Genomic DNA, 144,179 nt, shown 5'->3' on the forward strand with positions numbered 1-144,179 from the left:
AAGTTTTCTGTGTGTTTGCAATCAATATTTCGTATCTTTCTGATTTTCGTAACATTGGTGTTGCTAAAGTGCTAGTTGTTAGATAGTGAAAGTATTTTCTGTTGTAATGTTTATTATAAAAGTGTGATTGGTATTACGCATTTACTTCACAAAACAAGAAGACGATGGCATTATAGTGAGTGATGTTACTCAGTAAATGTAGCGTTTTGCGTTACTAGTAAGTAATAATAAGCTTCCTCAGTTACAAAGAGTTTCAGTGGACTACTACATAAATAAAACGCATTTTTTCATACGTGCCTTTTCCCTTCTGTTGCTGCCTACCTGCACAGGTGCGATTTCAAATGGTGCAAATGGCTCTGAGCACTTAGGGACTTCACTTCTGTGGTCATCAGTCTCCTAGAACTTAGAACTGCTTAAACCTAACTAACCTAAGGACATCACACACATCCATGCCCGAGGCAGGATTCGAACCTACGACGGCAGCGGTCTCGCGGTTCCAGGCTGTAGCGTCTAGAACCGCTCGGCCACCGCGGCTGGCGGTGCGGTTTCCGTCGAATAATTTGTAATTATTAACTTTTGCTCACTTTTGGGCTGGCAACCGTAATTCATTACCTGTGATCATATTTCACACATTTCAGTTATATATTCAAAATTATGGCTAACTACCGTAAATTATTTAATTCCATACGGTAATTCTTTCCGGTCGGTATCGTAAACGATACGTATTAGAGCGATAGCTATCATGTTGTAATCTTGCTTGCATCCTGTCGGTTGGCATTATTTTACGGAATAGTCACCTTTCCCGTAAAATAGGGAAGAATAGCGAAGACGGGTCATTAAACCAAACAGTTGTCGAGGTTACTAATAGGTTACAACTTATTTCAGTATGTGTCACTCCGGTGTTCGTGCGATGATTGTAAGGAGGAACCGTATTCTGATCTTCCAGGCCAACAAAGTTACGGAAGATCCAACTCAGTATTTCGGCCTTATACTTGACCAGAACGTTTTATGGTTTCTCATCAGATCAGTTAGCGAAACTTTCCTTTCAAATTCATTTTCGCTTCGTTAAGTTTTTGTTTGACTGGTAGGTTTTGATTTCGCTAAAATCTATGATGAAGCTCTCTTTGCCTCTGTAGCAACTTTCTAACACACTATTAAAGTACGACGTGTCCTTCCCAGCGCTGATCGGAAGATTCTTGTCCAAGCAGAGTTGAATGTTATCCATGTAGTCCATTATATTCTATATCTTCGCCTTCAGGGATGAATATTTTTTGGTGACTACTGATATACTCTGCAAACTTATCTCGTCACTGTTGCTAAACATAAGTGTTTTCCTACCTCTCTTAACATTCCATACAACACCCGGAAGTCAATGATGTTATCAAAGCCTTATCGTCACTGATCCGCTCCTGTACGTAAACTGATTAGAAAAGTCCAGTATGTTTGATGCTTCCTCATGAGTTGAATGCCTATTTGCTCGTCCCATTCTATAGCTGGCAAACTGGAGTCGCTCACTATTACAATAGCGTGATGAGAAAACTTGGTCACGACATTGTTCTAGCTACACCACAACGGCTCTTGGCGCAAGTTGTCTATAAATGTGTTCGATTACTACGTTTGACCCTACTGTGATGGTATACGTGAATGTTGTTCAGCTCTCTGTACATAGCTTCCATACAAAATATGAATACAAAATTATTATAATTCGGTGCTCCATCAGTGAGAGAATGTGAAACAGACTTAGCAAATGGCACAACAGAAGAAAAGCTGTGAAATAAACCAAAATCGACAGCGCATAAATTTATGTCTAACCTTCTTGATAATACACGACAGTGATTTACTTTTTTAGGGGTTAATGGTAATAGTGTACTCTAGACTGGTTGATAAACATCCAGATAAATGTGTTCAACATTCTCAAGTCTGCTGAGAATACAGAAATTGCCTGACTAAGCAGCTGCGAAACGTCAGAATGTTTCTTCTCCACGTCAAGACACACACGACGAGCGAGGCAGCAGTCACGGGGGAAAACATGAATATGAAACCTCGTCTTCGTATATTCTCTTACTGTGAGGAATAACGTCATCCTTGATGGGTTCATAAATCCATAGAGCGAGGAAGCGAGAGGCGGAAAGACCTAAGGGAATGAGATATGAAGTGGAGCTCTGAGCTTGTAGCATCCGCCGCCTGCGGCGCCCCTGTCGCAGCCAACGACGCACACACCTTTCCCCCATTATACAGCACGAGCCACGTCACCGAGCTGGGAATACTCGTCAGTGGGGATTTTCCAAGGAACTCTTTCACTTGCTATGTGTTCCCCGCCTTGTCTCCCTGTTTTGCTCGTAGCTACTTTTTAGAATTTCAGTAGCATAGCTAACATGTGTACTACAACCTGGAGTATTTCAGGAGAAATACGACCTATTTGTTGATTTGAAATATGAGGAAGTCTGGAGATATGTTGTTTTATACAAGTTCCCTGTATCTAAAATAAACGGATATATAAAGGAGTTCAATAATGAGACATATTTTTTCCTCGACCAACTTCGGTTGAAAAGACGTGGAATTTGTTGTGAGACATCGTGGAGTATTCCAGCTTCAGCCCCAATTGTTTCTCGAACAGGTGGCCGCACTATATATATTCCCTGTGTGTGTGTGTAAACGTGAATGGAAGACATTTGTGTAGCGTCATTTTAACATGTACGAAAATATCTTTTAAATACATGATGGTTAATTATTTTATCACACATCTTCTTACAGTCTTTTAAACTGTAAAAATATTAACACACACTGATTACACCCACAACTTCGGTATGCTAAATAATTGGTTATAATTATTTTCTTGCATTGAAATTACGTTATTGTACATCAAAGGTAGAACAACTTATGAACATGATCTCTTTTGGTCTCAGGGGTTAAAAAATGGTTCAAATGGCTCTGAGCACTATGGGACTTAACTTCTGAGGTCATCAGTCCCCTAGAACTTAGAACTACTTAAACCTAACTAACCTAAGGACATCACACATATCCATGCCCGAAGCAGGATTCGAACCTGCGACCGTAGCGGTCGCACGGTTCCTGATTGTAACGCCTAGAACCGTTCGGCCACTCCGGCCGGCCCAGGGGTTAAAACTACGAGTTTCGTATATATGTATATTTAATAGTAGCACACTGCTTTGATAATTTTAATTGAATAAAGTGTAATGGTGCCCACGTTGGAAACAACGTACTCGATATTTGTGGCCCAGTACGGCAAAATTTGAATAACAAAATGAAAATAATGTGAAGACTCTTCACTCTTTTCATAATTGCATAATCTTAATTAGATACTTCGATACAATCTGGGCTAGAAGAGCCATAATTACCAAAAAATACACACATCGAAAAGAGTTTTGCATTACCTCGGTTTCGAGAGTTCCGGAACCTGTACAGAAAATTGGATCAGAGATCAACATAAACATCATTTCCGCCCTTTTTATTGCTAATGAAAACCACACATTGCATGTTGTTACCATACAGCGAGACCTTCAAAGGTGGTGGTCCAGATTTCTGTACACACTGGTACCTCTAATGCCCAGTAGAAAGACCTCTTGCATTGATGCATGCCTGAATTCGTCGTGACATACTATCCACAAGTTCATCAAGGCACTGTTGGTCCACATTGTCCCACTCCGCAACGGCAATTCGGCGTAGATCCCTCAGAATAGATGGTGGGTCACGTCGTGCATAAACAGCCCTTTTCAGTATATCCCAGGCATGATTGATAGCGTTCGTGTCTGGAGAACATCCTAGCCACCCTAATCGGACGATGTCGTTATTCTGAAGGAAGTCATTCACAGGACGTGCCCGATGGGGGCGTGAATGGTCGTCCATGAAGGCAAATGCCTCGCTAATATGCTGCCGATATGGTTGCACTGTCGGTCGGTGGATGGCATTCACGTAACGTACAGCTATTACGGCACCTTCCATGACCACCAGCGGCGTACGTCAGCCCCACATAATGCCACCTCAAATCAGCAGTTGAGGATGCAAGGTTACATAAATTTTATATTTCAATTATTGTAAGGCAGCTGCTCAGTCATCGCAGAAAATATTTGTATTATTGCTGTGTTTACTACTGGTACATGATGTGTGGTGAAATGAAATGAAATGATAATATGGCATTGTTGTCCGGGAGGCCGCATTCAGGGAAGTTCGGCCGCCGTATTGCATGTTGTTTTAGTTGACGCCACATCGGCAACTTGCGCGTCAATAATGATGAAAATGATGGTGAAGGACACACAACACACATTCCTCTGCCGGGAATCGAATCCGTGGTAGGCGATAACGCTACCACTACGCTACGGAGGCGAACATGATGTGTGGTCATGGTAGATGTAGTCCGGAAAATACTTTGTAGACTTCTTGGGACTATATTTGTCTTACTGCCCCCATTTGGGATACGGGACTGTGGAAAACGCAGGATTAAAACCACTCTGAAACCTTCAGACAACGTTGCTCTACGTGTGTTGAACAAATTAAATTCGTATATTGCTGCATTCTTTCCCGAATGTCAATATATACACTACTGGCCATTAAAATTGCTACACCACGAAGATGACGTGCTAGAGACGCGAAATTTAACCGACAGGAAGAAGATGCTGTGATATGCAAATGATTAGCTTTTCAGAGCATTCACACAAGGTTGGCGCCGGTGGACACCTACAACGTGATGACATTAGGAAAGTTTCCAACCGATTTCTTATACACAAACAGCAGTTAACCGGCGTTGCCTGGTGAAACGTTGTTGTGATGCCTCGTGTAAGGAGGAGAACTGCGTACCAACACTTTTTCCGACTTTGACAAAAATCGGATCGTAGTCTATCGCGATTGCGGTTTATCGTATAGGGACATTGCTACTCGCGTTGGTCGAGATCCAATGACTGTTGGCAGAATATGGAATCGGTGGGTTCAGGAGGGTAATACGGAACGCCGTGCTAGATCCCAACGGCCTCGTATCAGTAGCAGTCGAGATGACAGGCATCTTATCCGCATGGATGTAACGAACCGTGCAGCCACGTCTCGGTCCCTGAGCCAACAGATGGGGACGCTTGCAAGACAACAACCATCTGAAAAAACAGTTCGACGACGGTTGCAGCAGCATGGACTATCAGCTCGGAGACCATGGCTGCGATTACCCTTGACGCTGCATCACAGACAGGAGCGCCTGCGATGGTGTACTCGACAACGAACCGGGATGCGCCTGTCTCGTACATCTTGCTCACCAAATGGTAGAGTTTTCTCAGGACTGGCTCTCCCAAGGCTGTCAGTAGTTCTAATGGAATGTTGTCTACTCCCGGGGCCTTGTTTCGACTTAGGTCTTTCAGTGCTCTGTCAAACTCTTCACGCAGTACCATATCTCCCATTTCATCTTTATCTACCTCCTCTTCGATTTCCATAATATTGGCCTCAAGAACATCGCCCCTGTATAGACCCTCTCTATACTCCTTCCACCTTTCTGCTTTCCCTTCTGTGCTTAGAACTGGGTTTCCATCTGAGCTGTTGATATTCATGCAAGTGGTTCCCTTTTCTCCAAAGGTCTCTTTAATTTTCCTGTAGGCAGTATCTATCTTATCCCTAGTGAGATAAGCCTCTACATCTTCACATTTGTCCTCTAGCCATCCCTGCTTAGCCATTCTGCACTTCCTGTCTATCTCATTTTTGAGACGTTTGTATTCCTTTTTGCCTGCTTCACTTGCTACATTTTTGTATTTTCTCCTTTCATCAATTAAATTCAGTATCTCTTCTGTTACCCAAGTATTTCTACTAGCTCTCGTCTTTTTATCTACTTGATCCTTTGCTGTCTTCACTATTTCATTCCTCAAAGCTACCCATTCTTCTTCTACTGTATTTGTCTCGCCCATTGCGGTTAATAGTTCCCTTATGCTCTACCTGAAACTCTGTACAACCTCTGGTTCTTTCATTTTATCCAGGTCCCATCTCCTTAAATTCCCACCTTTTCGCAGTTTCTTCAGATTTAATCTACAGTTCATAACCAACGGATTGTGGTCAGAGTCCACATCTGCCCCTGGAAATGTCTTACATTTTAAAATCTGGTTCCCAAATCTCTGTCTTACCATTATATAATCTATCTGAAACCTTTTAGTATTTCCAGGATTCTTCCATGTGTACAACCTTCCATTATGAGTCATGAACCAAGTGTTAGCTATGATTAAGTTATGCTCTGTGCAAAATTCTACCAGACGGCTTCCTCTTTCATTTCTTACCCCTAATCCATATTCACCTTCTATGTTTCCTTCTCTCCCTTTTCCTACTCTCGAATTCCAGTCACCCATGACCATTAAATTTTCGTCTCCCTTCACTACCTGAATAATTTCTTTTATCTCATCATACATTTCATCAATTTCTTCATCATCTGCAGAGCTAGTTGGCATATAAACTTCTACTACTGTAGTAGGCGTGGGCGTCGTGTCTATCTTGGTCACAGTAATGCGTTCACTATGCTGTTTGTAGTAGCTTACCCGCACACCAATTTTTGTTATTCATTATTAAACCTACTCCTGCATTACCCCTATTTGATTTTGTATTTATAACACTGTATTCACCTGACCAAAAGTCTTGTTCCTCCTGCCGCCGAACTTCACTAATTACCACTATATGTAATTCTAACCTATCCATTTCCCTTTTTATTTTCTAACCTACCTGCCCGATTAAGGGATCTGACATTCCACGCTCCGTAGAACGCCAGATTTCTTTCTCCTGATAACTATGTCCTCTTGAGTATTCCCTGGCCGGAGATCCGAATGGGAGACTATATTACCTCCAGAATATTTTGCCCAAGAGGACGCCATCATCATTTAATCATACAGTAAAGCTGCATGCCCACGGGAAAAATTACGGCTGTAGTTTCCCCTTGCTTGCAGCCGTTCGCAGTACCAAAACTGCAAGGCCGTTTTGGTTAGTGTTACAAGGCCAGATCAATCAATCATCCAGACTGTTGCCCCCGCAACTACAGAAAAGGCTGCTGCCCCTCTTCAGGAACCAGACGTTTGTCTCGCCTCTCAACAGATACCCCTCCGTTGTGGTTGCACCTACGGTACGGCTATCTGTATTGTTGAGGTATGTAAGCCTCCCCACCAACGGCAAGCTCCATGCTTCATGTGGGGTTCTACTTGGTATTTCATATAATTCGGCGTTTCCTGAGGCAACTCCTGCCTCAGATCTTCCCTGTCGTTTTATCGCAAGCGTGGTTGCGTTGTGCCTTCGTTCTGTGCCGCAACCGACTGGCGAAAGCCACCAAACTTCGCCCATAGATTGACGCCTGTGAATATGAACTTTGGTTTGCTTCCGTCACATCCACACTGTGTGACAGCATCTGATTCACTGATGCACATGTTTGTAGCGACTGCCTGTGTCGTTGTTGACTGCTGTATGTCATCGGTATCGCCGTCGTCTAATTAATGTTACGTTTTGTGGCTCCGGTTGTGGCAATGCTGTATTTTTCATCCAGCCAGGTTCCAGGATTCGTCCACGACCCGTTTGCAGTCCTCACATAGTTATTACAGTTTTTGTTGCCAAAACCGTTTCCTATTATAGTTACTGTTCGCACCATTCTGGTAGTTTCGATTGTTGTTATTGGCAGCTTGGTAGTTATTACCACTAAAACTAAATTTTGAACTACCGTTATTGTTCTGTCAGTTGGTTCCGGTGTTATTTTGCATGAGACCGCCGTTTCTGCGGTTATCATCATTATGTATGCCGGCCGCAGTGGCCGAGCGGTTCTAGGCGCTTCAGTCCAGAACCGCGCGGCTGCTACGGTCGCAGGTTCGAATCCTGCCTCGGGCATGGATGTGTGTGATGTCTTCAGGTTAGTTAGGTTTAAGTAGTTCTAAGTTCTAGGAGACTGATGGCCTCAACTAAGTCCCATAGTGCTCAGAGCCATTTGAACCATTTGAAAAACCTCTTTTTCTGACTAAAATGCTTCCTTTCTTGAAAACTGCTACCCCAACAGCTGCTACTTTTTTCCTGCTGTTTTACTTTTGCATAGAAATCATACAAATACTAACTACTCATTTCGTCGCCTCTCGGACAAAATTTTTGCCCGATAAATTCGATGGCAGAATCAGTCAGTTTCGTTCTGCAATAACTCACGATTGACAACAGTTACATCTATTTTGACTGCTGATTCATTAAAAAATGCATGGCCAGTATTCATTTACGTGTTTGCAGTCGGTTGTTATCGTGGAGCGAAGCTGACAAATTCTGCCACGGAATTCACTGTGGAAAAATTATCTCAGCAGCTGTTCTCATAAATTACACTGTAAGAAATACTCAACAAGCTACAAGTGTTCGTGAAATGAATTTATTATGCCATTACGTTTTGGGTCTGAGCCCATCGTCGCATGATAGCGTTGACCTCTTTTACATATGCGTCTTCCTGAAATACCCTGCTTTACGTGAGGATTAGCTGAAGAGCCAAACTACTAATAACGTAATAAAATATTTTCAAAAAAACTTGCGGTTGGAAGTAATTTTTCCTACAGTGTACTTTAAAACTGTTTTGTTGAGAAGTAACTAAGTCAGTAGGAACTTTTTTCCTCATGTTTTATTACTATTCTTGTGACTGCTATGTTGTAATGAAACAGCATTTAATGAAATTTAATAGCGGTAGAACTAGCAGTTTTAGAAACAGAAAACATTTCGGTCAGAAAACAATTTTTTTAACTCTGCTTACAAAAAGCTGAAACGTTAAATCTCCAAAGGGATTAGAACTAGGGCAGTGAAATTTTAACTATAAACTCGTAATTCAGATCTCTAATTACGTTATGCAAATCACTAACTGAAATACTGTTGCTTAGGGGACACATTTAAATGTGTCCCTAAAATTTCTGCAATTCATTTGACGAAATAAAATAGCAAATATTTTGTTGTAGAGCTGTCTCCAGTATTTGACTGTTTGAGTCGGAAGAAAAAACCGACAGTATTGTTTCAAATATCGTGACTGATTCCAGAGACAATCCGAAGCTGTATCCATATTACTTAACCTAGGAGAGCATGAGATGAGAAAAAGACACAAGCTTCATTACCTGTTTCAGATGGACGTACAACTTCCGCGAAGGTAAACGAAAGTCTTGATGCCATGGCACAAGTTTACCTAAGAGGAAGAAAATGAGTGTTTAGGACAAGATGTATCTCTTAGTCGAAAAAAAAAAGACAGACTGAAAAAAAGAAAGCATCCGCAGAATTGAAAATAAATTAGCTAGAGGCGCCTACGGAGGAATATATGTACTGAGGACGGGTGCTGCTATGGGCACACCCCATCGCACTGTTTTAGTTGAGCCAAAAAAGCGTGTGGAATTTAGGAATTAAGTGACAGATATAAATTTGAGAATGATTATCGTCGGGGCATGATGTATTTCCTTTTAAAATATAATTAAAGTGTTTTTAATTTTTTACTGCATTTTGTAAGTTTCTTAGAAGCATCTCGCCATTTAATGAATACAGTTTATATTAATTCCGCCCTCTCTTCGCTGCTGTAAACCTGTCAATAGTGGGAGGATAAATGAGAGCTTTTATCAAAGTGATTCAGTAATTTTGCAGGAGTTATTACCTACATGATATGCAGCAGTCTTAATAAATAGCTATTTTCCAAACGTTTCGCTATTTCCACCTTAAAGGAGAAATGTAACAGCATGTAGCAGGAAGGGGTTCAATTACCATCTGAAAACATTCGCTGTTAATAATAAATGAGGAATTACTTAACGTTCGATGATGTGTTAAAACGTTACGGGTTCTTAAACTCTTCAGCTGTGAAAAACACAAAAAAATATTTTAATTACTATGGGCCACAACTTCTTGCATTACTGAAGGAAATAAGCGTCACTGCCTGTTTTTCAGCTGAACTGATAGGTTTCTTGAACGAGTTGCACTTCTTTCTGTAAGATGTAAAATATGCGCAAAGTAACCTAAAATAAAGTCTGAATTCCATGTCGTCGATTACAAGGCGCCAGTCAATCAAAATGTTACCACAACTATCACTGTTATGTCCCGAAAAGCCACTAAAAATGTTCTCTTCTTCTTCTTCATCATCAAGTTGAGGAGACACGATAATGTTACCATGTCATTTTCTCTTTGTAATAAAATACACTGAAGAGCCAAAGAAATTGGTATACCCGTTCCCGCCAGCACGCAGAAGCGCGCAATACGACGTGGCATGGACTCGACTAATGTCTGAAGTAATGCTGGAGGGAACTGACACCATGAGTTCTGCAGGGCTGTCTGCAGATTTCAATGCTGAGCCACCAACAAGTGTCAGCGCGAAACCGTTTAACGGAACATAATTGACACGAGTTTTCGAAGCTGAACGCCCACTCGTGCAGATCTCTTCTGAACAGGCATCCCAGATATGCTCAATAATGTGCATTTCTAGGGGTTTGGTGGCCAACGGTAGTGTTTAAACGCAGAAGAGTGTTCCTGAAGCCACTTTGTAGCCATTCTGGACGTGTGGTGTGTCGCATTGTTATTTTTGTGGAATTGTCCCAAGGCCGTCAGAATGCACAGTGGACATGAATGGTTGCAGGTGATCAGACAGGATGCTTACGTACATGTCACCTGTCAGCGTCGTATCTAGACGTATCAGGAGACCCATATTACTCCAATTGCACATGTCCCACACAGGGAGAGAGCCTCCATCAGGTTCAACAGTCCAGTACTGACATACACCGTCCATGGATTAATGAGGTTTTCTCCATATCTGTGCACGTCCATCTGTTCTATGCGATTTGAAACCAGACTCTTCCGACGAGACAACATGTTTCCAGTCATCAACAGTCCAATGTCGGTGTTGACGGGTCCAGGCGATGTGTAAGGTTTCGTGTCGAGCAGTCACCAAGGGTACACGAGTGGGCCTTCGGCTCCTACAGCTCGTGTCAATGATGTTCCGTCAAACGGTTTGCACACTGACACTTGTTGAAGGGTCAGCATTGAAATGTGCAGCAATTTACGGAAGAGTGAACGGGTCTCTTTGGTCAACGTTGGTCCCGTTCTTACGGACTCTTTTTCCGGCCTCAGCAATGTCGTAGATTTGAAGTTTTAACGAATTCCTGATAATTACGACACACTCATGAAACGATCGTATGGGAAAATCCCCACTTCGTCGCGCCGGAGCTCCATGCCGCTGCCGTTGGTGTCGCAACTACGGCTATGCAAACAGCTGCCGCGCCTTGGACAACGCACATTAAGACTACGCACTGAACAGAGATTATGATGAAAAATAGGAATTTTAGCCAAAAGGTGGGAAATAATATGGCGTATTGGAATCCTGAATGAACCGAACTTGCTTTCAGAAACAAATGAGTTGCATTACCTATTGAACGCCCCTCGTACTGCTATCAGAATTTGAAATATATAGTTGCAATGTATGTCCGAACTTCTCACTCTCATCATATTGTATCTGAAATGTTATGAGACAATTTCAGTGCAATCATTAAAACGGACTGAAGAGCGTCATAGCTTTTCATGTTTATAATTAAAGGAGACAATTGCTTTTAAAATCAGTCATTAGTTTATTGCAATATATGCAGTGTGATGAAGGTGAATTGTTGTGTCATTAAGCATCGGTAAAGGGCTATGATCCTTGTCTTTGCAACCTTGGTACACTTTGTGCATGAAAGGAATTTTTCTGATGCATTCCTAGCTGGGAAGCCCGGCGACCAGGTGGACACAGGTAGTGCGCCCATGGGCGAGCGGCGGTCGCGCGCCCACGTCGGCACGCTTCACAGATGGCAGGCTCCCAAAGGATTAGCGACAGGCGAAGACGCTACATACATCAACGCGCTGCCAAGGGAAGCCGTGGACATTCGCACGTGTGCCCGAGGCAAAAAGAAAGTAAGTAAGTTTGGTCACGATTCTAGTTAACACGGACAGAGTGGCAAGTTGTATAGCAACAGCACGACTCGGGTGTCCAAGAATCTCAAGTGGCCCGGGGAATTTTGGCCGTTTCCCGCGAGCAGAACACCTGGGAACGTAGCGGCAATACTCAAAGGGAGAAGTCTTGGTTTATTTGTAAACTCTGTCTCACACAGAGTATCGCTCTCTTTTCCTCGCGGAGTGCGACGCCAAGGAGAGGGCAAATTTTGAAAGGGACTTCTTCATTGGCAAGAATGTAATGTTCGCCTTGAAAAATAGTATGAGACACGTAATTTGCGGAAGGGCGGAGGCAAGACGCTGGAGGGGAGCGGCTCTCTCTCTCTAGATGCGAGGAGCGCTCTAGTATTGGGTATTCCGAATATTGCTTCTGAGGAGGCGGGAGTTCACTCTTGACTGCTTCCGATAAGTAGCAAGGACGCTCTTATCGCTTGTCATGGGACGATGCACTTTTGCATTCGTCGCAAACAGCGTAGAGAGCAAAGTTTGTTAGATCCAAGTAGGCGAGCCTCACTCACTGTGCGCGTTATCAACAGCTCAACTGAGGATCACATTTTGATTTGCTACATGTCCGATGACGGTAGTACTGTTAGAACAGTTTTGAACTTTGTTTGATGCAGTTTCACGTAGGTCTGCACTTGCAGATGGACGCTTGTCGTCGTCCAGTAATGATGACATCCAGTAGCAGATTTCGGTCACTATTTTCAGCGTAGGGCATGTTAGACTCTATCAACTACGTCACCGGCAGAGTCTTGATGCAGCCGCACGCCGTCAGCTGACTCCACCGCCACACCTGCCACGCTATGAACACGGTAATACAGAAAACGCCCGCTTTCCTAGCTGCGCATTATTATTTCGCTTTCTTCAATTTCTTTGCAATGTGTTAGATGCTCATAAAGACGCAAGGCACAGTATTCACCAGTTGCCCGTTAAAGAAAGTCATCTTTTCAGTTGTATTTCTTTTATTCCTTCTCATTTATTACACCAGGTCAACCTTTCTCGTGTAATTTCTTCATATGTTAAATCAGAATGAAGTCATACAATGCTCATGTTAAAAGGCAAATACCAGGCCAGGCACCTTATACACTCCTGGAAATTGAAATAAGAACACCGTGAATCCATTGTCCCAGGAAGGGGAAACTTTATTGACACATTCCTGGGGTCAGATACATCACATGATCACACTGACAGAACTACAGGCACATAGACACAGGCAACAGAGCATGCACAATGTCGGCACTAGTACAGTGTATATCCACCTTTCGCAGCAATGCAGGCTGCCATTCTCCCATGGAGACGATCGTAGAGATGCAGGATGTAGTCCTGTGGAACGGCTTGCCATGCCATTTCCACCTGGCGCCTCAGTTGGACCAGCGTTCGTGCTGGACGTGCAGACCGCGTGAGACGCCGCTTCATCCAGTCCCAAACATGCTCAATGGGGGACAGATCCGGAGATCTTGCTGGCCAGGGTAGTTGACTTACACTTTCTAGAGCACGTTGGGTGCCACGGGATGCATGCGGACGTGCATTGTCCTGTTGGAACAACAAGTTCCCTTGCCGGTCTAGGAATGGTAGAACGATAGGTTCGATGACGGTTTGGATGTACCGTGCACTATTCAGTGTCCCCTCGACGATCACCAGTGGTGTACGTCCAGTGTAGGAGGTCGCTCCCCACACCATGATGCCGGGTGTTGGCCCTGTGTGCCTCGGTCGTATGCAGTCCTGATTGTGGCGCTCACCTGCACGGCGCCAAACACGCATACGACCATCATTGGCACCAAGGCAGAAGCGACTCTCATCGCTGAAGACGACACGTCTCCATTCGTCCCTCCATTCACGCCTGTCGCGACACCACTGGAGGCGGGCTGCACGATGTTGGGGCGTGAGCGGAAGACGGCCTAACGGTGTGCGGGACCGTAGCCCAACTTCATGGAGACGGTTACGAATGGTCCTCGCCGATACCCCAGGAGCAACAGTGTCCCTAATTTGCTGGGAAGTGGCGGTGCGGTCCCCTACGGCACTGCGTAGGATCCTACGATCTTGGCGTGCATCCGTGCGTCGCTGCGGTCCGGTCCCAGGTCGACGGACACGTGCACCTTCCGCCGACCACTGGCGACAACATCGATGTACTGTGGAGACCTCACGCCCCGCGTGTTGAGCAATTCGGCGGTACGTCCACCCGGCCTCCCGCATGCCCACTATACGCCCTCGCTCAAAGTCCGTCAGCTGCACATACGGTTCACGTCCACGCTGTCGCGGCATGCTACCAGTGTTAAAGACTGCGATGGAGCTCCGTATGCCACGGCAAACTGGCTGACACTGATGGCGGCGGTGCACAAATGCTGCGCAGCTAGCGCCATTCGACGGCCAACACCGCGGTTCCTGGTGTGTCCGCTGTGCCGTGCGTGTGATCATTGCTTGTACAGCCCTCTCGCAGTGTCCGGAGCAAGTATGGTGGGTCTGACACACCGGTGTCAATGTGTTCTTTTTTCCATTTCCAGGAGTGTATAATTCACTAGTTGCGAGCGCTTGGTGGCAATTCAATTGGGGGGCAGTATCCAGGAAAGTGCCTTTATACAATTACAAGGGCATGCTGCACATCCACCATGTTCTTTCCTCGCATGAAGCCTCTTGATCCTCACAGATGATCGCTGTTTAAATCTACGTGGTATTACTGATAAAACTCGCTAGAGAGTCCAACCGTGTAGCGTGGTTAAAAATTCTACGAATTCTCAGCCAGTGCTCCTGGGTCATGGTCAGGCGTTTACTGTCCTGTGGTTGCTGCTGCTGTCCTCAAACCACGCTGCTGCGTGTGAAGTCGCTGCTACCCATCCATCGCCACAAAGGGCAACCTTTTGTTTGCAAGACTACTACGCCCGCTTCAACCATCCCTTGGCCTAGTTCGAATCTCAGCTTAACTGCAGTCCGTCGTCTTTATTGGCAAAGTTTTCAGAAATGTTCATCCCGATCGCTTCTTCTATAACGCTGTTTCAGAAACAATTTATCCCATAAATAATCGATGTCCCGTCGAATACAATTCGTAGTCAGTTTTACATAGCATGTGTTGCTACCGCTGATTTCTCAGGATAACGTAGGTGGAAAGAACTCTTTTTCTCAACCTGGCGCTGTTTAGTACTTTATGTCCGACATAACACAGCCCATCCTCACACAATATTATATATATATATTCCTGGCGTCCTGACACCGAAATCATCTTTCCCTGGCCTCACTGGTTGTCGATTTTCTGCTGGAGACCTGAATACTTATTGAATTTTATGCATCTTTAAGAGTTCGTAGTCTTTCCTGATGCTGCTACGGGACGGCAAAACCAGGAGCTTGTTTATGACCTCCTTGGGGTCTACCGTTTACGAATCTACGGTGAAACGCTTTGCGGAATTTGTCGGTGCTTATCGTCTTTTCCCATAATCGTTTTACGGTATATGCAACTTGAGAACTGCCCGTCTCAGAAGATTAAGAAAACCATGATTCCAGAGCATCAATCGGTTGATGCTACGTGTCTGCGCATACATATTTTCCGAATGGCATGTCCAGAGTACTTCACTGTTTCATTTAGGTGAGTGAGAGGAGCAGAAATGTTTAGTGAGCAGTTTAATGCAAAACGGAATGGTGGTCACGATAAAACAGCTCCTTTTTATGTTGGGTGTTATGGTGGCCTTCAGTCCAAAGACTGGTTTGAGGTAGCTCTCCATGCACCTCTTTACTGTGCATGCCGAATCCCTAGATGTCTCAGACTGCGTCCTATCAAACGATCCCCTCCTCTAATCAGGTTATGCCACAAATTTCTTTTCTCCCCAGTACGTCCTCTACCCATCTAAATTTCAGCATTCTTCTGTGAGACCGTAATTAAATGATTGTATTCTCTTCTTATCTAAACTGTTCATCGTCGTTCTTTCCCCGCACTCCAGTCAAATACCATCAGAAAAGACTCTTTTTCGTAAATGCTTTTCTTGTTATTGTCAGTCTACATTTTATATCCTCTGCCCAAATAGCAAAGCTTTACTACTTCAAGTAGTAAGTATGTGTGGCCCGCCAGACTTGGAATCAATGCTGATTTGCCTGGAGAAATTCAGGCACGTAACTTTTTTAGTTTATTGGCATTATGGAAGTGCCCGTACAGCCATCTCAATAGTACAATGTAATGTACGACGACAGAAACGTGAGGACAAAGCAGCACCCACTCCCCAAGCGGAGAAAATCTCCGACCCAGACGGGAATCGAACCCGGTCTCTTTCACTTAGCAATCTAAACACTTTGGTTCTCCACACGACCTATCGATGTAATCGTTCGATAGAATAGTTTTCCCTAGGCCAGACCCAGCGTAAAAATACAAATAATATTTACAAAACAACCAATTATACATCCACATATATATATATACCTTCAGGTAACAAAATAAGGAAAAAATTTATAGTACAATAGATGGAAAAGGGAGGATATGCATTTCCGGTGTTACACACGGTTGCACCCCCTGGCGGAACGGCACAGGCCGTGGAACCTCAGCGCCCTTCGCACACACGCGAAACAACCGCTGCAACAGCTACACAACAGCCAAAGACAACACCTGAAAACCAACAAGCATCGGTACCAACACCTATACCCCCAAACAACACGACCTCACTCCCGGAGGTCACGTGCTGCGAAGAAACGCACGATATACAGGAAAACACACCCACACAAGAACCCCCAGAACCCCAAACCCAGAGGAGGAATAGACGTACACGTAAACACAGGGCGGGGAACACGAAATCACCACAACAGGCCATCCAGCGACAACAGACCAATAACGCGCAGGAAAACAGTCAACAAGACATCGAAGCTGTAACCCACACTACCATCCCCCTCACCACAGAAGTAACACAGGCGCCAGAACTTCTGTCACAAAACATAAACACAAATGCCACTCCTAACAACACACCAATACCCGCACAAGCGGCCGCTAACTCCACAACAGCACCTCAGGCTGCCACACCCAACACCTACACATCACCTGGGGGAATACTGGAAACACTATTCCCTCGACACACGACCGTTCAAATCCTTACCAAGGTACTGACGGCCGTCACTACAATCACCCAGCTCATGAGCGCCGAACCCGGGCAATACTGGGCTGTCATACACACTGCCATCACAACACTCTTTCACACTCTTACATGAATAATATACCACACCCGGCCCATAACGCAAACCCACACACACTATCACAGATCCTGTTCTGGAATGCAGACTCGATCCACAACAGAAGGTCAGAATTTGCCGGGTTCCTGGAGCGCAAGGGAATCCTTGTCGCGCTACTGAACGAGACTAAGCTTAAACCGCACAAACAATTAAACTTTCCTGGCTACTGCGTCTATCGTACTGACCGACCGGGTGACGCCGTGGCAGGTGGACCTGCAATCGTCATACACAAAGACATTGAGCACACAAACATAGAGTCCCATGAACTGGAAAAAATCGAGGGTACGGCCGTCAGAGTCAAGTTCAACGGAGCCTACACCACACTGGTATCGGTATACGACAGCCCTGTAGGCATTTCAACACGCGATATCAGCACACTACTCAACATTCACCGCGAGTAATAGTCGCTGGAGATCTGGACGCAAAAGTCCCAGAATGGAATCCACGCATACGGAATACCAACGGTAAAAAAACGTATGAACATTAACTAGGCAGAAACTGCATTATACTAGCGCCGACTGAACGACGCACTTTCCCTATCAGAGGGGACACAGGCCAGACGTGATAGACACGGCCCGCATCAAGGGCATTACATTGACACTCAACGTTGCCGTTGAAAACAATCGCGCGACCGCTACGGTCGCAGGTTCGAATCCTGCCTGGGGCATGGATGTGTGTGATGTCCTTAGGTTAGTTAGGTTTAAGTAGTTCTAAGATGTTGGGGACTGATGACCTCAGATGTTAAGTCCCATAGTGCTCAGAGCCATTTGAACCATTTTTTGAAAACAATCTGCCCTCAAACCACCAACCTGTAATACTATACATTGAGGAAACACTGCAGCACATGGAACAACGCAAGATGTTGGACTACGGACGTGCGAATTGGACATTGTTCAAGGAAACGCTCGATAGCCACATCCCACCCATACACGAAATTAACGAAACAGCACAAATTGACGAGGCAGTAGAACCCTCACTAACGCCGTCCAGGACGCAATGGCAGACACCATACCTTATCGCACTTCACAACACAGTGCTGTCCTGCCCCAGGAAATCCTGGGCCTAATCTCAATGAGGAATCGCCTCAGGAGACAATGGCAGCGCACCAGGCGTCAGTACTTCAAACGGCACATTAACAGGCTACAGGGCATCATACACGATAAAATACAAACACATAGAACACAACAGTGGAACCAAAAACTCGAAGGGCTGTGGCAACTAGCCCAACACTTCACCAGGGAGAAAATATACACCCCAACGCTTCTTGGGCGTGACGGACCTGCATACTCAGCGGAAGAGAAAGCAGAACTAATGGCCCGCACACTCGCAGCGTCATTCACACCGTATCTGGTACCATCAGATCCAGTGTTCACACTTGTTACTGACCAAGAGGTTACACGCATTCTGACCCAACCATCGTGCGACGACTTTCGACATGCTAGCACAGCCGAAGTCTCCTGGGCTATAATGCATTCCGCTGCTAGGAAATCCCCTGGTCATGATGGCATTCAAAACCATGTCCTCCAGGAGTTCACGGATAAAGCATCTGAGTACCTAACACACATAACGAATGCCATACTAAAACACCAACACTTCCCCGCCTTTTGGAAGACGGCCAAGGTCCTGATGATCAGGAAGCCGGGGAAAGACCACAGCCTCCCACAAAATTACCGACCCATCAGCCTTCTGAGCTCGCTCAGTAAGATTGTTGAGAAGGTGATTCTCAAACGCATCACTAGGCACTGCATAACAAATGACATTCTGAGACCGGAGCAATTCGGCTTCAGGAATCGCCACTCCACAACAACTCTTACGGGTCGTGGAACACATAACACATGGCTTCAACATAAACAAAGCTACAGGGGTGGTGTTCCTGGACATCGAAATGGCTTTCGACCGTCTATGGCACAACGGCCTCATTCGCAAACTCAGCGACGCGGGATTCCCCGACGGGCTGGTGCGTCTAATACACTTATACCTCACAGACAGGAGTTGCAACACTGACGTGCAGGGAAAACAATCAACACGACACGGTATACACGCGGGAGTGCCCCAGGGAAGCATCCCAGGGCCCCTACTGTTTAACCTCTACATAAACGATCTTTAAACCACACACAACACAACGATGGTAATATACGCGGATGACACAGCCATCCTCGCGCAAGACTGAAAACCATCCAACATTTCGTCACGCTTACAGACTGCACTCAGAGTGGCTGAGCCTTGGTTAGAGAAATGGTGTGTTAGAGTGAACGTGGACATGTGCGAAGCCGTTCTGTTCACTAGAAGACCGAAGCAACTGCGCAAACACCGATACTGCAGACCAATAACTCTACATGCACGCCCAATACGTTTCCGTGAGAAAGTCAAATACCTCGGTGTCTGGCTGGACCGGAAATTACTCTGGGGGGACCACATACAACACATGGCCAACCGAGCTAGGGCGAGGCTCAAACAGCTCTACCCTATGCTCAACAGGCGTAGCACATTGAACAGAAGGGTGACGCACACAGCTCCTGTCTGGGGATACGCTGCGCCTACACGCCTGCGCCGTCTGCAGCTCATACAAAACAAAGTACTCAAAATCATAAGCAATGCTCCACGATACACACGCATCGCGGACCTTCACCGGGAATACCGACTTGAGACTCTCACGGAGGTAATCCACAAACTCACCACAAGACTATACAGAAACTCCAGACATTCGCAGAAACCGTTTATTCTGAATCTGGGGAATTACGACCACAACCATAGATGGAAACGTAAAAGACCAAAAGACATACTTGTGAGGACCTAACATCTACGGCCAAGCACACGCAAACACAACGGTACAGGTGAGCCCCTGTTAATCAGACGCCATTACTGGATATCCAGCTGGAATACACTGCCGAATAACTGGTACCACGCTGGGAAGCCGTACCGTACACTGCATGCAGACAAGCTCCACACATCCCCCACACAGTGAGACGATCTATGGCCAGTCTCCCACTACTGTATAACGATCTTGATTGTTCCAGGAATGTAGCGGCTGCAGCAACTGGGATACATCGCCATCGCTTGCCACGGTAATGATGCATGATACCCATACTAACAAATCCACCCTTGCATGAACTATCGCAGCTAGTAAGCCACTACTGCTCTTACTACCCATTCCACTGTCGCAGAGGTTTTTTTCCCATGGCACGAGCCTTGGCACTTTTTTTCCCTCTGCTCTTCAAATCGCTACCCTCACTTGCGTTTCGTCCACTATCTATCACCTGATGGACCGTGTTATGCGTAATCGTACCCAGACTCACGGATAACATCACAGCCCACCATCCTGTGATCCACTTACTAGATAACTAACATGTTTACGGAGGTGATAGTACAACTTCTTGTTAGGTCACCACGTTGGTGCGGGCGTGGATGGGCCTCATCTCTCAATTATTAACGCGACAGGGTCGCGTGAACCTGTCCAGACTGCTACGTCGCAGTCGACCGCACACATCTGCGACGCCTGCAGTGTTGGAAGGCGCGGGCACTCTCAATCGAGGTGATCGGCGGATCACAATCAAACACCTCGCCGCACAGCTTGACCTCTCTGTTGGTAGTGCTGACACACCCGTCCACCATTTAGGGGTACTCAGACGTGTGTGTCTGGTGGATTCATCGCCGCCTAACTGAAGGCCTTAAAGAGCAACGAAGGGCCATCTCTGCGAAACTGCTTACGCCTTACACGGACGATCGTTACAGTTTTTCTCGAACAACGTCATCACTTAGAACCGGAACCATAAGGGCACTCCACGTAGAAGCGCCACACTACGTCTCCTCCAAAGAGATTGCTACACCACGAAGATGACGTGCTACAGACGCGAAGATTAACCGACAGGAAGAAGATGCTGTGATATGCAAATGATTAGCTTTTCAGAGCATTCACACAAGGTTGGCACAGAGAGCAACACCTACAACGTGCTGACATGAGGATAGTTTCCATCCGATTTCTCATACACAAACAGCAGTTGACCGGCGTTGCCTGATGAAACATTGTTGTGATGCCTCGTGTAAGGAGGAGAAATTCGTACCATCACGTTTCCGACTTTGATAAAGGTCGGATTGTAGCCTATCGCGATTGCGGTTTATCGTATCGCGACATTGCTGCTCGCGTTCGTCGAGATCCAATGACTGTTAGCAGAATATGGAATCGGTGTGTTCAGGAGGGTAATACGGAACGCCGTGCTGGATCCCAACGGCTTCGTATCACTAGCAGTCGAGATGACAGGCATCTTATCCGCATGGCTGTAACGGATCGTGCAGCCACGTCTCGATCCCTGAGTCACCAGATGGGAACGTTTGCAACACAACAACCATCTGCACGAACAGTTCGACGACGTTTGCAGCAGCATGTACTATCAGCTCGGAGACCATGGCTGCGGTTACTCTTGACGCTGCCTCACAGACAGGAGCGCCTGCGTTGGTGTACTCAACGACGAACCTGGGTACAAGAATGGCAATTCGTCACTTTTTCGGATGAATCCAGGTTCTGTTTACAGCATCATGATGGTGGCATCATTGTTTGGTGACTTCGCGGTGAACGCACAATGGAGCGCGTATTCGTCATCGCCATACTGGCGTATCACCGGGCGTGATGGTGTGGGCTGCCATTGGTTGCACGTCTAGCTCACCTATCGTTCGCATTGATGGCACTCTGAACAGTGGACATTACTTTTCAGATGTGTTACGACCCGCGGTTCTTCCCTTCATTCGATCCCTGCGAAACCCTACATTTGAGCAGGATGATGCACGACCGCATGCTGAAGGTCCTGTACGGGCCTTTCTGGATACAGAAAATATTCGCCTGCTCCCCTGGCCAGCACATTCTCCAGATCTCTCACCAATCGAAAACGTCTGGTCAATGGTGACCGAGCAACTGGCTCGTCACAATAGCCAGTCACTACTCTTAGTGAACTGTGGTATCGTATTGAAGCTGCATGGACAGCTGTACCTGTACACGCCATCCAAGCTCTGTTTGACTCAATGCGAAGGCATATCAAGGCCGTTATTACGGCCAGATGTGGTTGTTCTGGGTACTGATTTCTCAGGACCTATGCACCCAAATTGCGTGAATATGTAATCACAGGTCAGTTCTATTATAATATATTTGTCTATTGAACACTCGTTTATCATCTGCATTTCTTCTTGGTGTAGCAATATTAAGTGCCAGTAGTGTAGTACGTGGCCCCACTCTCGGGCAGCAAACTCATGGCGACGGTCTTCTGGGACTCCGAAGGGGTTAATTTGTTTGATGTACTCCTTCATGGTACAGCGATCAACTCTGAAGTGTATTCTACTACCCTCAGAAATTTAAAGAAACTACTTCAGCATGTTCGTTGCCACAAAAACGCAAACGAGTTTCCCCTTTTCCAGGACAAGGCAAGGGCTCACCCGAGTCTGTGCACCCGAGAGGAACTCATGAAATTCGTTGAACTGTTCTTCCTCATTCACCCCACAGGCCGGGTCTCTCACCTTCCAGTTTCGGTATGGTTGACGCAATGAAGTGGGCACTCAACGGTATGCAGCACGTGGATGACAGGGAGGTTGGTGATGCACCAAGACATGGACTCCTTCGTCGAGGAGTACGAGGGGGAGGAGCAGATTAGTGTTTAACGTTCCATCGACAGCGAGGTCATTAGAGACGGAGCACAAGCTGGGATTAGGTAAGGATGGGGAAGGAACGCGGCCATTACCGACCGAAGGAACCACCTCGGCATTTGCCTTAAGCTATTTAGGAAAATTACGGAAAACCTAAACCAGGCTGGCAGGACACGGGTTTGAAACATCGTCCTTCTGAATGTTCCGACCACGAAACGCAGAGTGGTACCATTCGGGCACAGAGGCCATCCCAGTAAAGTGGCATAACGCCGTCGCATTGAATGGATATTACATTTAAAAATACGATTTTGTAGTCAGAAGCGTGGAGAAGAATATGATGTACTGGAATCCGGAATGAAAACAACCTACTTTCAGAGAGAAAATGTGTTATATTACCTATTGCACTCCAGTCGCGCTTACTTACACACGCGCAGTTCTAAATGAGTACAACGAAGAAATCGGAGTTCATACTGAAGCTTGCAGACAATCATTCTTTCCACCATCCGTTTTGCGAAAGCATGGAACAAGAAAAAAGGTAGAAACACAAGTAGTACTCTCAACCATAAAAAATAAGGTGACTTGCGTAGTGGAGATGTAGATTTAGATGAACCTCAGTCACTTATTGCACATGAAAGAATACTGAGTTGAAGGTACGGTCAGTAAGTCCTCATTATTGCGTGGCCTAAGCAACTCATTTGGGCAAAAATACCAGGTACGGCATTCCATAATATTGGCACTGTCACACCGCATAATACTTCTCTGTTAGTGAAGTGCCGGTCGGTGTGGCCGAGTGGTTCTATGCGCTTCAGTCTGGAACCGCGCAACCGCTACGGTCGCAGGTTCGAATCCTGCCTCGGTCATGGATGTCTGTGATGTCCTTAGGTTAGCCAGGTTTAAGTAGTCCTAAGTTCTATGGGACTGATGACCTCCGCTGTTAAGTCCCGTAGTGTTCAGACCCATTTGAACCATTTGTTAGTGAAGTGATCATTTCAGTCTGCACACTATGTTCAGTAAAACCTTCCTCTGTCGAGGAACCGCAGGATTTAGCGAATTTTTAGACAATATAAAAACACGAAGTGACAGATGTCGCCTACGCAACTACTGGAGAGTTGAACCCCATAAGCCGGCCGAAGTGGCCGTGCGGTTCTAGGCGCTGCAGTCTGGAACCGCGAGACCGCTACGGTCGCAGGTTCGAATCCTGCCTCGGGCATGGATGTGTGTGCTGTCCTTAGGTTAGTTGGGTTTAACTAGTTCTAAGTTCTAGGGAACTAATGACCTCAGAAGTTGAGTCCCATAGTGCTCAGAGCCATTTCAACCATTTTTTTTTAACCCCATGAGAAAAATTTTATGACAGAACAAAGTACACAGGTTTATTACCTTAGAAAATCTGTATTCATAATAATACCTTGTTGGTGTGGTCTTCAGCCCGAGGTTTAGTCTGTCACAGTTCCACGTACGCCTATCCTAATCATCTCTGAACAACTGCTACAACATACATGCCTTTTACTCCGCATACGGTAGTCGAGTCTTTGTGTCCCATACATATTTTACTCCAAATGCTTCCGTCCACTAGCAAGTTGACCAGTCCCTTACGCCTTATATGTGTGTCCTTACATTAAATAAGAATTGAGCCATGAATTCTGGAAAACGAAAGAATTAATGCCAAGCCATTTTGGGAATACGAAAGAACAAGTAGAAAAGCTGGATAAGGGCTGTAGTTTTCAATTGCTACATGAAAGAGTATGAATTCAAAATAAGAATGAAAACAAGATTTTGCTACGACTTTCACTTAGTTAACGACAGCAGAATGTTACAACTCTAATGAGCTCATAGTGATTTATAAAATCAGCGTGGGTTAATCAGAAGGCAGCGAAGGAGGTGGCTCAATATTACCATTACTAGCTGTATAATTTACAGAAAGGAGAACTCTGAGCAATGTATGAATACTACAAAATTTCCATCACCATTTAAATGACCAGCAGAGAACTTGTCTGCACATCTTCAGACCAGGATTCTGATCAAATTTAAGTTGGTTTTATGAAGAAAAATAAAAAACTTGAGTATACTAATGTAGCGTTAGACTTTGAATGGTCTGTAATAGCAAATTTTTTTACTCTCTAGTGTTTGATTAAGGAAAGGGTTATTGAGATCTGTACAATATGACTCCGTGGTCAGCAACTGTAAAATGCAAGGCAGGCGTTCCTTTGATGAACCGGCTGCCGTTAGGAGAGTAAAACATTGATGGCCTGCAGCGATGAATAAGCGATGCTCCTAGTCGACGTTCTCAACGGAATCCGTGAACAAAGGAAACCGCAGCGGCTGTTCTCACCCGGAGGGCCAAATTAGAACCCGGCCCGAGCTGAGGGAGCCTGTTTTACCAGACGTGGCGCAGCCGGCGAGCGTAAGGTGGCAAGTGTCTGTGCGGAGCGGGCTCTGGGCGGTCCAGGGGAAGGTAGGCTTCTCCACAGCTGGTTTTTGCTCCGGCTAGCGCTTAGAACCTTACCACTAGTTCATTTCTAACAAGGGATCCTCCCCATCGCACCCCCGCCAGATTTAGTTATAAGGTGGGACAGTGGATAGGGCTTGAAAAACTGAACACAGATCAATCGAGAAAACAGGAAGAAGTGGTGTGGAATTGTGAAAAATATAAGCAAAATATGCAAACTGAGTACGCCGGCACGGTAGCTCTGCGTGTTCGGTCAGGGAGCTGCTTGGCCTCTGTAATAAAAAAACTGAGTTGAACGATCAACAAACGAACCTTAATGGATGTCATGTGACGCCCGCAACGACCAAACACAACGATAAAAAAAAAAAAAAAAAAAAAAAAAAATAGTCCCGGGGTTAGCGTGAGCAACTGCCAAACGAGAGGTCCTTGGTTCAATCCTTCCCTCGAGTGAAAAGTTTACTTTATTTATTTTCACGAAGTTATGATCTTTCCATTCGTTCATTGACGTCTCTGTTCACTGTAATAAGTTTAGTGTCTGTGTTTTGCGACCGCACCGCAAAACCGTGCGATTAGTAGACGAAAGGACGTGCCTCTCTAATGCGAACCGAAAACATTTAATTCAACCGATTGCCCCACAGGAAAACACGTCTGATATATTCTATACGACACTGGTGATGGCATGTGCGTCACATGACAGGAATACGTTGTCGACCCACCTAACACTTGGCGAATGGGTAAAAAGATTCTTCTATCTTTCCCGATTTCGGTTTTCTTCTGGATGTGATAATCAAAAAAGTGATGAAAACATAAGAGTTTGTCACATAAACTGCAACAAATGAATGCAACAGTTTCACAGTCGTACAGTTTTCCCTGTGCTCTGCCAGAACATATGTTTTTAAGGTTTTCAAATATTTCCGTGTGTAGACCGTCAAATCCAGCATATGTCCAAGCAAATCTGAACATGTCCTGGAATTTTGGAGAGCGAAGTTGATTATGTGTGAGTGCCTGAACTTTGATAATTGTCTGAAAATAAAAAGTTAAACTTTTCTCTCGAGGGAAGAATTGAACCAAAAACCTCTCGTTCAGTAGCTGCTTACGCTAACCACGGGACCACGGCGCTCCAGAGCTCAGTTTGTCCTTGATGTTGCCTATCTTACGCATGGACTACTCAGTTTGTATATTTTGTTTATTTTTTTCATAGTTCCACTCAACTTCTTCCTGTTTTCTCGATTGATCTGTGTCAGTTTTTCAAGGCCTATCCACTGTGCCAACTTATAACTAAATCTGAGGGGGGTGCGATGGAGAGGTTCCCTTGTAAATACTTTGAGAAAACTGTAATAGACCTGCAGTCATAAGCGGGAAAAGGAAACATAACATATACAAAGGCCTAATGTCATCTGACAACTTAAAAAAAAAAATCCTCAGTTGTTTCACTTGTGAAATAAGTTATTTTGCGGTATTGTGTTCGGCTTCGTGTTTCTATTGGACGTGCGCCTGTCAGTTTTATCACTACCTGTTCGAGTATCTCTATACTGTTGATGAATATGCGCTCATAATTATCGTCATATTATGTTCCCATTTATGGCAGTTTCATCACCATTGTGCTACCTTCGGTCACCTAATGTGTGTGTAATAACTTCTGGATTCAGAGCTGTGTAGTAATACATAGTCAATAAAAGAAGTAAAAAATCGTTATACAAATCCATGAACATTATGGTTTTAGTTAACGTAATATTTAGTCCATTATTTTTCTTTTACTTTCACAGCCCGACATAGATCGACTACAGCCATCAATAGATAAATAAAGAAACACCCCAGTAGCAAAGTATCCAGTCAGATTCCAAAATATGTCCGATCCACGGACTAGTCAATGGCACAGTTTTTGTACACGGGTATCCGACGACTTATTAGATGTCTACGATCTTTTAATGTGATTCTGATTATGGCTTAAACTGAAATGGATAAAAGTCCACAGTTACAGAAATAATTAAGTGGAAAAACGACATGCGATGAAGGTTTAACAGAGAGGCTACAAAATGTCACAAGTAGAAATGCGCAAAAATAGTAAACACCATGACCAGTCAAAACAGCGAAGGAGAGTAACAACTAGAGTAATCAGAAGAACTAACAAACATTCTGACATCAGGAAACTTGCAGAAATTCAGGAAAAATTTTCAAAAAATTGTGTCCTCGGTTTTTATCAGAGATTTAAGGGTAGTCTAAACACCAACTGTATGTTTCATAATTGTAATAGGAGACTTGGTTGAAGAAACACAGAAAACTGCGCAATAGTTGCAAAATATTTTGATCAATTTCCTAGCATAACATGAAATATTCTTACACTCGTGAAAATCTAGAAGAAGCTTTACATTCAGCTACCAAGGAACTTGAAGAAATTAACATCTTAAAGAACAATAAAGCTAGCAGAGGAGGCTACACCAGCTGAACTTTTGGAATGGTTGCTACCAAAAGAAACTCAAATTAATGTTTGAAGATATGTGGAAAACAGAGTGAACCTCAGAAGAGTGTAAGGTAACCATTACGTAAAAAAGGCAATAAACAAAACGTTATCAACGTCAGAGGAAATTATTTCCTACAAGTTGCATGTGAAGTATTTTCTAAGGTTTCAGCAAACAGAGTAGATACAACACAGGACAGTCATTTAGGCTAATATCAAAGTCGTTTTAGTAGGGGCAAATCATGTTCTGAACTTATATTTAAACTGATATTTGCCACAGATTGCTGACTTTAAGTGATACTTTAGTAATACTCGCTCATTTCAAGAAGGCCTTTATTCCGTTGACCGTCAAACTACATATTAAATAATCCGAGAATTTGGTGTAAAGTCTAAATCAGAAACTCTGACTCGTGAAACACTTACAGATACTTACGTGAAATTGATGGGAGAAGTATCTCTGCCCTTCGAAATAAACACAGGCCTGTGGCAAGATGATGGCCTAAGCCCTCAGTTCCTTTCTAGAAATTAACGCCAACGGCCTTACCGCAATGTTAACATGGGTTCCCGTCAGATCACCGAAGTTAAGCGCTGTCGAGATGGGCTAGAACTTGGATGGGTCACCAGCCGGTCCGCCGAGCGCTGCTGACTAGCGGTGGGCACTTAGTCCCTGTGAGGCGAACTGAGGAGCTACTCGACTGAGAAGTAGCCGCTCCAGTCTCGTAAACTGACATACGGGAGGGAGAGCGCTGTGCTGAGTACATGTCCCTCCATGTCCGCATCCAGTGACGCCCATGGGCTTGTAATCCATGACACAGTACTCGTTAAAGCCTGTGCTATGGCAAGTGAGAGGGATTCACCTTACGAGAAAGGATTTTCGCATAGATATCGACCGCGTGAACCTGAGTGGTGGCAAGCCAGACTAACATCCACTCTGTAATAACAATGATCCGTCAAGTAAGTTCGAAATGCAATCATACGTCAGGATGGATCAAAAGCAAACCAGAAGATACTACCAATGTGACAATAATACGGTCGCCAGCCTAATTCGGCATTAACTGAGTTTCTTCCCCGTACAAGTTGGTATATATTCATGCAAAACATCAAGTTATAACACTGCATAATATAGTAGAATTTTAGAACCAGAAAATCTACGTTCTGTACTGATATGGAAAATCACGAATACATAACACTACACTATAATGTTTACTAGAAAACTCTATACTGACTATTAATCTGATTAAAATCGGGCATAGGCTACCCTAGAAATTGTACTTTCATGCCACACACAAAATGTCAGTTTTGATAAAGATAAAACACTGATAAATTTCGACTTTTATATTGACTTTAGCTTTTACTGGTCAAACCAATTTAGAACACTTCAGAACTCAAGTGAATGAGGGAGGGTGGGGTGATTCAAGTGAATGAGGGAGGGTGGGGTGGGGGGGGGGGTGGGACCCCGAAACTGTTATGATCGCTGTATTTAAAAAAAAAAATGATTACTGAATTTACTATTCATTCAAGATTTCCAGTATGTAAGTTACTACTCCTTTCGTCTAATTTACTGCTCATTTAAATGCCTTTAAATCCGCCTCGAAGTAATTAACTTCATTGCTATACCAATACTGATGTTCTCTTTCGACTTCGTTAGACCTTCGCTATTCATTTACTGGTTCATTAACAAAACATTTCTTTAAACATCATTCTAATGTAGCTAGTTCTGTAAATAATTATTATTAACACAATTTCTAATTTTCATTTCGGGACACTCGGATTGCACAAAGTTTGGAAAGGACCCTGTCTAGGTTAGTTGTGAGGATAATTAAATGATGGAAAACTTCTGGTAAAATTTAGGTTATTATTGCACCAAACAAACACAGTTCACTCTCTGATCAATTCGAACACAGTACTAAAAGTTTCAACCTGCTAGTATCGATGCGGCGGTTGGCGGGCGGCAAGATGGCGAGGCATAGAGCACACATACAACCACAGCTATGGCTCTTGACGTATCGGCACTTTAATTCTTCTTATCCATTTAGTGCCTATGGAATTTTTCCATACTGTGTGGGCGTTGGAACGGCATACCCGAGGCTCAGTGAAGCTATGCCTTCCCGGAGAGCCTCCTCGCTCCAGAAGGTGTTGCTCAAACCAGTGCCAAACTCCAACTACTACTGCTGCTGAGCGCGTTGTGCCGTGTCGTGCCCGCGCGCATTTTCCCGCGCTCGCCTGCCATCCACCTTTTACCGCTCGCTGACAGACCGGATATTCACCCGAGGTTATGCATTCTACATATCCTAACACATTGCCTACGTATGGACCAGGCGTACAGTTGCAATTTTAAACATCTTGCTACAGGTTTAACATTTGTTACATTTCAATTCTATTGCAATAATACTTGACATCTGACATAAACATTAATATTCACATTGAAACTTATTTACAGTTTTCTTAACATAATGGCATGAAACAAAAAGAAATGAAATCAGAACATGAATTACACAAGCGTATCGAAAAATCAGATGAAAAGAATTACTTTGTGTACAATGGTACAGAGTCGTTGTAGTTACAGACTAAGGATGACACGGCGGCCGGTCGGTACCATTGGCCTTCGAAGGCCTGTTCGGACGGAGCTAGAAAATAGTAGTGACAATTTGGAAAGAAAAAGTGATGAACATAACATTTAACCAGTAGACGGAAAGCGAAAGAAAGGGAGAGAGAGAGATTACGGGGAGGGGGGTGTGGTGAGGGATGGAGATGGGAAGGTTCAAATGGTTCAAATGGCTCTGAGCACTATGGGACTCAACTGCTGTGGTCATAAGTCCCCTAGAACTTAGAACTACTTAAACCTAACTAACCCAAGGACAGCACACAACACCCAGCCATCACGAGGCAGAGAAAATCCCTGACCCCGCCGGGAATCGAACCCGGGAACCCGGGCGTGGGAAGCGAGAACGCTACCGCACGACCACGAGATGCGGAGATGGGAAGGGAGACAGATAGTGTGTCTTTAGTGTTTGTTGGATTCTTAGTATGTGATACTACGTAGTCGATAAAAGACATAAAATCGTTATGCACACCCATAAACATCAGCTTCTTTTCGATTTTCATGATTGTTTGAGGATTCCAGCTTATACTAAGAATCCGATCACAATATTTTGCAACTATTTCGCAATTTTCTGTGTTTCTTCAGCCAAATTTACTGTTTTCAATTATAAACACTTACCTGGTGTTTAGTATCTGTTCAGACTACCCTTAAATGTCTGATAAAAAATATGATCATTATTGTTTGGAACAAAGAAGTTTGAAAATGACTTTGTCACACTGTCTGAAATTGTGATGCATCCTGTGAGACAAAAATAAACATTTTGAATCTCTGCAGAGGAAACCAATTTTATTGCAGACATGAAAAATATACCGAAGTTTCTGAAAACAAAAATCGGCCAGACTGAAAAGCTTGAAAAATTAGGAATAAGAAGTTGCTATAGAGGAAAGGACACATAAAATGGGAAGTCCATGTATAACTAATAACTCTTACAGCAAAAAAGACCTGTTTCAAATGCAAAATGGAGACATTACATAATTGTTATGTTGCCACAGGGTCTACATGGAGGCAAATTTCTATCATTAAACCAGAAATTAGAAATCCTGGAAAGGCGAATCATTAGGAAAATTTTAGGCCGATGAAAATCAACGGCAGGATGGAAATTAAGTGAAACGATTACATTTGTCGAAACATAGAAAAGATATAAGAAGTAATAAGAAAATGAAGAACGATATTTTTGGGGATTTATATCGAATGCAAGACAGTTGACTAATCAAAAATATCTTCAGATATTGATGACATCCATAAAGTAAAGAAGGATGCAGAGGAAAATAAAATGAAAGATGAAACAACTGACAGAGAAGTACTTAGAGAAAAAGTATTGACTATGGAAGAATTCCTGGGTAGGAGAGCTAAAAAAGCTCGTCTGAAGTGGTAATAGACGGAACAAAAACGGAGTGAACAGATGGAATACTGGGAGGAAAGAAGAGAGCAACGAATAAGGAACTGACACTGGCATCCGAAAAGGGGAATAAAGAAGGAGAAATAAAGCGATAAGTTTGGGAATTATACTTGCCAGTGAAGATAGGAAAAATAGATGGACTTACGCAAGCCATACTTACACGTCAGTAAATAAGGAACAAGGGACTAAACTACATACACAGCGTTAATCAGGAAGCTGTGGAACAGACGTAGAAAGTAATCACTATTTACTTAATGTTTTATTGGTCGTTACTATGCCTGTTTGTGCGTATCGTGCACCCACTGATATGTCAATTTAACTTCTAAATGTATTCCTTATTTTCTGTCATGTGTTTTTCCCCTCTTCTCCATCTGTTGTTTTCTTCATAGGCTTTAGTGTTTGAAAGACCTGTTGTAGTGACGGAAAATTGCCCAACCAGGTCTTATGCCTTACGTTTCCTTTGTTATTCATCAGCCTTCCGATTTCTTTTATGCGACATGCCACTACTGAATGAAAAAGGCTGTTTCGACATTTGGTCGGCAGAAACTTCAAGAGAGAGAGAGAGAGCCATGTTTAACGTAGCACGGCAAGAATTAAGAGGATACGTTTCCATTACATTGTTTAGTGAAGTATCCCAGTATTCAATTCAAATTGTACAGGTTGTTCGGATGCTATAAAATAGATTTCCTAGCAATTAAATTAAATATGGTTGCTGTACGTTCCGTCGCCACAGTAGTTACACATGCATCAGGCAACTTGAACGCCCACAGCGCCCGATCCCGTGGCATTCAATCTGAAAGATCGTACAGGCACCACGGTTACGATGAGCCTCCGTTCCGGGAAAACCGCAGCCACCTGAGTTCACTGCTGCACCCAACTCCGACCAGTCCCCATGGAAAATGGAAATGATCGTATGGCGGCAGTGGCCGGGAGCTCCCAGGCGGGACGTGCGGCTGCCAATTGCAAGTCTAATATAGTGCGACGCCACATTATGTGACTTGCGCGTCGACAATGGGAATGAAATGATGATGAGGACAGCACAACACCCAGTCCCTGAGGGGAGAAAATCTCCCACCCCAGCCGGGAAGCGAACCCAGGCCCCCGTGCGTGGCATTCCAACGCGCTGACCGTTCAGCTAATGTGGCAGACAATCCCCATGAATTATGGGAATGGATCAATATCGCACAGCAACGCTACGAGCGTCTCTATGCCTCTATACAAGTCCTTTGTCATCAAGGAGGAAAGGAGTGTTACGGTCTAATAGGTCGTTGTGTCGGATTTGACTCCTTATGAGTGCACTGCAACATTAACTGAAACCCTCGATTACATTCCCAGCCACGCAGTTTGGAGTTCCTTCGATCTCCCTTTTTAGGCTTTCTCAAAACACGTGAACAATGGTGAATTTTGGTTTCAGTACAACACGCTAATTCAGTCCTCTTCACTCCTTCCAGCAGATGTCCATGCAAAAGATTTTAAATATCAGTTTAATGCTTCAACAATTTGCGTGTTCAATGTTACCAAAGACTGCAAAGAAACACTAAGTGATACATTCCACCAACACTTCATACTCAGTTTCTCCCTATGTTTGACTGCCTCGAAATTATTCACTTTCGTGGCGACCTGCTCTTAGCTGAACGTAGTTGCCTTCACGATTACCTTGACGCTACATTGTGGATTTTGTTTAGTCATCTGGATTGCCAGAGAACAATCGAAGAATATTCCTGACTTTATTTCATAAGTACTTTTTTATCAAATGGTTACAATGCTCCAGTTCTTCTCAATTTAAACATAACATCATTCTAATACACCAGTGAACAAAGTAATTCGAAACGTATCTCACTATGCATGGGGGCTTAATTAAAAAGAAATGACTAACAATTATGAATAAGTTGTTGTTGTTGTTGTTGTTTGGAGAAGGAGACCATACAGCGTGGTCATCGGTCTCATCGGATTATGGAAGGATAGGGAAGGAAGTCGGCCGTGCCCTTTTAGAGGAACCATCCCGGCATTTGCCTGGAATGATTTAGGGAAATGACGGAAAACCTAAATCAGGATGGCCGGACGCAGGATTGAACCATCGTCCTCCCGAATGCGAGTCCAGTGTCTAACCACTGCGCCACCTCGGTCGGTATATGAAAAAGTGCAATAAATTTACTAGCTGTGTGACCGGTTACGATGTCCCGTAACCGGTTGTCCCTGACTATTTTTAGCACGCAATCTGACTGCATAAAATAAAAATAAAGAATGACAAGGAATTTCCATTAACACAATTGATTAATTAAGTGCCCTTCAACTATAAAAGCTACGAAACAACAAAGCACAAGTGTAACTATTCGGTATGTGGTAGTGTGACTCAACGTAAATGTATCTGACTCGGTTCTTTCTCAATACGACAAAATATTTTAAACACCGTTTACAATGAACTAATTGAAAAACCAGAAATACTATAGTTGCACATAGAAACCAGAATGACAAGTCTAATAGATGAACACGAGCCAGATGCTTTGTTGACTGTCCCTGTGAGCAAGAGGGATTGTTCTTAAAGAAAACTGTAATACCCTTTTACCTCATTACATACTGACGAAAATATTCCATTACACCACCATCAGAAATCAAAAGCCCATCTCCTTTTTCAAATATATTCTGACAATTGCATCTTCTTCCATCTATACATTACACCAACCGAACAGTACAACATCTCAGTCAACACTCAGATCGTCTACTCTCTCGCCCTGCAGAACAACGACTGCTCTCGACTTCCTCTGAAGTACTACTGCCCCCAGTGGAGGCGGAAGAATAATAATCCTTGGCGCAATCTCTGGCGCTGTGACTCAGTGTAGCCACCTTTCAACAACATTTCGCTTGTAATCGGTTATTTGGTGGTAGTGACCTATTTGCTTAAGAACAGTCAATAGCGTCATTATCAATAGTGATGTCTCTTACACTTGGGGTGTGCGCTTTGGACAACGAATCCCTCTGTCCAGTTCCGCCCGCGATGTGACATCGCGACTTCAAACAACTCCCATCGTTTTTGTATGAGCGTCTTTTCTGGGAGTGTTGCGGCGACTAGACGTGAAGTGTTGGTTAGTCAACGGATTCCAGCACTGAGCTAATTTAGCTCAGTCTTTGTGTAATTAATGTCTTATTCGATGTTCATCATTGAGTAGTTGGGAAATAAGAACTTCAATTCTTCATTTCCTTTCCAAGATAAACTTTCAAGTGGTTTTTCATGTATTATATTGGTGCTATTTTTTATTTCTTGTGCTTAGGTGATATTGACTTTTTTTTTGTGGCTTATGAAATGTCGTGTGGCTATGGCCCCCAACGTGTTTGCGATATAGACTCATAGAGTTTTGCCGTGTGCTCTCTTTAAATTACGTGCACCTCCTTCCTACATCGTGATATGGCTATGGAGATGGGACTAGGTGACATTCTCTGAGATACGTCTAACCTACTTCATACAAGCATAAGTGTGATGTCGTCAGTCATACGACCACACCGCCGCCTGAGAGATCGATTCGAAGGATGCGATTCTCTCAAACGGAACGGAAGAACGGCTGTGTTAGCCAAAGAGTACACAGCCAGTCGCAGTACTTAACTCTCGCCGCGAGGGACCGCTAGGGAACAGCTTAATTCCCGTCGCTCCGCAATCTTCCTCTCCCTGGACCTCGAACGCGCATATGACCGCGTATGGCATTCCAGTCTCCTTGTAAGTAGGCTGTTTATGTTTTCTCTATGTAAGTAGGCTGTTTATGTTTTCTTATTGGCAACGTTACGTAACGCTCAATACGAAAATCACTGGCTGTGCTGTGTGCATTCTGTGGCTGCTTTGCATTGTTGTAATACTCGCCATTGTAGTGTTAGGCAGCTGGCTGTGAACAGCGCGTAGCGTTGCGCAGTTGGAGGTGAGCCGCCAGCAGTGGTGGATGTGGGGAGAGAGATGGCGGAGGTTTGCAATTTGTCATGAACTGATATATATTATGACTTGTGATGATATTAAGGTAAATACATTGTTTGTTCTCTATTAATATCTTTCATTTGCTAACTATCCCTATCAGTAGTTAGTGCCTTTAGTAGTTTGAATCTTTTATTTAGCTGGCAGTAGTGGCGCTTGCTGTATTGCAGTAGCTTGAGCAGCGAAGGTTTTTGTGAGGTAAGTGATTTGTGAAACGTATAGTTTAATGTTAGTCAGGGCCATTCTTTTGTAGGGAATTTTGAAAGTCAGATTGCGTTGCGCTAACAAAAATATTGTGTGTCAGGTTAAGCACAGTCATATATAAAATTGTTGAAAGGGGACGTTTCATATGTCGACCCTTAGCCTAGGATACCTCACTGGAATCTTCTGATTTTTTCTGGTAGTTTGTGTATTTAGTGTAGCTTTTGTTTATTGCTAGCGCGTAATTGTAGAGAGAATCTCCTTTGTAGTTGTAGTCTTTCATTGTTGTACAGTAAAACAGTTGTGGCATGCATGTAGATTTACACCAAGTATTTCTCAGCAGCGCGTGCAATTAACTAGATATTTTTTCAGTGTTATGTTAATGTGTTCTCTTATTTTAGCTCTTCAAATTGTGTTTTTCTGTGTTGTCGTGTGAAATACTGTGACAATAATGGCGTGTGAAAAACGTAATACTAGGCTCCAAAGTAAACTGAGAAATGACAGTGAAGACGAAAGCAGTGTGTTAGCGCCACCGAGTAGTGAATTAACTGATGTTCAAAGTAGTAATTTGGTAATTGTGAATAGGGAAATGGAGCGGGCTGCAAACAATGGTGTAGACAGTGAATCAGGTAGTGAACAGGGAAGCATTATCGATCGATCGGTCGGCAACAGCTCGCCTCAGGAATCCGAAATGACAGGACACAATTTCGCAAATACTGTAGATTCAGGTTTTGGGTCATCACCGTTTTCTCAAATAAGTCAAGACACATTTTCTGCTTGTCAAAATGTGAATGTTGTCGGTGCAAATGCACTGCCGAAAAGCGTAGAGAAACAGATTCCAGACACTAATACATTATTATTGCAATTAATGCAACAAATGGAACAAAATCAGAGACAAACACAGCAAAAGCTTGAAAAGTTAGACACAATGGAACAAAATCTCAAAAAGTTAGACACAATGGAACAAAATCTTCAAAAGTTAGACACCACACTTGAACAAACACGTGAAGATTTAACTACTGAGTTACATAAAATCGAATCGAAATGTCAAAAAGTCTGTAACGACGTAAAAACACAAATTTGTGAGCATTTTCAACCTATTTTTTCGCGGCATGAAAATGCATTACAGAATCACGAAGCAGCCATAAAAGAACTGCAAATTATTGTTCATGAAAATCATGAGACCTTGCAAGCTAAAATTGACTCAGTTGCATCTACCGATTCGGTTACGCAACTTGCAAAAACTCAGGAAAACTTAAAGGACACAGTAGAAAGACACATGGAGGAAATTAGTTCATTATCAGAGAAAGTAGTTGAACTTTCGGATCAGCTAAATAATTTATCTACGAAGGTAGATGATAATCTGAATGACGCAAAACCGGTAGTCTTTAATGACACAGAACAGAGCGAACAAATTAGGAAACTGAAACAAAATCTGAATCAAATTGATACGCAACACCAAAGAGAAATCCGGGAAGTACAAGATCAGCTGACACAGGTAATACAAGAATTACGTATTTCAGAAGACACTTGCGCTCCAACACGGGAAGAGGGACTTAGAAACACGGAAAAGCTGCAAAATAATAACACAGGGCATTTCGGAAGTAATGAAAGAAATCGGCAATGTGCACCGAATTTTGAGTTGGAACCGCCGAAGCGACGTAACAATGACCGACATGCGACTCGCCGACATGATGATTTTGACTATAAGCTGTTCATTACTACACGTAAATTCAAAACGTTTAAGAATTCTGGCAACGACATTCATCCACAAGCATGGCTCCATCAGTTCTCTCATTGTTTTCCTCCCAACTGGTCGTTGGAACACAGATTAGAATTTATGTGTGGCTACTTAGAGAATGAACCAGCTGTAAGAATGCGATCGGTAATTCACGATTGCCACAGTGAAGGAGAGTTTTACCATGCCTTCCTCTCAGCATATTGGTCTCAAGCCACACAAGACCGTGTAAAACATAGCATCATAATGATGAAACGTTTCGAACAATCTGAATTTTCCAGTCTTATGAAATATTTTGAAGACATGTTGCACAAGAATCAATATCTTTCAAACCCATACAGCCCCTCAGAACTCATCCGCATTTGCTTACTCAAATTGCCTGAACATTTACGACATATTATTTTAGCAGGACGTTGCAAAGATGACATTGAAGCTTTTCAGGGACTGTTACAAGAACTTGAAAGTGACACTGACAATCGCGGAAAGCGGAAACAGGAACATAACAATTACAGGTCACATCCGTGGCAATTCCGCGATGAAAGAAGTAATAACTTGACACGACAAGGCTATTCTCACAACACAAATCGTGACCAAAACAGACACCACCCTTATGACAACCGCTGGCAGAAAAATAGTTACAGAGAAAGATCGCATTTCCGTAGAAATGAATATGACAGAGATAACCATAGAAATAGACAATATGGTAACCAGAACTATTATTGTCAAGGGAGGCAGAATAATTTCAGACGCAACAGTTCAGCACGCAGTTACGACTCAGGGAGAAATTCTCCACCACATGACCGACAAACAAGAAATTATGTAAACTACCGACAAAACGACAGACCTGAATTCCATCAGAACTGGCGAGCTTTAAACAGAGCTGGGCCCTCTCGGCAAGGCGAATTTGTGGAAGTTAGGCCTCCTAATCCCAATAACGACGCGCGGCAACAAAGAGACAGACAATGACTCGCACGGCAGGCATACACGTGCGCCGGCTGGCTCCGAGAAAAATAACATTATATCTGGTACTGCTAATGAGATTTTAATGCAACATTTTGGTTTACTTGAAAATACATTCCGGATTTAAAGTACTTTCTGTGAGATACCAGATGAGACAATAGTTAGTTTATGTGACAGCTACACGATTTTTATCACGACGCTACTAATGAGTGACAATTTACAATGTTGCTTTTGCAGTGTATCTGTTTTATATCTGCACAGTTTTCTGAATTCTTCTGGAAATCAAAACATGTTTTATTAGTAACTTTTGTGGTATAGCTACAAGGAGACAGCCTTTTCCATAGCACAACAATACGTTACAGCACAGTACTTTCATCATCACAACAATAAGCGTAATAACTAAGATATCTCTACGCAAAGCATTTCACTTTTGTTTATCATGAGGTAAGTACATTGGCTTCTGCAGAACTTAGCTTTTGGAGGAAAATAACTACGACACTTTCACAGAGATTAACTTACAACAATATGCACATTTAGCGCTACAGGACACGCATTTCAGTGATTAATTTTGTACTTAAAACATTTATTTTTAAAGATTTTTGAATTACAAAGAAAGTTTTCAGTGATACATTTCATTTCATTGCTGTAATCTGTAACACCTGAGGGTATAATTACATTAATCCTCAGGGGGGTACACGCTTACTTTGTGTACCATGTGTTTGGCAAGCACAAGGAGCCCTAGCTAATATGGTATTTGCTTATACAACTTTACACATCGGTACCATATTTCTCTAACACACAAATTACACAGCTATCTGATCATTTAACTGAGAGATAAACATGTTTTTTACTACATCAGTGACAGATGTTTACGCAATTACACCGTTGGATAACTTCACACTTATGAAACTGTATTTTGTCTGTACTTTGTAAACTGTTCATATTTTTTCGGAATCATTGTGATACTATGAGAGCTTTGAATGATGTATTTGGTATGAGATCATGATTTTTAAAGTACGTTTGAGGCAGCTGACACTTTTGACATGAGCAGAGAATTATTTTAGGCTTAGAATTTATTGGAGGAAGTTACGACGATTTTGAGATTTGACTGAAGTGTTATGATGTTATTATTACGACGACGATGTGTATTATGTTGTTGAGGAATGTTTATTATGCTACGTATTTCTCATGATGAAATATTGAAGAAGTGTCGACGAATATGTATATGTATAATGAGGTAAGGAATAATGAGTAGTGTTTAGGGACTCTGATTTATGAAAAGGATGTTGGAAACCAAGAAACGTACTTTAAGAGTTATGAAATGTGTGACTGTATCACAATGCTGACCAATATTTTTTTTGGACACTTATATTTATAGGATTTTGTTTCTACAGATTTGCAACGCTAATTCTTGACCTGTGAAATATTTTTATGTGCGACTGTCTCTGTAGCGGAAACTGCTGTCGTAAATATTTCCGTAAGAAAGTTAACGGACCACCTACACATAATGCGTCGTGGGCACCCAGCTGTGTCAGACGCCTGGAGAAAAAGCCATTAGCGCGTGCCTTTCAGAGCACAGGAAAACACCTGGAGAACAAGCCATTAGGGTGTGCCTTTCATCGCTAATGCGACACCCTCGTTACTTGAAAACATATGATTACTCGCACTTTGTGCTAATTGCTGAAATGCTTATGAATTGATGGGAAATATTCGTACATCTGCACACCTGATTATGACAAGTGTCTTTCTATGAGAGTTGAGAGCTACTGACTTACGAAATGCCACATGACTATTGAATGATGTTTTTATGCTTTGGTTTGCGTAATTGCTTATTTCACTTGATACCTGGTTTCCAGCTGTGTTGCAGCATTGCTTTTATAAAATAAAATGCATTTGCTAATGTGAACACTTTCTGTCAACAGATCTATTAAATAATTATTTTATGATCCACATTCTTTAAAAAAGGAGCACTTGGAAAGGAAAGAACAATAAGAAGGAACTAGTAACTGCATTCATAATTTTCTTTTCAAGTAATTGGTAACTTTTTGGTAGAATAACTTCTTGTGGTGCACCACTTTAATTACATAGACATTAAGATGTGAATATACATTTCCCTTATCTGCATTGTTGTTTAGTGTAATATTTTTTCTGCTTGCGCTATGTCATGTTTAGGTATAAGTTGCTGCTGTTTGCCAGGCATAGTGTTATTGAATTTGACTTTTGCTCATTTATGCTGCTAGCTTTGCCAATTTGCATTTTTTTGCATTGCTGTTTATAATAATTGTTTTACATGCTGCTGCATTGCCTCGTCCCTTAGTTTAGCATCTGAGCTCAGTAGATTTAAGTTAGCTTAAGAGGGGGTAGACTATATGAGAAACTGACTAAGGAGAATAGGTAAAGAATGCATTGCGAAGTTATATAAAAAGGATTTGGGCCCAAATGAGTATTGTACAATCAGAAATAATTATTTTGAAAGAAATATGAACAGAATACAGAAAGCATGCTTGGATAAGATTTTTTTTGGGGGAAGCAAAGGTTGAAATAAGACGAAAGATCTATAGAATGAAGTTTTGGGTTGGACTGCAGTACCAAATGTTACACTGAAAACGAACCCTGTCCTTTCCTATTGGTGTTATCCCACTATGTGTTTGTGTACCCTTGTGTAGTTGTTTTCTTCCTGTCTCTGTGTAGTTTCATAGAATTTTTTCTTCTTTTAATATTAAGCTACATTCACTATGATGAGGAATACTGGTATCCTCAAATATAATTGGCATTAATAATATGTTATTTACTTTGTAAAGATGTTTAGACATTATTTATCCTGTTTTGTTTTAATGCTCATGTGTGAAGTTGTTGTTTCCAAAGCTATTCTGATCTTTATGTAGGTACTTATAATTCCTGTAACACTGATGTATATGTTATTTCGATTCTTTTGTAAAGCCTGTATTACTACAAATGTTATCTGTATTGTTATGTTCTTTAATGATGTATTTTGTACCTTTATTGTATTCTTATGTTATAAAATTGTAATTGTCACCAGTTCATGATATTATTAACTTGTTAGTTACATTTCACTGCACACGTTTCTGTTGGTCATAGTATATGGACAATATGTGAGAAGTAGGGACTGATAGTGTTTGCACGTGTGTTAATGATTCAGCAAGGGACTGGATAACAGCATTGCTGGTTCTAAGGACATGTCAAACAAATTTTTTGTGAGTGGACAAGGGGTGGTTTATGGACTTGCTATATTCTCCACAAGACTCTTCGATGGTGATTGTGCACCTGCACAGTCGCAACAGATGGCTGCTGGCCGTGTCTACAAGGACTACAGTAGGTCTACATCTTTGATGATTCATCAATACCATTATTTCTACAAGGACTGCAGTGGGGTCTGCACCTCTGGTGGCCCACCAATACCGTAATCTCTACCAGGACTACAGTGGGTCTGCTCTGTGATGACCTACCTACCAATATTCATCAAAACTTCGACTGACTCTGCAGTGGGTTTGCTGTGTTGTGGCCCATTACCTGTCTGCATGTCAAGAGTCAGCACTGTCTTTCCGTTGGAAGGACAACGCTACTTCTTCAAGACTGCATGGAAATCCACTACTTCCGTGTGCATTTTATTTTACTGCTCAGACTTTGAGAAAAACACTGCTATTCTACTGTTATGTACGATTAGGACTGTCTTTATGGACTGTGAGAAAATTTGAGCTTTTGACCAACGTTGTATCAATAAGTGTGTGCATTTGATTTCTTTGTTATTGTAATTACGATGGTGTAAAATTTTAACAAATATGTATTGGCCACTGCCCAAAAATATTTTGTAAAATTTTTTGTGGGGAGCATGGGGGCTATGTAAGTAGGCTGTTTATGTTTTCTCTATGTAAGTAGGCTGTTTATGTTTTCTTATTGGCAACGTTACGTAACGCTCAATACGAAAATCACTGGCTGTGCTGTGTGCATTCTGTGGCTGCTTTGCATTGTTGTAATACTCGCCATTGTAGTGTTAGGCAGCTGGCTGTGAACAGCGCGTAGCGTTGCGCAGTTGGAGGTGAGCCGCCAGCAGTGGTGGATGTGGGGAGAGAGATGGCGGAGGTTTGCAATTTGTCATGAACTGATATATATTATGACTTGTGATGATATTAAGGTAAATACATTGTTTGTTCTCTATTAATATCTTTCATTTGCTAACTATCCCTATCAGTAGTTAGTGCCTTTAGTAGTTTGAATCTTTTATTTAGCTGGCAGTAGTGGCGCTTGCTGTATTGCAGTAGCTTGAGCAGCGAAGGTTTTTGTGAGGTAAGTGATTTGTGAAACGTATAGTTTAATGTTAGTCAGGGCCATTCTTTTGTAGGGAATTTTGAAAGTCAGATTGCGTTGCGCTAACAAAAATATTGTGTGTCAGGTTAAGCACAGTCATATATAAAATTGTTGAAAGGGGACGTTTCATCCTCTTCAAGCTCCAAACCTTCGCCCTTCCCATTAATTACGTCCGTCTGATCGGCTCCTTTCTCTCCTGCCGTCCTTCCTATGTCACCATCCATAACACAGATTCCTACACCTTTTTCCCCTCCGCCGGTGTGCCCCAAGGCTCCGTCCTCTCCCCCCTCCTGTATCTTTTGTACACGGCGGACATGCCGCCGCCGTCACCCCCCGTCCACCTTCTCCAGTTTGCCGATGACACTGCCTTCCTTGCCCTTGCCCCCACCCTGCGATGCTCCCAACACCTTCTCCAATCCCATCTTGACCGATTCACGGCTTCGTGTAACCAGTGGTTGCTCAAGGTCAATCCTTCGGAAACCCAGGCGATCATTGTAGGCAAAACCACCCCTTCCTTCCGCCTCCTTGATTTCTATCTCACCGTCTATGGCCGTCCCATCGCCCTCACTCCTACCCTTAAGTACCTTGGCGTCACCCTCGACCGTCGCCTCTCCTGGACTCCCCATCTCCGTACAATCCACGCCAAGGAACATTCCCGACTCCGTCTCCTCAAGCTCCTTTAAGGCCGTACGTGGGGTCTGGACCCTTCCACAATCCTCCACACCTATAAATCCCTCATCCGCCCTATCCTTTGTTATGCCCATCCAGCCTGGATCTTCGCCCCCCCTACCTTTTATAAATCCCTCCAAATCCTTGAACGCCATGCTCTCCGCCTTGCCTATCGCATCCGTCTCCCCTCCCCCACGCGGATCCTGTATGATCTCATCCCCTTCCCCCACCTCCTTTTCCTTGAAAGGATACGGATCCTGTACACCTCCCGTAAACTTGATCCTCCTCACCCGCTCGTATCCCCGATCCTCTCCCACCCCCGCCCACTGCCGCGCCTGTATTCCCACGTCCCACCCGGTCTCCATCTCTCCACCCTCCTTACTCTCTCACAAGGTGGCTTCCGCCAGCTCCCCCTCCCTGATGATGTCCTCCTCCCCTCCATCTACCCCTCCTATCAACCTTGACCCTGCCCCCCCCCTCACTTCCGGTGTCCTTTCCCTTAGGCACCCTCTCTCCCTTCTCTTCCCCTCCTTTCTCTTTCCTTTTCCCCCGTCCCCTCCCTCCACCTCTCTTCCCCCGGGCTTCTCGTCCCCCTTCCTCTCTCCCCCCCTCTCTCCCCTGCCTGTAGCGTCTCTGCTCTCCCCTCTCGCTCTCTCCCTGCCCCTCCTCCTCCTCCTCCTCCTCTCTTCGCAGGTCCCCGGACTCGCACACGCATTGTGAACATTCGCGCGCCGGAGATCGTCGCCCTCGGTTTAGTGTCTGTGCCGTCGTGTTTGTGCATCAGTGTTTTTCGCCGTCCACGCTCCTTCGTTCACATGTGTCGTCTAACTCGTCAGTGTTTGTGCACAGTGCCGACAGTTTTCTTGTTTGTTTCGTCAAGTGTGAATGGCTTCATGTTTTTTAATTATTGAATCTACTGTTTTTTAAACCGCCAGTCTGTTACTTTTCTGTCTCCCTTTCTCTTTTATTGTACTGCTTATGGCTGACGAGCGGAGTACACTTTTCCGCTGCCAGCCCACCTTGTACGGGGTGTTCAAATTACAATAAAGAAAAAAAAAAAGCGCCGCTAGGCCACTTCATGTGCCGCAGGAGTGTAGTGCAGTTGTGCCGCCGGCTGCGGTGGTCTAGCGGTTCTAGGCGCTCAGTCCGGAACCGCGCGACTGCTACGGTCGCAGGTTCGAATCCTGCCTCGGGCATGGATGTGTGTGATGTCCTTAGGTTAGTTAGGTTTAAGTAGTTCTAAGTTCTAGGGGACTGATGACCATAGATGTTAAGTCCCATAGTGCTCAGAGCCATTTGAACCATTTTTTTTTTTTGCAGTTGTGCCAGTCTACAGTTCGTAGACGCGCTCAGTGGCGAGTCAGCGCCGATGTTAGTCATCGTCTGCGGCTCAGTCACTGCTGCCATCAAATCTTTGTAGCTCCGTTCCAAGCTACTCTTCAAATTCACCGGATTCGACATTCAAGATTACTAGAGATTAATTCGTCACTGCAATATTTGTGGCTTGTAATTTATGTCGTTCTACAAACGCTTAGTCTAGTTGCGTCTTCTATAATTGTGAACCAACTGATCATGGACTAAAGCAAAGTTAAGTAATAAATACTTTCTTATTTTGTACTCCTGTTATTAATTGTGTTGTAGCAACCAAGCATTCTTGGCATAGTAGAGCCCACGCTTCCACCTCCTCGGCTACCTCATATTTGCCACCTCATGTTGATTGACTCGATTGATTCTGTAACAGAAAATATATAAAGGTGATTTTGAATAGGTTGTTGCCTCTGGTATTATTTACAGTGAGCCTCCAGCTTCTCGCTCTAACAAGACGCTTTTATCCCAGTCTGCGATTGGGTAACCGCAACTAAATCGCAGCTAAAGGAACTAAAAAACTACTACTTCCTTTCAAGGAGCATCGGTCAGAGCCAGTTAAAATCCATGACCGGCCTTAGCACCAATTTAACAGTGGCAATTTTATCCAACAACGGATTTTGGTTCCATGCAATATCTGATGATATCGTTTAAAAATATTTGTTTCACTGATTAAAATACTAGCATGATTTGCTATGAACTTGAACTGTTTTCTGACTAAAGTGGTGGGCTACATAAGCTTCTTACTAGTGCAGGCGGCTTACCTGGTAAATTAACGCAATGATATCATATTAAACAAACGTGGTCCATTACCTGTTACCTACATTATTCAATATATTCTCACTTTCACCTCCTTTACCTAATTTAATAATCTATGGCCCATTACCGGTTCCCTGCATTATTCAGAATTCACTGTCTTTCAGATCCTTTAAGTAGGTTAATAATTTCAGCTGTGTATTCAGTTGGGACCACTCAAGAAGTATCTACAGGGTGTTTCAAAAATGACCGGTATATTTGAAACGGCAATAAAAACTAAACGAGCAGCGATAGAAATACACAGTTTGTTGCAATATGCTTGGGACAACAGTACATTTTCAGGCAGACAAACTTTCGAAATTACATTAGTTACAATTTTCAACAACAGATGGCGCTGCCGTCTGGGAAACTCTATAGTACGATATTTTCCACATATCCACCATGCGTAGCAATAATATGCCGTAGTCTCTGAATGAAATTACCCGAAACCTTTGACAACGTGTCTGGCGGAATGGCTTCACATGCAGATGGCTGGCTCTGAGCACTATGGGACTCAACTGCTGTGGTCATAAGTCCCCTAGAACTTAGAACTACTTAAACCTAACTAACCTAAGGACATCACACACATCCATGCCCGAGGCAGGATTCGAACCTGCGACCGTAGCGGTCGTGCGGTTCGAGACTGTAGCGCCTTTAACCGCTCGGCCACTCCGGCCGGCACATGCAGATGAGATGTACTGCTTCAGCTGTTCAATTGTTTCTGGATTCTGGCGGTACACCTGGTCTTTCAAGTGTCCCCACAGAAAGAAGTCACAGGGGTTCATGTCTGGCGAATAGGGAGGCCAATCCACGCCGCCTCCTGTATGTTTCGGATAGCCCAAAGCAATCACACGATCATCGAAATATTCATTCAGGAAATTAAAGACGTCGGCCGTGCGATGTGGCCGGGCACCATCTTGCATAAACCACGAGGTGTTCGCAGTGTCGTCTAAGGCAGTTTGTACCGCCACAAATTTACGAAGAGTGTCCAGATAGCGTGATGCAGTAATCGTTTCGGATCTGAAAAATGGGCCAATGATTCCTTTTGAAGAAATGGCGGCCCAGACCAGTACTTTTTGAGGATGCAGGGACGATGGGACTGCAACATGGGGCTTTTCGGTTCCCCATATGCGCCCGTTCTGTTTATTGACGAAGCCGTCCAGGTAAAAATAAGCTTCGTCAGTAAACCAAATGCTGCCCACATGCATATCGCCGTCATCAATCCTGTGCACTATATCGTTAGCGAATGTCTCTCGTGCAGCAATGGTAGCGGCGCTGAGGGTTTGCCGCGTTTGAATTTTGTATGGATAGAGGTGAACTCTGGCACATGAGACGATACGTGGACGTTGGTGTCATTTGGACCGCAGCTGCAACACGGCGAACGGAAACCCGAGGCCGCTGTTGGATCACCTGCTGCACTAGCTGCGCGTTGCCCTCTGTGGTTGCCGTACGCGGTCGCCCTACCTTTCCAGCACGTTCATCCGTCACATTCCCAGTCCGTTGAAATTTTTCAAACAGATCCTTTATTGTATCGCTTTTCGGTTCTTTGGTTACATTAAACCTCCGTTGAAAACTTCGTCTTGTTGCAACAACACTGTGTTCTAGGCAGTGGAATTCCAACACCAGAAAAATCCTCTGTTCTAAGGAATAAACCATGTTGTCTACAGCACACTTGCACGTTGTGAACAGCACACGCTTACAGCAGAAAGACGACATACAGAATGGCGCACCCACAGACTGCGTTGTCTTCTATATCTTTCACATCACTTGCAGCGCCATCTGTTGTTGAAAATTGTAACTACTGTAATTTCGAAAGTTTATCCGCCTGAAAATGTACTATTGTCCCAAGCATATTGCATCAAACGGTGTATTTCTATCGCTGCTCGTTTAGTTTTTATTGCCGTTTCAAATCTCCCGGTCATTTTTGAAACACCCTGTATGTACACTCATGATGTTATTCACGTAGCTATTATGATGAATTCTAACTTTCAATCATCATCCCTATCTTGTTTGTTTTTGTATGCTCATGCATTTTTAGTGTGTGTTATGTCTGCATACACTAGTAATAAATTATGTTTGTTACCTCGTTGACAGGAATGAAAATACTTTTTTGTGAAATCTCCTAAACAGCAACGTGACTTTATACATCTCTGCTGGTATTAGTTACTATTTTGTCTCCTGAGCTACTTCGTCATCATAATATCTGCGACTTCTACACATTCTGCACCCTTGTTATTATAAATATTTACAGACACTTCAGCTTTGCGCTTGAAGGGTTGACAGGACAGTTAAGAGTGCTTGGTCACAAATAAAAACGGAATGGAAGGAATATTAACTATGAATCTGGACCGTTGTGGTCGTTAACATATTACGCGTAGTTGTAAAACCGCCAAGGTTTTGTGTAATGTTGAGACTAAATCAGTCTCCATTTTACTGTGATCGATAGTGTTTTTTCTCCCATAACAGAGTTTTACATACACTTCTGCTCCTGTCCGAACGTACTGTTCTGACAGAGTTAGAGAAAATTTGAGAGCAGGCAAGAATGCAGAAATCTAAAGTAAAGGGAGCAGCACTACGATAACTTGAGGCCATATGATCACCAGTCACAGACCCGGACAAGAGCCACGAGTCACGTGAAGTTCTTAACTGCTGGCGGCTTTACTTGTTGTACTTATCATCTTCAACCTCAATTAGATCTTCTGCTTCTGAGCTAATAATACTATTTTCTTCTTCCACTTGACTGATATTGCTTTCCTCCCCTTTTAGATGCAACATGTCTTCATGAAAAACACTGAAAGAAATAGTAGTTAAGACTTACCTTTCCTTCCTTATTTGTACTTCGCCTGGTCTTTAATTTAATTCGCTCTCTATAGCGCTCACCCTCCCCGTTCTAGAAGGTGTGGCTAAGACCCGCAACAGCTAGGATGCTAACAACTGCCCGCGTGCAGCTCTGCTGGTGGGACGTAAACAAAGCGTCTAAAGGCACACTGCCAGTCCGCCCATCTAGGAACGGTGCCCCACCGATTAAAAATTTCAACTTAGCCATTCACACCCTGCAATGCAGCGTCCCTCGTCAATTAAGCAAGTACTCGTAATTTACTGATTCCCGCAACAGTTCGGACGATATTAGAGCATGCGTACTAAAGTAAACAGCATGGAGACGTCGCGGTCTTACAGAAATGCGTATATTTGTGTTCGACACAATGGACACCACTCAAATACACTGAATTTCCAAAGAATCTGGTATAGGCGTGCGTATACAAATACAGAGAGATGTAGAAAGACAGAATACGGCGCTGCGGTAGACAACGTCTGTATGAAACAACTGTCTGCCGCTGTTGTTAGATCGGTTATTGCTGGTACAATGGCGGCTTATCTAGATTTAAGCGACTTTAAGTATGACGCTACAGTCAGCGCATGAGCGATGGGACACAGCATTTCCGAGGTAGCGAAGAAGTGGGAATTTTCCCGTATGACCATTTCATGAGTGTACTCCGAATATCAAAAATCCGATAAAACTTCAAATCTCCGGCATTGCTGGGGCAGCAAAAAAAATGTGTAAGAACGGGACCAACGACGGATGAAGAGAGTAGTTCAGCCTGACAGAAGTAAAAACCTCCCGCAAATTGATGCAGATTTCAGTGCTGGGCCATCAACAAGTGTCAGCGTGCGAAACATTCAACGGAACATCATCGATATAGGCTTTTAGATGCGGTGACCCACTCGTTTATCCTAAATGACTGATCGACACAAAGCTTTACGTCTCGCCTGGGCCTGTCAACACCGACACTGGACTTTTGATGACTCGAGACATGTTGCCTAGTCGGACGAGTCTCGTTTCAAATTATATTGAGCGGGTGGATGTGTTCGGGTGTGGAGACAACCTCACGAATCCATGGACCCTGCAGGTCACCAGGGGACTGTTCAATGGTTCGTGGTTCAATGGTTCGTGGCGTGTGCAGTTGGATTGATATGGGACCCCGATACGTGAAGATACGACTCTGACAGGTGACACGTAGATAAGCATCCTGTCTGATCACATTCCAGCAGGACAATGCGACACCCCACACGTCCAGAATTGCGACAGAGTGGCTCCAGGAACACTCTTCTGTGTTGAAACACTTCCGCTGGCAACCAGACTCCCCAGGCATGAACATTATTGAGCATATTTGGGATGCCTTCAGACGTGCTGTTCTCCACCCCTCGTGCTCTTACGGATTTATGGACAGCCGTGCGGAGTTCATGGTGTCAGTTCCCTCGAGCAGTACTTCAGACATTAGTCGACTCCATGCCACGTCGTCCTGCGGCACTTCTGCTTGCTCACGAGGGCCCTACAGCATATTAGGAAGGTGTACCAGTTTCTTTCGGCTCTTCAGTGTGTTTACATACCATAAAATGGTCATAGTCGTAGTGTGAAGCGTAGCGTACAGCGACACCTACACCGTACATCGAATGAACCGGGAAAGCAGGTGACCAAACGTTCTAATAGACGCCCAATTGCAACTACAGTGCAAAGTAAAATCCTGTTAGCTGCGCTAGTAGGGCGGTACAACAACATAAGCCACTGTGTCAGTAAAACGTAACTCATTTAGGAGTAAGACTATGAGAAGAAGTGGCTGTAGGCAGTAAGTAACGGCGATTAGATAGCATCTTAACTCAAAATGTATGATAGGGCGTAGGCTGCAAAAAAAGAAATGTTTGAAAATTGAAAGAAACTTTCAGAAATATAAAGCAATTTTTTCGACAAAAATAACAAACGATCCCAAGAGGCTAGAAATGGGTGAAAATAAAATGTAGCCAAACTAACTGTATGCAAGATAGTAATGAGAGTAATCAAATCGTAACAGTACATTGTGCGAAAAAGAAAAAAAAACTGGGAAAAGGTTATACTGAGGTATTGTAAGATCATAAAATGTCTGGTTCTGATGATTCCGAAGACCAACATTATTTCGCGGAAGAAGCAGAGAGATTCCCATTTCTTCGAGCAAGTTTAATTTTCCCCACGTTTTGGAAATGAAATATACTTAAATTATTTAAGAGTGGAGGATGGTGATGGCTAAAGTTTCGGTAAACGTCTAGTGGAATATGACCTGATTCTTGTTCTTATTCTATAAATATTCACAAAATCTTGAATTAAGCATCCTAGCTCTTTGCTGAATGTATGATGCATCGCATTCGCAGTAATTAATCACGTATACTCCAGAACTGCTAAAGAGGGATCTTTTCAGTTTTTCATTACGAATGTAACTATATTGCAATTTGTTACCCAGCTAATATTTCATATTAATATCGTATTTTTGAAAGAATTTGTCTAAGTCGTACGAAATTGGAAACAGCGGCTGGAGATGTAAGCCGGATGTCCTCATTTGGCATGCTATTATTTCTGTACATATTGTCGATTACCACAGCGTTGTAGGGGTCTGTAATAAAAATTCTTTTGCAGCCAAGTCTGTCTCTATATATCATGTTAATTTTTTTGACTCAGCTCCCTGGAAACGTCACTGTACAGTTTCCATGATCAGTAACACTTATAACCGTGCGTTCACGGATCAAGTCGCCATCACTGTCGACAGACACAGTGTCTTTAGATACAGTGTGGTGAATTGCACTCGATGCGCTCATGTGAGTGCCATTATCTTCTGAGTGCACTTGATCAGTGCGCACCTGAGCACTATCGCCCGTTATCAAAAAAATGGTTCAAATGGCTCTGAGCACTACGGGATTTAACAGCTGTGGTCATCAGTCCCCTAGAACTTAGAACTAGTTAAACCTAACTAACCTAAGGACATCACACACATCCATGCCCGAGGCAGGATTCGAACCTGCGACCGTAGCAGTCGCGCGGTTCCGGACTGCGCGCCTAGAACCGCGGCCGGCCGCCCCCCCCCCCCCCCCCCCCTCCCCCTCGTTATCTCTGAAATGTTTCGCACTTCTGAAATGTCTTACTGTGACGATCTGTTATCGTGTGATTCTGACAGTACGTCATAAGAAACTAAATAAAACTTCGTTCTTGTCATTTATTTCAGAACCTCAGTATTCCTTAACACTACAACTTTTTTGACAATTTTGAGCACCAGAATTGCCACCAGTGTTAATAATTAACGGAAGCGAACTCAGTTGTATTATTACACATTTATTGTGTTAAGACCAGTTTATTTCGTAGAACGTCATTAGGTTACAGAGTTGTAAAGTTGTGAGACAAATGGTCTGTTTGTCGTACGTAATGTTAAAGACCAAATCCAGGAACAATAATCATAATCGTTTTGCCGGCGGGAGTTTAGTTTGTAGCCAAGGGGTGCTACATATGTCGTGATCTTAGCACATCGCGGCTACCTGGAGATGTTCTGCAAATGAAACCGGTCGTAATACTATGAATTTGTAGTAATACAGCAGACGTGATTTTCATTAACGAATAGTACATTTATCTTACCCATGTTGGAAATGTTACTGGTTTCGTACAGCTAAAATAAATTTTCTGCTTGGTGGACGGTTGCGTTTCTACATTAAGGCGAAGTTGTGTTCTTCTCTGCTCTGCTTCTGTGGTTTGTCTTCACGCAACTCTGTTGGACCGTTTAAAGCGATAACATTAAACAAGAAACCATATATATGACACAAGGTCATCAACGCAGAGTGTGGTGGCTGGCCAGATGGACTTTACTTTTCCAGTGGTCGGTCGCCTTGTGCTGTGAAAAGCCGCTATTACTGCGTCTGCCTCATTCTGCTTCCGGCATCTGCCTCCTTCCTTGCTGCGGCAGTCTACGAAGCTATACAGTGGCGTCGTAGCGACTTCTGCAGTCTTCTGCTCTTGATGTCAGTGAACTTAGCATCAGACATCACTACCCTTTGAGTACCTCATGACGTATAAACAGCTATGGCAATACACACTGTCACTTAGTGTCACGGAACGTTGCATAATACCATCAAAAAATATTTTCACAAAGTCACTGTCACCTTTTTTTGTCCACAGTTCATTGGTAAACTGTATCCTGTGTCTTACAACGAGCTCTTTACGACTGCTATGAATTGTCACTTTGTATTTGATCAGTGCTGTGTGGCTCTCTACTGTCATACATTCATCGAATTATTCACTGTCACAGCACGCTTTCCCGCCATGGATATTATGTAAAACATTCCTCTTGCCTCCAGAATGAGATTTGCACTCTGCAGCGGAGTGTGCGCTGGTATTAAACTTCCTGGCAGATTAAAACTGTGTGCCCCACCGAGACTCGAGTCTCGGACGGGCACACAGTTTTAATCTGCCAGAAAGTTTCATTCCCCTTGCGTTACAAGTCGTGTCCCGCTTTCTGATTGTAACGGAGTATTTACACACGCTATTGTTGTAGGTGGAAATGTGCTAGTCCGTTTCATCTCGTGATATTTATCTGTGAACCGCTCACCTTGATAGTCTAAGGATGTCCCTTCGTTGCAGTGGTAACGCTTGATCGTGGCCTCGTATAGAAGTGACGCCGTAATTGTGATACTCCGCAGAAATCCTAGCAATGAATAACACATTTTGGCAAACAATTCGCGACAGACACTGTAAGAGGTCCATGATTAAGGAATTTGTTGTTAGCGCATTCGAGCAGATGTAATTTCTATGGATTGCTCACGCGCTGCCTGCGATATGTAAGCTATAAGAGAATCTCAGACCAAAGAGCAGTGTTGTATGCAGTAGGAACAGTGTAGTAGTAGTAGCTTGCAGTCTGGAGTGTGGAGTTGGCTGGGCCGGTCGTGGTGGAGCGATGGCGGAGCCCGAGCGTTGTAGTTAAGGTAAAAGCAGCCTCGCGCATATGTAATATTGTTACATCAAGTCCCATGTAAACGTTTTAAAAAAAGTCTCTTAATAATAATCTTTCTCATAAAAAGTATCTTTTGACGATCATTCATTTTAATTTAAAGAATTTACTAATTTCTCCAATCCTTGGTCATCCCGATTATTGAAAAGAAAAGTCAGTTGTTTCTTTTTATACATGACAAATCTATCTGCCAGCATTGCACTGAGCTCCGTCAGAAAACTTTCTTATAGCAGCAGATATATACGCGTTATCCGGCGACTTCATTGAGGTAAGATTTTTCAATTTATTCAGAATGATCTTTCAGGGCCATGACGCAGCACTGCTGACGTCCAAATTTTACCAGTTAAAATTCACACAGTCAATTATTGGTAGGTTACGAAATTTTACTGTTGGGAGGTTTTGGAGTGTATCTGTTGGAACGTTACGCTGATTGTGAATTATAAATAATTATATTTTTACTGTTGGGAGGTTACGGGACTTTTCTGTTTTTGGAGGTTACACTTGTCGACAACCGGCCAGGATCGTATTTTCTTTGTGAATTTCTGAGAAGTAGTCAGTTATATATATGCTCTTATTTTCATAACATTAACTGTAGTTTGTATCTGGCGCAACGCATTTACTAATTTGTCACTACTTCATTTACAGATCATCGGCAATTTATTGCTCTTTGTTGTAATTGTATTTGTTCCATTTTTGTTTTGTCTTTGTTTGATTTTGTGCTTATCTTTGATTTGTGAGAATGCCGCGAAAAACTGCTAACAGTACATCGCGATGTGCAATGAGCGAAAAAGCCGACTTGAATAATTTGACTGATAATACTAGCAACACTCAGTGTCATAGTGATAATCCTCTAATTACAGATAATCAGTGCGTACCGACCACTAGTAATGACTTTAATCCTAATGATGAGCAAACACATTCAATTATGTCCACACTTAATTTAACGACAATTGATGACGCGGCACGTTCCGTTACAATGAACGCTGCCCAGTTTGACACACCTGACTTGGCAAAGTTTACGCAGTGAACAGATAAATGTTTCTAACGAAGATGAACAATGTACTCAAAGTACGTCAGATTTATTTGATACCGCTGCAGTGACCAACAGCGTACATCCAATTGGCAAACCTTTTCGAGAATCAGAGAATGACCAAATGGTTACACAAAACATGACAAATGCAGATACACCATCACACAGCACAGAAAATAAAGTCGCTAATTTTGTCTTGGATGAAGTTATGGCATTATTGCTACAAGTTACTGAATCGAATAAACAACTTAATGAAAATATCAAACAACAACTTAATGAATCGAAAAACAACTTCATGAAAAACTAGACAACAATCCCAAAAAGTTGAATGAAAAACAAGACAACAATTTTAAACAGTTTAGTGAACAGATTACAGCCGTGCCGTGCAATGTCATGATACTAAAGAACAATTACGTGAGGAAATTAAGGCTTGTGCTAGGAACAGTAGTGAAGAAATTAGATCTGTTGCACAAGAATTAAGTAATACGCAAGCAGCCACAACAAAATTACTTCGAGATGAAATTAGTGCAGTTGCTAAACCATGTTCAGATAACGCAACACAGTTACGCGACGAGTTTAAATTAATGTCAGCAGAACTTTCACGCATACTAGATGCGAAAGTAGACAATAAATTCGAACAACAGAACAGCGAAATTGACGAACGTTTTAATCACCACCTACAAAACAGTGTAACGCGTTACAGTAAATTTATACCGGAACAGAATAAAGTAAAGAAACAAGTCATGGAAACAATTACGGCACAGAGACAGGAAGATAAGCGTAAGTTATTTACGAAAGCAAAACATACGTAGACAACAACATTGCTACAGTATCAGACGAAATCAAACAGTTGAACACCGAATTGCATGATGAAATCCGATCTTAAAACAAAAACAGACACGCACACAGTAGACTTTCAGACAGTGACCAACAGACTTGAACAATTAGAATTAATACAGGATCCCGATGCCATGAAAACAGACGTTAAGAAATTAAACAAAACCACACGCAAAATCAAAAAACAAATTAATGTTTGTGACACTAAAAATGATGATCAGGTTAAAGCATTAACTGAAAGATTTGATGAATTGGCCAGTCGTATTGAGGTTATCGAAAATAACAACGACACTAAATCAGACGATACGTCACCAGTTTCGTTTAATCAGACACCTGAATTCCAAAATATGCAGCAATCAGTGATATAGGTGCGTCCAATAATATATTACGTAGAAAATTGTCATCTTTACAGCAAGAAGTGACGGAGATGAAAACTGTTTCAGCCTCTAACACGTCACAGCATACGCCAGATCGTGAACATTTGTCACATTCACACAGCCAATATAATTTAGGTAATTTACAGAGAGTACGTGACTTACATTCCGAACAGCCAAAGACAAACAGATTATCATACAATCCTGAGCCTGTTCAGACATTCAGAGACGATCGTTTTGATTACAAACAGTTTCTATCGCTGAGAAAATTTAAGGTATTTAAGAATGATAGAACACAGATACACTCTTTGGACTGGATACAACAATTTGCTTTTGAAATTTCACCGTCATTGCATGTAACGCAGAAACTAAAATTTATTTGCAGCGCGTAAGTGACCTCAGGGGATTTATTACACTTCAATGAATATGTGCCGTAGCGTGCACTGGGCCCCAGCCGTAGTAGTGCTGTTTCCTCTTTAGTTTTCTGAACTGCTGCCTTCTCTTTTACTATCCTTTATATCTATCAAAACAACTCTCCAACTATCGATGTATCTAGGATTACGAATGCATGAAGAAAACCTGATATGACAAGTTTTACCTGAAAGTGACAGTTTTCATGAGACACTCCCGAAATGACAAGAACTACCAGCGTAATTTTAATAACAGACAAAATTTTAATTATCAGTATCGTCATAATTATCATCAATAGCAAACATATTCTTACAACAATAGAGGCTCTTCCCAACAACATCAACAAAACCAGTCGGTTAGCATACGTAACCAACAATGTAGTCTGCAAGGTCAACCAAGCTTTACTGTTTCGCCGCCTACACGTATAGCGTCGGCTCCACCAAATAGTAACGCACCGCAACAAGAAAATTAGTATATACAGAAAACACATCATTTCAACTCCTATCGCAAAGCGCCGTATAGAAATGACTATAATGACAGACGTAAAACTAATGAGCACAGTTTTCAGCGTACATTTAATAACAGTAGGTCTTATCAGCAGCAAAGTTATCCACAACAACAGATCATTATGAATGAACCAGATAGTCGGTATCATCCCGAACGTAATACGTCAGGAAGAAATATCAGAGCAGTACAACTAGTCGAAATGCCACAGCATCCTCCCGCAAATAACAGCACGTCAGAAAGAATTTGACGAGAAACAGTACAAATTGAACCTTCCAGCAAAGTAAGCAATACTTTTGATACACAGACTCTGGTTCACGAAAATGTTATTACTTTCGACGACATACGAGACACACTTTTGCATGAAAAACCAATTATTCAAAAAAATCATTTCCCACCCTGTCATTGAAGTAAAGATTGGATCATACACATTTTCAGCAGTAATCGATTCTGGAGCACCTATGTCAGCTATAAATGAGGAAACATTCAACGAATGTAACAAAGAGAATACCTATCCTACGTTACCATTAGGCAAAACTAAAGTAAAAGGAGCAGTATCTGGTAAAGGAGTAGATGTAAAATTACTGACACACTTATCATTTTGTATTACAGGTCACAAGTTCCACTCAAATTTTGGGATTGTTCTCTTATTGACAACAGATGTTATTTTAGGTACGAATTTTTTGGTACAACACGACGCAGGTATTGGCTTTCAAAATTCCTATTTAATGTTAAAGGATGAAGATGTACAACTGGCATTAGAATTTCAGCACGCTTTATCTGCAGACGAACAGGCAGTTAATCGAACAGAGGTCATTTCTCCATCGCGTAACATAGACTGGCATTCGACATTCTTCAAAGATACGTACGTACACAACTATAATACACCAGACGAAGGCGACTATGACGTTAAGCAAATGATTTCTGATAAAGTAAAACAAAGCAGTGCAAATACAGACGACGAACGTACTCAATTACGCCATATTCTTTTACAGCAAGCTCCAGTTTTTGACAACGTCCCTGGTACTATGTCCGGTTTTATGTATGAATTTCAAGTCAAACACATTTAAAGCCAAACATTACCCTATTCCTCATATTCACAGAGAACAAGTTAAGAAAGAATTACAAGCTATGCTAGACCAAGGAATTATTGAAACGGCAGTTAGTCAGTACATGAACCCGCTCCATATTGTTAAGAAAAAGGATGGTTCACTTCGCCTCGTACTTGATTCGCGTCACATCAATGACATTATTATTAATGAAACAGATCGCCCACAGACACTAGAAGAACTTCTACAGAAATTTCATGGTACTGCTATTCATTCCACATTAGATTTGAAATCGGGATTTTGGCAAATTCAGCTCCATCCGAACTGCAGAAAGTACACAGCATTCCTCTGTTTTGGTGACTGTTACGAGTTTTGCAAATTACCTTTCGGTTTACCAATTTCTTCAGCAGCATTTATTCGCGGTTTGAATAGTATACTTCCGACTGAACTTAGAGACAGAATCACAACATAAGTAGATGACATCCTAATCGCAGAAGCTAACTGGTCTGAACACAATCTGATTCTTGATTAACTGTTGCAAACTTTTCGTGCACAAGGACTCACAGTTAATCTTAGCAAATCACACTTTGGCAAAACTTCCATAAAATTTCTTGGACATGTAATTTCAGCAGAAGGCATTGCGCCTGACCCGGAAAAACTTCAGGCTTTACGTGACATTACTGTTCCTACGACGAAGAAACAACTACGGAGCTTTTTGGGTTTAATTAACTTTTTCCGTAAATTTATTCATTACTCTGCTTTAGACACCCCTAGGTTATGTCAGTTGACGGGTAAAAACGCTATTTGGTCGTGGGATAGCCAAGCACAGTCTGAATTTGTCAAACTAAAACAAGGTTTGTTGAATGCACCACTTTTATAACACCCTGATCTCACCAGAAATTTTTCCATTGCCACCGACAGTTCTAACACAGCTTTAGGCGTACACATTTTTCAGGAAATTGAAGAAGACGGTAATACAGTAATTAAAAACATCGCCTTTGCAAGTCGCATTCTGTCACCTGCTGAACGCAATTATTCTGTTACAGAACTTGAAACATTATGTGTTGTATGGGCATTTACCAGATTTAGGCATTTTCTTTATGGAAGGCATACTACCGTTTACACAGATCATAGAGCTATACAGTTTTTACTTTCGGCTAAATTTACACATGACAGGTTAAGCAGATGGAAACTTTATCTACAGTAATTTAATTTTACAATTGTTCAGATTTCCCGTACACAAAATATTGTAGCAGACGCACTATCCCGTTCTCTCAGCAACAATCAGCAAGACATGGCAACTAACTTCTGCCAAGCAAATTTTAGCATCATGTATATTCAACAAGTCGCATTTGAAAATTTCATTTCGTCGTCATTACGATACATAGCACAGGAGCTGAGCAAAGACAACGTATGGAAAGAAATTAAACACCTTTGGCAAGATAGGAATAATGTTACCTTTACCTGTTACCTTTACCTGTACGCAATAACATTCTGTTTCTCCGCTCTCACCCTGACAGCAACAACTGGTTATTATTTATTCCTGACGAGCTTGTTAACGAATTAATTTGGCATACTCATTTAAGTTACGCACATTATGGAGCCAGAAAATGTTTTCTTACACTGAGACAGAACTGTTATTTTGCCAACATGGAGACACGTATTCGACGAGTTTTAGTGTCATGTAAAATCTGCCGGAAAGCTAGATGAGACACGACTTCACATATTCCTCCGTTACATCCTATTGTACCCGTTAAATTGAGACACATGGCCGCTGTAGACATTTTTGGTCCGATTCCCAGAATTAATAGAGGTTTTTGCTATATCTTTGTCGCTGTTGAACTCACTTCGAAATTTGTTACCTTCACTCCGTTACGCAAAGCTACTGCTAAATGTATTTCGAATGCATTTGTACAACATTTTTTGTTTAACGTAGGGCATGTATTGAAAGTAATTTCCCACAATGGACCACAATTTCGATCTGCAATATGGACACGTATGTTACGAGCAAGAAACATTTCTCCGGTCTATATATCCAGGTATCACGCTTCTTCGAACCCTTCTGAACGACTGATGAAAGAAATTGGTAAACTATGTAGAATATACTGCCATAAAAACATATTGACTGAGACGCACACATACTCTCATTCCAGGACGTAATTAACTCCATACCAAATGAATCTACTATGCTATCTCCGACTGATATACTGAAAAATGTTGAACCACCTAACAAAATTAAAGACTTAGTATCTTTTCCTACATCTCGTCGACTACGCCACCATGAAATAATTGACATTGCACTCAATAACGTCAAGCGTGCCGCAGAGCGCCGGAGAAGACAGCAAAAACAGGTTTGTACACGCCGTGACTTTCACATAGGACAGAAGACGCACACACTATTTATCCAACAGAGGAAAGAGTAGATGCAGTAAATTTGAGCTTCTGTACGCACGTCCATATACAATACGCAGCATTCCTCACCCCAATGTAGTACACGTCGAAACTTTGAGAACTAGAAAAATCAAAGGCAATCACCATGTCTCCAATATTAAACCCTTTATTGAATTAACATACTTTATGATTTATCACACTGTAATGCCATTTCCAGATATTTATGTGACTACTTACTGATGATGATCGTATTTTTTTCTTGGCAAGTGCCCGGCAAGGTAAGGTCAGCAGGTCGCTTTTCTTGTCGTTAGACATCAGACCGTGCACATTTTCCAGTTTTTGTGTATATATGATTGTTTTCCTATCGACAGTAGAATTTTTGTCTGTATGTACTACGAAATCTTTAAGATGTAACAAACACCAGCTGACATTGACATTTTGCCTTATGATATCTCAACATCGTGTCTATTTTACATTTTTTACTACTGCTTTATGATACTGTGTGTACATTTTTTGCACTTGAAAACTGTCTATGTTTTTGACCTAATACGTTTTCTGTCATGCTATGCTGTATGCTTAATCATATCACTAGAAACAAGATTTCTTTTAATGAGTATGTGATTTAAATGCAAGATATTAATCCTTATTCATCATTTTCAGAAAGCAATATCGTGTAAAAAAAAATAAATTAAACAACCACAGTGGTTTACTATGAAATGGAAATTTTAGCATCAGAATGAAGGAAAGAAAATGCAATATCTTGTCATGAAGAGTAAATGGATAAGAATTAAGAAGCATTAACCAGAATATACTGTACACATCGTATAATAGCAGTCTTGACTAATCATTTTTCTTTCAGAATACAAGGCGATTGATGCAGACTGTCAGACAGAACCACAGATGTTAATTTTAGTGATGATATATGCTAGAAGTAAGAAACTCTATACTATATGAAGTAATGAATGACAATGAATAGTTGTATGAAATAAATGGTAATATTATTAAGAATAATGAAGTGTCTATCTTTTGCAGATGATAATAAATGATGATGGTAGTATGAATAATGAAGTTTTTCTTTGCAGATGATGATAATGATGAAGTTATTATACTATGAATAATGAAGTTTTTCCTTGCGGATGAGAATAATGATGAAGTTTATATATTTACTATTAGTTAAGAGATGCTATGTAGTCATTTAAGTATGTGTTGCAGTTCCTTTTGACAATAGTTTTATGTCGCATTGTATAATGAATGAATGTTTTGGGAAAGACAGCTGGAGTACATACATATTGAGTACACGTTTCATTACCTGTTAATTCGAAGTTTACTATTTTTCAGCATAATATACATTTTTTATTTCAGGGCAATAACCAACTTTGTATTTTTTTTTCCAGGAGAAGCTTTTCATGATATTAATATGCTATAAGCATTTAGTTATTAAACCTGTTCCAGTACTTGCATTTTCTTTACCCAGTTGTGTATCATTCATGAATGTGATCACATATACTCTACTTGTTTGATAACCTTGGTACAGCTGACACATGACGAATGACGTTATTAATCCTTATTTCCAGCAATAAGTCAAAAACAAATATTTTCATGTCCCAGCAATTAATTATCGATCCCAATGCAATACATTGCTAGCAAAAAAAAATTATTAGCAGTCCCAGCTATTACCAGTATACAACCAAATAATGCTACCAGTTTAATATATATTTCTAGTCCTAACTGTAACGCAAATTTTTCTGATGTATTGATTCCATTATGTCTATGTATTAGTGGACTACAGACCTTGACTAATAGTTACACTGTCTTACATTTTGAGTGTCTTATGTCACTTACATGATATCATATATAGTCACTAGCAGCTTGTTGCTACACGCAACAACTCTTGTTTTGAATGATGACTTCTGAATAATACTGAATGGTGTTTTGTTATACTCAATAAATGAATGCCAATAATTAATGTAATGAGTTGTCTTATGAATGCTAATCATTACTGTAATGAGATGACTTATGCATAAATGCTATGCCAATAATTAACTCCTGTTTTGAATGATGACTTCTGAATAATGTATAATAAATGCCTTGTCACTGGCCAATGAGTGCCAATAATTAATGTAATGAGATGACTTATGATGCCAATGATTACTGTAACGAGGTGACTTATGCATAAATGCTATGCCAATAATTTCTGTAAATAATATTTTGTTATACTCTACAAATGCTATGCCAATGATTACTATAATGAGATGACTTATGCATAAATGCTATGCCAAAGATTACTGTAACGAGATGAATTACGACTAATGTTCTGTAATACTCCATATATATATACTACTTAAATGCTGTGTAAATAGCCAATGAATGTCAATAATTATTCAAATCAGTTGATACACTAGTGTAATTCTGAATGATGACTAGCATATGACTTAATGTATCCTTCATCTTCTGACCTAATTACCACCAATTACTGCTATATCTGTATGTCCTGCCCATCCTCATGATCATGGAGCACTATATTTGGTTTTGCACTAATTCTAAGTTGATGTAAGAGTATGGATTCTACAAGAATGTGGTGCTGACATATCAAGCTGTCCACCACCTTGAACAATGGAGGTGTTATTATGGTCCTAATGTTTGGTGTACCTAATGTACTACCAAATGATAACATTGAATATTAATACAACATTTCAGTGTCTTGGCTACACTGATAAATACTTCAGGGAGGAGAACTTCAGATTGTCTCACTTGCTGTTGTGCTTCTGTAGAAAGATATGGACTTTCAGTGCAGCTACGTGCAACCTACTGTGCTACAACCTGATGCTGTCATTCCCATTCCTGTCCTAGTTCTTGTAAAATGTTGGAGACCTATACAGTGCGTATGCACTTTATTTCATTTCCTGATGTATTCAGTTCTTATAAAAAAAAGAGATGCTAAAAACTTTTACAGTGCGTGTGCACTTTATTTCTTTTCTTAATGTATTCAGATTTTGCAAAATGTTAAAGACTTTTACAGTGCGTATGCACTTCATTTCATTTGTTAATATGATTAGTTGTCCCAAATATGCTAAAGACTTTTATATGTTATAATTCTTGTAAAATAGTAAAGATTTATGCAGCACGTGTGCACTTTATTTCATTTCTCAATATGTTTAAATTCTTGTCAAATGTTAAAGACTTATACAGTGCGGAGGCACTTTATGTCATTTGTTAATATATTTTGTACTCATTGCGTTTACATTTAGTCATTTCTTAATATGTTCTGAACTCAGTGCGTGTGCACTCTATTTCATTTCTTAATATGTTCTGCACTTATCAATAATGTATATACTCTGTGACTGTAGACTTAGTAACTAAATAGATTAAAGAAAAATTTGTTGCTCATGGCAAGTCCAATTGACTCACCATCGCTGCCAAATTTTTGCCCCCACCCCTCCCCCAGTGGAGGGTTATGTAAGAGGTCCATGATTAAGGAATTTGTTGTTAGCGCATTCGAGCAGATGTAATTTCGATGGATTGCTCACGCGCTGCCTGCGATATGTGAGCTCTAAGAGAATCTCAGACCAAAGAGCAAAGAGGTCCTTGCTTACGGAATTTGTTGTTAGCGCATTCGAGTAGATGTAATTTCGATGGATTGCTCACGCGCTGCCCGCGATATGTGAGCTATAAGAGAATCTCAGACCAAAGAGCAGTGTTGTATGCAGTAGGAACTGTGTAGTAGTAGTAGCTTGCAGTCTGGTGTATCGTGTTGGCTGGGCCGGTCGTGGTAGAGTGATGGCGGAGCCTGAGTGTTGTAGTTAAGGTAAAAGCAGCCTCGCGCATATGTAGTATTGTTATATCAAGTCCCATGTAAATGTTTTTAAAAAAATCTCTTAGTTATAATCTTTCTCATAAAAAGTAACTTTTGACAATCATTCATTTTAATTTAAAGAACTTACTAATTTCTCCAATTTTTGGTCATCCCGATTATTGAAAAGAAAAATCAGTTGTTTCTTTTTATACATGACAAATCTATCTGTCAGTATTGCACTGAGCTGCGCCAGAAAAATTTCTTATAGCAGCAGATATATATGCGTTACCCGGCGACTTGATTGGGGTAAGATTTTTCAATTTATTCAGAATGATCTTTCAGGGCGATGACGCAGCACTGCTGACGTCCAAATTTTACCAGTTTAAATTCACACAGTCAATTATTGAAAGGTTATAAGTGAGGCACAGTTTTATTGAGAGATTAGTCACATTATATTATTGGTAGGTTACGAAATCTTACTGTTGGGAGGTTTTGGAGTGTATCTGTTGGAAGGTTACGCTGAATGTGAATTATAAATAATTATAATTTTGCTGTTGGGTGGTTACGGTATTTTTCTGTTGGGAGGTTACAACACCACCGACAAGACTGTCTACTTTGATTCCCGTACACAAAGTGACGCTACTAGGCAATATATCAGAGTTCTGCCAACAGAAGAGAGCTCCTGGCTCGAGCGTTTTAGCCATTCACGCAAGGTAATTCTGATACTGCTGTATACATGATGTTAAGGCTGTAAGTGGAGGCATTTTGGTCACTGGTACGTTAATTACATAGCCACCTCAGTGTTTTTTGTTTTTCTGTGCGTCGAACAGTCATCTCGCAAACATGTCAGTAATTTACTACCTGATATTTTCTGCACGGTCGTAACTGCACCGCTATGTAGACAATGCCTGCTAGCATAGACTAACAGCTTTGCGTCCACGCCAGAGCACACTTTGAACATCTCACCCGCTGCCCAGAGAAAACAAAAAATCATTGCTTGCGAAGCATTTACTTTCAGGTGCTAACTAAGCCAAAAGCGTAGGCCTATTAATCCTAATAGTTATAATTATTAGTCAGCAGATGAAGTAAATGCTGATGTAATGCCGGCCGTGGTGGTCTCGCGGTTCTAGGCGCTCAGTCCGGAACCGCGCGACTGCTACGGTCGCAGGTTCGAATCCTGCCTCGGGCATGGATGTGTGTGATGTCCTTAGGTTAGTTAGGTTTAAAAGTAGTTCTAAGTTCTAGGGGACTGATGACCAAAGATGTTAAGTCCCATAGTGCTCAGAGCCATTTGAACCATTCTTATTTTGCTGATGTAATGTTGTTGGGTACACCGTCCTCATTCACCAATAAACATAAATGCACTCACACCACTAACATCCTCTATACTGGAGCCTTGCTTAGCCATTAGCAAGAGACGACGTTATTCCCAGAAGGATGTCGTCATTCAAGTCAGCAAACTGGCACGCTAGAACCTGGAAGTCCTTCCGCCCGTACTGTAGATCTTGTAACATATTGCACAACATTGCAAGTGATCGATAATTATTCTAACGTAATTGTTATAGGACCTGAGTTAGACTGATGAATGGTGCAGGGATTGGATGTTGCCACTGAGCATAAATATGACGTATTATGCATACATGGGAGAAGCTGCACAATTGATCATAAAGAGATGAAAATAGTATGTCAGGTAAAATATCTAGGAGTAACCATGTTTTGTGGTATAAAATGGGTGGATCATGTTAAACAAATAGTGAGGAAAAGCAGATGTCAGACTGAAACACAAAGAAAGAATCTTGAGGAAATGTAACTCATTCACGGAAGAAGTGCACTACAAAGCACTTGTTGTACCGATTCATGCGCTATGCTCATCGGGTTGTGGCCGTTACCAGATAGGATTAATAGGAGAGCTAGAGAAGATCCAAAGAAATAGGACGCGTTCGACGCGGGATCGTTTAGTTGGCAACAGAACATACAACGAACTCCGGTGGTAGGCACTACAAAAAGAGTCACATTCGTTCACGGAAAAATTTGCTTCAAATGGCTCTGAGCACTATGGGACTTAACTTCTGGGGTCATCAGTCCCCTAGAACATAGAACTACTTAAACCTAACTAACCTAAGGACATCACAAACATCCATGCCCGAGGCAGGATTCGAAACTGCGACCGCAGCGGTCGCGGGGTTCCAGACTGTAGCGCCTAGAACCGCTCGGCCACACCAACCGGCAAAAATTTGGTACTGAAATTTCGATAGGTTACGTTCCAGGAATAGTCGGACAACTAGTAACTTCCTCCCATTCACGTCTCGCGAAATGACAATAGGGAGGAAATTCCAGAAATAATGGGTTACACGGAGGTTTACCGACATTCATTCTTCCCACGCACCAATCCCGAAAGGGAAATGGGACGCGTAATCAGTTACTGGTACCGGAATTATCCTCCACCACACACCGTCATGCGGCTTGTGGACTAATGCTGTAGATGTAATAGAATTAACTTCACCCCAAAACATTTTGCGCAGGGCCGATAGCATGTTCTACGTGTGCTATATGGATAAATTTCCATCAATTAGCATTTTCCCACCGCCAGTTCACAGCACAGCAGGCGGCGCTAGGAGGGGTCCGCTGCGGGAGGCGGTGGGGCAATGAGTTTCTCGCTCCCCGCTCCTTCCGGCGGAATTTCCCCCGGCGCCCTAGCTTCCAATCCAGGCGTCCGCCTGTCGCTTAACGTCTGCGTTCTCCTCTTCGCCGGCCGGCGTTCCGGCAATTTGCTGGAGCACCGGTGAGCGCGCCAGCCACTTAAGGGACCCGGAGGGCGCCTAAGTAACGCGGATGGCTCCCACACACACGCGGCGGAAGTCCGCGCCCGTACGTAGCGCCTCTGGCCTAAATGAGGAGAGTAGGCGTTGCGAAACGGCGCCTAAACGCTGTCTGCCGGCGGAAGGGCGGAAGAGCGGCTGTTTCCGGGGCGAAAACTACCGCGGGGATTTCACTCCACAGACTGGCCTCACTCCGCAACTGCTTCATAGGTGGTGCTGGTGGTGGATGGGTCGTTGGGAGGGCTTTCGTGCATAAAAGTTACTCCAGAGAGATACACAGCTCACTTCGTTGAGTCTAATATCGCGGCACTCTCAGCATTAATTTCCAACGTGGGAATACACGGATTTGCTCTTTTAACGCGATACTGATTCTTGAGTATGGTTCAAAAGAACCTGTACAGATCTCGGTAAGCTGTACGGGATATCCATACAATCACACTGTCGTGATCTGTCATGCTCAATTTAGATTTCAGTTTCTAGCTGCATCATATCGATTGACTAAATGCTTTTCTCTCTATCATTTTAATATGAGTGGCATCATTTCGATGTACATTGACATAGAGTCTTCACAGCGATCACATATATTGATATCATTTTATTATGTGTAATTTTAAGCCCAGCCAAGTTAATGTAATTTCTTTTATTTGTACGCTTTTCAAATACTTTTTATGTGAATCTGTATCAATTACACGATTATACATTCTAAATTACTAAATCTTGTAAATGTAAAAAGACAAGAATCTGGAAGGGCAGCTGGCTACTGTCTCGGGTTCTTCGGCCGACGTTTCGCCAGCACGAGTGGCTGGCATTGTCAAAGCTTCACCCTCCATTGGCGGTGGTGAAGTGGAGCCGAGCTCGCGGCCGCAGACTATATGTACCTGGCGCGCCAACGTCCGAGGGCTTCTCCGGGGTCAAATCCGGTGCGGTTGTCCTCTTGCTACCTGCAACGGTCGTTCGCTGCGGTACGGGAAGCCAGGATCTGTTTACCTTAAGGTTTCCCGTTTTCTTGTTGAAATTGTATTTCTACACCTTCTCTGAACAAGTGTGTGTGATAGTGCTTCTCTACAGCCAGAACGTCCATGTCGGCGAATTTTATTACGTGGTCGGTCTCACTCAGTGCGTGCTCTGCCACGTCCGATTTCTCCACCTGCCCCAAGCTGCAATGTCGCTTATGTTCTTTGATCCTTGTGTTGATTGATCGTCCAGTAATTCCGACATAAACTTTTCCGCTTGTGCATGGTGTATGGTATATCCTCGACATTGCAATTGGGTCCCTTTTCTCCTTCGCCGATCTAAGACACCCTTTGATCTTCTTTTTCGGTTTGAAAATCATCTTTACGCCATGTTTGCGCAATATACGGCCGATTCTGTCCGTCACTCTGGGAATGTATGGCAGAAAGACCGTACCCGGCATTTATTTTTCTGATTCCTTACTTCGCCGAGTGTTTGGCTCTGTTACACTTCTAATATAATTTGCGGAGTACCCATTGCTCCTCAGAACACTTTTCAGGTATTGTCAAAAAGTGGCCACGAAAGGCTTAACAATTTTGAATCGGGAAGGGGATAAAGATGAGAATACGCCGTTGACATTCTTAGCAATTCTTCATTTTGTGGGCAGCATCTCGTTTAAAATAGCACGGATCCTCGATATATTTAGGTGAAAGTGATTTTCCGACCACCATCTACGATTTCAGATCTTCTGGGATCAGTGAATGATGACTTCCTATTGAGGAAGACCGAAATTTACAATTTTCTTGTAAGTGTGGCATGCCTTACATAGGACAGACCTCACACACTGTGAAAGAATGCTACACTGAACATCAAGGTCGCACATGTCTTCTGCAACAAAGCAAGTCCGTTACTGCCCAACGCTGTATTTCCACTGGACATCCAATGGAGTATGATAGAACTATGTTTCTGACCACAGCAACGTCATTTTGGGATTCCATTATTACAGAATCCGTGGAAATATGCCTGGCAGAAAAACCGATGAAACGTAATAGAGGCTACCAGTTGGATTGTTTTGTAACCCTATCATCTTGGCGATTTATTCTAATCGAAGACGACAGAGTGCGGCAGCGGCGAAGGCAAGGGGTTACACGGAGGAGAGCTGAGTTCCACGGTTACACCAGCGAGGGAGCTGCCACCGGGAAGCGTGGTCCGCCTGTCAACTTCATATTGACGCATGCGCGTTAAACTCGCAGCGCCCTATTATCATGCGGAACGGAGCAAGTCTTTGTCAATCTTCGGTGGCTCATCTCAAGTTTGCTGGCAGGTGCCCACTAGAAATATTGGGGAATGAATTAAAAGACTACACGTTGCCAGCCAGAAATTTGAACAACTACTAAATTTTCTACAACAAAGCACGGTTCTGCATCTCTAATACACTACTGGCCATTAAAATTGCTACACCAAGAAGAAATGGAGATGATAAACGGGTATTCACTAGACAAATATATTGTACTAGAACTGACATGTGATTACATTTTCACGCAATTTGGGTGCGGAGATCCTGATAAATCAGTACCCAGAACAACCACCTCTCGCCGTAATAACGGCCTTGATACCCCTGGGCACTGAGTCAAACAGAGCTTGGATGGCGTGTACAGGTACAGCTGCCCACGCAGCTTCAACACGAAAGCACAGTTCATCAAGAGTAGTGACTGCCGTACTGAGACGAGCCAGTTGCTTGGCACCATTGACCAGACGCGTTCAATTGGTGAGAGATCTAGAGAATGTGTTGGCCAGTGCAGCAGTCGAACATTTTCTGTATCCAGAAAGGCCCGTACAGGACCTGCAACGTGCAATCGTGCATTATCCAGCTAAAATATAGGGTTTCGCTGGGATCGAATGAAGGGTAGGGCCACAGGCCGTAACAAATCTGAAATGTAACGTCCACTGTTCAAAGTGCCGTCAATGCGAACAAGAGGTGACCTAGACGTGTAACCAATGGTACCCCATACCATCACGCCGAGTGATGCGCCAGTATCACGATGATGAATACACACTTCCAATGTGCGTTCACCGCGATGGTTCGTCGTTGAGTGCTCCATCGCAGGCGCTCCTGTCCGTGATGCAGCGTCAAGGGTAACCGCAGCCATGGTCTCCAAGCTGATGGCCCATGCTGCTCCAAACGTCGTCGAACTGTTAGTGCAGATGGTTGTTGTCTTGCAAACGTCCCCATCTGTTGACTCATGGATCGAGACGTGGCTGCACGATCCGTTACAGCCATGCGGATGAGATGCCTGTCATCTCGACTGCTAGTGATACGAGGCCGTAGGGATCCAGCACGGCGTTCCGTATTACCCTTCTGAACCCACCGATTGCAGATTCTGCTAACAGTCATTGGATCTCGACCAACGCGAGCAGCAATGTCGCGATACGATAAACCGACCTTTATCAAACCGACCTTTATGAAAGTTTGATAGGTGATGGTACGCATTTCTCCTCCTTACACGAGGCATCACAACAATGTTTCACCAGGCAACGCCGGTCAACTGCTGCTTGTGTATGAGAAATCGGTTGGAACTTTCCTCATGTCAGCACGTTGTAGGTGTCACCAACGGCGCCAATTTTGTGTGAATGCGCTGAAAAGCTAATCATTTGCATATCACAGCATCTTCTTCCTGTCGGTTAAATTTCGCGTCTTTAGCACGTCATCTTTGTGTGTAGCAATTTTAATGGCCAGTAGTGTGGTTTCCACGTTATGATTCTTCGAAATGACAGCGTGATTTCATGGACACATTGTACATTATCCATTAAAATTGCTACACATTCAACAATCGTCAAATTGACTTTAAGGGTATATCATGCTTCGATAAAAAAATGGTTAGTAATTTCAGCACATACCACCAGACATGTAGGATCTGTATCACTTATATTCTGCATGTGAGGGAAGATTACCCGGCGGAGGTTCGAGTGCTCCCTCGGGAATGGGTGTGTGTGTTTGTCATTAGGATAATTTAGTTTAAGTATTGTGTAAGCTTAGGGACTGATGACTTTAGCAGTTAAGTCCCATAAGATTTCACACACATTTGACTTTTTTGAGTAAAGATGACGCTTCTCATTTGTCATGCAGAAGTCGCATCTGATTGTTGACTGCTTTTGAGAAGATCTATTTGTGTCTCTTGTAAGAAAGAGAAACATCTCCAGTATAGGTTCGGATTTGATAGCAACAGGATCATGGCCGTTAGTTTATCGTTTCGCAACGTTATTACTCGTGTTGTCAGGGATCCTATGACTGCCGCACGGGTATGGAATCGTGGCGCTTACGGAAGCCGTAGTTATAGTCAATGCCATGTAGTACCTCAAATGACCTCCATACTACCGCCCAAGAGAACCGAAAAACTGCTTGGTCGGCTGTAGAGGATCGTAGAGAGACGTAACATACCTCGAGCACTTGAGTTTCCAGGAAGACAAGTGTTCACACAGGCACTGCTCTGAAGTGTCTAACCCCTGGGATTCTCAGCAGGGCGATCATTTTATGGCTTGATGAGGAAGCAGAAACTTGGCGACAGTGATGCAGCCAAGAATGGACATAAGAGTGGGACCACATAGTCTTACCAGACTACTCCCACTTCTACATGCAGCTTCATCACAGATGTACCCAACATAACAAGTCGTGCGCTGTTTATCTATCCGTTTGCGTCGTTGAGTTGTGCCATAAACCGCTTTTCTCCTGACTCCCATTCCACTGGTAGAGAACGAGTTCATCAGATAGTAGAGCATGATTGAAGATTTTTTCACCAGAACTGGAGCATCTTTTTAACCCTTTATTTGACTACGTTTCCCTCAAGTAACATCAAAATCACATACTGTTTTCTGCAACAGGTTTAAAGTTTTGTGTTTGGGTGGGCGATGGTGACTGCTACCAACATTTTGCTCTTCTACACAGAGATATTCTGTAGTCTACGTCGAAAATTTTCTAAAAAATGTGTAACGTTAGCAGATACTTTGCAAAGTTACGTGAGTTTCTTTCTGTTCTGCATTGCTGTTTTTTTTTCTTATGCAATGAATACGGCTTGTACACGGAAAGAAGGAAGGCTTGAAGATCAGTTATTGCACAAATGTGTTAATGAACTCATATCTGGAACGTAGCAAATTAACTTATATTTCCTGGGAAGAGGAAGACCTGCTTTCACTACTGGATGGGCACCAAGTCCAGAAGAAGAAGGAAACAGCAGCTCCTGAGTCCGTGAATAATGTGCGACACGACAGCCTCAGTCACTGGCCTGAATGCGGGCAAAAAGGGAGGTGTAGGCTTTGCTCTCAGGGGTATTATACTGTGAAATGGGAAAATTTGTAATTGTTCTGGGCTTTGCTTTGTACCAAAATGGAATTTTTTAAGACATTTCACAAGAAGTGCTGCGTACTGCAGCCATGTTTTCAGCTACAGAAACAACATTGTGGTATTTATGTTTGATCACCCATGTTTCTTTTGTGGGCAAGACACTGTATTCGAAAAATGCATGCAAAATGGTTCACGTGACCGTGTACATCTTGTTTCAGTAATTTTCATTTTCTTCACAATATGTCTGTGTGTCAGATAAAGGGTTAAACATTTTTATTTTCGAAATAATTATGAAAAATCCGCCTCGATTGCACAAAGTACCTGGTGTTTACCTAGGTTTCAGCGTGGGTAAACACGCCTTCTTCAGAACAAATATAAAACAGCTTGCCTAAATAGGCATAGTCAGAGGCTAAAATCAACACCTACAGCGGCAAGATCCCATTTTTTTTTTTTTTTTTTTTTTTTTTTACAAATACACGGTACATATGTCTCAAGTCAATAATATTACTTATATCATCCCTGTGTGTGCTGCCTCGCCCCAGCCAACGTACGATGGTCACAGGCTCTCCACCGGCCTGAGGCACCTTAAGCTGCTCACATGCGCTGCTAATTACAAAGTTAACACGGATCGGGACCAAACTGATTGCAAAAAGTTGTCGCACAAATAGTAAATTGAGCAAATGATAAAAGCGATGATGGGGGAATTGAGACAAATTTAATAGCAACGCACGACAAACTTTGTGCACGGATGGTAAATCAGCCACAAGCTGAAAAAAAAATGTGTGTGAAACCTGCTGAGGTCATCAGTCCCTAAGCTTACACACCACTTAACCTAAATTATCCTAAGGACAAACGCACACACCCATGCCCGAGGGAGGACTCGAACCTCCGCCGGGACCAGCCGCACAACCACAAGCAGATATGGAGGTCGTAGAATTGGGTAGAAATTACAACTAAACTAAAAAGATATCTATGCTAAGGACGTTATTGTTAACGGATAATACCGAACTAATAATATCTGCAGCAGAAACATCCGTAGTCGCTACAGCGCCATAATACTAAGCGGCCGACCAGGCCGTAATCAGAAGACGTTAAAGATTTATAACATACCTGGCTCCATGATCTTATAATTACATAGAAGCCAACGAAGACACATGTAATACCCCCTAAAAGCGCGCAGCAATAAGAAAATCCAAATGGTGTGTTTATTTTCAAGACATTCAACCTGTTCACAGCTTCCTCAGTAACTAACAAGGTTACTCGCTATCCCAGTTACTTTTGAGAAATAAACTATTTAGAAACGGTGATTTGTTGAATGTGTTATTCATAACAATAATTAGTGAATACCTTGAAGGGATGTACATGAAAGTTGTCAAAAAATTCCAGTTCTGCTGTCACCAGATAATAGTGTGTGTCCTGACCAACACATGTCGTTTGAGCGATATCCGATTACTTGCTACTCATTTCTCGACTATTTTTAAGGATAATACAAGGCATGGTAGCCCAAAAATTATCTTGTCAATAAACGAGCTCTCGCAGTTGTTCGTTCCGTGGCCTGGCCTGACCACAGAATGTCAGTCACAGACGCTCCAGAGAACGGCAAGGGGTCACAAGGTCACTGCAGTTCACGGAATGGCTGCAGTAAGCCCTGCTCAACTCGTCTGTGGCGAATGCGGATTTGTCCTTTAAAGTCAGCCGCCGCTAAGCCACCATAAGGACTTCCCTGTATGCAAGTCTAAGGAGAAGCCACCACGGCGCTGCTCGGCTACCGTGAGAGAATTCTATAGCTTTTCCTCCTGATATTGCTATCCACTAAAACGAGTACTTCCCGTCACCGCGCTTAGGCGTGAAGCGCTCGACCAACTTTTGGAACATGGCTCGCAGCCGATACCCACCACTTTCGTGTTCAGATGCGGTATGTCAACCCTGTATTCACGTAAATAAAGCGAAACATTGGCTTGTCTTTGTCGCAATGTCTGGATGACCACAAAGGGTTATTCAAAAAGTTTGGAGTCCGGTTTAGAGGGAAAGAGTTTTAGGCACTTGTAGCGGGGAAGCCGTCTGAGGCACTCGTGGTCCAGAAGTCATCGGGGCAGCTTTTCGAGCCGCCAGCTCTACTGTCCTCATTCGTTGCCAACCAATGCGGTCTGGCGGACGTTGTTGTATTTGGAGTAAGTGTTTCATTTGGCATTAGCGCTATCAACTTTCTGAATAGCTCACAACTTGTGGGTCCACTGTGGAACCTATGTTGCCTGATTAATTGTGTTTCATCAGTCTTGGACTCATTTATTGTGCTTTGGCTAGATGACCAAGTTAAGAAAACTTGTAGCGTTTCCCAACCAGTCTTTCGCGTAGATGAGGTGCCTCCACAAAGTGTTAGCGGGAAATTGATCATTATATTGAGCTTCTAGGGAGCTTTCTGTTTCACTATTTGAGGTGACTTTTTTCTCGTTGTGTTGAAGCAATTCTTCAGTTAATGTTACGAAACTTTACGCTCACTTCATTGGGAACTTATTCTCTGACATTTTTAATATGGTATATGTGGTGACCTTAGAGTAAATAAAAGAGCAATTAAAGCCAAATTTGATTTGAATTTCAGAACCAGCCTATTACACCAAGTCTGATTCTGAGCAGGCGGCCCTTTTACAATAAGTATAATCCTTGAATTCTAAATTTGTTTGTCTCACTTTGAGTGTATTCAGTCAAAAAGCAGGAGCCAATATTTTGGTTTAAATTATAAATATGAGAGTATTTTGACCTCCGATTACGAGCTAGATATACGACCATGCACTGAGCTCGTCAGTATTGTGTTGATGATGATGTTTGGTTTGTGCGGCGCTAAACCACGCGGTCATCAGCGCCCGTACGAAGTACCAATTTTTCACAGTCAAAATTTTTTTACAGTCCAATCTAGTCACTGTCACGAATGACGATTATGATGAAATGAGAGGGACAACGCAAACACCCAGTCCTCGGGCAGAGATAAATCCCCAACGCGGCCGGGAATCGAACCCAGGACCACGTGAGCCAGAGGTAGCAACGCTAGCCACTAGACCACAAGCTGCGAACGTATTGTGTTTAAGCTGTTCCTAGGAAGACCTAGAAAGTTAGGGACGGCCAGCTCTGTTCATGTCGATCCTGATCCAGGATAATCATAACAGTTACAGTTCATGTCAACCTTGATCCAGGAGAATCATAACTGGCATAGCTCACATGTTACAAATACCGTCTTCGGTTTTCAGTTATTGCTACCACCGACGTAAAAATGCAAGTATTTCAACTATGCGCAGAGGCACACTCCATTTTCTACATGCCTTTGTATCTGCTTCTGATTTTTTTTTATTTCCTAACATCGGAAAAGTACCACAAAAGTCACAAATGTCACAACAGCGCGATTTCAATTGATACTTCAACCATATTTACTAAGGGAATGAACACATGTGGAACGCAAAGCGCGAAGGAAAGCTTTAATAATCTCATGCATTTGGCGGCAACATTTTATTCACCCATTGTTGTTAAAGTTACCGATACTCGTCAGGTGTTCAGTGATGGTAATGCAGTAAGTATCAGGACAATTGTGAGACCAGAATCCGATCCAAGCTGTTTCATTGAAAATTAATTGAAGAAGAAAGATAACGTGCATACTGCTAGTTCTGATGTGTCAGTGAGGGATATCACCGGGACGGCATCCCACAAGGATCAGACTAGAAGTAAACTGCTACATGTAGACCAACAAGACGAAATGTGTGTTTGTCCCACACTAACGTAATAGTTTATGACATAAATGCTAGTAAAATCTTCTTTTTCTATTTTCTACCACTTTCGTTTTACGGTTTGTTAGGAACCTTTTCTGATGAACCATTACGATTAAAGGTGAAATTTGCTACAGAATTCGCACACACTGTAACAGAAGGGTTCGAAGTGCGTTGCCGCCAAATACATTTAAACTTTTTGGGAATTGTTAAAACTGAGATTAAGTAATTGGTAGACAGATTTATTTGTCTACTTATTAACGTTTACCTCAGTGACCTGGGGTCTAGGTGTGGGGTCTTTGATTTGTAATGGAGACGTCCTCGGCCCCCCGCGTTCGATACCCACCACCGCTTAAATTTTGAACAAAAATCGTCAGCTTTGGAGGCCGAAGACTTCCGGCAAAAGAAATTACCCTCACTATACCAACGGCCTTGTATAAGAAGGCGGAGGAGGAGACAGAAGTTCAGGGCACTCTCTCGCCTTTGGGGTGGAAAGTGTCCCTAAATGCGCAAGTATCAGCAATGATCAACGACATGAAGATGCCAAAGGCAATGGAAGAGACTCCATTAAAGACACATAATGTGTGACCACAGGATATATGGCCTGTGATTTAAAAACTTTCGTGATGATCTCTCCATTGGCAAAAGTTCCGGAATAGTCCCCTTACCGATCTCTGGCAGGGAATTGTGAAGGGGGAGGTGACCATGTGGAAAAGATTGCATAACCAACTACGAGTCGGGGCGTGGAATGTCAATAGTTTGAACTTAGTAGGAAAGCTAGAAAATCTGGAAAAGGAGACGCGAAGTCTGAAGCTAAATATAGTGGAAGTCAGTGAATTGAAAGGGGAAGAAAGACAAGGATACCTGGTCACATGATTATAGAGTAATCAACAGCAGCAGCGAATGGTACAATGGAAGCAGAATTCGTTATGACTTGGAAGGTAGGACAGAGAATGTGTTACTTAGATCAGTTGAGGGAGAGGGTTGTTCTCATCAGAATAGACAGCAAACCAACGCCGATAACAATAGGTCAGATATAGATGCCGACGCCGCAGGCTGAAGATGAAGAGGGAGAGGAAGTATATGAGTAATTCAGTACGTAAAGCAAGATGAAAATCAAATAGCTATGGAGGACTGGAATGTGGTTGTAGGAGAAGGAGTTAAAGAAAGGGCTACTGGAGAATATGGGCTTAGTAATACGAATGAGAGAAGATTCAAATGGTTCAAATGGCTCTGAGCACTATGGGATTCAACTGCTGTGGTCATTAGTCCCCTAGAACTTAGAACTACTTAAACCTAACTAACCTAAGGACATCACACACACCCATGCCCGAGGCAGGATTCGAACCTGCGACCGTAGCAGCAGCGCGGCTCCGGACTGGAGCGCCTAGAACCGCACGGCCACCACGGCCGGCAATGAGAGAAGAGAATGAGTAATTCAGTTCTGCAATAAATTCCACCTAGTAAAAACGAGTACGCTGCACAATAATCACTAGAGGAGGAGGTACATTTGGAAAAGGCGAGGGGGTATGGGACGGTCTCGGTTTACGTAATAGTCAGGCAGCGATTCCGAAATCAGATAAGGGGTTGTAAGGCACACCCAAGACTCCGATAACAATTTTGTAGTGATGAAGACTAGGCTGAAGTTTAAGAGACTAGTCGAGAAGAACCGATACGCAAAGAAGAGGGGAATGGAAGTGCTAATGGATGAATACAAACCTTTCAAGTTCTCTAAAGCTGTAGACACTCGGTTAAAGAATAGCCCATTAGACAGTTTAGTTGAAGACTAATCGAAGAGAGGAGGGGCTATCACAGAACTTGCAAAGGAAAAAATAGGTAGAAAGAAGGTAAATAAATGCGAAAAAACTATGTATAACCGAAGAAATATTTCAGTTGATCCATGAAAGAATGACATTACAAAATGTTCAGGGAAATTCAGGAATACACAAATGTAAGTAGCTTATAAACTAAATAAACAGGAAGTGCATGGAAGCTTAGGGAGATGCATAAGAAATGTGAAGAACTCAAAAAAGGAATGATTGCCGAAGGACTGACTCAGCAAATAGAAAAGCCAAAACAACCTTCGGTGACATCAAAAGCAAAGACAGTAACATTAAGAGAACAATAGGAATTCCACTGTTGCATGTAGCGGAGGGAGCGGGTAGGTGGGAACAGTGTATTTTAGGCCACTATGAGACGGGAAGCGGTGTCTCGGGTGATTGAAGAAGAAAAATGAATCGGTAGGGAAGATATAGGCGATCAAGTATTAGAATCAGAATTTAAAAGAGCATTGGAAGAATGAAGGTCCAATAAGGCAGAGGGCATTGATGACATTCCATCAGCATTTCTAAAATCATTGTGAGAAGTAGCAACAAAGCGACTCTTCGGTTTGGTGTATACGAGTCTGGCTATATACCATCCGACTTCCGGAAAAATTTCATTCACACAATTCCGAAGATTGCCAGAGCTGGCAAGTGCGAGAATTATTGTGGAATCAGCTTAACAGTTCTTTCATAAAAGTTGATGACAAGAATCATACATAGAAAATGGAATAAAATTGAGGATGTCTTAGATGACGACAAGTTTGGCATTAGGGAAGGTAAAGACGCTAGGGAAGCAGTTCTGACGTTAAGATTGATAACGGATGCAATGCTGAGAAAAACTAAGGATACGTTCATAGGATTTGTCGACCTGGAAAAAGCGTTCGACAGTGTGAAATGATGCAAGATGCTCGAAATTCTGAGGAAAACAGATAAGCTATGGGGAGGGACGGGTAACATACGACTTGTACAACAGCCAAACAGGAAACAGTAAGAATAGAAAATCAAGAACGAAGTACACGGATGAAAAAGGACGTAAGATAGGGATGTATCCTTTCGCATCTGCTGTTCACTATATACATCGAACAAGTAGTGATGGAAATAAAAGAAATGTTTAAGAGTGGAATTAGAATTGAAGGTGAAAGGATATTAATGATAGTTTCACTGATGACATTGTTATACCCAGCGAAAGAGAAGGAGGATTAAAAGATCTGCTGAGCTGAATGAACAATGTAACAAGTACAGGATATGGATTGAGAGTAAATCGAAGAAAGACGAAAGTAATGAGAAGAAGCAGAACTGAGAATGGCGAGAAACTTAACATCAGGACTGATGGTCACCAAATGGATGAAGTTAAGGAATTCTAGTATAAAGTCAGCAAAACTACCAATGACGGACGCAGCAAGGAAGACATCACAAGCAGACTTTCACTGGCAAAAAGGGCGCTCTTTGCCAAGAGAAGTCTACTAGTATCAAACACAGGCCTCAATCTTAGGAAGAAATTTCTGCGAATATATGTATGGAGCACAGTGTTTTAAGGTAGTGAAAGGTGGACTGTGGGAAAACCGGAACAGAAGACAATAGAATCATTAGAGGTGTGGCGTTACGGACGAATGTTGAAAATTAGGTGGAGTGATAAGGTAAAGAATGAGGAGGTTTGGCGCAGAATCAAAGAGGAAATGAATATATGGAAAACACTGACAAGGAGAAGGGACAGGATGATATCAGATCTGTTAAGACATCTGGGAATGACTTTCATGGTACTAGGAGGAGATGTAGAGGGTAAAAACCGTAGAAGAAGGCAGAGACTGGAATACATGCAACAAATAATTGAGGATGTTGGTTTGCAAGTGCTTGTGCGTGATGAAGAGTTTGACACAGGGGAGAGGAATTCGTGGAATGTCGCATCAAACCAGTCACCAAACTTATGACTCAAAACTGCAGAAGTCGTTACTAACGTAACCAGGGAGAAAACATTCCTCATGTGATAGTGCATGTTCAAAAAGTATCCAGCAATGTCCTGATCAAATAACGACACAAAGAATTGAAAATTCTTCAGAGTATAGGCAATAAAATAATGAAATTATGTGCCAAATTTCGTTCAACTATCTACTACACAGGAAAAGTTACATTAGTTTATATGTACCTATACATTTTCTCGTACGTCACCCGGTAAAATAGAGGAAATGTGGTCACATCCACTACTCTCAGCTGTAACACTATTTTGGGTGTCACAAGCAAAGGGCGACATGCAAAATAATCAGTCTTCTTCAGAATAGACAAACGCGATTCTGTGCTACAGGGAGATAGCTAACTATGCTTCTTTTACCGAAGCGGCTAATGGTGAAGCTGCTATCCAAGTGGGCTGCCCCCAGTCGCGAACGGCGCTTATGTTCTCTTCACGTAGGGGCCACTGCTGTCATGTTGTCATTCTTTAGGGAGGTTGGTCAGCGTACAATTGGCTGATTTCTTCTCATATCTTTCTCTTCCCTGTCGTTCCCGACTGGTGTGCCAGCGCAGACTTCATGCCGTAATACACTGTAAAAGCTCAACTTCGTGCTATGTCATGCAATACAAATGCTTATTTTTGCTAATGTCATTAAAAACTGTCCCTATCTCCTCTTTAATAAACAGTTACGCTAAGAAAAAGATACAATTTCCTCTGAATATTGTCGTTAAACAGTGTAAACTGTATACAGACTACGCATGTTTATATGAGTTTTCATGAACATAGACCCTCTGCAAGCACCGAACAGACTTACAGTAAACCTTAATAATATAAGAACATCAGTAGTTACCTCGCATGATTGGGTAAGCAAATAACAGTGTTGCGTCTGGTGCAAGTTGCTTAAAGTCTTTGCAATTTATTGCATTTGTTTTATAATTCTGAATTGTCAGAATACGCTCAGTATAGAACAGTAATTAGCAATTGACACTTCATCCTCTAGTAATTTACTCAATACCTGATCTGAGTAAGTGTAAATAGTAGTTCTATGAAATTTCACATGCGAGGCATGTTTCCGTAATCGCTGAACCTGTATAGCCCGTTTCGTTAAGTAAGGTTACGATATTTTGCTCTATCACGTCTCTCATTGAAGGTAACTGACATATTAAAACACTTGAGGTAGCAAAACGTCATTTAGGATATCTGATAGATTAATGGTAATTCTCACTACACAAATTAACGGCAGTATTTTAAAAAGTACGTTGACGGGTGGTTCTTTAATCATGATGAACCTTTTATCGTTTTGCGCATGATGCCAACGATGCAATCTTCTTACCTTGCTGACGACAGCAGAAACTACCGCAGTCCCTCCTGCTCTCGCACTGTAGTAGATGAGGGTCTCTGTCACCGAAAAGGCCGTCCCCTGGGAACTAATTTTGGAATAAATCACGTTAAAGTTATTACGCTGAAATCTCCAGCTCTAGATCTTCGTCTGACTTAAAAATAAGATCTTCAGTATAACCCACAGGATCTGGTTGGATGAGATGTTACCCGGAAAACACCAAATTGTACACAAAGCACATACGCCTGCTTGAATGGGTTTGTTGGAGACGTGCACATTTACTGGTAAAGCTACTTCGACGAAGGTTCGTGCTGTGCCCTCAGAAATTGTCGATTAACTCCAATTATGTTGACTGCTCTAATTTCCTCATAATATTTTTGTCACTTATAGTTGCACAGCACGTTCAAAGTCCAGGCAAATTATTACTTCTTGTAATTAACGGTCTCTTTACATCTCTCCCACACGTCCGCTTGGAGATATGACCATCAAATATGCAACTCATCAAATATGACGTAAATGTCATCGGACAACAGAGTTCTTGTGGATGTCTTCTATTCGTCTTTCCAGCTTCCCAACTTTACCAGGGGAACACAGCTCATTTTTCAGTTCTCGTTTGTCTCGTCTGCCTCCTTTCAATACACGCGCGGTCTTCGCGTACAGCAGATAACACAAGGCTCCATGTAATATTCACCAAACAATTCTACAAAATCACCATTACGCTCCGACACGACGGCAATTTTAAACCTCACAACAGTTTCCCTCAAAGCCAGTTTCGCATGGCACAGCCCGGGCATACGCCTCGTTTAAAGGTCATTCTCAGACACCCTCCAGGTTACTTTTTCTCCTCTCTTTAGTTTTACTGCCTTGCACAAATCTGCCAACACTCACGTAGATCCATCTCAGCTTACCGTCATAGCCGCACCCACATCTCAGTTGTATCCTTCTTTCGCTTTTTACAACAAATATTACATTTATCCTAAATGAACATATTACTTAATACATTCATTTAAATAAATTATCATGTCGTACAATTTCCATAACAAAGCGTGTTTAAGGACAATATTTTGCATAACGAAATATATTCATAAATACAGTATATTCTTGTGCACAGAAACAGTTCAAATAAGTGAAAATAATTTATACTTGAAACACAAAGTAGAATTTACTAGTGAACTCCAATTACTCAGTGCGGATCATCACAAATTGGAAATTTTTTTACCATCACAACTTTACCACTTATATCTAAGACTGCATTAAACACTTTGAACAAGTAACTTTCAATTTTCACTTTAAGGCAGTTATTCAGAACACAGCTAGATAATATTTCATTAATTAGCTAAACAGTTCATTGCAGTTAACTCTGTGTCAAACCAATGACAAGTTATTAAATAAGCCTAAATGAAATCTCACCGTGAAATGTCAATTAATCTTAGAAAAGTCTTTGTATAGAGCCCGAAAATAATAGTGGGAGTAGAGATACTTTTCCTTGTGTTAATGGCATGCGTTGATTTTAGTTAACGGCGGTATTCCATCTAAAAGTACTATCACGTTCCTGGCGTTTGTTGTACAGCTTCCTGAAGAAACCGGTAGTTTGTTCGCCGATGGTGCTGCGAGCACTCCCCTATGATGGAATCTATAAAGAAGTCATAATTGTTCTCCACAGATCGCCCTCAATCCGTCCGTTATAGAGTATGGCTTTATAGATGAAAAGTGGATGATTGTTGAAATAAACGTTCTCTGGGTTTCGTACCACGTCATAATGTAAAAGAAAGTTATATACTAAATGGGCACTGAGGACTATGGGACTTTAAAAAAAACTGCCGAGGTCATCAGTTCCCTAGACTTCAGAACTACTTAAACCTAACTAACCTAAGGTCATCACACACATCCATGCCCGAGGCAGGATTCGAAACTGCGACCTTAGCGGTCGCGCGGTTCCAGACTGTAGCGCCTAGAACCGCTCGGCCACTCCGGCCGGCAAATTTATATACTGTCCATTATGGTTTTTTACATTACGACTTCTACAATAACCAGAAAATTTTATTTCAACTATATCACGTCTCGGAAGACTACGCAATTATTGCTGATAGTTGTCCGATACGTAGATAAAAATAGGTCCGTAAAACTATAACAGTATTTCCCGAAGGAAATGTGACTAGTGGTGCAGGTTCATTCTGTACATCCATTCGCTTGGTAGAAGAAATACAGTAAGTTCAAATGACCCCGTCGTTTCAGCAGTGCCATCAAAGTACTGCATTATGCGATCTTATTTGTGGTGTTTTCAAGTTCTTATTACAACTGCTACGTACCTACGCTCCGTTGCCTCTGAATTAAGTCCGACTTAAATGAAAGACCATGTTTTTATGAAGCAAATCTTAAACGTCCACATGTAGAGATTTCGGGCACTTGGCGAAACTATTGAACAAAGATGGGTGTGCGACGTAATAAATTCGCGAAGATAAAACACATGCAAATTGTAATAAATGTTTGAGAGAGACAGTGTTATGAAAAGGATAGTTGCTACTCACCATATAGCGGAGTTGTTGAGTCGCAGACAGGCGCAATAAAAAGCCAGCAGAAAGTGAGCTGTCAGCCAACAAGGCCTTAGTCTGGAATAGACAACATGCATTCTCTCTCTCTCTCGCTCTCTCTCTCTCTCTCTCTCTCTCTCACGCAAACGGAACTCATACACACATGACCACAGTCTCTGGCTGCTGACGCCATTCCATTCTGGATTCACATTCCGTCCTGGACTTTCAGTTGTTTGAGAGAGACAACAAACACAATGTTATCTGTCTTGCGTAAATACAAAATATCGATAGCACATCGCCACCAGACATCGCAGCAAAAATTAAATAGAAATAATGTTACAAGCATCTGAAACATGGTCTTATGAGTGAAATAAACTGTTTCTTAATGGATCTCTAAAGTAGAAACGAATAATAGTCACCATGTGTTCTGATGAAATAAGAAGAAGGAAAAACCATTTCTTTCCAAACGCCATGTTCGAATTCAAATGTCAAAGTGAAAAGGAAACCGTTTCGGCATAACCTTAAATGACACGGCAATTTCAATACGTGAATGCAATCCCCAACATATGCCGCTTACTACAATCTCACCGTATTTTAAATGGATGTCAGTTGAAATGCGGCCATGTTGAAAGCACAAGACAAATATACATACCGCGTCCACTTTCATGTGCGGCCAGGAACAAGAATACTTTGTGCATAGGTGCGTTATGCGTCCCGACTGAAATTTTTATTGCCAGTGTTGCGAGTGGCTGACACACAAAAGAAAGCCTGTGCTTCTCTTAATATGTACGGCGTAGCTCCATACACAGATGCACCACACCTGCAGAACGAGTCGGCTACTGTGGATCATCTTCGGGCTGACAAGTGACTCAGGCATGGAGCGTGAGTCCGCTGTTGCGAGAGACAGTTACCTTAAAGCAGACGTGTTCCATCTCCTTACAGAGGTCCTTTTAATTTCCCTAGAGATAACTTAGATTAAGAGAAACAGTTGCCAGGAGACCTATTTCTTTTAGTGCTCTCGTTGTACGCTTGTCCCTTATCCTCTTGTTAGCATTCTTGTGCTCTTCCACTACATTTTTTCATATTCGCATGGTTATCATTTTGTTAGGTACGGTCACTGAGGACACCTTTGCGTTTACAGCTCAACCATTCTCTTCGAGTTCATACTGCATTCTCCAAAGACACGTGAATATCTAATTTATCTTGCTTTGTAATAGGCGGTTTCCCCCCTTCCCCCACACTCCCGACCACGCAATGAGACCCACACCCGTTACATGCGATCTACATGAATGAAATACAAAATTACATTTCCTCTGCGCCCTTTTTATACTGGTATGTGGGTGGCGCATATGATATTTACCATGGACAATGAAAAGTTTAAAATATGAGCTAATTTTTGACGTCGTTGTGAGGCAATAGCTGTTGTATTTAATATTTTATGAAAAAGCAGTCCTGATCACAATAACCTTTTTTATTTTCTTAATTCCAGAAATTAAAAACAAAGGAAATTTATTTTCATCTTGAATGCTTTTTATTAAAAAGTAAATAAATTTGCACGACCTAACTGGTTCCTCATAGAGTCATATGGAGGAAGATCACGGTTTAGTATCCGTCGACAATGAGATAATTAGAGACGGAGCCCAAACTCGGGTTGGGGAGGATAATGAAGGAAACTAGAAAAATGATTCATATGAATCATTCCGGCAGTTACCCTAACGATTATGTGGAAATCATGGGAAACTTATGTCATGGCAACGTCCTTCTTAACACTGCCCCAGTATCGACCAGTAGACAGCTTCGCACTGTGAAAGTCATTTGTATTTTTCTAAGATGTGGGATATTAGTATTAGTAATAGCAAACGTTTCATTTGAAAAAAAACCATATGCAAGCGATATCCCTATAAATAATATAGCTGCGACAAGTGACTACGCATCATTTAGTGAGCAATTTCTTCCAAATCATGTAGGTGGAATGAAGAATTGCGATATCACATCAGCATCAGAAATATTTGAGGTGAACAGCTGCAGTGAGTGAGGATGATAAATTCTTCTGTCAAGGTTGTATGGGACAGAAAGTTTTGTAAACAGATACATACTAGTCTACTGTCCAACTAGTGCCACCTGAAGATTCTGGCTGTGACGCTAATATCACCAATTTCGGATCGAACCACACTCCTCTCCATTGCAAGAATATCTCACGTAAATAATTCTGTTTCCTAGTACATCATAGACATTGTTTTGAATCATTACTACATACCTTAGTAATTCTACAGGTCTGCACATAATTTGTGTATAGTGAGATTTATATCCGCAGAAAATTTCATAGAATTTGGGAAACATAGAAGTGTGGTATACCGAAGACATTGTCAGATGTTTTGTTGACAATTTATGCACTTTAGTTCATATCTTTTCATTGCGTTTTGGTAATGATTTGTTATACATTTTTCCATAATTGTCATTTTGATAAAGTCATTCTAAAACTAAAAATGTGTCTCTGGAAATTCAGATGAAAACACGGCTCTAGTTAGGTTCGGGGGGCACATGCGTCCCACATCACCGATTTTCAAAATCGGCCAGCTTGAAACATTTTAACAATGAAAGTGTGTTTTTTATCGTAAATGAAGACAGTTTTTGAACGTCTATTTTTTAAAAAAATATGCAAAATATATTTTAATCATCAAAGGGTAAACATTTCCCACGTCCCTCACAGCAATCAGTCTGCTGTTTTATCTCCATTTGCGATCGGAACTGCAATAATTAATTGAAAAATAAATAGATCATGTCAATATTTTCATAGTTTTCCTATTTCGCTGTATTCGAAACCGACCAGTCTCATGAACCGATTGATATGTAGATGATACAACATTTCTTCACAGCCTCGGATTGTAGCTTATTGTACTGTGTACTGTGGTTGTGACTGTGCGTGCGCGCGCGTATGTGTTTGTGTGTGTGTGTGTGTGTGTGTTTGTTTCAGGGCGCAGCGAAGGGTACGGTCCATTGGTGGAGTAGCCTATGTGTCAGTAACGGGTGTCTCCCTCTCTCTTCTCTCGTCATCTGCAATACGAACATGATTCTGCACTACAGACACACCCATTCAGGTCACCTACACTTAACAGACATACGTACAAGAATTCATACTTCGCGAAGGAAAAGGTGTCTGCGGGAGTGGAAGGATGGGGAAAACCTTTCGAATTAGGCCTCTGAACCTGCCGTTAGGGGTCTACCAGCCATTTATGCCATGCGGCTTTACTAGAGTACTAAAATAAAAGACAGTTAAATGCACTTTCATTTTTACATTCACCTATCGAGTCGTTTTTAATCCCGGATCAGTAAAATATATCGACCTTGTTATTTTTCATATGTACTGAGATTATTTTAATTGATCTGTAGGATGAAAGCTAAAATTAATGCTCTGAATGGCGTGGCAGGTTTCAAAATGATTACTTAAATTAAGTGATAAAATTATAAACAGCCGACCAGTTTCAATGGATAAGGAATTCTTTACCTAGGTTTCAACAGATTTAAATTTGTCTTCTTCAGAAGGTGGCAATTTTACATTAGTAAGGACTGATGTACCATCGCCGTTTTTACAAATGTCGGCATAGATCCATTTGTCAAAATTAAAATATAGCCCTAGAAATAGGGTTTGTCACGTCAATATAAATTAGTACATGGATCTTGTAGAGCTCACAACCGTCGGTCATGAGCTCTGCAAGATCCATGTACTAATTTATATTGACGTGACAAACCCTATTTCTAGGGCTATATTTTAATTTTGACAAATGGATCTATGCCGACATTTGTAAAAACGGCGATGGTACATAAGTCCTTACTAATGTAAAATTTCCATCTTCTGAAGAAGACAAATTTAAATTTGTTGAAATCTAGGTAAAGAATTCTTTATCCATTGCAACTGGTCGGTTGTTTATAATTTTATTACGAGGGACCGTTGCTGTTGTGCAGCTGTGTTTAAAATACCTAAATGAAGTGAATGTTATCCATTTTCGCAATTTATAATAGCTCTCAATAACTTCATATGTGCAACATCACTGTGCTTCCTAGATCTAAGTTCTCAAACAAAAATGTGGATCAAAAAAATTCATAACGTGCAGAAAAAATTTCGTAATTTATATTCGATTTTTAACATTCTATGTGTGCAACACCTTTGCATTTCGTATGTCTAAGTTCATTGACCATAACCAGCATGTTTCTGTATGACCAACGTCTTTGCACCTCCTATGTCTTAAGTTCTTTGACGATAACCTACATGTTTGAGTGCAAACACCGTGTATATCAACAGTTCACGACACAGTAGGGAAATATGCGGCTAAATTAAAAAAAAAAAAACTGTTACACTGACGTGAAAATAGTAACAAATGTGCAGCTGAGTGGAAAACCTGCCACCAAAGCATAATTATAATAAGGATACTTCATCTTTATGTAAGTATAGATACATTTTCGACAAATGCTACCTTGTCACTCACAATTGATCCACTTGTATCTGTCTACTTACAAACAAATAGTTCTCTTTGAATTCAAAGAGTGACCTCCAGCAATATAAACATATAGATAAATGTATAAACACCTGAGGATGGGGTCAAGACTGAAATCGCTAGTGCGACGAATAAATAATATTTTATTGTGACTCGTACCGGAAATTTTTCTTCACACTATTGCTTAATCGTGTTATCGTTACAATAACAGAGCATAACCAGTCACTTCAAGCGCCACTTCTTCCATGCGACACATTACTCTGTATCTCGACAGTGAGGATAAAGCATCTATAGTTGAGTCTGTGTAAGTTGATCCCTGACAGCTGTTGTGGACACGAGTTGGCCGCTTCGCGGGCACACCTCATACAAGACCGCAAAGTGCGTTTGTACAGGTCTCTATGGAAACGCCTCAGTGCTGCCACCGTTCAGAAGACGGCTACTGTTTCCAACTGAAGTTTTTAGCGCTTTGCAGTTGTTGAAAGCCGGTAACAGTGCTGCGATCAATCGGGGACCTTCTTACACCATCTCGGCTGTAGGAAGACGCAGCTGTAAGTCACAGGATTTAAAATACGAGCTTCCTTTGCTATCCCACCTCTGACTCGTTTCCCAGAATTCCCACATGCACTGTTACCCAGCAGGAGGACATCTCCATCTCCATCCCAGGGTGCTCTGGGCGTATTCAGATACTTGGAGCATGTTTTATGTAAATTCTAAGCTAATCAGAAAGTTATAACAGGGGGCTGGGTCCCCACAGAATCAGTTCGTTCTCTAGGAGTACATAACACAGTTCTGCTAAAAAAAACTTTTTTTCTATTTCTCAAAAAATACACTGTGATCCTCGTTGTACTTCGAGTGCTGAATTCAAAACTGTTTTTAGTTTTCTTCTGTCTGGGATAATTTATGAGTAATCGCAATTTCATTTCTCTTTTCTGTTTCTGATATAGTGCAGCAAACATGAGGTGAAATTCGATAAACAAATGACGTTTTTATGATGTTATAAGTTCATCACATTAATGGAGGGTGAGATCTAACATATAACTCAGTAATCTTTGTGTATACGCTTTGTAGCATTTATTTGACATGAGAAATTACAGAAAATTGACAAAAAATTTGCCATTCTATTGTAATGCACACCGCTTTTTTCTCTTGTATTGTGAGTCTCCCTTCTCTCGAATGATATTCCAGCAATCATCTGCTAACGCAGAATGTACCCACTTCCCTTCATAACGCCCTTCTATGATATAAATGTCGTTATGGAATCTCTTGCCATGTTCATCCGATACCCCACTACAACTCTATGTAAAGTAGTCCTGATGAGAGTCAATCATATGTATTTTCAAAGACATGTTGCACGCCAGATCTTGATATGCTTTGATCATTTCATTCACCATTGCTTTGTAGTTAGTAGCTCTTCTTCTTCCGAGGAAGTTTTCTGATACCATCTTGAAACAGTCCCATGTTGTCTTTTCTTTGTCAGTTAAACGTGCTTCAAAATTTGCATCTTCCTGCAGCTCCTTGATTTGTGGGTCCACAAATACACCTTCCTTTATTTTTGCAGCTGAAAGACGGGGGAATCTGGTAGCTATATGAGCAAAGACACTCTGCTTGTTGTATCCATGACCTTTACGAATAGTTTCATTTGGCCAAGTTTGATGTGAAGCTGTGGAAGTAGTATGTCCTCAGAAGCTACCACACTTTCACGTTGTACATTCTTTTCGCCCACTTTCCATATCCACCTAGGCCATTTCATTTTCATGTAGTGAGAATTTCTGTCTCGACTATCGCACTCGCAAAGAACACAGGCATACTTCGTGTAGCCTTGTTGCATTTTGAGTACCACAGCAATTACTTTGCAATCTGCACATACTTTTCATTTGTATTCATTGTGTTGTAATGAATTTAGCATCCTTTGTACGAAGTCGTAATTTTCTTCGGTCTAGCTGGCGTAAGCTACGGGAAGAGAGTGTATTTTATTTCCGTTACGGAGCAAAACAGCCATGGGATTTGTTTTCGACGCATCTGTGAAAAGCTCCCACTCCTGTGAAATATATGTGAAATTCAGCACTTTCATTAGGCCAGCAACGTCATTGCAAAGTGTCAGTGCTCCGTCAGTTGCAAAATAGGAAATAAAGGGATGTTCTCTGCCCCTGAACACACTGATTATAGTACTTTGGGGGAGTACATTATAATCTCGTAATCTTGAACCAAGCAGCTGCTTCTTCTATTTACTAAGTCCTAGATCACGTACTAAATCATTTAAATCTGTTTGCGTTAACAAATGTGGCTGTGACTCACTCGTGCAGTGATATAAAGGACCATCATCCGTGATTTCTTCAGTACTACTTACTTCTGTGACACTCCGAATTTGACCTGGGGCTCTTGAAGGTACTGGAAGGCCGTCAGAATGCTGCACTGGCATTCTCGGTGAAGGCAGATCTGGGTAATAAATGTGCCTCTTCGATTGTTTGTTTATAAAACCGTGAATTTTTGTTAGACAGAAATAACTATCAGTAACGTGGTCCTTGGCCTCTCTCCATACCATGGGCCCAGCGAACAACGCCACATTCTCTTCACCTTTCCACCACTGGTTCAAATGACTCTGAACACTATGGGACTTAACATCTGTGGTCATCAGTCCCCTAGAACATAGAACTACTTAAACCGAACACATCCATGCCCGAAGCAGGATTCGAACCTACGACCGTAGCGGTCACGCAGTTCTAGACTGAAGCGTCTAGAACCGCACGGCCACACCGGCCGGCCCTTTCCACCACTGAATTCGTTTGCAGTAACATGTAGCACAACAGGAATGTGTTGCCCGTTCTTTATCTTGGTGTTCTACATCTACTCCAAAGTAATGTTTACATACTTTCTTTACGACTGTTGAAACTTTCTTCCAGTATCTGACAAAGGTGAACTAGCCACAGATAAAGCAGAAGTTGTCAGGCTTTTATCGACATTTATGAAAATTTTAAAATACCTCTTCAGCAATACACCTGTACTACATTAATGCCAGAGAATTAGAGAAACCATGATATGTAAAAACAAGCGGTCAATTTACCTTCAGCACCACGCTAAATCAATTTAAACGCAAGAACTTATAAGTTCAACTGTGCTCGGAAATATGACATAGACTGTTACTTTTCAGCCAAAACACCCATTCGTTAAGATATACACAAATTATGGCCGACACCACTGTTGTAAACTAGATGCACCTGCCTCTGTGAAGCGTGAAGGTTTACTGCCGAGGCAGCGAGCGGCTGCCGCCGTTAGAGTTAATGAGCTAATGCAGGTGGTCTTAATGACACAGGTGTGGCAGGGTATAACCCAATGAAGTCTGATTCTTCCCACAAGAAATTGTCACGTTCCATCACTACCGGAAGCGGCAACATACACGTTTTTCTCTACAACGTCCCTCTGTTTGCCATGAATTGTTTACATGAAACGTATCCCTAACAACGATATTTTCTTTACATATTTGAATTTCCCATCTTAAACTGGTTTAGAAGAACATACTTTAATATCAGAAACAGAAGCCTTGTCGAACAGTGAAATGAGTAACAGTACACTCCCCATAACTGTGGCTTGCGATGAAGATGGACAAGGGAACATTTGGAAAATAACTGGATCAGTGGCTACTTATTCTCTTCTTCAAAGAGTGCAGGATTTAGTGCTTGACGATTGTTGCCTAAGACTCCAGTGCTGCCCAGGTACCAATGAAAGACTGGGGCGGCTCAGCAAGGTGGTGCACTAATCGTTTTTTGTTTTGGGATGGCATGGTGAGCATATCTTGGATACCGCTCATTGATTTCAAATATAATTTGAGAGTTTTTCAGTATTCGCATAGGATCCTCCAGCCTATGGTCCAGCACCCACATCGAACGTTACGGCGATGGGTTCAAGACGATACTGTCGACCACACTGTCTTTCCTCCAGGAAGCAGGAAGCAACAGAATGGAAGGTAGTGACTGAACCAGACTGTGTATGCTTCGAACCAGTTGAGACTAGCAGCGCTTCGACAAAGGAAGCCTGGTCACGTAGAAAGTGACTGCGTAATCTCTGGAGAGCCACTGTGGGAAGGTGAGTCGTAACGTCACACCACTTTGTGGACAGCACTTCAGAGAGGGTTCAGGCGTGTTCCACTGCACAGGGAGAAACATGGCATTATCGAATATTACCTAACAGCAGATTTCGATTTCACAGATATGCGCTTTCGAACATAATGTATTTATTTTGTTTATTGTTCTATTTAACAGTTAGCTACTCGAGCCATATTCTTTCATAATACTCCCGTCGAATACATGCCCCCACATATTCGTAAATATGAATATGGTACATAATTTTTCAACAGTTTGATTTGGCATTCGCAGAGAATTTTCATTCCTTGGATTCATTTTCTTAGGGTCTACTAGCACCTGTCTCCAAAGGCCTGCGACACATATTGTTTATGGAGCAAACGTTATTGAAAATTTACTTGAGAGAAGGAGAAACTATGCTACAGAGTAGTTTTACGCAGAGTAGATATGTCTTCGAGCACCCTCTTCTTCGCTGACGATCACGTTATTTTGGCTGACGGTAAGGACGATTCATGCTACATGGGAAAGTTGAAAGAAGATTACGAAGATGAGAAACTGACCAGGAACACGGAGGAAAGAAAAATTTAGCACTAGGAGAGAGAAATGTAGAAGACCTCGAAGCAGCCGGCCACGGTGGTCTAGCGGTTCTACGCGCGCAGTCCGGAACCGCGCGACTGCTACGGTCGCAGGTTCGAATCCTGCCTCGGGCATGGATGTGTGTGATGTCCTTATGTTCATTAGGTTTAAGTAGTTCTAAGTTCTAGGGGAGTGATGACCTCAGAAGTTAAATCCCATAGTGCTCAGAGCCATTTGAACCATTTTTGAACCTCGAAGCTGAACTGACAAAAATTAAAGAATGTGGCACTTATAAATACTTGGCACTATCGCTTTCATCCAATCAGAGTTACAACAGATCAAATCAGACCAAGGGCGAATAGCAATGAGGTAAGTCTGCTCTGTTCTTTGGATGCAATAGAACGAAAATGGCGAAGCAAATCATTACAAACTGACTGTTGAGGGAATGCTATATACGGTGCTATTGGAACTGGAATTGGACTTTATGATAAGATATAGTCGCATTCTAAGGACGGATGTGGCAAATAAACTAACCTCACATGTTCTGGAAACTAAGAAGTAGTTAATCGATGCAGTGGAATGGTACTGTATCTCGGCCGTCTAGAAACGACAGCCAGCGATAGGTGGAACCATAGCATGCTCACCCTGAGAGGTGGACCAAGTGTGCAAAGCATGTACCCTATCTTTTTGCTGGTGGTTAGATAGCGTGCTAATGGGTCACCACTTAAACTCACTCACTCTGGGATTGCGTATCACCCCGATTGCTGAAGGACTGGAGTCATGCAGTACCTACCAGCTTCTTTTTACAAAAAGCACGAGCTCGAAATGCGGTCTCTCCATAAGTCAGGTAAACAACTGAATAAGTTTCCCTCACGTAAAGATTGTTATCGCTGTAACAAGCAGAACAATTTTATCTGTTGACAGCAAAATGCGTACTTTGAAGACCAGTGGCTTCCTAAAACAGTACAATGAAAGACGAGCATCCTTAACTACTGCTGTGCCTGGTACGAAAGTAAATCTCTGCCGTACCACGCAGCTTTTACGGGTTGTTCCACGTGTTCAGTTTTCATACGTTTTCTGCTGTGGTCATTAATTCACCTCTATTGTACTGGGACAAAGATTAATGAGCGCACTGCACGAGTAGTGAATAACATCCTTGACTGTTTAGTTTTATCTGTGGTTCACTTGCTAGTGAGTCAGTTGTGCGGTGCTTGGCCATTCTTATTTGAGGCATAATTGCGAGTAGTCGAGTTTTCAGAGAAGGAGGCTCGATATATGTGAATGTGAGAGTAGTTATGTGGAATACTTTGTGAGGGAGATGAAACCTTGTTTAACGTACGTGGTTATTTCTTTTGATGGAGAAGATTTTTAGAGGAATTTTTCAAGGTAGCCACAGCATGCGCAACAGTGAAATGTGTGTTTGTCATAGCTGTTAATTGAAGGAAATCTTTGTCATGTTTAGTGTTAATTTGATCTGTTTTCATTATGGCGCAGATAACAGAAAGAATGGAGGAATGAAGATTATGATAACGTCCTGTTGAAATCGGGATGACTGGAACTAGAGCACAAGCTCAGATTGTCTAAAGGATGAGGGAGGAGATCGGCCGTCCCCTTTCAAAAGGAACCAACCCGCCATTTTCCTAGTGAGATTTGGTGAAATGACAAAAAACCTAAATCTCGATTGCCGGACACGGTTCCTGCCGAATGCGAATCCAGTGTGCTAACCGCTGCGCCACATCGCTCGGTACAAAAAACGCAATTAATTGATATGTTTGTAATTTTTGTAGTGAAACAATTTCGTTTTGTTATGCTGTACAATCCTTTTTGTGGACAATCAGAGTTTAATTTTTCTGGAATGATTTTCTTTAAGGTGAAACCCACCTCCTTCACTCTTAGTAAAGTCTTCAACATCCAATCGAGTGTGCACTGCTTATTACACCACACAAAGTCACAGCGATTCTCCAAAAAAAGCAGTTGACTTTTTTCTTTAACTGTTGCATCTGCTGATTTCAATTTGGTTTCGAGAACGTCAGTACAGCAGACACAATATAGTGTGTTGAGCAGGAGGTAAGTCACTTTTGTTTCAGAGCAAATCTCACGTTGTATTCTTGTGAGTATGCTTAGTCACAACTATCAAGTGTTACGCAAACGAGCAGATTAATTCACACACATAAATAAAAAAGTTTTGCATCACGTCGGTTCCGAGAGTTCCTGAACCTGTCCAGAAACTTGGAATCGAGATCAACATAAACATTATTTCCGCCCTTTTCATAGCTCATGAAAACCACACATTGCATATTGTACCACCATACAGCGAGACCTTCAGAAGTGGTGATCCTGATTGCTGTACACACCGGTACCTGTAATACCCAATACCTCGTCATCTATCATTGATGCAAGACTGTATTCGCCGTGGCATACCATTCACAAGTTCATCAAGACACTGTTGGTCCAGATTGACTCCTCGACGGCGATTCGTCGTAGATCACTCAGAGTCATTGGAGAGTCACGTCTTCCATAAAGAGCCCTTTTGAATCTATCCCAGGCATGTTCGAAAGGGTTCATGTCTAGAGAACATGCTGGCCACTCTAGTCGAGAGATGTCGTTATCCTGTAGGAAGTCATTCACAAGATATGCAAGATGGGAGCACGAATTGTTGTCCATGAAGACGAATGCCTCGCCAATATTCTGTCGATAAGGTTGCACTATCGTTCGGAGGATATCATTCACGTAACGGACAGCCGTTACTGGGCCTTCCATGACCATCAGCGGCGTACGTCGGCCGCACATAACGCCACCCCAAAGCAGCAGGGATCCTCCACCTTGCTGCAGTCGCTGCACAGTGTGTCTAAGGCGTTCAGCCTGACCGGGTTGCCTAAAAACACGTCTCTGACGATTGTTTGGTTGAAGGCATATGTGACATCGGTGAAGAGAAATTGATTCCAGTTCTGAACGGTCCTTTCGGTATGTTGCTGGGCCCATCCGTACCGCACTGCATGGTGTCTTGGTTGCAAAAATTGACCTCGCCATGGACGTCGGAAGTGAAGTTGCGCATCATGCAGCCTGTTGCGCAAAGTTTGAGTCGGAACACGACGTCCTGTGGCTGCAGAAAAGCATTATTCAACATGGTGGCGTTGCTGTCAGGGTTCCTCCGAGCCATAATCCGTAGATAGCGGTCATCCACTGCAGTAGTAGCCCTTGGGTGGCCTGAGCGAGGCATGTCATCGACACTTCCTGACCCTCTGTGTCTGCTCTATGTCCGAACAAAATCGCTTTGGTTCACTCTGAGACGCCTGGACACATCCCTATTTGAGAGCCCTTTCTGGCACAAAGTAACAATGCGGACGCGATCGAACCGCGGTATTGACCGTTAGACATTGGTCAACTACAGACAACACTTCCTTACTGGTGGAATGACTGGAACTGATCTGCTATTGGAACCCCTCTGTCTAATAGGCGCCGTTCATGCGTGGTTGTTTAAATCTTTGGGCGGGCTTAGTGACATCTCTGAATAGTGTAAGGGACTGTGTCTGTGATACAATATCCACAGTCAACGTCTATCTTCAGGAGTTCTGGGAACCGGGATGATGCAAAACTGGTTTTGATGTGTGTAGAATGGTCAGTGTAAGCAATATCGAACAGTTATTTTCTTCTGAGGAGGGCAGTAATATATTTTTGTGGATATTTCAAGTCAGACTCCATAAGCCATGTTTCGCAACTTTCAAAATTTACCTCAGTTTTGAGTTTCAGTTAAATAGGTTTCATTGAGCACACAATTAGTATCTTCTGGCATTTAATTAGATTCAATTTCATTGTTTAAAATTTTGTTTTTCAATAAGTATAAAGTTTTGTTTCGCGTCACAGTTCACATGTGCAACACAGGGCCAACCAACAGTCGGTTTCGTCCATTAGTTGAATGCGATATCGAAAGTACAGCTTAGACGAGGAGAAAAGTTTTTCGAAATGGAATGTTCAGTACTTACAGATATAGATTACTTTTATAGAAAGCTTACACACGGCTCACTTCCGAACACATTGTTATTTATCGCGACCCAGAGGTCAACAGTAATTTTAATACTACTGTCAGGAAGCCACATACATGAAGCGCCAGGGGGTAGGAAATTTACGTGAGACATGAGGCCGTTTGTGGAGCTACATGGCGATCTTTTACACAAACGTTGGGCGTTACGACAGCTGCTGAGATTAACTGATGATGCTGAAGCTGCCCTCGGCGCCGTACAGCATGACGGGCCTCAGAATAGGCTGGTAGATACCGCCTAGCTCCTGTCGTCATTAGCTCAACGGTATATATTTCAAATACGTCGTTTTTATCTTGCATTCACACAGGATTCCCTCAAGTGCTCAGTCACAACATTCTTCTCCCTGAAAATCAGACACGGTATAGTGAGGGGCAACTATTATTCAGCCTAGATGATTTGCGGTAAGTATTAGGGAGCTTAATCAAGTTAGTTCCTGCCCCTCGCCCGACATACTTCTCCCCAATTCAAAGCGGGCCGCTTGTAAGATCCTAAAAAGCTTGGCAATACTGCGCGTACTTCCCCCGTTCCCATAAAATGTACCGTCATATTCTTGGCGCGAGAAGCCAAGAACGGAGGAAACGTTCGTCGTCAACTAAGGACTGAGTAGCAATATTACTCCCTCTACAGATCTGGAAGCTTCTCGACGGCCGTATACGCCTTCCCGGCGAGAATATTCCGTAAAGCCGATGTTGCTGGTTCTCAAAAGTTTGGAACATACACGCTTCTCTGGTGAATAAGCTCACATGAAAATCATTAACCCGCGAAGGAAATTTTCAATAAATTGTTCGCTACCACGTCCTCTTTGAATAATTTGAACTCACATTAGCTCGAGATATCCGTCATGTATCAGAGATGACTGGAACGGCGGAAAGTTCCACTGGACTGGAAGAAGGCCCAGGACATAGCAATCTATAAAAAGGGTAGAAAGTCGGATGCACATAACTACCGGCCAATTTCACTGACATCGATTTCTTGTAGAATCATGGACCATGTTTTGTGTTCAGACATAAAGTCGTTTCTAGACTCTGAGAAGCACATCTGCAGAAATCAGGACGTTTTTAGGAAACAGCGGTCGTGCGAGACACAGATGACCCTCTTTGTGCATGATACACAACAGGCTCTAGATACCGGCTCCCAGGTTGATGCCATATTTCTCGACTTTCGAAAGGCGTTCGACTTGTAAGTAGGCTGTTTAGACTTTTATATTGGTAACGCCATGTAGCGCTCTGTATGAAAATCACTGGCTGTGCTGTGGGCAGTCTGTGGCTGGGTGGCATTGTTGTAATATTCGCTATTGTAGTGTTGGGCTGTTGGCTGTTAACAGCGCGTAGCGTTGCGCAGTTGGTGGTGAGCCGCCAGCAGTGGTGGATGTGGGGAGAGAAATGGCGAAGTTTTGAAATTTGTAAGACTGGATGTCATGAACTGCTATATATATTATGACTAATAAGGTAAATACATTGTTTGTTCTCTATTAAAATCTTTCATTTGATATCTATGCCTGTCAGTAGTTAGTGCCTTCAGTAGTTTGAATCTTTTATTTGGCTGGCAGTAGTGGCGCTCGCTGTATTGCAGTAGTTCGAGTAACGAAGATTTTTGTAAGGTAAGTGATTTGTGAAACGTATAGGTTAATATTAGTCAGGGCCATTCTTTTGTAGGGATTTTTTGAAAGTCAGATTGCGTTGCGCCAAAAAATATTGTGTGTCAGTTTAAGCACAGTCTTGTATAATTGTTCAAAGGGGACGTTTCATATGTCGACCCTTAGCCGAGGATATCCCACTGGAATCTTCAGATTTGTTCTTGTAGTTTGTGTAATTAATGTAGCTATTGTTTATTGCTAGCGCGCAATTGTAGAGAGAATCTCCTTTGTAGTTGCAGCCTTTCATTGTTGTACAGTAAAACAGTTGTGGCATGCATGTAGATTTGCACCAAGTATTTCGCAGCTGCGCTTGCGATTAACTAGATATTATTTCAGTGCTATGTTAATGTGTTTTCTTATTTTTGCTCTTCAAAGTGTGCTTTTCTGTGTTATCGTGTGAAATATTGTGACAATAATGGCGTGTGAAAAACGTAATACTAGGCTTCAAAGTAAACTGAGAAATGACAGTGAAGACGAAAGCAGTGTGGTAGCGCCGCAGAGTAATGAATTAACTAATGTTCAAAGTAGTAACTTGGTAATTGTGCATAGGGAAATGGAGCGGGCTGCAAATAAAGGTGTAGGCAGTGAAACAATTAGTGAACAGGGAAGCATTATCGATCGATCGGTCGGCAACAGCTCGCCCCAGGAATCCGAAATGACAGGACACAATCTTGCAAATACTGTAGATTCAGGTTTTGCGTCCTCACCGTTTTCTCAAATTAGTCAAGACACATTTTCTGCTTTTCAAACTGCGAATATTGCCGGTTCAAATGCATTGCCGAATAGCACTGAGGAACATGTTTCAGACACGAGTGCATTGTTATTACAATTAATGCAACAAATGGGACAAAAGCTTCAAAAGTTAGACATTATGGAACAAAATCTTCAAAAGTTAGACACAGTGGAGCAAAATCAGAGACAAACACAGCAAAAGCTTCAAAGTTAGACACAATGGAATAATATCAGAGACAAACACAGCAACAGTTAGACATAATGGAACAAAATCAGAGACAAACACAGCAAAAGCTTCAAAAGTTAGACACCACACTTGAACAAACACGTGAAGATGTAACTACTGAGTTACATAACATTGAATCGAAATGTCCAAAAGTCTGTAATGACATAAAAACACAAATTTGTGAGAATTTTCAACCTATTTTTTCGCGGCATGAAAATGCATTACAGAATCACGAAGCAGCCGTAAAAGAACTGCAAACTATTGTTCATGAAAGTCATGAGACCTTGCAAGGTAAAATTTACTCAGTTGCATCTACCGATTCGGTTACGCAACCTTCCAAAAACTCAGGGAAACTTAAAGGACACAGTAGATACTCTGAAAATTGGTTCAGAAAGACACATGGAGGAAATTAGTTCATTATCAGAGAAAGTAGTTGAAAACTTTCGGATCAGCTAAATAATTTATCTACGAAGGTAGATGATAATCCGAATGACACAAAACTGGCAGTCTTTAATGACACAGAAGAGTGCGAACAAATTAGGAAATTCAAACAAAATCAGAATCAAATTAATACGCAACACCAAAGAGAAATCCGGGAAGTACAAGATCAGCTGACACAGGTAATACAAGAATTACGTATTTCAGAGGACACTCGCGCTCCAATATGGGAAGAGGGACATAGAAATACGGAACAGCCACAAAATAATAACACAGGGCACTTCGGAAATTATGAAAGAAATTGGCAAGGTGCACCGAATTTTGAGATGGAACCGCCGAAACGACGTAACAATGACCGACATGCGACTCGCCGACATGATCATTTTGACTATAAGCTGTTCATTACTACACATAAATTCAAAACATTTAAGAAATCTGGCAACGAAATACATCCACAAGCGTGGCTCCATCAATTCTCTTATTGTTTTCCTCCCAACTGGTCATTAGAGCACAGATTAGAATTTATGTGTGGCTATTTAGAGAATGAACCAGCTGTAAGAATGCGATCGGTCATTCACGATTCTCACAGTGAAGGAGAATGTTACCATGCCTTCCTCTCAGCATATTGGTCTCAAGCTACACAAGACCGAGTAAGACATAGCATCATGATGATGAAACACTTTGAACAATCTGAATTTTCCAGTCTTGTCAAATATTTTGAAGACATGTTGCATAAGAATCAATTTCTTTCAAACCCATACAGCCCTTCAGAACTCATCCGTATTTGCTTAATGAAATTGCCTGAACATTTAAGAAATATTATTTTGGCAGGACGTTGCAAAGGCGACATTGAAGCTTTTCAGGGACTCTTACAAGAATTAGAAATTGACACAGACAGTCGCGGGATGTGAAAACAAGAAAACAATCACTACAGGTCACATCCGTCACAATTCCGTGACGACAGAAACAATAACTGGACACAACAAGTCTATTCTTACAACGCAAATCGTGACCAAAACAGACACCACCCATATGACAACCACTGGCAGAGTAATAATAGTTACAGAGAAAGATTGCATTTCCGTAGTAATGAATATGACAGAGATTACCATAGATACAGACAATATGGGAACAAAAACAATTATTATCAAGGGAGACAGAATAACTTCAGACGCAACAGTTCAGCGCACAGTTACGATTCTGGGAGAAATTCTCCACCACATGACTGACAAACAAGAAACTATGTAAACTACCGACAAAACGACAGACCTGAATTCCATCAGAACTGGCGGGATTCAAACAGAGCAGGGCACTCTCGACAAGGTGAATTTGTAGAAGTTAGGTCTCCTAATCCCAATAACGACGCACGCCAACAAAGAGACAGACAATGACTCGCACAGCAGGCAGCCATGTGCGCCGGCTGGCTCAGGGAAAAATTACATAGATGCTAACCTTGAGAAAAATTTTAGCATTCTTTACAGATGTACCATATACCACATGATAATCCCACTGAAGCTGAAACTCTGCGTACTAGGAAGAGTAAAGGTTTACACCACATTTCATATGTAAAACCGTTTATTGAAAGATAATATGCTTTTTAACTTTGTCTTTGCCGCAAAACTTTTCACTTCACATTTCTAGTATGGATTGTCAGACTTAGAAACTGTTACCATGCAACAATGTTTGAAGTTAAATGTCCAATCAAGAACCAAGAGACCTTATTTAGACAGAAATTACGAATGCATTGTTATAGTGAACAGACGTCACAGTGTTATTGTGTGTGTACATTCTTGCTTGTTAGTTGCACGATTACGTAACGACTATAAGGCTTACATACTTAGAACATATACTGGTACTGCTAATGAGATTTTAATGCAACATTTTGGTTTACTTGAAAATGCATTCAGGATATAAAGTACTTTCAGTGAGATAACAGATGACACAGTGGTCAGTTTATGTGACAGCTACACGATTTTATCACGATGCTACTAATGAGTGACAATTTACAATGTTGCTTTTGCAGTGTTTCTGTTTTATATCTGCACAGTTTTTTTGAATGATTCTGGAAAGTAAAACATGTTTTAGTAGTAACTTATGTGGTATAACTACAATGAGACAACCTTTTCCGTAGCACAACAATGCGTTACAGCACAGTACTTTCTTCATCACGGCAATAAGCGTAATAACTAAGATATCTCTACGCAAAGCATTTCACTTTTGTTTATCATGAGGTAAGTACATAGACTTCTGCAGAACTTAGCTTTCGGAGGACGATAACTACGACACTTCCACAGAGATTATCTTACAACATGACGCACAGTTTAGCGCTACAGTACACGTATTTGAGTGATTAATTTTGTACTTAAACATTTATTTTTAAAGATTTTTGAAGTACAATGATACAAAGGTTTTCCGTGATACATTTCATTCCATTGCTGTAATCTGTAAGACCTGAGGGTATAATTACGTTAATCCTCAGGGTGGTACACGCTTACTTTGTGTACCATGTGTGTGGCAAGCACAAGGAGCCCTAGCTAATATGGTATTTGCTTATACAACTTTACACATCGGTAGCATATTTCTCCAACACAGAATTACACAGCTACCTGATTATTTAACAGAGAAACAAACATTTTTTTACTACATCAGTGACAGATGTTTACGCAATTACGCAGTTGGATAACTTCACATTTATGAAACTGTATTTTGTATGTACTTTGTGAACTCTTCATATTTTTTCGGAACCATTGCTGTACTATGAGAGCTTTGAATGATGTATTTGGTATGGGATCATGATTTTTAAAGTATGTTTGAGGCAGATGACACTTTTGACATGTGCAGAAAATTTTTTTTAGGTTTTGAAATTATTGAAGGAAGCTACGACGATTTTGAGAGTTGACTGAGGTGTTATGATGTTATTATTACGATGACTATGTGTATTATGCTGTTGTGGTATGTTTATGATCAGTAAGCTGATGCTATATGAGTTATTTGATTATGCTACGTATCTGTTATGATGAAATATTGAAGAAGTGTTGACGAATAAGGTAAGGAATAATGAGTAGTGGTTAGGGACTCTGGTTTGTGAAAAAAGGTTGTTGGAAACCAAGAATCGTACTTTAAGAGTTATGAAATGTATGTAAATGCATGAATGTATTACAGTGCCGATGAAAATTTTTTGGACATTGTTATATCAATAGGATTTTGTTTCTACAGATTTGTAACGCAAATTCTTGGCCTGTGAAATATTTTTATATGAGACTGTCACTGTAGCGGAAACTGCTGTCATAAATATTTAAATATTTCGGTAAGAATGTTAAGTGACCACCTTCACATAATGCATCGTGGGCACCCAGCTGCATGACAGACGCCTGGAAAAAAGACATTAGTGTGTGCCTTACAGAGGCATAGGTGGAGAAAAAAAGAGAGACTATTAACCTCGCTATTGACAGTTCTTTGTGGAAAGCATCACAAATACGACACGCTCAAACTTGAAAACTTGATTACACTGTGGAGCTCGTAATTTATGATATTTACTAAAATGCATCATGAAATGATGAGAAACATTTAACATCTATTGTCTTGCTAGTTGAAAGATTGTTTACTGCATTATGAAATGCTATATGGCTAGTGAATGACGTTTCACGCCTTCCTTTGCCTATTTTGTTTAATATCTAGTTTCTAGCTGCACTGCAGCATTGGTTAAAATAAAATTTTATAGATGTACTAATATAGATATTTTATGCCTACAGATCCAGTAAATAAATAATTTAATGATCTACTCCCAAAAAAAAAACGAGTCAGCACAAAAAGACATTTCCCTTCACAGGAAGTGCATAGATAATTTTTGTCAATGACTTGGTACATTTTTGGTACAGTAAGTAAAGGTGATGCATCACTCTAGTGTTAAGATGTGACATAGGTATTAGACATGGCCATTTTTAGTGTAATATTCTTTCTGCTTGAGCTTTGTCATATTTAGGTATAAGTTATTGCATTTGCTGCTGCTGTTTGCCAGGCATAATGCTACTGAATTTCACTATGTATTACTCTGTTAAGCCAGTTTTACTATGGATTTATTTTTCTTGTTTGCTGCACATTGCCTTATATTAGTTGTAATATTGCATTTGCTTTGCTAATTTATGCTGCTTGCTTTGCCAATTTGAATTTTTTTCATTGCTGTTTGCATTAATTGTTTTGTGCTGTTGCATTACCTCATCCCTTAGTTTAGCATCTGAGCTCAGTAGATTTAAGTTAGCTTAAGATGGGGTAGGCTATATAAGAGAACGAGTTGTAAGGAATGGAAAGAAATACATTGAGAAGCTATAAGAAAATGGTTTGGTCAAAAAAGTATTTAAAAGAGGATATGAACAAAAAAGTAGGGTTCAGGAACAACAGGTTTAGGTAGGATTTTATTGGAAATATATGAAGAGGTAAGATAATGGAAAATAAATAATGAGGTATGAAATATGTGAACATATAAATACGGATAGCATGCTTGGAAAGGATTTTTTTGGTGGAAACAAATGTTGAAATAAGACGAAACATCTATGGAATGAAGTTTTGGGTTGGACTGCAGTAACAAATGTTACACTGAAAACAAACCCTGTCCTGTATTTTTGTGTTGTTACACTATGTGAATTTGTGTTTTACCTGTCTTAATGTGTTTAGCTAATAACAGTTATGTTGTAGAATTTTTCTGATTATATGTTATTTTCTTTGTAAAGGTGTTTAGACATTATTTATTCTGTTCTGTTTTAATGCTCATGTGTGAAGTTGATGTTTCGAAAGTTATTCTGATCTTTTATGTATGTACTCATGTCATAATTCCCGTAACACTGATGTATATGTTATCTCGATTCTTTTGTAAAGCCTGTACTACAAATGTTATCTGTATTGTTTAGTACCTTTGTAATTGTATTCTTATGTTATAAAATTGTAATTGACACCAGTTCATCATATTATTAACTTGAAAGTTCCATTTCACTGTACACGTTACTGTTGCTCATAGTATATGGGCAATATGTGAGAAGTAGGGACTGTTAGTGTTTGCACGTGTGTTAATAATTCAGCAAGGGATTGGATAACAGCGTTGCTGGTACTAAGGACAATTCCAAAAACTTTGTGTGTGCACAAGTAGTGGTTATGGACTTGCTATATTATCCGCAAGACTCTTCAGTGGTGATTGTGCACCTGCACAGTCACAACAGATGGCTGCTGGCCATCTCTACAAGGATTACAGTAGGTCTGCATCTTTGATGACCCACCAATACCATTATTTCAACAAGGACTGCAGTGGGTCTGCACCTCTGGTGGCCCACCAATACCGTAATCTACCAAGACTATAGTGGGTCTGCTCTGTGATGACCTACCTATTAATATTCTTCAAAACGTCGAATGACTCTGCTGTGGGTTTGCTCTGTTGTGGCCCATTACCTGCCTGCATGTCAAGAGTCAGCACTGTCTTTCCGTTGGAAGGACAACACTACCTCTTCAAGACTGCATGGAAATCCACTACTTCCGTGTGCATTTTCTTTTACTGCTCAGACTTGGAGAAAAACACTGCAATTTTACTGTGATGAATAATCAGGACTGTCTTTATTGACTGTGAGAAAATTTTAGCTTTTGACCAACATGGTATCAATAAGTGTGTGCATTTGATTTCTTTGTTATTGTAATTGTCAAATTTTTTTTCAAATCTGTATTGGCCACTGCCCAAAACAATTTGTAAAATTTTTCGTGGGGAGCATGGGGGCTGTTTAGGTTTTTACATTGGTAACGCCATGTAGCGCTCTGTATGAAAGTCACTGGCTGTGCTGTGGGTAGTCTGTGGCTGGGTGGCGTTGTTGTAATATTCGCTATTGTAGTGTTGGGTTGTTGGCTGGTAACAGCGCGTAGCGTTGCGCAGTAGGAGGTGAGCCGCCAGCAGTGGTGGATGTGGGGAGAGAAATAGCGGAGTTTTGAAATTTGTAAGACTCGATGTCATTAACTGCCATATATATTATGACTATTAAGGTAAATACATTGTTTGTTCTCTATTAAAATCTTTCATTTGCTAACTATGCCTGTCAGTAGTTAGTGCCTTCAGTAGCTTGAAACTTTTATTTAGCTGGCAGTAGTGGCGCTCGCTGTATTGCAGTAGTTCGAGTAACGAAGATTTTTGTGAGGTAAGTGATTTGTGAAACGTATAGGTCAATGTTAGTCAGGGCCATTCTTTAGTAGGGATTTTTTGAAAGTCAGATTGCGTTGCGCAAAAAAATATTGTGCGTCAGTTTAAGCACAGTCTTGCATAATTTTTCTAAGGGGACGTTTCAGACTCAGTTCTGCACTGTCGCTTGCTATAAAAAGTGCGTGCTTACGGTCTATCAAATGACATATGTGGTTGGACAGAAAGTACTGAACGGGGTAACTTCAACAGAAACAAAAGTTTCTTCAGGTGTGCCACAGGGCAGCGTATTAGGTCCTCTGCTTTTTACGATTTACACAAACGATTTGGTTGATGGTATTGACAGTAGCCTTAGACTGTTTGCCGATGATGCTGTGGTCTACAGGAAAGTAGTATCACACGAAAGTTGTGAACAAATCAATGAGGATTTGCAGAAAGTAAATGCGTGGTGTAATGACTGGCAGTTATGTCTCAATATTAGTAAGTGTAACGTACTGTGTATAACAAGGAGAAAATTCCCATTAATGTATGAGTACAAAATAAATGATCAGTTTTCGGAATCGGTAACATCCGTCAAGTATCTGGGTGTGACTATTGAAAATGATCGCAAATGAAATGATCAGATTACACAAGTATCGGCTAAGGCTAACTCTAGATTTCGGTTTATTGGTAGAATCCTGAAGTGATGCAGTTCTTCAGCAAAGGAAATAGCTTACAATACGTTAGTTCGTCCAGTCTTAGAGTATTGTTCGTCTGTATGGGACTCTTACCAGTTGGGTCTGATTCAAGAGATTGAGAATGCCCGAAGCAGAGAGGCAAGATTCGTGACTGGTACATTTATCCATCGCGAGAGCGTTACAAATCTCATAGAAAGTTTGAAGTGGGACACACTTGCAGATAGACGACACGCTAAACAGAAGGGACTGCTCACTAAATTCCGAAATCCAATCTTCATCGAGGATGTAAGAGCATATATTATAACCATCAACTTTCAAATCGCGTAATGATCATCATTCAAATATAAGGGAAATAATAGCTCGCACTGTGGCGTTCAGACAGTCGTTTTTCCCTCGCGCGATCCGCGAGTGGAACAGAGGGGGGAAATATAACTTTGGCCCGAATTGTGCCCTCCGTCACACACCGCTTGGTGGCTAGCGGAGTATGTATGTAGATGTAGATGTAGATGATGAAATTAGGCAGAATGAAGCGTGGACCCCACTTGGTGCCACTCTGCGAGGTGGAGGTGACACATCCATCCGCTCAAAACAATTTGATACGGGGCACAATGTTCCCAGTCATCTACAGTGCATTGTAGGAGTTGACGGGCACAGGCGAGGCTTAGAACTTTGTGTCGTGTAGTCATCAAGGCCACAGGAGTGGGCCTCCGGCTCGTAAAACCCCTATCGATAATGTTTCGTTGAATGGTCAACACCCTGACACTTGCTGATGGCTCAGCACTGAAATCTGCAGCAGTCTGCGGAGGGGCTGCACTTCTGTCACGTTGAACGATTCTCTTCAGTCGTCGTTGACACCATTCTTGCAGGATGTTCTTCCGACCGCATCGATGTCGGGTATTTAATGTTTTACTGGAGTCCTGATATTGATGGTACTCTTGTTAAATGGTCGTAAGGAAAAATCCCCACTTCATCGCTACCTCGGAGATGCTGCGTCCCATCGCTTGTGCGCCGAGTGTACCACGACGTTCAAACTCACTCACATCCTGATAACCTACCATTGTAGTAGCAGTAACCTATATAAGAACTTCGGCAGACATGTGTTGTCTTATACAGGGTGGTCCATTGATCGTGACCGGGCCAAATATGTCACGAAATAAGCGTCAAACGAAGAAACTACAAAGATCGAAACTTGTCTAACTTGAAGGAGGAATCCAGATGGCGCTATGGGTGGCGCGCTAGATGGTGCTGCCATAGGTCAAACGGATATCAACTGCGTTTTTTTAAAAATAGGAACCCCCATTTTTTATTACACATTCGTGTAGTACGTAAACACATATGAATGTTTTAATTGGACCACTTTTTTTCGCTTTGTGATAGATGGCGCTGTAATACTCACAAACGTGTAAGTACGTGGTATCACGTAACATTCGGCCAATGCGGACGGTATTTGTTCGTGATACATTATCCGTGTTAAAATGGACCGTTTACCAATTGCGGAAAAGGTCGATATCGTGTTGATGTATGGCTATTGTGATCAAAATGCCCAACGCGCGTGTCCTATGTATGCTGCTCGGTATCCTGGACGACTTCATCCAAGTGTCCGTTCCGTTCGCCGGATAGTTACGTTATTTAAGGAAACAAGAAGTGTTCAGCCACATGTGAAACGTCTACCACGACCTGCAACAAATGATGATGCCCAAGTAGGTGTTTAGCTGCTGTTGCGGCTAATCCACACATCAGTAACAAACTGCGCGGGAATCGGGAATCTCAGAAACATCGGTGTTGAGAATGCTACATCAACATCGATTACACCCGTACCATATTTCTATGCGCCAGGAATTGCATGGCGTCAGTTCTGCCACTGGGCAGAAGAGAAATTACGGGACAATGACAGATTTTTTGCACGCGTTCTATTTAGCGACAAAGCGTCATTCACCAACAGCGGTAACGTAAACCGGCATAAGATGCACTATTGGGCAGTTGTAATGACACATTCCGACTCAGAGACATACATCACCTTAAAGGCTGCGCCAAAGATCAAATTGAGAGGAATGTAGAATATAATCTCTGTAATGTCCATATTGTATTCTCTTTTGTTTCATACTACAAGAAGGAGTTAAGAGACACTTTCGATTGTTGCCTTGCGGAGAATGGACGTAATTTTTGGTGTGTGCGGAAAGGCAGCCATCTTGTTAGTAATTATGGTTTGTGCGACGAGCAGAGCAAGTCTTATTGTGTTGTGAATAAAAAAATAATGAGAATTATCTAAGTTTAACGAGAATTATTTAAAGCGATGTACCATTGTATTCCTTAGTTTCCACCGTCTTTGTAAAGTGAAGCGATGCTGACTCAGGAAGGTACACACAGTCAACAAAGAGAAGAACATCGATGGCGACTAATGAATTAATATTGTGGCAGGAGGACGAATTCTACGTCTAAGGTGAGAACTCTGAATAAATCAACAATGATGTAGAATTCAAAAATGTAATTAATCGGAATTATATTACAGGTAAATTTCACGCAGCACTGAATTCGTCCGCATTCAAGATGGTCAATACAATCCGTAAAAAAGCCTTTCAAAAATTCTAAAGTTACAGTTCCATGTCCATAATTTTTCCTCTTTAAAAAAAAAAATAAATTAAATTTTTTTTATTTATTTCACCACACTGGCGACCGCTGACAGGGACAGTGCTGGTGGAACAAAGAGTAAGTATTTGATTGTTGTACTACAAATGTACTTGTACTAATTACTGTTTCTCTGTTACATGACGCACATGGAAAATGACGAATAAGGTGAAACAATATTAACTGTATAAACGGATGGCACAATAACCAGAAGGAACAAGGACAAGGATTTACAAAACTAACGTAATCGTGAGTGACGCAGCTCAGCCGTTATTAAGGTAGGAAAGCGCAAACGCATGCAGCGGCTGCACCTTGGCTTAGCTCCACTTAAAGCAGAACGTTTTCCTTTCCATATTAAAATCCTGGTAGTGTTGCTGGCAACACACAATTACACTTTGATAATTACTTTTTTATGTTCAACAATCGCAGAATTAGAAGACGTAGTGCGCCATCTTGTAAATTTCCGACGCGCAACAAATAACATTCGCGAGACACTTATATTAATTCAACTGCGAGAGAATTTAAAGATTTAGATTAACAGTAACGTTCAGATAAAAATAATATCTTCACAATGGAATCGGAGAATTTTAATTGTCAAATGTTCATGGACACGTCACCGATTCTGACAATAGTGACGTAAATGAGGACGCAATTAGTTTTTTTAGCACAACATAATGTAGAAGTAAATACAATTCAATTGCACTCCACAGGGATTAACAATAACGAACCACTTGTAAATGAAACCTTGTACACAGTCGATGAAGCATCTATTACCAGATCAGATGAAAATATTTCGCGTGAAATTAGTGAACCTAGCCCGGTTTCGATTCAATCAGATCGTGGTAGAGAAACAAAGATTACAAATAATGGTGTAAATACAAACACACAAGCTTCGTCAGTTACGCTTGAGGCATTATATAGTCTGTTGTCAAACGTGAGCGTGGCAATTAATCTGATTTAAAGATCAGTCACAACACAACGAACACAAAACTGGCGAATCTAGAAATCAGCCGCTACATGACAAACACAAAATTGTCAAACATGGAAATTGGGTCCAACAGCAGTTTTCAAGTGTAAACACGCAATTTGGAAATATGCACAAACATTTTGATCAACGCTTAAATAAACCCACCAATGAAATCGATCCAAAGATCGAAGACAAAGTAATCAAAACAGTCAATAGTGTATGCAATGTATTCGCAAATGATTTAGACAAGAAATTGTCAGATCTTACAAACAAACAGGAACAGAAACTGTCAGAAATCGTAGATACACGCAATCAAACACAAACGGTAGAAAAAGTAATACATGAAAACGTACAGGATATTCAATTGAATTTAACCAGAATACAGTCCGCATGTGAAGAACTATCTGACCAAGTTAATAAAGTTAACGAAGAAGTCGGTTTTCTGAAACAGGAGACTCTAAGTATCAACGCGGACATTATCAAAATAAATGAAACTTTAGAAATCGGTAATGTAAATGAATCAATAACCGACCGGGAAACAAAACTTTTTGAAAAATAAGGTAATGAAATCAAAGTAGCCGAAGACAATATACGCAAGGAAATTGCTGGCAGACTGAATGTTTCAAATGACTTGACTACGTCAAGCAACAGACAGCGCGACACTTATTCGCCTCGCCAGATTACGATATGAATAACGCAGAATATCACGCGCCCAGTCCGGCGTATGTGCACGCACCGGCTATGGCAAACAATGGCTATTCGCCAAACGTGGTGCTGCAACAGGCAGTAGGCGCGTCGCCTTGCATCTCAACGATTCTAGTCGATCAGAGCCTGTTGAAACATAGACAGTTTTCCAGTTTTCTCCACAGAATCCAGAAAAACTCATCCAGTCGTATTCGTAAGAGCATTTAAAAATGTCTTACCAAGAAACTGGACTGAGGCACTGAAGATTAGATATGTAGTAGGCTTCACACAAGGCGACGCACTTTTGTGGGCCACAGACATGGCTGAACAATGCGTCACCTACGAACAATTTGAACGGGCTTTCTTGGAGAAATATTGGTGTACTGTAGGGTGACCAAACGTCCCGGAAAACCGGGATAGTCCTAAACAGGAATAGTCCCGGTTTTCATCCCTGTGTTCCGGTGTCCCGAAAATTTGTTTCGGGACGCTCAAAGTCCCGGAATTCAGTTATTAAATACATTTCGTGAAACTTTCTCAAATTTTCGGGATTTCGCTATATTAAAGGAAATACAACACAAGAAATTAATATATTTTAGCTTATTTGCCTAAAACCTCCATTGTCCCATACTAGTAATCACAGTTCCGGTATTGATATACTCAGGCAATAATTTACTTTGAACGGTACTTTGGCCAACAAGTAGCAAGTTGTATTATTGTAACAGAGCTATGAAACCGTCCGATTGTCGCGCCACTTACTCACACACTCATTGTCAGAACAGTGTAGCAGTTGATGTTTTGTCAGACAAACAGCAATAATTTTTTCTCACATTAGTGGTATTATTGCTGCAGTATTGTGAAACGCAATGCCGAAACGTGCCTGCAAGTTCAGTGACTGTTATTCCAAGGAATGGAATTTCATTAAGAAAGGTCGTTTTGATTACGAAGCAGAGTGTTCCGTATGTAACTGTTTTATTAGTATAAGTCATGGTGGACGTTCCGACATAGCTGATCACATCAGGTCAAAGAAACACATTAACAGATACAGTGCACCGAGCTGCAGTAAAACTCTACAAAATTATTTTGTGAAACATCAGTCAAGGGAAGAGACGGAAGTCCGAGCAGCCGAGCTTACACTAGCCTACCACACTGTAAAACATCACCAAACTTATAGATCAAGTGATTGTATTAATAAGCTTAACAGCATTATGTTTGATGATTCTTCCATTGCAGAAATGTTTAGTTCAGCAAGAACTAAAGCATCAGCATTAGTGAAAGGAGTTATTGCTTCCCAGAGTGTAAAGGAAAGCCTTGAATACATGAAAAAGTCTTCTTTCTACGGGATGTCCACTGATGCCAGGAATCATAAGGCCACTAAAATATTTCCGTTTGTTATTCACTTATTCGATATTAATCAGGGAATTCAGACCAAACTTTTGAAGGTGAGTTCCCTACCTAATGAAACATCTGACGAAATTTCAAGATTTTGTATGAATACTATCGAAATGTTTGATCTTGAGAAAAATAAATGTGTTGCATTTTGTGGAGACAACACCAACACAAACTTGGTTTAAAAAGACAAGGTAAATGCAACGTATTTACCAAATTAAAGGCAACATTGCATGAAAACATAGAAGGCGTAAAAGGGTGCTCTGCACATGTTTCAAACAATAGCGTGCAGACATCTGCTGACAGTTTAAGCTGTGATGTTGAAACAATCGTCATGAAGGTATACTCACACTTTTACACATATACTGTTAGAACAGAGAGGCTTAAGGAGTTCTGTGGTTATGTGGGAATTGAATGTATGAATGTAATGTGTCACTCGAAAACTCGCTGGTTATCACTGTTTCCAGCAGTTGAAAGAGTAATTCCCTTGTTTGAACCGTTAAAAGGTTTTTTCCTAAATGAAGACATAGCCCCCAAAATATTGGTTCAGTTTTTCAGTAACCCTTTAAGTGAAGCCTACTTATGGTTCATTCACAGTCGGCTTAGCACTTTGCAGCATGGGATAAAGGAAATTGAGGGAAGCACGAAAAGTGTAATAGAGGTAAATGATGTTTTGAAAAATACTCTGGAAACTGTTACTAAGAGGAGAGAACAGCAGTTCATTTCTTTTAATGTTAAATCTGTCCTTAAAAGAACAGAAGTATCAGAAGCAGCGGAAAGGAGCTCTAGAGAAGAAGTTAACAACTTTTATGACACTTGTGTAGAATATCTCAGCAAGTGGAGCGCCTCATATTTACCCTCATCGCCGGTGTTTGATTGGATGTTACTGAGGAGAGTGCCAAAATGGCAAAGTGTTGAAGAGACAGTTTTTTATTTGAAGAGTAAAGAGATTGAAATCGATGATTCCATTCTCTTTGATCAGTTCGGCATACTGACAAAGTTTGTTGAAGAAAGTCTTCACAAGTGGAATGATGAAAAAAAAAAAAAACACCATTGGAATGTAATGAGAAGTGGGCGAGTTTTTTTTTTTAAAGCTGTGACTGTTTTCAGCATTACTCTGAGTTGGTAATAATTGTTGCAAGGTATTTATTTGCAATCTCAGGCCATAATGCCAATGTGGAAAGAATATTTTCGCTCATGAATATCCAGTGGACTGATGAAAGAAACAGAATGGAGGCGGACTCTCTTGAAGCAATCCTGCAGATCCTGTACAACTGCAAAACGGATTGTGCCGAGTTTTATCACTGTGTCTCAAAGAACAAAGAATGATCACGAAGACTGGAGGCAGTGAAAAATACCCTTTTCTCCAAGAACAGTCAATTCCATCTACAAGTGCTCTGTAATATTAAAGCTCATGTTAATATTAATTGATTAAAAGTTGAATGGCTGTAAAATTTTTTAAAATCGTAACACATTTCTTAATTACTGTATACGTTTATTAAATGTCATTAATTATACAGATAATCTAGACTATATCAATCTTTTGTATCCTCTTATTAGTTATAATAATCGGGTTAACGAAGTGTATCAACAAAACATTAATATTTAAAATCAAGAAACCTGGGTACATGTGGAATGAGGTGTCCATAGGCACCCGGGTGAATGTGTCCGGGTTTTCACCGAAAATAATTTGGTCACCCTAGTCTACTGGGGTCCAAGAAAGACTGCGCCGTGAGGTATTCAACACACAACCGTTCAACCTCAAAAACGGTGGGTTGAAAAAGTATTTCGAAAAGTATTTGAATAAGACGCACTATTGGAACAATCCAATACCGCACGTATATGTTCTCAAAATTCTGAAAAACAGACTACCCGCGATCTTAGGCGAAAAATTGGTAACCATACCGGAGAAAGACCTTGAATACTTTCTTTCCGTGCTTGACTCAATAGATCTAACATATGAAGAAGAGCCGAACACAAGTAATCGGAATGAACACGCCGTAACCAATGAAAACAATGGTAACGGGAATCATTTTAAAGGCAGTGGACAAAACCAACACAGCTGGCATCCGTATGCGACAAGGCCAAATAATGGAAATTGGAATTATGGAAGTCGGAGGAATTCGGCGTCACAGAGACGTGAAGACCGAAGATATAATACTGATTACGGTCCACGCCGGTATGGAAATGATAGAAATCACGTGAATGACTGATCAGGTCCGCGTTATGAAGGGCGGCACACAAACGAAAATTACAATAGTTATAGTAATAGGAATGGCCGACCAAGGAGAAATAGCGACGGCCGGCCGCAAGAAAATGTTGCACGCAGCGGTCCGGAAACTAATTGGCGACAGAATAACCACTCAGTACACTTCGTAGAGGTAACGGACAGTAATGAAGCAACGCCGTTGTCTCCCCCGGTAAACAACAATCGGTGGCAATGAGCCCCCACCGGCCGACCGATTTGACAGCAGGGGGCACAAACAAGCACACATTATATCTTAAACAACAATTTTTAAGATATGATCAGGATGCTACCGTAGAAGAACATCTATGTGAAGAAGAGATGAAAGCACCGAACAAGGTAAGTGACTTTGTGCAGGCTGTAATCACAGCAAAGATAGGAACTATAATTACCAACGTAATTTTAGATACAGGCGCATCTACGAATATTATTTCTAATTGTTTATTTAAAGAAGTTTCGAAAGCATTAAAAGTACCAGTGTTGCCAACGGGAAATTGTATTTAAGGTATGGAAGTTTTCCGGCAGTATAAAGTAAACATCGACATAGGCAGTGGACATTGCTATTTCCGAGTGGGCAGTCGTAGTGTGAAGGTCAATCTTGTAAAGTCAGCAATAGAGCGTAATGGCCAATTACAGAAACAAGCTGAAGTAAAATTAGTTTACCCACAAGTGTTATTGATAGGTATTCCTTACCCCGAACTATTAGACACGGAAATAATTAACGAACAGGTCGCCCACGAGAAGATAGGAAAATCCACTTTTCATGCAAAAACTCAACAAAACGGACTAGCAGATCTTATTTGTGAATACCGAGACATTTTTAGAAATTTCAGTTAAACGTCGAAACTAGTAACCAACTGGGGGCATATGCCAGCTTAAAAACGCATAGTTTAACCTAATGAAACATGTGTTACTGTGAGTCCTAACACTATAAAATAAACCATACGGTACTTTTGTAGTCTAACTCAGTTATTTAAGAGAGAGGAACAAAGACAAATTAGCACGAAGGTCAGATTTTGTTCACATGAGACGAGCAACAAACCAGGCGTCAAAGTTTCAATACAACGCTCAGCTGACGAGCACGCGATAGCGGCACGGCAAGACGAGGTCATTGGCCGCGCTGTAGGCAGCGAGCCGGGGAGAAATCTTCCCCCCCCCCTTCCCTGTCCGATCAGCTGAGTGTATACAAAGCACGAAGGCGCATGCGCGGTCGAGTTCAGACGACACGTGACTCATATTACACGATGGCGGCTATCATGAATAATGTTCTCCAACAATGCAGAGTTTTCCCCGCGCCTACAGTCCAGTCGTAGTACGTAAGCGCGCATGCGCGGAACGTTTAAAAGTTTGAGACCACGCTTACTATGAGACAAAGTGACGACTGCCATTGAAAAACAAGAAAGAAAAGGGTACACAAGTCTTGTAAATAGTAGCTTAGAAAATTTAATTGTAAACTGGTACTACGTAGTATTAAGTGAACGTACTGGTCATGGACGGTATTGTAATATTATATTATATTGAGTAATATCTTAGCTTGTACGGAAGGAGAAAGAAAATAGCACAAAAAATGCAGATACATAACCGGAAGAAAGACTATGTATACGAGAACAACACACAATTACATATAGGGAAAAATCTAGCAGCAAAGGGGAAAGCAAAGAGATAACGCATACATTTACATTACACAGTAGCGAGCGATTTTCAGAATGAACAACAAGTTAAACGCGTGAATTTTTGTGACTAAGGAAGAGAATGACACAAGCTTTAAAATAGGAAAATAATAAACAGATCTATGCAGCGTGAGTAACGAACTGAATCGCCCTCAAAACAAATACCTAGCCTTTATAGAGAGGGAGACACAATAACGTTAGGAAACACCTAAAGCACTCAGCAAACAACTTTGTAGAATATATAAGCTATACACGAGGGTACACGTACGAAAGCTAAAGTGTAAAGGAGGAAAATATGGAATGATTGTGCATTAACGGACCGTAAGGCAGTTATGTATGTAAGAAGAAATATTTAGTTGTAAGTATTGTTAGTATGAGGGGATGATGCTCAGCACATCCTGAATTATTTTGGAATATTCAGGGAATGGTGCAGGGTACCGAGAAAGATCCCCACCAGCAAAGTGTATATTATAGTGGTAGATATTTTTTGTGTGTATAAACGTATGTGTGAATGTGTGAAAGACGAAAGAAACTCTGCACATGTACTGAACTTAAGCAACATAGAAGTGTATAAGGAGAATTAAACTCTAATACAACCTCGTATGAACTGGTATACCTAACGTCAAGAAACAACTTAATTAAAAACATAAGACTCGACGAGTTTGCGAGAAAATACGAAAAACCTGATACACAGTGCAACATTAGTGATGCTTGACTCATGTATGCTGAAGGAAGGTATGAATTGCTTTACACACTTGAACCATGAAATGATAAATCATGTCAAAATTATATCTTTCATACATATCGCGATTTCCAGTCACAAAGAATGAAAATGATATCGGCACTATACGAGAAACAGTTAAGTAGTGTGATCGACGACCTGTAAGCAGAGGAATCGTCTATAAAATAAACTATGAAAAAAACGTCATACAGAATTTCATGCTACACTGAAGCTATGAAAGTCGGATTATTCGTGTACATAGATTTTCATGACAAGCGATGCATTGAAATGTCTGTATATTTTCTCCCATGATAACACAAGACGCCTATTAGCACACTTTAATTGAAGATGATACACGCACACAAGGGCGTGCCGCTATTATGAAACACTGTTCATAGTAATAGTAGCTACACCCTGAACTTCAAAATTTTATGTTTATATGTCCATGTTAACGTAGGAAGTTTTATTAGGGGTAATGATTTAGAAGCACACCAGAACCTGCTTACGCCCAAAACGCTGTACATATTAGGGATATGCTGCATATAAATGATTATTTCGTGCATTTTCAGATTTTATACGTAAAATACCTAGCATACACATAGTCGTTGCCATTACCCTAAGTAGTAGGTAGAAAATTCCCTTCCCAAGCTGCAGTGGAACGGCTACAGTTGTATTCTCTGCATGCTAATGCATGTCGTTGCGTGTGAAGAATACGTCACGTAGGTAAACCTTAACTTACACTCGAGTTCAAGAAGGAAAACAAAGGACTTGTTCCTTCTAACAGATTAATGGAAAAAGGTGTGTGTCAGTAAAATCCAAGACGAAGAAGCCACTATGAGTGGTCAAAAATATTTCAATTTTCGTCGATAGTTTTTCCTGTAATTAATGTAACCAATGTATTGTATGTGTTATACGTTATTCCATTGTATATGATGTATTTTGTATTTCATGTCAAGTCCCGTGACTTACAAATTTGTGAATACTTATGTACATTGACCAGAATTATTGAGGGGAATGAATCTCGGTACAATAGGTAATAGGGGCTAATGCGAAGAAAAAAGTGTAGTGAAAAAGGAAGTTTTGATCGCAATACTTGCGGTTAAAGTGGTGTGTGTAGAAATTAAAATTGTGCAAAGTAGTGCTACGTTGCAAGTGTCAGCGAGCCTAAACAAGTGACATCGAAAATTGAAGCTTGTATCGTCAAACGACCCATGGCGTCACAATAGGAAAGGACAATGCCAAACAAGTTTGACATGGTACGCTTCTTACCAGGAGCTGCATCGACGTGATCGTCCTCCGCCTCGCACATAGTGTGGTGTGTTCTTCGGGGCACATATTCCAATGTACCTCGTCGTATCCAGTCTAAGTACTGGAAGGAACTACAAAAAGCACACGCATACTGAGGTTCGGAAGTCTCGACGGTACCCGCACGTCGGTGTATATTCATTGCACTAACGGACGACCAAACAATCAGGCGCGCGTATCGCCAGCCCATATTCAAAACTGGAGCTAGCGAACACAGCTCGCCGCCCCAGAATAAATACAGAAAGCAATACAAGGACTTAATTTTCACCTCTGATGAGGAAGGAAACATTTATAAATTACGTTGTATTCATTGTATATTTTATTGTACAAACTTTACTACATGATGTCGTTTTCTCAGTATTAACCAGAACTTTGCATATTAGGATTAAGGTTTGTAAATATTAGCATAAGTATACCGAAAAACTGACACACACTCAGTAATACCAAAGAATTCACAGCGCCATGAAAATGAGACAGTAAAAATGAAGTTTGTAAATAAAAGACCCCCAAACCAATCAATTGCAAGGTCGACCATGTATCCTGTCAACCAAATAAAATTTTCTAGTGACAGTATACAGTAGGGGGGCAGTTGTAATGACACATTCCGACTCAGAGACATACAACACCTTAAAGGTTGCGCCAAAGATCAAATTGAGAGGGATGTAGAATATAATCTCTGTAATGTGCATATTGTATTCTCTTTTGTTTCATACTCCAAGAAGGAGTTAAGAGACACTTTCGATTGTGGCCTTGTGGAGAATGGACGTAATTTTTGGTGTGTGCGGAAAGGCAGCCATCTTGTTAGTAATTATGGTTTGTGCGACGAGCAGAGCAAGTCTTATTGTGTTGTGAATAAAAAAAATAGTGAGAATTATCTAAGTTTTACGAGAATTATTTAAAGCGACGTACCATTGCATTCCTCGGTTTCCACAGTCTTCGTGAAGTGAACCGATGCCGACTCAGGAAGGTACACACGGTCAACAAAGAGAAGAACATCGATGGCGACTAATGAATTAATATTGTGGCAGAAGGACGAATTCTACGTCTAAGGTGAGAACTCTGAATAAATCAAGAATGACGTAGAATTCAAAAATGTAATTAATCGGAATGGTAAATTATATTACAGGTAAATTTCACGCAGCACTGAATTTGTCTTCATTCAAGCCGGTCAATACAATCCGTAAAAAAGCCTTTCAAAAATTCTAAAGTTACAGTTCCATGTCCATAATTTTTCCTCTTTTTTTTAAAAAAAAGCAATAAAATGATAATTAAATGGACACCCTAGCTGCAAACAGGCGTTGATGTACTTCATTGGGGACATTTTGAAAATGTGTGCCCCGAGCGGGATTCGAACCCGGGATCTCCTGCTTACATGGCAGACGCTCTATCCACCTTTTTTTTTTTTTTTGCCCTAATGAACCGCTGCAGGAGCAGGACGACGGGTAGGGCAGGGGTCGACACCCGAAGCCTGGCCATCCCGCCGCCACGCCCAAGCAACGTGTTCGAGTTCGAGGATCGAAGGATCAGGAAGAGGATGGAGTGGGTTTGTCGATGTTGTTCTTTTTATTTATTTATTTATTTAATTTTTACAACATTTTCTTTTGTATTATAGATTTATTTTGTTTCATTACAAAGAAAGATCCTACAACTGCCGTAGCCGAGCGTCCGAGTCGTCTTCTCGCCTGTTGGGAGGGGTTCCCCCCTATTCCGTCCGTAGAGGATCAATATGCTCCAGGATTTGTCTTCATTTTCAGCGTCTCATTCCCGGAACGCCCCAGTGAGCAGGAGGATCCGCAAATAATGAACCTAAATAATTTGCGAAACGAGTTCTGTACAGCTGAAAGCTGCATGTGTCGTCATCAATAGGGACCAAAAGTCGAGTGTGCCTTTGGGAGCATCGCAAAATATGTAGTGAACGGCCATGCCTTTTAGCCAGTTAACGGCGTTCGTTCTGGTTGATGGAAAGTATACGACGTCGGGGCGCAATACGTCATCAGGGGAGATAGACTCCGGCAATCGCCGCAAGAGTAACGCCAGCATGCGCTGCGTCAGTAGCCAGCACTCGCTGGTCGCGGCACACGTCAGACGGTGTGCATCCGAGTCAGCGACTGAGCATGTCGGACACAAGGGGTCGTCCGTCAGATGTATGGAATGTAACCTCTGACGAGTAGCGAACTTCCCATTCACAACTACGTACCACAATGAACGCACCGTCGTAGGTAGAAAAGGCGTGTGGACCGCTCGCCACACCGTGTTCCAGGCAACTTCAGGGTGTCTGTGGGTGACCGTATTTACAGGTTGCCGCTGCTGATAGAGGCGATAATAGTCTTTTGTGCTGGGCTTCCGTGTCGTCGGAAGTTCTGAACGTAAGTAGCTGAAGTCAATAAAGAAGTCTCTGATGTGGGTGAGTGCCGGTGAAATGTGTCCTACAGAAACCGGGGGATGCAGAGAGTGTGGTGCCACTTCCGCTGTCAGGGTGCCCGTCACAGTGGCGTGGGCAGAGGTCCACGTGCGACGCATAGTGTTGAGATAAAGCGATCGCGCACGGTTATATACGTGAATTAAACCGATACCGCCCGCCCGCTGCGGCAGTGTCAGGGTGGCGTATCGGACTTTAAAAACCAGACCGGTGCTTACGAAATGTCCATATGCTGCTTGAAATCTGTCGGCCATCGTAGCTGTCAAGGGAAGGATATGCGCAAAATAGTTCAGTTTTGAGACAAGATAGGTGTTGACATAACGTGTTCTTAGGAGCATATCCAAGCGACGCAGTTTGTTGTCCTGCAGCAGAGCACGTGTCTGGTGTAGGAGCCGGCGGTACGTAGCCGCCGCCGTGCCGCGGACATTGCTATAGAATTGCACTCCTAAACACTTGAGTACGGGCACCTTGTCAAAGGGCACCGCCGTTGTGTGGGAAATCCCCCCTCCGACATCCATGTATTTTGTCTTCTTCACGTTGATGACGCTCCCAGCGACCGCCCCGAACTGGCGTAGCCACTGTAGCGCCATATGCATTTCATCCTCTGATCTGGCCAGGAACACCACGTCATCGGCGAATGCACCACAACAAAAGGTCACGTCCCGCAAGGAGATACCAGTTAATCGCTGCCGTAGACCATGTAAAGCTGGTTCAAGTGCTGCAGCAAATAATATGCCCGACAGGGGGCACCCTTGTCGCACTGACCGTCCAACAACAATGTGACCAGACTGATAACCGTTGACCATCATGCGGGAGCGCGCTCCGTGGACCAGTCGAAGGACCACCTGTGCAGACTCCGGAGAGAGGCCCATGCGATGCAAAACTGCGCGTAAGAAGCCGTGATCGACGCGGTCGAATGCGTGGTCAGAATCTACGGCGACAAGGGCGCCTCGTATTTTGCAGGCCGCCGTCAAAGCAATTACGTCGCGGTATGCTCCTAGCGCCGTATGAATGTTGCTGACACCACCTAAACATGTCTGGTCGGTGTGGATGGCTTTCCCGATAGCGGTGTGGAGACGCGCGCGGAGGATACGGGCGAAGATCTTGTAGTCGTTGTTGAGGAGTGTGAGTGGGCGAAAATCCTGCCACCTACAACCACCATTCGGTTTCGGAACTGGGATCAAGATGCCTTCTGTGAATTCTGTGGGGACAGTGAAATCAGGGCGGATCAGGTCTTGAAACATTTGGAGCCACTTGTCACCCATAAGGTGGTAAAAAGTGCGGTAGAATTCCAGGGGTAAACCGTCCGGTCCAGGCGACTTGTTCGGTGCTCCACGTGCCAAGGCCGATGTCAGCTCGTCGGGTGTAATGGGCAACAGCAGACTATCATCGGGCGCCACGTCCCGAGGGGCGGGAAAATCGTGCAACAGCCCGTCATAATCACGTACATTCCGCGGATCTTCCATGTACAAGGTCCCATAGTGTCTGGCGAACGTGTGCGCGATGTCCGCTTGTGTCACTGCGCGCCCGCCGTCCTCCGTGTTTACCGCCGTAATGAGCTGACTTTTGCGGTGGCGCCTCTCGCGCACAATGTGATACACTGACGCTGTTTCGTTGGGGATACAGTCTTGCACTCGCGCACGGATGCGGACACCGTCTAGCTGCTCTGTCCTGATGCGAAGTAGACGAGCTTTGATGCGTTGTACGGACATCTGACGTTTGGGAGACGGCGGTTGCGTCGCCAGCTCACGTAACGCTGTATAGTAAAATTCCGATGTTGCCCTTTGCCAGTTCGATCTGTCACGCCCGTAGGCCATCAAGGTCTTTCGGAGAGCAGGTTTGACACATCCCAGCCACCACAGCAACGTGGAAACATACATAGGCAGGCGCCTGGTACATCGACGCCACGTGTCAGTGACTGCTCGCCGACACGCTTCCTCGCGAAGGAGGGAGACGTTCAGCGTCCACGGGCCCCTGCTGCGTCTTGTGAGTTGTCGGGGCAAGGTGACAGTGCAGATATACGCGAGATGGTCCGCGAAGGCCGTCGGCCAGAGTTCTGCATCACGGGTTGCAGTGCGGAGGGCATGCGAGACGTATATCCGGTCCAGACGACTGGCAGAATGGCTGGTAAAGTGCGTATATCCACTCTGGGTCCCATGATGCAAGAGCCATGTGTCGTGGAGCGCGAGGTCACGTATCAATGCTTGTAGAGCGGGGCATGGGACGTAATGCGGTATCTGGTCCTCGGGCCGCAGAACACTGTTAAAATCGCCGCCCACTATGTAATGGTCCATATTTCCTTGCAAAAGTGGGGCCAATTCCTCCGAATAGAAGACATGCCTGTCACCACGGTGCGAATTACCGGAGGGAGCGTAGACGTTAATGAGGCGCACTGTGCCAAGTGTGAGTGCGATGCCTCGCCCGTTCGGCAACTACGTCGCGTCCGTCGCGTCTATGCCATCTCGGAGAAGGATGGCCGTTCCTCCTGCGCCCTCACCTACGGGTAGGCTGTACGTGGTGTAGCCATATAGGTCTAAACACAGCTCGGGACGGACCTCCTGAAGAAGGGCAATGTCCAAGTCTGCCGCTCTGATCATGTCGTGTAACATGCGGGTCTTGACAGTGGAGTGGACACCATTTACGTTGACTGTTCCCACACGGTATGACTGAGACATATCAAGAGGCAGAGGCAGTGTGCCGGTGCAATCCCACAGTGATTTCACACACCACACACCACACAGCCATCCACCTGCATGCTGTGCATTACTGTGCCGTAGGAGTCCCTGACTGGCAGAGCCCTCCGGGCTCATTGTCAGCCATGGGCTCTGGTGGAGATATCGATGTTTGCTGTGCATCATCTGCCTCCATATCGTCTGCCCAATCACCAAGAGACGATTGTGATGTAATTGGGGGCTGGACGCTTTCACAGGAGCCCACATTTTGGGAGTCGACGCAGTGCGCCTCGTTTTCTGGGCCACCAGATTTAGGAGAGTGTTCCTTGTCTTCAGGCACCTTCTGGTGAATGATGCCACTGGAGTCCGTTGCAATTGTGGGCGAGTCAACGAAGTCGATGTCTTCCGCCGGCTTCACATTCCTGTCCTGTTCGTCAGCTGACAATCGCCTCTTCTTGTGTCGCTTGGGTGATTTTTGCTTTCGGGTCCGAGATTCGACATCCACTGGAGGGCGGGGCTCGACACAGTCTCGGTCGCTAGGAACCCCTGTGTCTGATCCCGACAGTGACGGTGGCTGGGTGCCCACGACGCTGCGGTGGGCGGAGGCTGTAGGAACCTCTGCACCGTTGGGCTGCGGCGTCGTCGACGGCGCTGACTCTCCAACGGAGGTGGCAGCGGCTTGAGGAGGTAGCAGGTTTTGATCATCCATCACATCATGTCGTGCCGCCTCCACATATGTTAGCGGGAAAGAGGTCATAGTGGATCGTTGGGGAAGTTCATTGCGGGGCACCTGAACGAGGCGGCGCTGCAGACACTCAGTTCTAACATGGCCCTCCTGGCCGCAGCCCGAGCAGGTCCTCGGTTGTCCATCATATATAACAATTGCGCGGCAGCCACCAACGAAAACATACGATGGAACGTGCTTCTTAAGTTCTATGCGCACTTGTCGTACCCCGTTAAGGACAGGGTACGTTTCGAATGTGTTCCATTTCTCCTTTGTGTGGCTCAGGACTGTGCCGTATGGCCGCAGCACATCAACGACTAGGTTGGCAGGGACTTCGAACGGTAGTTCAAAGATGCGCACGGTACGCACCCCCAGACCAGCATGGTCAACTCCTACCACGCTCACGTTACCGTCTGCGTGACAGAAGCGAAAGCCGTTTGCAGATCGTTGGAGTAATCTGTCGCAGGCCGCTTCGTCAATCAGTTTGAGGTACACTGTGCTGGTTACAATAGACAGATGAATTCCTATCAGTTCTTGTGGTTCTATGTGCAGGATGTCTCGTAGAAACCGTTCAATTTCATGGGCCTTCGGTCTCGTGTACGATGCGTTGAACGTTAGTTTGATTGTAGCTTTTCGATATGAGAACGCCATGTCGGGTCGGTACAGGCACTATACGGCAAGACAACGACGCGACCGCGCGCTAGCGGGTAAACAACAACACCTGCGGAGCACTGCCCGGCGCGCCGAGCCCGTCCGCACGGTAACACGGCTGAAAGCCGACTGCGTCCACCTGAGCCACCGCGGGCACAGAGGATAGTGCGTCTGCAGGGACTTATCCCTTGCACGCTCCCCGTGAGATCCACATTTCCAACATGTCCACACCACTACATGCGCCTAATAGATGTTTGCCCATCATACTCATTTACTCTGGCAGATTAATCTACCAAGTCCCGTACGAGTTCGGGCATAGCGTGTGCGTTCGCACAAGAAGGTCAATGGCCGGGAAGCCATATGAAGTACATCAACGCCTGTTTGCAGCTAGGGTGTCCATTTAATTATCATTTCATTTCTAGCAAAGCTGCATGGTCATCCACGGTAACTGTTCTTTCGGGAACAGATACTACCGTCATATATAGTAAAAAGCAATAAATTTTAATTTTTTTATTTATTTCGTCACAACGGAAAGTCCACAATGGCTGCGCCAAGTGGAACATCAGCGACCTTGGCCGGTTAATGCATGGTGGGGCATTATGGGAGGAAGGATAATTGGCCCCCATTTTATCGATGGCAATCGAAATGGCGCAATGTATGCTGAATTCCTACGTAATGTTCTACAGATGTTACTACAAGATGTTTCACTGCATGACAGAATGGCAATGTACTTTCAACATGATGGATGTCCAGCACATAGCTCGCGTGCAGTTGAAGCGATATTGAATAGCATATTTCATGACAGGTGGATTGGTCGTCGAAGCACCACACCATGTCCCACTCATTCACCGGATCTGACGTCCCTGGATTTCTGTCTGTGGGGAAATATGAAGAATATTTGCTATCGTGATCCACCGACAACGCCTGACAACATGCGTTAGCGCATTGTCAGTGCATGTGCAAACATTACGGAGGGCGAAGTACTCGCTGCTGAGAAGAATGTCGTTACACGTATTGCCAAATGCACTGAGGTTGACGGACATCATTTTGAGCATTTATTGCATTAATGCGGTATTTACAGGTAATCAAATAAAATGTTCAAACGTACCTACGTTCTGTATTTTAATTTAAAAAACCTACCTGTTACCAACTGTTCGTCTAAAAGTGTGAGCCATATGTTTGTGACTATTACAGCGCCATCTATCACAAAGCGGAAAAAGTGGTCCAACTAAAACATTCATATTTCCAGAATGAGATTTTCACTCTGCAGCGGAGTGTGCGCTGATATGAAACTTCCTGGCAGATTAAAACTGTGTGCCCGACCGAGACTCGAAGTCGGGACCTTTGCCTTTCGCGGGCAAGTGCTCTACCAAGTGAGCTACCGAAGCAAACTCACGCCCGGTACTCACAGCTTTACTTCTGCCAGCACCTCGTCTCCTACCTTCCAAACTTTACAGAAGCTCTCCTGCGAAACTTGCAGAACTAGTACTCCTGAAAGAAAGGATATTGCGGAGACATGGCTTAGCCACAGCCTGGGGGATGTTTCCAGGAGAGCTTCTGTAAAGTTTGGAAGGTAGGAGACGAGGTACTGGCAGAAGTAAAGCTGTGAGTACCGGGCGTGAGTCCTGCTTCGGTAGCTCAGTTGGTAGAGCACTTGCCCGCGAAAGGCAAAGGTCTCGGTCGGGCACACAGTTTTAATCTGCCAGGAAGTTTCACATTCATATTGGTTTACATACTACACGAATATGTGATAAAAAATGGGGGTTCCTATTTTAAAAAAGCGCGGTCGATATCCGTTTGACCTATGGCAGTGCCATCTAGCGGGCCAACCATAGCGCCATATGATTTCGCCCTTCAAGCTAGACAAGGTTCATTCTTTGTAGTTTTTTCGTTTGGCGCTTATTTCGTGAGATATTTGTCCCAGTCACAATCAATGGACCAGCCTGTATAGGCGTTGCCGACCGCAGTGTTTACGTATCTCTGTATTTGAATACGTTTGGCGCTTCTGTGTATGTCTCCATGGAGGTGCGGCGCTGCCCGCTCTTTTTTGCTGGTGCGCGAGTCAGCGCCTTCTTGATGCCGTTTTACGGCTCTGCACTGGACGGTGTGCAGTCGATGCTTTAGGACTGCACGCTGTTGACGTCACTACAACAGTTCGTCAGTGGCGAAAGTATATTAGTACTAGAAAGGATCACGTGAGACACACAAGGTGCTTTCTATTTGGCGGTAGTAAGGTGATCAGTACGGAGCTTTTAGAGGCGCAGGCATTCTGGTGGTCCCCGCTGGTCGGAACGGCCGGTCATTACGAGCTGCGAACGGGCGCGGGCATAGCTTCCTGCCAAGGGAGAATATGGAGCGAGCGGTGGGCACAAGACGGCGGCCGGGCCGGGGTGGAGCGGCTAACTGCCGAAATTAGTTGCAACTTGGCTGCGGAGGAAGCGGACCGGCGGCGGGTTAAGCGGCACGGCGCCAAGCCAGCGTTGCAGTGCGGTGCGCTGCCGGCCCGCAGTTACCACTGTCTATGTTCCAGGCGGCGGGCAGGCCCACAGTGATATCACAGGATAATTACTACGCCTCCTCGCTCTAGTTACAAACATAACAGTCGCGGAGGCTGGCAGAAAATGCCCCCCTTCTTGCAGCGGTGTACCGTAGGTCTCTAGAAGAGCGTAGCGTACCAAAGGATTGGAAAAGGGCACAGGTCATCCCTGTTTTCAAGAAGGGAAGTCGAACAGATGTGCTGAAATATAGACCTATATCTCTAACGTCGATCAGTTGTAGAATTTTCGAACACGTATTATGTTCGAGTATAATGACTTTTCTGGAGACTAGAAATCTACTGTGTAGGAATCAGCATGGGTTTCGAAAAAGACGATCGTGTGAAACCCAGCTCGCGCTGTTCGTCCACGAGACTGAGAGGGCCATAGACACGGGTTCGCAGGTAGATGCCGTGTTTCTTGACTTCCGCAAGGCGTTCGATACAGTTCCCCACAGTCGTTTAATGAACAAAGTAAGAGCATATGGACTATCAGACCAATTGTATCATTGGATTGAAAAGTTCCTAGATAACAGATCGCAGCATGTCATCCTCAATGGAGAGAAGTCTTCCGAAGTAAGAAGTATTTCAGGTGTGCCGCAGGGGAGTGTCGTAGGACCGTTGCTATTCACAATATACATAAATGACCTTGTCGATGACATCGGAAGTTCACTGAGGTTTCTTGCGGATGATGGTGTGGTATATCGAGAGATTGTAACAATGGAAAATTGTACTGAAATGCAGGAGGGTGTGCAACGAATTGACGCATAGTGCAGGTAATGGCTATTGAATCTCAATGTAGACAAGTGTAATGTGCTACGAATACATAGAATGAAAGATCCTCTATCATTGAGTTACAATATATCAGGTCAGCAACTGGAAGCAGTTAATTCCATAAATTATCTAGGAGTGGGCATTAGGATGACCTTATAAAATTACTCGTTGGTAAAGCAGACGACAGACTGAGGTTCATTGGAAGAATTCTAAGGAAATGCAGTCCGAAAACAGAGGAAGTAGGTTACAGTACGCTTGTTAGCCCACTGCTTGAATACTGCTCACTGGTGTGGGATCCGTACCAGATATGGTTGGTAGAAGGGATAGAGAAGATCCAACGGAGAGCAGCGCGCTTCGTTACAGGATCATTTAGAAATCGCGAAAGCGTTACGCAGATGATAGATAAACTCCAGTGGAAGACTCCGCAGGAGAGACGCTCAGTAGCTCGGTACGCGCTTTTGTTGAATTTTCGAGAACATACCTTCACCGAGGAGTCAAGCAGTATATTGCTCCCTCCTACGTATACCTCGCGAAGAGACCATGATAAAATCAGAGAGATTACATCCCACAGAGAGGCATACCGACAATCTTCCCTTCCACAAACAATAGGAGACTGGAATAGAAGGGAGAACCGATAGAGGTACTCAAAGTGCCCTCCATCACACACCGTCAGGTGGCTTGCGGAGTATGGATGTAGATGTAGATGTAGATGGAGCGTGGCACTGCACTTAGCAACCTGACAAAGTCTTGTCCATGAAAACTGCGCAGGTGACAAAGGATGTGCTAGCCCCATGAGACAACAAGTTTTAACACAGCATCTGGCGATGATGATGCCCTCAAACCCGCATGGCTGACAGTCCACAACTTTCTTCAGGTATGACATCCAGAAGAAGGCATCTAGCCGCACACTGTTCTAGGTCTATAAGAGGCAGTCAAATGAAGACGGGTAAGTAAACTGTTCATTATTTCAAACATATTCCCCACGTCTGGAAATACATTTCTCCCACTGTGAGACCAGATGGTTAGTGTTTCCATGAAAATTGTGCACCTCATCGTCCGAAGCAAATCGTCTCCGAAGCAGTAAAGCGGACACGAATGTCTTCCTTCAGGGCTCCAAAAGTATGGATATCACTTGGCAAGAGACGGACTGTATGGAGGATGCGTAACGGATTTCCAGTGAAATTTCTGCAGCGTATTGGAAACAACGCTGGCAGCAAGTGGGCGGGCATTTTGATACAACAGAATAAATGTTGACTATTTTGACTGGGACGCCTTTACCGATTCTAAATACAGTCCCGTTCTCTCCACATGTGACATCCATATTTTTGGTGTTCTGTAGAAAGACATTAAGCTCAGTTGACTCGCTCCGGACGAAGAGGTGCGCGCCTGGGTACAGCTGTAGTTCCGTAAGGAATTGCGAACACATTTCTATGAAGGCATCGGCTGCCTTGTCTCACACGGGATGATTGTATTTACTGTTACTACTTTTGAAATAATATATAGCTGTATTTACAGTTATTTCTCTTTAAATAATAAACAGCTGTTTCTCCATCTGTCTCGATTTCATTTAATAGCCTCTTATGTACCCATATGCTGACTCTGCAGTTCACACCTAAGTGCCTGTCAGAGGGTTCATTGAACAACCTTCAGGCTATTTCTCTACTGTTCCACTCTAACAGCGCATGGGAAAAACGAACACTTCACTTTCTCCGTGTGAGTTCCGCTTGCTCTTATTTTTTTAAGGTAGTCATTTCTCCACATGTATACATGGGTCAACAAAATATTTTTGCTTTCCAAAGAGAAAGCTGGTAATATAAATTTCACGAAAAGATCTCGGCACAAGTAAAAGCGCTCTTGATTTAATGATTGCTACCCCAACTCGTGTATCATATCCGCGGCAGTCTCTCCCCTCTTTCGAGATAATACAAAATGCGCTGTACTTCTTCGATAAGCTCCGCCAATACTGTCTCTTAAGCATCTCATACCGTACAGCAATACTCGTTCAGGGAACCCACAACCGTAGTGTAGGCAGCCTCTTCAATGAATTTGTTGCATCTTCTAGGAATTCTACTAATTAAACACAATCTGATTTGCCTTCCCCACAACATTATCTATGTGATCGTTGCAATTCAACTTATTCGTAATTGCAGTTCCTAGGTTCTTAGTTGAATTGACAGTCCTTATATTTGTGTGATCTGTCGTACATCCGAAATTTAACGGATTCATTCTAGTACTCATGTGGATGATCTCACATTATTACCTACTTAGAGTCAATTACACTTTTCGCACCATACAGATGTCGTGTCTTAGCATTCTGCAATTCGTTTTGATCTTTTGACGACTTTACTACATGGTAAATGACAGTAACACGTGCATGATTGCTACTCGAATTGTCTGCTAAATCGTTTATACAGATTAAGAACAGCAGGAGGCTTACAACACCTTGTTGGGGAACGCCAGGCATTGCTTCTGTTTTACTCGATGACTCTGTGCCTATTACTTTGTACCTTTACCTTTATGACAAGAAATCACGAATTCAGTAGCACGACAGGGACGATACTCAATAGGCAGAAAATTTGATTGGAAGTCTCCCGTCAGGAATGCTATCGAAAGCCTTCTGGAAATGCAGGAATACGGAAACAATTAAAGAGCCCGTGTCGATAGCACTCGTAACTTCAAAAAAATGAAGAACTGGTTGTGAAGCAAATGAAAGATATTTTCTGACTCGGTGCTGACTATGTTGAGATGTAGATTGTTTCCTGGGAAGTAATTCGTAATGTTCGAACACAGCACGCGTCCCAAATGCCTACTGAAAATCGACGCTGGTGAGTGGATTACTCCAACTTCCTTTCTTGAGTATTGGTGTGACCTGTGCAACTTCCCAGGGTTCCGGTACGGATTTCTCGTCGCACCTGTAGAGCTATCAGAATGCGGGGACGCGCACATTTTGCTGTTGATTCTATAGGGTTAACATCGCATTAGCAGGTCAGGCGAGCTGCGATAAGGTGCCTGAGTGTTCGCCAAACCAGAAACGTACGTGTGCAGCTCTGCGAACTCGGCCGTTCTCATCTTGGGAGGCGAGAGTGATACAGATGGCCGTACCGTAGGTGCAACCACAACGGAGGGGTATCTGTTGAGAGGCCAGACAAACATGTGGTTCCTGAAGACGGGCCGCAGCCTTTTCAGTAGTTGCAGCGGCAACAGTCTGGATGATTGACTGATCTCGCCTTGTAACATTAACCAAAACGGCCTTGCTGTGCTAGTACTGCGAACGGCTGAAAGCAAGAGGAAACTACAGCCGTAATTTTTCCCGAGGACATGCAGCTTTACTATATGATTAAATGATGATGGCGTCCTCTTGGGTAAAATATTCCGGAGGTAAAATAGTCCCCCATTCGGAACTCCGGGCGGGGACTACTCAAGAGAACGTCATTATCAGGAGAAAGAAAACTGGCATTCTACGGATCGGAGCGTGGAATGTCAGATCCCTTAATCGGGCAGGTAGGTTAGAAAATTTAAAAAGGGAAATGGATAGGTTAAAGTTAGATATAGTGGGAATTAGTGAAGTTCGGTGGCAGGAGGAACAAGACTTTTGGTCACGTGATTACAGGGTTATAAATACAAAATCAAATAGGGGTAATGCAGGAGTAGGTTTAATAAAGAATAAAAAAATAGGAGTGCGAGTAAGCTACTACAATCAGCATAGCGAACGCATTATTGTGGCCAAGATAGACACAAAGCCCATGCCTACTACAGTAGTACAAGTTTATATGCCAACTAGCTCTGCAGATGATGAAGAAATAGATGAAATGTATGACGAGATAAAAGAAATTATTCAGGTAGTGAAGGGAGACGAAAAGTTAATAGTCATGGGGGACTGGAATTCGTCAGTAGGAAAAGGGAGAGAAGGAAACATAGTAGGTGAATATGGATTGGGGGGAAGGAATGAGAGAGGAAGCCGCCTTGTAGAATTTTGCACAGAGCATAACTTAATCATAGCTAACACTTGGTTCAAGAATCATAAAAGAAGGTTGTATACCTGGAAGAATCCTGGAGATACTAAAAGGTATCAGATAGATTATATAATGGTAAGACAGAGATTTAGGAACCAGGTTTTAAATTGTAAGACATTTCCTGGGGCAGATGTGGATTCTGACCACAATCTATTGGTTATGAACTGCAGATTGAAACTGAAGAAACTGCAAAGAGGTTGTAGAGAGTTTCAGGGAGAGCGTAAGGGAACAATTGACAGGAATGGGGGAAAGAAATACAGTAGAAGAAGAATGGGTAGCTCTGAGGGATGAAGTAGTGAAGGCAGCAGAGGATCAAGTAGGTAAAAAGACGAGGGCTAATCGAAATCCTTAAGTAACACAAGAAATATTGAATTTAATTGATGAAAGGACAAAATATAAAATTGCAGTAAATGAAGCAGGCAAAAAGGAATACAAACGTCTCAAAAATGATATCGACAGGAAGTGCAAAATGGCTAAGCAGGGATGGCTAGAGGACAAATGTAAGGATGTAGAGGCTTGTCTCACTAGGGGTAAGATAGATACTGCCTACAGGAAAATTAAAGGGACCTTTGGAGAGAAGAGAACCACTTGCATGAATATCAAGAGCTCAGTTAGCAACCCAGTTCTAAGCAAAGAAGGGAAGGCAGAAAGGTGGAAGGAGTATATAGAGGGTTTATACAAGGGCGATGTAGTTGAGGACAATATTATGGAAATGGAAAAGGATGTAGATGAAGACGAAATGGGAGATAAGATACTGCGTGAAGAGTTTGAGAGAGCACTGAAAGACCTGAGTCGAAATAAGGCCCCGGGAGTAGACAACATTCCATTAGAACTACTGATAGCCTCGGGAGAGCCATTCATGACAAAATTCTACCATCTGGTGAGCACGATGTATGAGACAGGCAAAATACCCTCAGACTTCAAGAAGAATATAATAAATCCAATCCCAAAGAAAGCAGGTGTTGACAGATGTGAAAATTACCGAACTATCAGTTTAACGAGTCACAGCTGCAAAATACTAACCCGAATTCTTTACAGACGAATGGAAAAACTGGTAGAAGCCGACCTGGGGGAAGATTAGTTTGGATTCCGTAGAAATGTTGGAACACGTGAGGCAATACTGACCTTACGACTTATCTTAGAAGAAAGATTAAGAAAAGGCAAACCTAAGTTTCTAGCATTTGTAGACTTAGAGAAAGCTTTTGACAATGTTAACTGGAATACTCTCTTTCAAATTCTGAAGGTGTCAGGGGTAAAATACAGGGAGCGAAAGGCTATTTACAACTTGTACAGAAACCAGATGGCAGTTATAGGAGTCGAGGGGCATGAAAGGGAAGCAGTGGTTGGGAAAGGAGTGAGACAGGGTTGTAGCCTTTCCCCGATGTTATTCAATCTGTATATTGAGCAAGCAGTAAAGGAAACAAAAGAAAAATTCGGAGTAGGTATTAAAATTCATGGAGAAGAAGTAAAAACTTTGAGGTTCGCCGATGACATTGTAATTCTGTCAGAGACAGCAAAGGACTTGGAAGAGCAGTTGAACGGAATGGACAATGTCTTGAAAGGAGGATATAAGATGAACATCAACAAAAGCAAAACGAGGATAATGGAATGTAGTCAAATTAAGTCGGGTGATGCTGAGGGAATTAGATTAGGAAACGAGACACTTAAATGAGTAAAGGGGTTTTGCTATTTAGGGAGTAAAATAACCGATGATGGTCGAAGCAGAGAGGATATAAAATGTAGACTGGCAATGGCATGGAAAAACGTTTCTCAAGAAGAGAAACTTGTTAACATCGAGTATAGATTTAAGTGTCAGGAAGTCGTTTCTGAAAGTATTTGTATGGAGTGTAGCCATGTATGGAAGTGAAACATGGACGATAACTAGTTTGGACAAGAAGAGAATAGAAGCTTTCGAAATGTGGTGCTACAGAAGAATGCTGAAGATAAGGTGGGTAGATCACGTAACTAATGTGGAGGTATTGAGTAGGAATGGGGAGAAGAGGAGTTTGTGGCACAACTTGACTAGAAGAAGGGATCGGTTGGTAGGACATGTTTTTAGGCATCGAGGGATCACAAATTTAGCATTGGAGGGCACCGTGGAGGGTAAAAATCGTAGAGGGAGACCAAGAGATGAATACGCTAAGCAGATTCAGAAGGTGTTGGTCGCAGTAGGTACTGGAAGATGAAGAAGCTTGCACAGGATAGAGTAGCATGGAGAGCTGCATCAAACCAGTCTCAGGACTGAAGACCACAACAACAACAACATTCAAGAAGGAACAAGACCTGTTGGCAAAGAAACCTGAATTAAACATCTTGGTAACCTGTATGAGTGTACCCAATTAGTGGTAGAGAAAACACTCCCGAAACATCACCGACTGTTTCCTACCTACGTCCACACACATTGCGGGGATAAACACCTCACTGCTCTGTTGGAGCACTCGACACCTCTAATCATTTGAAAAGAGACAAATTCGCAACTCGTCAGGCCTACCATATGCCTCCGGAGAGCCCTGTCTATTTCGTGCGTTATTCGGCTCATCGAACTTGTGCAGCTACACATGCTGTACGGAGAAGTACTCTTCTCAAAGATACTCGACTCGAAGTGTCCGCCGCATTCTTTCCCTTCGCAGCTGCTCGGCAGTTGTTTAAGGCTGACCTGCATTCATTGATAGTAGCAGTGTCTGTCGAGTTTGATTTCGATTGCCTTCCGCTTCACTACTGTGAACATGTGCACACTTCTTGCTGCGCCGCTCCCCGGGTGCTGTGGATATGCGCTACAGTCCCGCCGCTTTGGTGTCTCTACAGCGCTATGGTCGTCTGTATGCATTCTGAATTGCCGACCTGCGGAAAAGTTGCTTCCATAATTAGCTGAATATAAATGTTTGCGCTATTTATTATACACTACTGACCATTAAAATTGCTACTCCAAGAAGAAATGCAGATGACAAACGGGTATTCATTGGACAAATACATTATACTAGAACTGACATGTGATTACATTTTCACGCCATTTGGGTGCATGGATCCAATGAAATCAATACCCAAAAATGGTTCAAATGGCTCTGAGCACTATGGGACTTAACTTCTCAGGTCATCTGTACCCTAGAACTTAGAGTTACTTGAACCTAACTTACCTAAGGACGTCACACACACCCATTCCCGGGGCAGGATTCGAACCTGCGGCCGCAGTGGTTGTGCGGTTCCAGACTGTAGCGCCTAGAACCGTTCGGCCACCCCGCCGGCAAAATCATTACCCAGAACAACCATTTCTGGCCGTAATAACGGCCTTGATACGCCTGGCCATTGAATCAAACAGGGCTTGGATAGCGTGTACAGTTACAGTTGACCATGCAGCTTCAACACGATACCACAGTTCATCAAGAGTAGTGACTGGCGTATTGTGACGAGACAGTTGCTCGGTCACCATTGACCAGACTTATTGGTGAGAGTTTTGGAGAATGTGCTGGCCAGGGCAGCAGTCGAACATTTTCTGGATCCAGAAAGGCCCCTACAGGACCTGCAACACGTGGTCGTGCATTATCCTGTTGAAATGTAGGGTTTCGCAGGGGTCGAATGAAGGGTAGAGCTACGGGTCGTAACACATCTTAAATGTAACGTCCACTGATCAAAGTGCCGTCAATGCGAACAAGAGGTTGAAACACGTATGTAACGCAGCAGCGATGGCGAGGCACTGCAGCGTCTCTGACCAGAGAGCCATTTATCGTAGGTAGTCTGCGCTTGACCGCGCGAGTGTTGCGAGCAGTACGCTAGTAGTAGTCGTGCAGTGCAGTACGGTAGTAGTCGTCATGCAGAGCGGTCGGTCAGTGGTAGCAGCCCAGTGCGGTTGTGTGATGTAGGCTGTCGGCATTCTGGTCAAGAGGCTGAATGAGGTATATTATTAATTAAGGTAATGATCAGATAATGTAAAATTTATTTATTGTAATTAATCTCCAACAAGTGCCCCAATAATAATTTTTATTTCAAAAGCATTTTTTCAAAAAAATTTATTTTTTATTGAACTAAAGATTTCGTTGCACTTCCCATTTCATTCCACTTCTTTTGAAGAAAAATTTCAGTAAAATCACAGAAAAAAGGAATATTATTATGTGCAATGGAGTTCCTCCAAGCCGTGCGCAGGAATAAGAGCAGAAATTTGACTACCAGTTACAATGAGGTAAGACTTTAATTCTGATTGTTTTACATAGGGTCAAAGACCGATATTTCGGTTTAATTGAATTTTCTTATCACTGAATAGACTTTAAATTTTTTGTGAGGAATTTATACTTGGGTCAGATTGCGATTCTCACTTTTATTGTCATTAAATTTAATTGCTAAGGAGGTTACGTTTGGCTCCTATTCATTTATTATTTCTGTCATTAAATTTCAGTGGAGAGGTTACGCTTAGCTCAATGTCCATTAGGATTCATAATTAAATATTGTCTTCCTTTTAAATTACGGTGGGGAGGTAGTGTAATGAATGTCCCGAAACTATGTCTTCTAAAAAGTTGAAGAGGGAGCTACAGCTAAATTTAAAAATAAGAACAGGACAACTAAATTTTAATTTCAAAAAGGTCCATGGGATTTTATATGCGTATGTCTTTTTTATGCATGCACATACAACATTGAGGTGTCTTTTGCAATTACATTTACGACAAAAGTTAGAGGCCATGGGAGGGTGCAATGGGAGATACTTATGCCTTTTAGAGCCGATCCGTTGTTGAGACTCCTCACAGACAAGAAACGATCTTACATGCAGTAGTGGCCGAGCGGTTCTAGGCGCTTCAGTCTGAAACCGCGCGACTGCTACGGTCGCAGGTTCGAATTCTGCCTCGGGCATGGATGTGTGTGATTTCCTTAGGTTAGTTAGGTTTAAGTAGTTCTAAGTTGTAGGGGACTGATGACCTCAGAAGTTAAGTCCCATAGTGCTCAGAGCCATTTAAACCATTTCACTTAACGATCGAGAGCAGCGACGTTTGTATAGATTTGTCAGTGCTAATAGACAAGTAACACTGTTTGACAAAACCGTTGAAATCTATGTTTGACGTAAGACGATCGTACCCGTTAGGACAGTGCGACAACATTTGGAATTACTGGTATATGGCAGCAGATGATGGACGCGAGCGCTTTTGCGAACAGCACGACAACACCTGCAGCGCCTCTACTGGGCTTGTGACCATATCGGTTGGACCCTCGACGAATGGAAAACTGTGCGCCCCTCAGATGAGTCTCGATTTCACTACTATAATCTTACCTAATTCACCTGGTAAGAGGTGATGGTAGAGTTCGAGTACGCCGCAAACCCACGAGGCCATGGACTCAAGGCACTGTGCAAGCTGGTGGTAACTCTGTGATGGGGTGTGCTGTGTTTACATGGAACCGACTGGGTCCTCTGGTCCAAGTGAACCGATCATTGACTGGATATGATTATATTCGGCTACTTCAGACCTTTTGCAACAAATAACGACGGAATTTTTACGGATGACAGCGCGTCATATCAACGGGCCACTCATGTTCGCGACTGGTTTGAAGAACATTCTGGATAGTTCTGACGAATGATTTGCCTACGCAGGTCGCCCAACAGGAATCGCATCGAAAATTCGTGGGACATACAATAATTTAAAGGTCAGTTCGTGCACAAAATCCTAGACCGGATACACTTTCGCGGCTATGGACGGCTGTAGACGCAGCATGGATCACTGTTTCTGCAGAGGACTTCCAGCGAATTGATGAGTCCATGCCTCGTCACGGTGCCTGCGCTGTGCCAGAGAAGAGCAGGTGCGACGCGAGGTCAGGAGGTGTTCTCTGACTGTTGTCACCTCGGTGTATCTTGAATGCCCTCTTCGTGTAGCATCTGCACACGAGGAGACCAGTGGAGTTCTCCTACATAAACAACCAGTTTTGTGAGAGTGCTTGTTCCATGGACGTGTGCTTTGAGCTGTAGGTGATAGTGCAGTGCCGTACCATCGAAAAAAGGCACGCCACACTCTCGTCAAACTGAGAATGTTGAACACCTTGTGACGCTACAACGCAGTCCTTGCTATGAATTTTTTCGCTTACTTAACACATGAAACTGTTTGTATACGATGTATTGTCTAGTGTAAACATGTATTGTAAATACTATGTTCAAATTATGTAATATTTAACACTGGCAAGTCAGGGCATTTATTTTAGTTAACGTTGAAGTCAGAGAGATTGTTTTGTCGTGCCGCTGGGCGCGGGTGCACGCCAGCGGGTAGTAGTAGCAGTGACGCCGTGCTCGGAGTAAGACGTACAATCGAGTACTGCTAGTCCTAGCTGTGTTACATCTAACGGCTATTGTGTGGATCTAAGTAAGACGGGACAGTAATGTCGGCATATCTGGAAGCATGGCCGGGCAAGTTATTATGGATTAATGGGCATAGTGCTGAAGAAACGAGGACTTAAATGTGAAGCGGACTGTGGGCCCAAGTCGCAACAGTAAAAGCCCGCTGTCACATTGTGTCGCTGCTGTGGACTTCCGTCAATCCACCAACAACGAGGGAAGTAAGATCTACGTAATTTTCGTAGGATAAAATTGTAGAAGGCTTGCCAGTGACTGTGCTTTTCTCTGAAGTTGAACAATTAATAACAAGCACTTTGTAATCGAAGTGTTGCAGTTACGTTCCACCCGACAAAACACCGAATAGCTCCCTTCCGATCCTTGCCTTACTGAACCGAGTGTGTCACACCATTGTCAAGAGAAAATATGTTAATTATCAAATTATTTGCATAGACGGTGAAGAGTAACTTTCAGATTGATTATCGTAGTTAATTGTTTCACTTAATAAGCTTACGCCAACCATAGTAACTTAATAATAGACTTAAGTAATATGTTTGATTATTAAGATTTATTTCAAGGCATATTCAGCTGAAGTTAGTTCAAGGATATTTCATGAAACTATAAAGCTTATTCCACCTGATTTGTTATCATTCAAAACATAGTTAATCAATATTTGGCAATATATTTCATTATCAGTAGATTAAACTGTGCAAGACAGAATGACAGTCCATTATTCAAAATCTCGATAGATAATTATCTGTGTTGTCAGTATTGCACTTAGCTGACAAATTATGAGAAAATGATTATCAAAATTCTTATTGAAAGTTAGCCATTGATGTGTAGTTAGTTTGTTATGACATTGTTTTATATGACTACTGAGCCTGACACAGTATTTACGTAAAAGCTCCCGATCCACCTGCTGCGATACAAGCAGGTAAACTTTATTTTTGACACAATTATTCACATACTTATCAGTACTGTCGCTCATCAGTTGACCTGGCGACCGAATTTTTAATTGCTTTTACAACTTAAACATTTCTTTCGGCAAAATTTCCAGTGGCAAAATTTATTTCCAAATTATTTCCATTACTTCATTTACTGATCGTTATTTAATGAAATTACTCATTCTCTAACGATCAAGTTATAACGTCTCCTGTTTCCCGTGGAATAATCATTATTTACTTCGGATTAGGATGCAAAAAAGAATACAAACGTCTCAAAAATGAGATCGACAGGAAGTGCAAAATGGCTAAGCAGGGATGGCTAGAGGACAAATGTAAAGATGTAGAGGCTTGTCTCACTAAGGGTAAGATAGATACTGCCTACAGGAAAATTAAAGAGACCTTTGGAGAGAAGAGAACCACTTGTATGAATATCAAGAGCTCAGATGGCAACCCAGTTCTGAGCAAAGAAGGGAAGGCAGAAAGGTGGAAGGAGTATATAGAGGGTTTATAAAAGGGCGATGTACTTGAAGACAATATTATGGAAATGGAAGAGGATGTAGATGAAGACGAAATGGGAGATAAGACACTGCGTGAAGAGTTTGACAGAGCACTGAAAGACCTGTGTCGAAACAAGGTCCCAGGAGTAGACAACATTCCATTAGAACTACTGATGGCCTTGGGAGAGCCAGTCCTGACAAAACTCTACCATCTGATGCGCAAGATGTATGAGACAGGCGAAATACCCTCAGACTTCAAGAAGAATATAATAATTCCAATCCCAAAGAAAGCAGGTGTTGACAGATGTGAAAATTGCCGAACTATCAGTTTAATAAGTCACAGCTGCAAAATACTAACGCGAATTCTTTACAGACGAATGGAAAAACTGGTAGAAGCGGACCTCGGGGAAAATCAGTTTGGATTCCGTAGAAATGTTGGAACACGTGAGGCAATACTAACCTTACGACTTATCTTAGAAGAAAGATTAAGAAAAGGCAAACCTACGTTTCTAGCATTTGTAGACTTAGAGAAAGCTTTTGACAATGTTAACTGGAATACTCTCTTTCAAATTCTGAAGGTGGCAGGTATAAAATACAGGGAGCGAAAGGCTATTTACAATTTGTACGGAAGCCAGATGGGAGTTATAAGAGTCGAGGGGCATGAAAGGGAAGCAGTGGTTGGGAAAGGAGTGAGACAGGGTTGTAGCCTCTCCGCGATGTTATTCAATCTGTATATTGAGCAAGCAGTAAAGGAAACAAAAGAAAAATTCGGAGTAGATATTAAAATTCATGGAGAAGAAGTAAAAACTTTGAGGTTCGCCGATGACATTGTAATTCTGTCAGAGACAGCAAAGGACTTGGAAGAGCAGTTGAACGGAATGGACAGTGTCTTGAAAGGAGGATATAAGATGAACATCAACAAAAGCAAAACGAGGATAATGGAATGTAGTCATATTAAATCGGGTGATGCTGAGGGAATTAGATTTGGAAATGAGACATTTAAAGTAGTAAAGGAGTTTTGCTATTTAGGGAGTAAAATAACTGATGATGGTCGAAGTAGAGAGGATATAAAATGTAGACTGGCAATGGCAAGGAAATCGTATCTGAAGAAGAGAAATTTGTTAACATCGAGTATAGATTTAAGTGTCAGGAAGTCGTTTCTGAAAGTATTTGTATGGAGTGTAGCCATGTATGGAAGTGAAATATGGACGATAACTAGTTTGGACAAGAAGAGAATAGAAGCTTTCGAAATGTGGTGCTACAGAAGAATGCTGAAGATAAGGTGGGTAGATCACGTAACTAATCAGGTGGTATTGAATAGGATTGGGGAGAAGAGAAGTTTGTGGCACAACTTGACTAGAAGAAGGGATCGGTTGGTAGGACATGTTTTGAGGCATCAAGGGATCACAAATTTAGCATTGGAGGGCAGCATGGAGGGTAAAAATCGTAGAGGGAGACCAAGAGATGAATACACTAAGCAGATTCAGAAGGATGTAGGTTGCAGTAGGTACTGGGAGATGAAGAAGCTTGCACAGGATAGAGTAGCATGGAGAGCTGCATCAAACCAGTCTCAGGACTGAAGACCACAACAACAACAACAGGATGCCTTATTCCAATACGGGTCAAAATTAATAATTCACGGTCATTGTCAACTTGTAATGTCGCAAATCCCGGGAAGCAGGGGGGTGTTATAACCTTTCGTTGGTGGGTGGCTACTTATAGCTGGCGCCAAAATTTTAAACTGGATACACAAGTTTCCATTCACCATTAGATTATTTCTTCATTCAAGGAGAGAATATAGTACATATTCCCGACACACTGTCTTGTGCAATTAAATGAATCATTGTGAAAAATCTCATGGAAGTCAACTTGGAAAGGTTGAGAGCAACGAACATAAGAGAAGTTTTAGAATCGGAGTACTACAGATGAATGCTTACAGGGGTAAGCAGGACAACTAATTGGGCGGTACTGAATCAAACGACGAAGAAAAGAGCCATACATTATCATAACTTGACTATCAGAATGATAGCTCTCGATCTTCCCCCGTAATCGAGTCCATCAACGTGAGGCTGTAAATATGAGGTACCCAAGGAGGTGGAAACGTGGGTTTTACTATGCCAAGACTGCTTGTTAGCTACAACAAGAAAACACAATTAATTAGCAGGAGTACAGAATAAGAAGTATTTATTAGTTAACTTTGCTGTAGTCCATGATCAGTTGGTTGACAATTATAGAAGATGCGACTAGACAAAGCGTCTGTAGAATGTCATAATTTACAAATCACCAATCTTGCAGTGACGAATTAATCTCTCTTATTTTTGAATATTGAAACCGGTGCATTTGAAGACTAACTTGGAACGGAGCTACAAAGACTTGATGGCAGCAACGACTGAGCTGCAGACGATGACTAACATCGGCGCTGGCCCACCACTGAGCGCGGCTACGAACTGTAGACTGGCACAACTGCACTACTCTCCTGCTGCACATGAAGTGGCCTAACGGCGAGCGTAAGTACTGCGACTGGCTGTCTACTCTTTGGTTAACACAGCCGTTCTTCTGTTCCGTTTACCGAGAGAATCGCATCCGGCGGATCGATCTCTCAGGCGACGGTGTGGTCGTATTGTAACGCCGGAAATGCATATCCTCATATCTCCATCTATTGTGCTGTAAATTTTCTTCCTTATTTTGTTACCTGAAGATTTGACATTTCTGTGTATATATGGTAATTGTTTTACTATATATATATATATATACGCATCTATGTCGATGTATAATTGGTTTGTTTTGTAAATATTATTTGTATTTTTACGCTGGGTATGGCCTAGGGAAAACTATGCTATCGAACCTTTACATCAATAGGTCGTGTGGAGAACGAAAGTGTTTAGGATCTTTGGTAGTGTTAACTGTGTCGCGTGGAGCGCGGGCAGAGAGAGTCTGGCTTGAGTAGGGCGGTGGAGCAGGTGTGTTGTGTGACGCTCCCGCGAGTTGCCGCACCTTCGGGGTTTGGCATCATGTAATTGCGGTCGACTGGCTATGATAGTTTCTGACATGGTGTCACGGACGGGAAGCATTAGCTGGCGCACATCAAGAGCCCGTTTCGCCTGGTGACCGTGTCGAGAAGAAGGTGCGCCAACATCCAGTTTCTGTAACAGCGACGGGCGACAATGAGAGACTGTCGCCACCTCCCCGATCGACGACTGCAAACCTTCAATCAACCAACAAGGAAGGCTAAAAGCACGTAAAGTTTTAGAACTGTATGGCAGACCTCAGCTTTTCAAACTGTTGCATCACAAAAATACAGCAACTTAGCATTAACCTTTGTTGCTCATTGTCCCAATTGCATTACCAAGCATGGTCCCTTCCTTTTCTGGAATGAACCCGAGTGTCGTTGAAATTCATACGCCAGCATTAAAGTAATATCATTCCATTGCACTGCTTTAATTTCCAAGTTCAGTTAAAGTATTCATATCTGGATACAATATTTAGATTACGCAAGCAGAAATTAAGAGTGCGAATTTTGTTACCATATTCTAGCTTACCTGTGACTGCAGCTCAGCTTGGTACATACTAAATTTTACTATTGTCAATTGTTCAGAATCATTTAATTCAAGTTCAAAGTTAAATCTCTTATTTCTAAATTCCGTAGGTTCAAGTTGCTTTTGAAATGATTGTTGAGGTAGCCCAAGACTAACCTTATTTTATTGAATTTCGTAGTGCTTCAGAAAAAAAGTTCACTATTAATTTCAGTCACTAAATTAACTTTTAGTTTTCCAGTTTTATAAATTATTTTGCTAAATTAAGTCAGAGTGTAGCGAAATATATTACATCTGACAAGCATTCAGTTTTCACACAGCACGTGTCAACCTTCAGTTGCCACGCTTTTAGTGCTAATTATATGTGCATTAACCTTTCATTTTCAGTTATTATAGTAATTGTCCATAGTACTGGCGACAGTAATTTTCCCCAAATCTCAAATATCTAACTAACGCCAATTAATTGTTAACGTAACGACAGCACATTTAGTTTCTTTATTAATTTTACCCTTTTCTCAAAATTAATTTTCACCAAATTCATTTGCATTTTTCCTTTCATTTAGATGTAACCCTTTCCTCCCTCTTTACTGACAAATTAACTTCGGTGACGATTGTTTTTCCCAAATTTCCATTAGGTGCACGCGGTTTAATTTTTCACTGTCATAAAGATCGATAAGTGAGGGGTTGGTTACAGTATGACTGACGACATCACACAACGTATGGAATCTCTCTGACTGGAAACTTCGAAACCAACAATAAAATTATGAGCATATCCCATGATCTCACATTTGTGTTTTAGATCATCTGCTAATCATCTACAGCTGCATTTTCATATTCGTAAACTGTTAGCCTGATGAGGAAACGACAAACATGTACCCTTTTACATTTATTGCGGTATCGGGAGCAGGAACATGAATGCCATTCCGCGATCCATTTCAACGTCATATCTTTCTCGGAGACCAAAGTTACACAAACTGCGCGAGTCAGACTGGTTCTGCAGGGTAATCCTCGCCTTGCTTTCTAATTCTTTAGTTGTTATTCATCCGCTGCTAAAACGACGTGTCTGTCCTACTCTGTTCTCATATGATATCATAGAATCATCATTTCCAATGGCTTC

This window comes from Schistocerca piceifrons, chromosome 7 (genome assembly GCF_021461385.2).
Source record: "Schistocerca piceifrons isolate TAMUIC-IGC-003096 chromosome 7, iqSchPice1.1, whole genome shotgun sequence".
Lineage (NCBI taxonomy): Eukaryota > Metazoa > Arthropoda > Insecta > Orthoptera > Acrididae > Schistocerca > Schistocerca piceifrons.